This window comes from Echiichthys vipera (assembly GCF_963691815.1).
Source record: "Echiichthys vipera genome assembly, chromosome: 14".
NCBI lineage: Eukaryota > Metazoa > Chordata > Actinopteri > Perciformes > Trachinidae > Echiichthys > Echiichthys vipera.
In genome coordinates this window covers 13,135,742-13,279,920 of record NC_139839.1, presented here as the reverse complement: position 1 = coordinate 13,279,920, position 144,179 = coordinate 13,135,742, and the positions used below count along the sequence as shown (strand labels likewise).

Sequence of the window (144,179 nt, the reverse complement as noted above, 5' to 3'; positions counted from 1 at the left end):
AAAGGGCTGGGGCCCAAAACATTAAACATAGTGATACACCATTAAACACTTTAAACGCTATAAGGAGCAGACTCTGGTATGTGGACTCATCGTTTATACCTTTGTACTTGCCTTTTTGTCCCACACCCACAACCCACAAATCATTGGATGTGTGTGCTGAATTTTTTAACTTTATTTTATTAATAGTGAAATGTTACAGTCGGTGGTGGAAGAAGTATTCAGATATTTTACTTGAATAGAAGTAGCAATACTACACTGTGAAAATACTCGACTACAAGTAAACGTCCTGCACTGAAAACTTACTTAAAGGAATACTTAACACCCCCAAAAACGATCATTTGTATAAAAATGACTCTCGTGGGCCTGTATTAGTACAGTTTTAGTGAAAATGTATGTGTTTGGGAAGTATTGAGCATACGACTGGATAAATTAGACTTGGATTATAGTGCATGAGTTCGGTTAGACTTTGTAAACAGATGCTTTGACACAGTGTACTGCAGCTGCAGATTACCTAAGTTTTGGGATTTTTGATTCACGCAGGCATGCACCAAAAAAGTTCTCGGTGAGTAATTAATATACAAATGATCATTTTGGGGAAATATTCAGTTAAGTAGAATGTAATTATTATCAGGAAATTTATCAAAAGTAGTGTTTTACTATTATTTATGATGTTTCTGGATAAATATTACGGCTGCATTTGTGTGTATGTTGCATTTTACTGCTTTACAGTTGAGCTAATTCTAACTCCTTTATATACTGTTATATACTATAATCTACATTAATGCATCATATTCTATAAGATCATCATATGTTTGTAGCGTGACGGTCCTGTGAGAACCACGCATCTCAAACAAATCCACTTTTCTTGAGAAAAACAGCTGATCTGAGAGGCCTTGTAAAGAGTTCATTTAGCTTAAGAAATAGGATCATTTTCTCAACACATAAAGGAACACTTTATCCTTATGTTTATAATATATAATAATAATATTAGTTTATACTTTCAAATCACCAATTTTGGCAACACATGTTTTTTACCGGACAGGAAGGGGGTCAAAATTTGTATCCTGAAAAGTACAAATATAATAGAATAAAAAGTAAAGTAATAAAATATATGCACTTAAGTTCATGTCCGAGAAGGAACTTTACTTGAGTATTCCCTTTAATTAGAGATGCACCGATCTAGTTTTTCCCTATCCAATCCAATACCCATACCTGGGCTGAGCGTATCGGCCAATACCTGATACCGATCCGATTCTACTGTTGATGAATGAACCGTACACTTCGCTATGTGAGTGAAGGCATCAGGCTTCACTCACATGTCGTACTTAATATTATTTATCAACAAATACCAAGTTAACAGTAGCAGCAAAAATAAATAAAACAATAGGTATTTTAAAATGTGATAAAAAAAAACCCTAACCGGTGTTGCAAACATAGAATTGAAGTAACTAGATTGCTCTAACTGTATTGCTGTGTATGATATTAATAAAAAAGAAATGACTGGATCAGAATGCTAGATCAACATCATTCATCCGATATCCAATCTGGGTATCCGATCAGTGCATCTCTACCTATAATAAATCATTTTCAGACGTAAAGCTCAAGTAGTCAGGAGTTGTACTAGCACTGATGCTGCAGAATGTATCAGTGAAACATTGAGGTTTCTTCCTGTGGAGCTGTACACACTGTAACATGCTGTTGTATTGCTTGCTTTTTACAGAAAAATGTTGTTCTCCCATTTACTCACTGCATTAATTAAAGTGAATCTATATCCTTCTCATATCACACTGTCACGCTCACAGTTTGCAGCTCTTCGGTCCACAGTCTAATATTCCTTGGATACACTAATGAGCATCTGTTAGTTCTGCCTTAAGGCACACAGACACACACATATTTAGACTGCATTGTACAACCTTTTAGTGTGGGTTGTGCGTGTTAAAGCATTGTAATTAGTGTGCACTACTCTCCCTTGGTTTGTAATCCTGTGATTACAGTGCTGTGATTATACCGTGGTTGATTCAGCCTGCATCAACGGGAGAATGCAAAGCAGCTGGTGTTACAATCCTCTCTGTCCTGCCTGCCTTCTCTCCTCATCCTGTGTCTCTGGCTCTCTCTGCTGGTATGTGCTTTAATCTTACACGCACATCCAGCTCTGCTCTAAAGCAATTGGATCTGCACTTGGAAAAAAATAAATGCTAAGTAACACAAATACAACAAAACAGATAAAGAAGAAGCTCAGTAGAAAATTAAAATGTTTGCACTCACCGCCGGCATGTCATCATAAGTTCGAATGGAGGCCAATCGGTCTGTTAAAAAAACATTTTGAGAGCATTATGTGCGCATGCTTTAAAATACAAACTCGTGTGAAAGGGGTGAATAAATCACAATGAACATTTTGTCTTCTTCATTTTTTACATTTAATTTGTTTTTTTATATACTAATACAGTTAAAAGGGAAGATTAAGAAATCCCTGATTTACCAGAGGTGGGAGGAGTTACATGTGCTTTCTACGTAGGACTAGTTTTACCCGAGGTATTCTTTACGGACCGTTTTACAGAAGGAGTTTTGACTGACATTCTCTTGAATAATTACTGACATGGTGAATTCGGACAGGACTAAAACCTCCTAACCCCACGTCCCCACATGAAACTAGTCCCATCTGATAGGGCCTAAGACAAAGTTTCCACCAATCCAAGCTGCTTCACCCTGAGCTGCTTCAGATACTGTCGATCTTGAGGTTGCCTGAAAGTGGTTTTGGTATTTAAAGGTCCCATAATATACTCATCTTTAGGTTCATACTCTTTTGGGTTTCTAGAACACGTTTACACGCTGTAATGTTAAAGAAAACACATTATTTTTCTCTTACTGTCTGTCATAACCTCTGTCTGAAATGCTTCGTAAATGACACTGTAGCGTAACTTTCTACCTACTATATACTGTTGAGTATAGTTGTGACATCACAACCTTACAGAAGTTCTGATGGCTCGTTTAAAGGCACAGTTTCTGAATATGGGCTGTGTGTATTTATCTGTGGATTTAGCATCTTGATACTTTGACAGTATTTATATAGCACCTTTTCCTACTCATAATTAAATATGGAACCTTTAAAAGTATTTCTGTGGATGAATTGCAATGCTACTGCTCTTGGTGTAGGACAAGTAAAACTTATTCTGATATAGCCTTTTTAACTCTTGTGTAAAGCTTGATTTACAGATTCCAATAATAACCGAATGTAGGCTACTTCCAGCATAAATGCCTTTGCCTGTGAACTCACCCATGGGGTTGCCTCGTAGGTCCTCCAGTCTCTCATGAATGAGTGACATCTGTCTGTCCAACTGTCCATTTAGCTCAATCTGTGTCTCATACCTTGTCTTCCACTCATTTCCTGGCACAGCATAAACAGAAGAAACTGTCACTTTATACTATAGTCACATTTCTGGCAGGACAACACTGAATAGTGACTGGGCTGATAAACAATAACATCTTGCCATTGTGGGTGAAGGTGACAGATATAACCAGTGGTGGAAAATACATTTACGCAAGCACTATACTTGAGTATGATTTTGAGGTATTTGTACTTGACTTGAGTAATGCCATTTCAATCTAGTTTATACTTCTACTCCACTACATTACATAGGAAATATTGTGCTTTTTACTCCACTACACTACTTGGTAATTTTAGTTATCAGTTACTTTACAGATTTTGATTGTTAATACAACATATTATCAGCAAATTAAATAACATATCATTTTAGATTAAGCTTCACACTATGGCTAAAAAGCAGTATATAATGTAAAAACATTGTGCACCGCCTTTATCAGCTGCAACATTAAGTGATATTTACATTAATATAATACATTAATAATTATAACCTAAAAATGTAATATTCTGAAATGGGCTATCCTGCATAATAACTAGTTTTACTTTTTGTACTTTAATTACATATTGATGCTAATATTTTTGTTCTTTTATTTAAGTAACGTTAATACCTGAATGGATGATTTTTACTTGTAGAAATGAATTTCTAGTGTGGTATCACGAGGCTACTTTTACTAAAGTAAAAGCACTAGGTACTTCTTCCACTACAGGATATTTACTATAACTATCTTGTGAAAAGTCACTTAAAGGTCACTCACCTTCCCCATCAACACTGTGCAGTCTTTCTTGCAGTTCACACATTGTGCTCCGCAGATCAGACACCGACTCTTTAAGCATTTCTCTAGAAAGAGCCAAGCCCGTGTTATTTTTGCAGTGACAAAATAACACTTCATCTCATTTATAACTTTGTAAGTTGTTCTTCTTAAAAAAAAAAAAACTTACTTCATTTCCCTCTCTTGCTCCAGTTCTGCCTGCAGGCGCGCCAGGTCGTATTTGCTGTAGTCGCTATCCGCAGCCATGTTTTTGGAAAATAACTGACATCAACTGAAGAAAAGTTTGTGCCTCGGGGTTTCCATGGAGACCGCTGTTTCCGGCTCAGGGCATAAATGAGACGAGCGGGAGGTTTCAAAATAAAACATCCTCTTCAGTTTTTTCGACAGCAGACGAATATCTCATTGGGCTAATTCCTTTTTTTTTTTAATTGCAAGCAGCTATTTTTCATTTCGCGCTTAATTAGGCCTGAAAATTGACTTCCTCTGTAAACTGAGCTCTTAATTCAACGCTTAGAAGCCTATGAACGCCAGTTGATTTTCCCCACTGCTGAGTAGTAGTATATAATTAGGAAAACAATATGTCATAGAGTTGATAATTGTGTTTGTTTTTGTCCCATGATAAAAAAAAAAATTGAACAAATCTTTCAAGAAACATCCAGTAGGCTATAAAACATCCCTGGTAATCATGGTTACAATGTGCACGTTATATTTTTCATTTGTGCGTTTTGCTTTACGTCCATACATATCATACATACAGGTGATCGATCTACTGTACTAATTCACTGGCTACACAAAATATGTCCATATAAATACACAATGACACGCCTAAAATAATACCACAAAAAATAATGCATGTAACACTAAACAACGCTGCTGCCATCATCATCATGTAGGATATTTGTTTGTCTCAGTTGTATAAATATGTAAATTAGGAGGTGATCCATCAATCCGATAGAAACCTTAAAGCAATTAAACCTTCTGTGATAAGCTATTTTTTATTTTCTTCCTCTTCTTTCTTCAGCTTTTCCTTCCCATCGGTCTCTGCTGGATGTTCTCGCTTCTGCGCCTCCTTCCCCTCCGTGTGTGTCGGCTGTCCCTCTGAGCTCTTGACCATGGCCTTGGCTGTCTTCTTCCCTGCAGTCTTCAGGATGGCTTTGAAGCCCAGATTGTCAATGTTGTATGCAGTCACACCAACATTGACCACCGACTTGAGAGCAGTGTCTGTGGCTTCCCCTGTATCGTTACCATACCTTCACCATGAATAAAATGGTTAGGGAACAGTGGTTTAGCATAATAGAAGAAATGTGTGTGTTCAAAATTGAAATACTGGAGCAATGTGATACGTTATATTGATAGTGTTGTCATTCACATCAACACACCAGAGGTCAAGAAATATATAGACATATTTCACTTTATAGCGGTTTATTAGTAACAAAGCAAAAGTATGAACAGCAAGAGCAGCACCACCCAACACAAGCAGACATTTAATTGCAGTCAGCAGACCAAGAGAGACACGAACATAACAGCTTTATCTACATCAAGTCAAAAAAGACCCCAAAACACATATCTTATTTCTAGATCTAAATGAATCAAAGAAAGATGAAACAAAAAGACAATTCCGTCTTAGCTGTTGCGTTATATTCGGTAAATGTCTAATTGGGGGTTATTTTCTGACTTGATCGATTAAAGAGTTTAGATTAAAGAGTTGATCAGTTGTAAGTTCACCAGTCTTTGCCTTTACTCCCCCGTGCAGTCATTTGTTTCTGGACATTTTTATTAGATTTTCTAAGCCCTTAAATCTGAAAAGAAATAGGTGTGAAAGCAGATCAGTTTCCCAACGTACCAAGAAGGAAGCAACACAGTAGGCTGGTTTTTGAGTCAGTGCTCTACTGTTTAAAGAAACCAAATAGATTCAGATATAGGCTGGAAATCAGATCTACAATAGTTTACAGTATCAATCAGGAAATTTCTATCAAGACGTGGAAATGGGAAATGTCAGAACTTACTTGTATGTCACAGTTGTGACAGTCTCTGCCGTAACACTTTTGCCAACAAGCTTTGCTCCAGTCTCCAGACTCGACCAAACGGTAGAGAAGCCTGGTTAGGAAATAGATTTTCTTTTTAAAAAAAAACATTGAGTACTCTAGAAAGGCTTGGATGACCCATCTTTACGCAAATATTTAACATGCCAACACATTTCCAATGCCAAAACAAAGAGCTAACATAACACCAGTGTAAGACAATGTATAATGATGTATGTGATAGTGTAACTTTATTCTTGATCCTGAAATTTAGCATTACATTATACCTTGTACACTGCTGGCTGCCACATACTTGGCTCCATCCCAGTTGGAAGGGGTGCCATCTTTGCTCTTCTTCACAGACTCTGGGACTAGCTTAGCGCCCTGTTTCTTCATATGGGGAGCCACCTTGTCTGCCACATGTCCTGCCACCGTACTCACTCCATTAACTGTAAATATACATAGGTACATAGCTATATTAATTTACAGTTCGGGAGATAAATGGTATGGGCTGAAATAAAAAATAGAAAACACTAAAGAAAATCAAGCATTCATCAGAGTTGTCCACAGCCGTATGAAAAAATGATTACCACCTAAAAGTAAGTATTTTCATCATCATGTTGTCAATATATTGTTTCCTATATAGATTTAAGTCCTTACCCAAGAACTGGCTGACACGCACAGCACCCCCGGTGGCCTGTTGAGCCACGTGCAGACCTTTGCTGACACGGGGGCTGACCTCTGAAGGAGTTTCCTCAGGCGTGATGTGGTCCCGGATCTTGGCTGCGCCTTTATGAATGGCCCTACCAGTGGCCTCTGCTCCTTTCACAAACCCTATACTCAACCGTGTAGCTCCTACAGAAAGAAATATCTTTGGTGGTAAATGTAAATTAGCAATATCACAGATTGTTTAAATATCTACTACAGGAAAATGAAGAGGTGGCTGGGCAAAGATTTCATTGCAGCACTCAATACAGTTCTGGAAAAATTGCTGCAATGGTAAACACTGCCCTCTAGTGGTCATTTATTTGTAGACATGGGGACATCTACTGTTTTTACAGCCTGTGTATAACACTCTGATTGAATTGTTTTCCTTGGCTCACACAAACACACCTGTCAATATTCCTTGGGCCATCTTCTCACTCCATCCAGGAAGTGGTGGTTTGTCTTTTTCCCCTGTTGGTACCGTCAGTCCTCCCTGCTCGGAGGGTCCGAGAGGGATTTTCTCACTCAGGTTGATGACCTCTGCACCTGCCCCCTCTGGACCCTGTCATGGAATCCATAAAGTCATATAGCTAAACAATTATCATGGCAAGACGCATAGTAAGATGTGCTTAAAATGCACATACACCCAGACAGGATATGCAAATTCCTGTAAGCCATGACTCAGCTGGCTAAGAATGTTTTTTACCCACAACATAATGACTACTTAGTTCCTCTGAAGTGTCAAAAGAGAAACGTGACACTATGAAACTACATATTAACTACACCATCCTTTTCTCTCCAGAATAAAAACCGTCTAAAATACAGTCAGTGTTCCAAAGCATTGAATCCAACAACATGCATACCCATCTGAACATCTGCTCCGTACCAAGAGTAAAGACTGACCTGGACCCTGAGTTCAGTGACGTGGGAGAGGAGGTCCTGAAACGTCTCTCGGTGGACAGCAGGCAGTTCAGAGGACAACACTATGCCCACATAGGACCCTGGCGTCTCTGACAAGGTGTCAGGGAACATGAAGATCCCTGAGTTAGCCAAAAGCACTGGAGTGTCTGCTGTCAACGGGTACAGCCAGTCACACACCTTGAAAACACAAAGAGGTTGGGGTCATTACCATCATCACCAATGTACCATCATTACCAAAAAAGGTAGCATTCACTCTAGCTAATCATCAGTTTTAATTTCAATTAAATACTGGTTCTGACACTTCACCTCCACTATTCTTAACAATGACCTCAGATTTTGAAAGAAGACAGAAGGGCGTGGTAGTTTTAAGTTTATAAGATGTGAACTGAAAATCATCCTGTGTCAAATGCTATTTTCCCTATTAATTAAATTTCACATGTAAAAAGTGGTTTCTTGCAAGGCCCTAAAATGCATTGTCATTTCCCTGCAAGCGCAGTATCCCTTATTCCTTTGACCCTCTCAAAGACACATTACAGGATTTTAGCCCCACCGGGTCTTGCGCCAGTCATCCACACAGACATAATGCAGATACAGACTTGCTGCTGTATCGTGCCACTGGTATGCCGCATGACAAAATGTCCCCTGTGAGGGCGCAGGACACTGACCAGCAGCACAACAGAAGAGCAGAGTCATCTGTTAATGGGACCATTGTCTTGCTGGGAAACAAAGCAGAGCCAGAATACAGGAGAGCAGCCCACCAGCCCGGTCTGGTGGGAAACAAGAGTCATGGGTTGCACTACAGGATACAGCACAGAATAATAAACGCTTTGTAGAGCTGCCAGAATACATTATTGTTCCTTTATATGTTTTATATTGACTCTGGGACACAGGCAGGGTAAAAGCAGGGAAAGTCATACTAATGGATGGGAGCCTGGCCATAAAAGACAAAAGATGGGATCCATTTCTTAGAATAAATAGTATAGAGTGATACATGCTCAAACATAAATACAAGAGAGGGGCAGCTCAGTGTTATATATATTAAGTTTCACATCACTCAAATATATTCTAAACACCGTTTATTGTAAAGACAATGATAACATAACTGGAGCTGAAAGTCAATCATCTGATAAGTCCATTGACTCAAAATTATTTTGATAATTAGTCAATCTTTTTCAAGCGAAAATGTCTAATATTCTTCCTAAAATGTGAGGATCTTTTCTCTGTTTTATATCATTATAAACTCAATCGCTCTTTATTTTGGACTGTTGGTCAACATTCTACTCATATATGGCTCTAGGAAATTAGTGACAGGTATTTTTCCACTACTCTCTGAAGTGTTATAGACCCAACAATTAATTGATAAATTAAGAAAATAAACATCAGATTCATCGCTAATGAAAATAAATAGTATAATTTGTTGGAATCCTAATTGTCTGTACAAATATCCATCTATCTGTAGGCTCAGTTTTGACTTGCTTTATCATAACGTTTATGTTTTGTCAAACTCTAAGTGGACATCACCATCATTTGTTAGCGGACTAATACTTGTGTTACACACTACTTATCAACATTATGACTCATAGTTAGTTCTAAAACTGGTCTAAAGGTGATGAAGTTGTTTCACCACATACTTGTCACTCTTAATGACACACAACCAAGCAAAGTGCATTGAAGGCATACTCACACCCACATGTCATACTACACTTATTATGACATACTGAATACTCACATGTAGAAATGCTGAGGGTCTTTCAGCAGTGGAATCCTTGTGCTGACTTTCAAATGTGATGATGCGAAGGTAGCCTGGATAAGACAGGGAGCTGACCTGACCATTCGGTGCCACGAAAAACATCTGCACCCCAGAGGGGATGAAAAGCAGCTCATGTCCATCTCTTCCTGCTGTTGCTCCAGTCTGCTTTCCTGGCCCGAGGAAACCTCCAGCACGACCGTAAGACAGACTGCGGTGGCCGACAGTTGGCTGTGGTGTGTATGCTGGTGGCTGGTCCACTGGGTTAGCCATGGCTATAGTTCCTGGAGCTGCGACAGGGAGTGTGTGCTTGTGCAGAACAGGAGATGAATGAGGCCTGGGAGGGACTGTTGGGGTTGGCATTGTGTTTTGGGTGGTAGCAGGTATGGTGGGGTACAGATGGAGGAGGGAGCTTTGGGGAGGCTGGCTGCTTAGTGCCAGGTCTGGATAAAGATTGGGAGGAAGATCCATCAACAGACGGTCTCTATGAAATCCTGTTGTCAGTTGAGAGGTCTCCGGCTCAGAGAGGTGGGTGTTGACAGTCCTCAGAGTGTCTCTCATCTTCTGTTGAAGCTGCCTGGCCACGTCCCAGACTGCTCCCTGCTGTCTCACACCTCCAGTGGGAACTTCCACTCCTTGGCTGAGGTGCTGTCGACCTTTCCTGTAATATTCCAGGGCCTCTGCTCTTTTCCCAGCCTCTTCAGCAGCCAGCCCACGGCTCAGAGAATGAAACGCCAACTCATACTGGTCCTTGATGAGCAGCAGCTCAGCCGGCTCAGTCATACCGAGAAGTAGACGGGACACAGAGACTGAGACAGAGTTAATAATGGAGGCAGAGAGACAATCAAGAGTGTGATCTCAAAAGATGCAACCGCAGTTTCAAGGTTTTTACAGTATTTACAGTTGGCTAATCCTAAAAACTAGGAAGATAAGTAACATGAGTCAGGTTTTTGTTCTATAACATACACATATTGAGTTTTTGGTATAGGCCTTCTACAGTTTTTAGGGAGATCAAAAAATGCAATTGTATGGGAGACAGTCAGGATTATAAAAACATGAAAACATAAAAACACTCCATGAGCCAACAGAAAAGTAGATGAACAAATGTGAGAAAAATCTGTGGTGTTATGTTATGGTTTGTAAAGAGCCTGAGCTGTCAAACACAACAGGTTCAACCTGAACAACGAGTCTATATGGACCTGTGAGCTTTCTTAAGAAGTCCTCTCTAGACAGCATATTTATATTTAAAACACCAGTTTTTTGCACATGTTCATGTCAGTATTGAGTGTATCCAACAGCAAATGGCTGTTAACTTTTCAGAAAACTTGCCAGACAAATGATAAACTTAAAATCTGGCCTACCTTTAACTTCAATATCCAGACAAAAGAAAATAAATAAATGGTTTCAGAGTCCCTATATCAGCTTCCGATAGTTCTTTTTTACTTTCATAAATGTGAAAATGTCCGGCACATAATATATCAATGTGTTCACTTCACTCACAGGGTTCATGTACCGCACGCACCGCGGGCGGCAAGCGTCAAACCAACCAGCGCGACAAATATGGCTTCCGGCAAACACTTTCAAAATAAAATGCATAGGCTACCTGTAGGCTACACGTTGGTTTAGATAGTAATAATTAAATGAAAATGTTTATTTAGAAGGAAGCTGAAATAAATAAAACATATTTCCTTTAATTGCAGCAATTTTTAATAATAATAATAATAATAAAATTAATAATTGTAATTTGGTTTTACTCCCTTCGTATTACACTTAGACATAAAATATGATAAAGGAAACCCACAAAAATGCTCCAACATATTTTAAAATCACTTGATAGAGGCTGTTATTCACAATTTAAACACAAAATGTAGGTATAGTATATTACAAATGATGACTTATCAGCTGTGGCGGTTCTGGTTTGAATCCTGGCTGGGGCCCTTCTGTGTGGACTTTGCGTGTTCTCCCCGTGTCTGCGTGGGTTTTTACCCCGCCCCCCGATATGGACAAGCAGTTGAAGATGGACGGATGGATGGACTTACCAGATTTGAAAACATGACACATGAAGACTGGCTGCAAGTATTAAAAGTCTTCATTCATGAAGTAGGTTTTATTAAAAACATATTTATTGTATTTGCATAAATGATAGGAAAAAATCCTCAAAGTAATTAACGGTCCAGAGGAGTGTGGCATAAATGGTATTAGCTGTAGAATCAGCTGTGTTTGTTTTGTTCTCTTCCTAATTATGTTCTGGCAAAAGCGTCAAAGAAGGTTGGGGCAGCTATTCATAGGAAAGGCAGAACAGCAGGTGCAGTGATCAATGAAACATGACAATACCTGTAAGTGGAGAGATAAATGACATGCGATTAGAGATGTAAAATTGTGTCCTGGATGCATTAACAATACAGACAATCTGCAAACTACACAAGCAAGGTCCCAAAGGCCTTTAAGTTACATAAGCTCCTTGAAAAGTTGTCCTGTACGTATATTTTAAACTTATAGTAAAAACTATAAACTACGCCTTACTTTGAACTCCTGTACTTTTCCCTGACGGCCTGTTGTGGGCGACTCGCTGCACTGCTGTAAAGCTTGTGGAGGTCAGTCATGCAAGGCACAATTTCAGCTGTGGTAAAACCGGTAAAGGCGTGCAAAGAATCAGGCTAAAATGGGGAAAAAAACAACTAAAAAGTCATATTTTGCTAATTCCATGAAAAATTCTCATACAAGGAACTCAAGACAATGATCAGGATAAACTTACCCAGAGAGATTTATTTACAGTGTAAGTGGCTAGGCAGTAAGCTCCAGCTGCCACTATAGATGGGGTGTACTGTAGGAATGGATTCATTTCCAGCAGGCTTAACTCTGCTACATACTAGAAGCAGAAAAAATAAATAAATCAGTAAATCATCAAAATATGATCATGGCGGGGCAGCCGATGGCTCAGTGGTTAGAGCATTCGCCCCATGTAAAGAGGCTAAAGGTCCTCTAGGCAGCTGCCGCGGGTTAGACAACAACCTACGGCCCTTTGCTGCATGTCTCCCCCTCTCTTTCTCACCCCATTTCCTGTCTGTCCTATATAATAAGAGTCATGGGACAAGGAAAACTGTAAGTTAAAATATATAATCTGGCAGAAATTTAGGTTATTGATTTTGCTCACCAGGGCAAGGTTCTCAGTCTTGGCGCAGACAGAGTGGATGGACATGAAAAGGCGAAGGAACTGGTTTGTGGTTGGGGCGGCCAACTTGAAAGCAAGCACTCTTAGGAAAGCATGCTCCATCTGAATCAGCTGCTTCCTAGTGTAGGTGCTGTCTGTGGTGTACACAAACTCGTTCAGCTCAGGAGGGAAGATCTCCTCATATTTTCTACAAGGTGACAGATCATCATCAGGTTGTAAATTGTCATCAAGCTCTGAGTCCTTGCAACTCCATAAGTTGACTGAGTTGTTCTTAACAAATCAGTGACTGGACTGGACAAGAAACCTTTTCAAATCTTTAAAAGAAAAAACACAAATGTGCTTACGCAGCGATCAGTAACGCAGCGGTGCCGACCAACTGCAGTTTGCTCCGTCTCACGTATGTCGTGCAGGAGAGAAAGCGATCCAAATAGTTGACGGCAAGGTGCAGAGTTTCAGAACGAAGCTTGTATTCCTGGACGACTTCCACCAGCCAGTCCACCAAGACGACCCGCATGCTACTGGTGATCTCTGGATGGTTCTCTAAGAAGTCCGGCCTTGGCCTGGACCTCATCTGGCATTAGAAGCAAAAGCAGCTATGATATTGAGCAAAAAATCTACAACTGCAATGCATTTAATGCTGCCCACATACGGTAATATGAAAGAAATGATTGAGTGTTCATAGTACAGATAATTTCGCACTTCACTCTCCCTCAAGTGCAGGTAAATGTCCTCTGTGTACTCGGAAACACACAGCACCTCCTCTGACATCAGGGATTTATCTGCTTCAGACTGCATAGACATATCTTGGCATGAACCTACAAGAGTAAACAGCAGTTTGGTGAAGAAAATAAAGACTGAACAAGACAAATTATTCAGTAGATGTTTTTGTATTTGCCAAGCTCACTTGAACTCAGTTCCAACAAGAGTCTGAAATCTTCATTTTGCAGGGCAGCAGTTTCGGCATAATAGCTGTCTGAGACCACTTCTTGACCAGAAGCGGCGAGAACAACTTCACAAGCCTCCTCAACGTACACATCATAGCTGGAACTGGAGGGATGGCCGATAAAGGCGAGCTGGGAGCTGTCTGAGATGGAACTGTGTTTGGAAAATTGGCTTCCCTGTGGAGAAAAATAGTCGGCGTGATTGTCGCATTAAGTTGAAGTGTGGCTGTTCTGTGAGGGGTAAATGAAAATCACAAACTGTAAATGCTCTCTCCCCTGTGCCCTCACTTACCTGGCTGAGGGATCGACCACGCTGCTCATTTTCTGACAACACACCAAGGACTGTCCGCTGCTTGGCTCGCTGTACCTGCAGTGCATCTATTTTGCTTGAAGGCGCAGTGTTTTCTTTGCTAGTGTGACTGCCACAATGGGCATTTGTGCTAAAGCTCATCTTTAAACAAGAAGATGGAGAAAGATAAAGTAGATGCATAAATTATTACATATACACCTGCAAGGTGGCACATATTATGTTGTAGTTGTCAGTGTGTACAGTAGGCCTGTGGTTTTCAACAAATCTGAGGGGTTGCAAGATAATTTAAATAACAGCGAACATTGTTATTAGTATTACGATGATTTACCTTTTTCACATTTGCTTTTAATAGTGAAAATACTGGATTGTATGAGCTTTTCTGGCCTCTATTCAAATTCTAATTCAACAAAATTACAAAAGAATCATCACCCACAGCAACATGAGGATATATGAAACCTGAGCCATGACAGTCATTGCTTTATGTTATTGGAAACCACAGCTGTTATGTTAGTCATTATGGTTGTGTGGTTACTTTATTGCCTCCCCGACCAAAGTACAGAATCTACATAGCTTATAAAAATCAACACTTCGCAATAGTGATTCACGTTTAATTCCCTTGTCTATAAATTGTCAGAAAAAAAGTGAGAAATACCCATTTTACATTTCCCAGAGCCCAGGGTGATACGTTTAAATAGTTTCAATTCCAAAAACCCAAAGATATTCACTTTACTGATTAACCTCATAGAGAATCTCTGGAAAATCCTTGGCAACAAAGTAATGGCTAAGAAACCCACTACTGTTACCGAGCTGTGGAAGAGACTGAAGAAGAACGGACCAAGATCAAACCATGTCTGTGTGGGTGTCCCCTGGGCACAGATGTGCTGAGGTCATTCAAAGCAAGTTTCATTTTTGAAAAAACATTGTTTAAATCTTCTCTTCTGACACAATGGTTACGGTTCTCTAATTTTGCTCACTGTTTTTTTCACAAAATAAAGGTCTCTTTCGAAGTGCCTTGGTTATTAATAAAAAGAAAACATGATAGTACAGCAGTGGTATAGCCACAGCGTATAGTCTATCAATTATGGACAATAAAAAACAACAATATTTCAGAATAAATCAAGTATTAATAATTTGGTCTCTAATTTTGATCTCCAGTGTATATCTCCAGGAGAGAAATCAAATTGTCCCATTTGAGAGGCTGGTACCTGTGAATATAATTTAATGTATTCATGGTTTCAGCTCTGCATCTAAATGTCCAAAAGACATTTTTAAAAACAGACTATTCAATTCAATTCAATTCAATTTTATTTATAGTGCCAAATCATAACAGAAGTTATCTCAGGACACTTTACAGACTAAGAGAGAAACTAAACTAATGATGCTGGCTGGTCCTACAATTGGGGGAAACGTGTGTAAAACCAAATAAGTATTTTTTTAAAGTATTTTAATAAAAGACCATCGGTGCACATTTAATTGAGTTCGGTGAAGTGTGAAATGGGGTGCGCAAATCTCCACACCATTCTCCTGCGTCAGAAACGCCATTACCATGGTTACAACAATGTCTCGATCGATCCCAGGCACACAAGTTAACACAAACAGAGGGAGAAAACAAACATGCAACTCAAGTGCGTCGCTTCAGTGTGTCACGGAGCTCAACAGTAGGCTCACGTCAGCTTTACAGATAAAACCTGCGCCTGTCCTTGGCTGAAAACTCACCATAACCAGGTTCAACAGTTTACCGTTAGGTTAGGACGGTGGAAAACCTGCGCATTCCGGTGAAGCGGAGAAAAGATCGGGAACTTTCGGAGCCTATCTGTTGCTTTGTTTGGAGACAAACAGCGACCTCTGTCCGTTCAAGCGACTTAAAGCGGCTTCCCTGGGTGTTTTAGTCCAGCGGGGAAAGTTTCCTCCAGGTTTCCTTGTGAACTAATCAGCTGTTTCCTCCGAACGGTTCTGTCCAATTACGTGTCCGGACGCAACAGCTGACGGGCGACGACGTCATGCGTCAGGAACCCCTCACTGGATTTGTGAATGTGTGTGAACTGGACTCACAGATGGACAGTGTAATAACATACGCCAGTGTTTTCAAGGGATGGATGGAGTTGCGCCTAGAGGAGGTTTTACTAGAGCTTGGCTTCTACCCTGCAAAAACTGCATATCTAACAAGGCTAGAGAAATACATGTTAAATTGCTGCATAAATTGCTAAGTTTATAGATGTTGATGATTCCTGAAATTTCTGTCAAATTAATACAGAAACAATGTCACTTCTGTGTTTTTTTTATTGTGATATATCTAAGAGGTTTTGGAGGGTTGTTGAGTCTCATTTTTTTTCTATGTCGCTAACTCACTGTTCACTCTCTGACCCTTAAAGGTGTTATTTGCTACTGTGTGAACCCAGAAGATAATGCTCTTGAACACCTGGTGAACTTTGTTATCCTGTACGCAAAATTCTTTATTCACAAACAAACATTTGCAAAATCTGTACCTTAATTTGCTCCTTTCCTCCTGGAACTGACCACTTTGCTTAAATCTCTGATCTTGGTAAACAACTAAAAAAGTAACACCTTACTGAGTCATTATGATAAGTTTTTCCCTGAAGCCCCTGTTTGAACTATCTATTTTTTTAAATATTTATTTTTAGTTAGTATTTTTTATTTGTCCTTTTTTTATATATTTTTTTGTTGCTTGTACTCTTTAATTTATTTATTAATCATGTCACCAGTGTGCTGTTTATTGTATACCTTGTATTTTTGTACATTTCAATTGTTCAATAAAAATTAAATATGAATGTGTGTAGGCTATTTTAATATCTAATCATTTAAATCAAGGGTTGTGTGTTGTACAAGTGATATTGTTTAATAGAGCACTTATTCGCTGTTTATTAGCTGTTCTACTGTTCTCTGAATTATTGTAATTCATATTTCATATTCATTATTGTTCTCATAAGATGAGGTACTAAAAGCCAATATTATGAATTATGTAAAAAAAAAAATCACAACAAAAAAGAAATTAAATGCATCAGATAATTATCTAAATTGCGCATTTTAACTTTGTGAGGATTTACAGTTGGAATACACTTCTGGCTATACACACACACACACACACACACACACACACACACATATATATATATATTAAAACGTTATCAGTTTATTAGTAATGTACAATCTATACAGTGTCAGTGACTTGCCTTTGATTTTGAAAATGTTACAGGAAACATTAACTCTGCTACGTGCTTTGGGTGTTTGAACAACTTAGAGAGAAGAGAGGCTCAGTATAAAGCCATGGGCTGGTCCTGTGTTGGTGATGACAGCGGTGACAGTATTGTGGTGACTCATAAGTCAAATGCCTATTGCTTAGCATGTGGAGCCAGCTAGACGAGTAAAATCTCAATATTTTTCCTGTTAAAGTGCAACTTTACGGTCAGGTCTAACTTAGATTTGGTGAGAAATGTCAATATTAACATCAGCACTGATGTGTTTCATGACACTACAGTCATATCATTCATTTTACATATAAAGAAAACATGTTTAAGTAGAGTAGTCACAGTATTTATTAAAATTTACTGATTGAATTAAGCAGGACATCTGTTCAGTATGATTGGGAAAATATAGTTTGAAATCATATACATGAGAAAGATGGGGCCATGAAAGTTACGCTTCCTGTTAGTCTTTTGTTAATTGTTAAAAAACTATTAACCACAACATACTGTAACAGGGAACAGCATTGCTTCACCCTTTTTCATTATCATGCTGCTATATAACTATTGTGTAATCTTAAAAACTATGTGATAACTGAATGGAGTTTGAAAAAACAACAACTTTAGAATACAAAAGGCCACTTAAATAGGGAGAATACCAAACCAAACTTGGAAAAAGTATTTTTTTAATAATGTAATAAATAACATGTAAGATAATATTGTTGTCAACTACCAAAAAAACGTGGCAACACTGAACATCTCTGATTCACAAGCTGTAAAATTCTATAATGCTACAGTACAATCATATTTGTGTCGTATCAGTTTGCCTCCCTGTTTACAAGATTTGTATCTGAGCTTTGTGCTTTGTGTCATTATTAAAGCAGTTTATTATAAATTTCATTTCATTTGTTTTCTCTTTCAGAGGGCAACTTGTACTTGACTGCAGTTTGTCCTCCATTTCTTTTTAGCATAAAAACATTTGTTTAAGGATGAAAGCAATGCTGCTTCTGGCTAAATGCCTTCCAGTCAGTTTTGTCCTCAGCTGTGAACTGCATTATTTACTGTCGGCCTACTTGTCAGTGCTGTCTCCTTTGTTGTTGCAGAAGTTGTGTGGTTGCATCCCACATCAGAGGAGAGGTAATGATTTTCTATTCCAAAGATAAGTACAGTCAGATAACAGCGGAACAGGACAGAACACCAAGATCGATAGAAGATAACACAGTGACAACTAAAATAGATAACACAGTGATATATCGTCCTGTAGAGCTGCTCTCACACCATAATTATAAGAATGAACTCAGCTAGAGTAGAGATTGTGATCTCCACCTGATAGACCCTCCAGTCTACATGGTGAAACATTATCCATACAGTCAAATTAAAGATAATGTAAAGTATACTAAAATATTTAATGCCCATATCGAACAACAAGAGAAAAGAGACAAAAGTCTATATAGAAATGTTTAGTCTGAGTAAAGAGTAACCTGATGAGCACCTGCAAGCTCTACATTGACCATCAGATGGCAGGCTTTCTCTTCAGTAACACTGTTCTCCACTGCAGTGAGTCGAGAAGACTTTTGACATGTGTCAAATCATTTTAGGGCTTGTCTGATTATGTAACCGTACAGATGCAGAGTCTTATCATCGGGGCTAGAACCCAGAGAACCCAGAGTCGAGTAACAAGAATAAGTTTGGAAACATTCATAATTGACCACGTAACATTGTGACCCTGTTAAATTTAATTGGACAAATTACCACACAACCTTTGCCCACTCAAACTCTTCAGGGGTGGAGATGGTGCAAAGCAGTGAAATATTATTCTGATTAAAAATACCAAAGTGACTCAAAGCAGTATCTCTCTTTGCCTGCAAACCAAGTGGATGTTTAGAGTTGCCTGGAATTACTAATATTGTTATGATGAGGATTATTATTATATCTTAGTCACAGCAAGAACTATAGGCAGTAAACTATAGTCATGTATGGGAACTTGGGAGGACCCAGGGGCATTAACCAATGGTGATGATGGTGGTGGTGGTGGTGCTGCTGCTGCTGCTGTTGCTGGTGCTGGTGCTGAGCAGCTCCAGTGGAGCAACAGGGGATTAAGGATTCCAATTTGCAATCTTTGGTCACAAGGCTGCGTTTTGTACCTTCATCCAACCGTCACCCCTATAATGTACTTTCCTGACGGCTGTATTTGATGGAAGGCTCCTTCAATTTTGTGCACTATGTTGTTATCTTTGTACAATGTTCTGCCCTCCTCATTTGACCAGAGCTGTGTGTTTCACCTTTAACCATATGTATGAATTTCTCTTTTTCTTTAAATTGTTTAGCTGGATTTTAGTTTTATCTTATTCCTTGCCCAGATAAGTTGAGTGTTTTTGAGGAAATCTTTTCTGGTCAAAGATCATGCGTTTATCTTAGGACCGCAGTTTACCCCCAAAGAGTGTACTATCAAGCAGAAATCCAAGTTATCCCCCAGAAAAGTGTTGGCTGATAGGAATACAACTTTGATGTGCCAGGTTCCAACCTTTTTTCCCATTATCAGGCTGCTATATAACTGATGTGTAACCTTTAAAACTACGTGATAACAACTGAATAGATGTTGACAAAGAAATCCTTTAGAATACAAAACACCACTTAAATAGGGCTTATACCAAACTACACTACACTAAACTTTTTTAATAACATGTAAAAACATGCAATATAATATTGCCTGTTGAATCAATGGCATATTTCGTTTGAACAAAATTATCTGTTTTTAACTAAATCATTAAAGTCATAAAATCATTTTCCTTGGACCTACTGAATCTTTTTCTTATGCAGCTGCTGTTCTTGGTGTTTAGTGCACATTTCCACAGCCATGAATAATTTATTATTTGTGTAAAATGTCAGTTTTTGAAGCTGAAACATATATATCAACACCAGTGGCCCAAGACACGGTACAGTGAGTCATCTTCTCTCTGACAGACTGGATGCATTGGAACTTTGTTCCACTCAGAACCGATGAGATATCCTCACCTCATTTGGTCCAGTAGAGATGGGAGATAAGGTGGCCTGCTGTGGCTATTTTCCCCTCCAAAAAGAATCGATATCTGGTCACGCTGTGTTGAAAGAAGGGTGTGAGCAAACACCCACACATGCTTTCATGCTTACACACACAAACAAACACAAGCATGGCACCTGCTTTGGGGACACAAAGTCTCTCTGTCTTCCTCTGTCTTTTTATCCCTCTTCCTCATTTCCGTTCGGTCCCTGAGCAGATGCAGATTGCTTATGACAGACAGCATTGGGCTGCTGCCATTTCATTAACGTGATGTATTGCTGGTGACAGGCTCTGGCCAGATGGGCTTTGGTGGGGTGGAGGGTTTGAGCATCACCTCTAAAATACTGTGCCATCCAGGAAAATCCTCCCAGCTGGAGATGGACGTGTCTCATGACTCATTTCTCAGCAGCAGCAGAAAGCAGTGCCCTCATCTAGTGGTATTATGCGTTTGGAGAGATCGCCTCGCACCCTGCACAAAAGAAATAGTTCAGAATACACAAAACAGGCTACTAACAGACAGAATGAAAATATGAAAAGGCAACCCTAATCTGCTAAGGTTTATCCATGTTGAACAGGCATTTTCCTTCTGCAGCAGTAGAAGCTGATTAACTAATTATGATCCAATCCAAAATTTGAGACTCGCAGTCATCTCTTTATCTTCTTTATATTTGCCATTGTACCCACAATCCTCCACTCCCCATCATTCCACAGACACAACTGCTCAAAGAGACAGTAATTATCCAGCTAGGTTTGCAAATGGTTCAAGAAAACACAACATCAGAATACAGTTAGATAATTGGCTGAATGCAACTTTTATTGTCACCTCAGGCAGCTTAAACTTTAACTACGGTCTGTTCCCACAAGGAGACAACATTTTTATGTTGGCTGGGTGATATATCTGTACTCCAATCTCCTTCTCCATCTGTTATGTACTGAATGTGTGTAGGCTAGACAAAATAATGCAAACGCGCCACGGAAAAGGTCTTAAACTCTTCTGTTATTTTGTGACATTATAAATAAAGATGGATCATGTTAGGTTGAAAGCCAATTAGCAGCATTAACTGGCTCTAAACGAGGGCTGGTAATCTGCATTTTAATGACCAAGTTTACAAAGCAACAGACAACAAACAGAACTCCGAAGAGGCCAAATCGTCTGTGGCTAAAGCTGCAGGGGCAAGAAAAAACTGCAAAATAATAAAATAAGCGGAGGGGAAGAGTTTTAAAACTCATGACAAACTACCCAAATATGAGGAGTATTACAAGATAAAAAATAAACCTCAGGCAACTTATCTATCAATGTTCCTCTTTGCCTGCTCTCTGGAGGTCATGCTTCACAGTGTGCTTATAATAATGCTTTATTTGATGATCCTCATGTGGATCAAAGGACCTTTTGTTGAATATGACGTGGACATTTGGTGTCAATCTCCATTAAAAAGCTCATCACTGTAATGAACCAGGGGCATGAAAAGAAAATGAGCTCCGAGGGTGGGGGTGGGGGTTCACGACCGAGAACTCTTATTGTCATTTTCTCATGATGGTGTAATAATTACACACACACACACACGCACACACGCACACACGCACACACGCACAAGCCTATCTATAACCAGAGGGGAACACTTGGAAGTAATAACAATAACGATGCGACGAACGTTTGATGAAAGTTTAATTGTTTACTTTTGGGGCCTGCTTTTCGGTTCATTAAGTATTCAGAGTGAATCAGAGGAAGACAGCGAGAGAGGGGGAGAAAGTCATATTTATTGATTGACTGAAATGTGAAGAGACAACTCAGTTATTATTCACAAACAACATTGTAGCTTGCGTCCTTGTACCCTCTACAGTACACGTTTTATGGTTAACTTGTGCATCAAATATCACTGGGAAGAGCCATGGCACATACGGCATGAATTATGAATGTCTGAAGTGTAAGGGCTTTTTTTATTTATTATATTTATTAAGGGTCCCAAATCTTTTGGTGCTCTAAATTATTCATATATTCAAATGAATCTGACTTTGAGGACATTTCCCTTTCTTCTCTTCTTTCATGAATTTAGAGTGTATACCCTTAGAGGCATCAGGCAAAATTGCCAAGACTATTAGGGGTAAAGGTTTTAGTAGAGCGGTTGGTTTTAGTCCACTTTTGGCTGGCTTGCTCAGACGTGTTCTTGTACATGCCTGTTGTCGTTTATGCTCTTTTCATTCACTGTGCCAATATCATATTTCCATCCCCTCATTGTTATTCTGGACAAGTACTCTCCTGTCAGGCTGCTGTCCTGTGTCCTGTGTGTGTTATGCCTCAGTATGTTTTCTCTGCCTGTGCCGTCAGATCTGCAGAGCTTATGTTGATTGGCGTGACACTGCCCCGAGACCAAAAGCTAGATCGTAGTCTGTGCATACTTATTCGCTGATGTCTGATCTGACAATTTTTTGAAAGCCAAACTGAACATCACAAATAACCTGGCACAACATCTTGAAGACATAGACAAAATGTATTATTTTCTAAGCATTTCTCCAAGATAAGGGATACGAAGATACTTTCTCCTGCAATAACAAAAAAAAAAAGTGAAACAGTTAGTTTTCCTGAGCTCATCAAAGTCTTGAATTTTGCGTTTGTGAGCTTCTCTTCTCAGTAGGGAGCTTTGCAAATTGCTGCAGATTACCATAGAGATGTAAAGCATATCTGGTGGTGTATGTATGCACCTGAATAACTGTGGATTCAATGATCCATTTATTCCCACTTCATATATATGTATATATATATATATTACACACGATCACCATAGCAGCATTGTCCATATTCATGAGGTTTCCATTCATCGTTCAGGTTAAAGCATGCTAGCCACTCTGACACGTTAAACACTGAAATTAGACGATCCTGGGAATGTAACTCCGTTAGAAAGTAAATCTGTGATACAAATATGTGACGATTCATATCGGTGATTTAAAAAAGGATTTGCAATGCTATTTTTTTAAACAGTACTTCTAGTGCTAACTACATCCCTCACTGAAGGAGACAACAGAGCAAACAAAAACAACGTGCAAATATTGCACAAGATTGATGAACTATATAAACAGCTCAACCAACATGATGCAGCAACACCACCTACCACTACCTGGACTTAAAAAAGTTACTAAAAGGCCAAACCACGCTGACAAGCTGATTTGCAACCCAGCTCGCCAAAACAAGCGCAAGGGCCAAAGAGATTACGAGGTTCTAATCATAGCAAAAGATATGAGGCCGATTTCCATAGTTGACGATGAAGAATTCCCATCTCTGTCCCTGTGAAAGGTTCAAAAGCAGGGTTCCCAGCATTGTGAAAGTGCAGAGATCTTCTGCCTCTGCCTAAAAATGTAGATAATGTATGTTGCTATTCTGTAAAACATGCCCATTGCAAGCTAGGAAGACAGGCCAGACCTGAGTTTGTTTTTTAGCTGTTTAAAGTTGTTCCCCCAGTTTAGCAGAATGAGCTTGTCAAACATACACAGTTGAGCCCAAAATAGGCCCCAATGCTGCACGTCTCCCCCTCATTAACATGCAGTGCAGAGACTGGCGTCCTCACAAGGGCAGTGTTAGGATGGCATGGTGTCAGAATAGGCCGGGATATCGGGGAATGACACGGAATTGGCGGCCACGCCTTCTGGGATTAGTGACAAAAACCAGCTAAAGCCAAAGCTGTTATCTCCGTCCTTCAGTCCTCTCTCTCTCTTTACACACACAAACACACACACACACACACACACACACACAAACACACACACAGACACAGGCAACACAAAAACACACACTTGAGTTTGCACAAAGACGAGCACATGTAGTCACACACACATGATTAGCTTTGCCAAACACATTCCCTCCTTAGGAAAATAAAGAATTGCTCGAGTGTAGCGATGCCATGAGATAGGTTTAAAGTGTGACTAGTTGAATGGAGGTCAGGGGACATTAATATTTGAATAATTAAATGATGTTCCTATCCTCTGTCCTTGGTTTCTCCCTCAACATGAAAACTGCCTCGAGCATCTCATTCAAAATATTTATCAACATATTTCTTTCCTTTGGGTGGACTGGTTTAGATTAAGGAAATATTCACAGACGGATATATGCTCCTCAGATGAATTCCAGACCTGTCAAATTTTTGTGTGAAGTACACATGAATATCAGCCATGTGATGTTCTTGAAAGCTGGATGTGGATGTGAAACAAAGTCATCCTCCTCTCATCTCTACTCCCTCTGTTCTCCAGTGTTGCTATTCCCCTCTGGTGCTTGTGTCAGCGGGCAGATGGTAGAGGACAGAGGCATCTGTGAAAGAGGAGGCGACTTTTCTCCTTCACAGAGCAGGGACAGGTGTCACCTGCTGCGTGATGAACACCTTCATGAATATAACTAAAGAGCTAACAAGCTCATATATGAGATTTAGAGCCACACTCTCTCACAATCAAAGTGAAAACGTGAACTTGTTCCTTTCAGAGAAATAACCATTATAAAAACTTTGACAGTGTCAATGTTAGTCAATGTGTCAGTCCACCATTTTGGTGAAATAGCTCGACAATTATGGGATGGACAGACATCAATGGTCCCCACAGGATTAGTCCCGCGACTTTGGTGACCCTGACATTTCCTCTACCATAAGTAGGTTGGCGTTATTAAGAATGAAATATCTTGACAATTATTGGATGGATTGCTATTGAAATTAAATAGATCGCTTTGGTCGTGTAACCACGTCTAACCGCATCTAACCCATCTATAATGGACAAATGGAGAGTAGTGTTTAGGATTTTGTTTCATCTGAGACTGTTTTAAATGTTCTGTCATGTTAGCTAGTATTGGCGGTGTTTCATGTTTTTATGTGAGACATCACATCGCCGAAAACGTTAAGGCAAATTTTAAAATAGGCTCCATCTTGATACATTGACCACATATTCCAAGTTTAAACAACCATATTCTCGCCTAAAAAATCTTAAATCAGCTTTTCAGCAGTATTTCGAAAAATTATAACTCAAAGCTGTGTGTTGTCCCCTGCGCCATCTTCGCTGATGTTAGGGTGAAATGCATTCTGGGATACCTGGCTTGTCCAAACAAGTCACCTCCAATGTATCCTCAATAAAATGGGTGGAGAATGCTGAAATTAGCATTCAGCTCAAAACACCACTGGGCCTACAGTATGTGCAGCATCAAAGAGCTGCTAGACTTGTTTAAATATAATCAATACTTTCAACCCCAGAAACAAATTCCACCAGCCTTGCAAGATATTTCAAGAGGTGAGTGAGGAAATATTTTGATTTATAATTTAGACAAACTTTTAAGGAGTCCGTGTTGGGTCATCCTATGCTTTCTTCTCACAAACAGCTGAGCTTCTGAGAAAAACACTGATCTTGTCTCATATGTAAATATAGTTTCAGCATGCGTTCACTTTCATTTTGTATAAGAATATTTGTACACATTTGCAAAACAAATGGACTTTGCTGCTGTTAAAAGAGGGGATCAGAGGGACCCAAAGAGAGGGAAGTGAAAAGGCACCTTCAAGAAGAAAATAGGCAAGAAGAGCTACACTGAGAAACTGACAAGTCTTAAAGGCTGTTTCTTTCTTCTATGGCCACCCTTTTTCATGCACCTGCCAATTTGGGGTCTCATTTGAGCAGTTCTGTCTGCCAGCACAAAGGCAGCCGGTTATTGCTCACCACTGGATACTGACGCAGTTTGCTGAGAACAAGGCTGTGTCCTTAACACAAACACTAAAGAGATGTGAAGCAAAAGGTTGATTGGGTCTGTGGGAAGGTGTGCCTGTAATGATAAATATTGATTTATTGATTATGTATCTAGTCTACTGATAGCTATTGGTTAAATGTGAGGAATATTTGCTCAGTAACAATGCAAGCCCAAACGACAGAATAGATTAACAGTTAATGGGATCATTATTGAAAGGTGATGAGCAGCAGAGAGAAAAGTGGGAGGGGAGCAAAGGGGGAGTCACAACAGAGAGAGGGGATGGGATTAGGGCGAGCACTACTCCCATTCTTCCTAAAAACACATAATTCATTAGTTACAGCCTCTCAGTTACAGACGTTGTGTATGCGTGTGTTTGAATGTGAGCCCATTCATAGAAAAGATCCACATCTGACAAAGTCTAGTCCAGCTGTAGTGCATATGTGTGTGTGTGTCACACTGAATGACAGAGGGGGAGAGAGAGTGAGAGAGAGAGAGACAGAGAGAGAGAGCAGACAGGCTCATAGGGAAGATCTCAGCAGGGGCAACAGATCTGCTTTGCTCGGCTGAAAACGGGATGGATTTCTGCACGACGTGAACGCGAACGAGGAACACCTGCCTCTCACATTTTCTTTTTTTTAAAAAAGGTCTGTAACTTTTCCTTTTCTCAGCCATTTCATGTAGGCTAGTGATGCTTCAGGGGGCTTTTTTTATTAAATGTTTCCAAATTGTTTTTAAGAGGGAGACAGAATGGGGACAGTGTTCATCTGTTCTGTAAGGAGGTATTCCTGCTGAATACAAAGAGCCATTATTCACCTCAAATGTCTCTTTTCAGTTGGCAGCAACTTTGCTCAGTACGTTATCCTCACTGCCTGCAGAGCAGTCGAGAGAGAACAAACACCATTATAAACAGATAGGGGGAGACGCAGGAAAGAAGACATAACGGGAAGATGAAATAGTAAAGTGAAGGAAGAGAAAGACATAAATGTTCCATGATACTTGCAGGCAGGGATCAAAGTGTGTGAGTGTGTGTGTGTGTGTGTGTGTGTGTGTGTGTGTGTGTGTGTGTGGGGGGGGGGGGGGTCATGTATACATTCATTCACCAACTTGGGAAATTAGCAGGCCTCCTATGTGGCCCTTAGAGAAAGCGGGAAGTAGACTGACAAGTGATGATGGTGTGCCCCCTGATTAGAGGGGGGGGGGGGGCATAAAAAAGTGAAGTGTCCTTTCAGGGCAATGGGAACAAGAGGATGGTTTGTTTGCGTTTAAAAAGGTTGATGACTCACCCTGTGCATCGCAGAGTGAAAACATCGCAGAGTGAAAACGATCTGCACACGGACATCACTATCAATTGTATTGGCAACTGCAATCAGAAGTATCAGGAGTAATTAACAGATATAAGAATGAGGTGTAAAAATACACTTCACTGCAGGGATGAACCAACAAGCACACAGACACACACACACACACACACAAAACCTTCAGACATCAAAGAGCTCATTATCATTACATTACACAGGCCACTGACCAGAATATCATCCAATACTTCCTATTAATGGTCACCGTTTCTGGGGTTTTAACTCATGTTATCTTTCTGCTGATTATAATCAACCCCTTTGCAGCATCTTTAAGATTACATTTAAATTTAGCTTTTTGAAATCCTCACTTTCATGCACTGAATATCTGAGAGGATCGGGTAACAGCTAAACAGTAGTGCTCGACCCCCGCTGGAGCTTTCAAGAGCACTCACTTGTGCTGTGGGATTTTATCATTCAAATGTTAAAACAATGAATAAAAATGAGTTTATTGTTTTGTGGACACAGCACGTGCTTGTCTGTAGTGTCTTCGCTGTCATTTATCGGCATAATGTATGATAGTTGGATTTTTATTTGCATACTTTCACCAGGACATCATTTTAAAGAAAATACTGAAACAATCCGGACTGGAGAGAAATTGATTATTTGGTGTCTTTTGGGGGAAATGGTTGAGAGCTTCTGCTGCTTATTAAAACATCACTTTCTCCATACTTTCATCATTCCTGCAAATCTCTGACCCCTAAGTGGGTTATCTGTGGTATTTGGGGCTGCAGAGGAGATTTGGAATTCATGTGGTTGAGCCTCAGGTCTGTTTTCAGCTGATGTGGCTCAGAATATGAAACATGTTTGAAATTCAAGCTACTTTTATCTCTTGGCGATCTGTTGTTTGAGCTGGGATTGTGTGTGTAAGCTAATGTGTGCGTACAGCATGTGTGTATCTTTCGTACCTTCACATACAGTGTAGGCATTTATATGAACGACTATGGCATCTCTGTTTCTGTTTAGGCATGTGGTATGAATACAGTACACACCACACACACACACACACACACACAGAATATGGCCTAAATGCCATGACATTTTGCCACCCATGGATCTTGTCCATTATTCATGAAGCGAAGAGCTAACATCCGAACTGAACAGACAGCAGAATGTGTTCATCAGGCAGGTTAAGATTTCAGTAAATATATGCTGTATGCATGGACTGTAAAAATTCCAGTAATGGCCAGTGTTATTTCCTATCACCATTAAAGAGATGTCCAGGTTTTAATTAGCACTAGAAAACAATAGTAATAGAGTCCAAGGCTGTGTTGCGTTTGGCCCTGAAAGAGCCATTATGAATATAAAAAAAGCTGTATAAACCAATGGTACATTTTATAAATAAAACAATAAAACCAGACCAACAGGGATCTTCAGACTAAACCAATAAACATATGAAAAGATGATATGTGTTTTAGCTCTACCAAATACCAAAAAGTGTTATCTCTAAAAAACCAATAATAGTTGCTTTGATTCATGGTTTTATTGTCATATTATTAAACTGCTTGATCAACACCTAAAACTATTTTTTTTATACAAAACAATTTTCAAAGACATAACAATGAGTGTGTAGGTGTGTCTGCCAGTCTTAGTAGTGCTATACTCAACATTCAGAACATTAATATAGCAGTAAACAAATCTTTGTTGAGAGCCAGTACAGGTGCGAGTGCATCTGATTGCATGTGAGTGCCTTGTACGTTGGTTTCAGACGTCGAAGGCTGTCCCAGAACAGCCGTTTACGAGTTGGTGAACAGCAACTATTTGTCCGTATTCCGAGTACAGCACTTTTTAACCCAGTATACATGTAAAAATACACATGTACAGAACACTTACATACTACTGTGCAAAATATACTGAGGACAACAAGAGCACAGGATATTTATGTGGACAGAATTCATCCCATAAGTCAAATTACGCCAAATATACACTGAACACTGACAGCGAGGAAGATTATAAGAAGATCATGAGACTATGAAGGAGGGTAAGGAACAGATTGAGAAAGTGGAGCAGAGGAAGCTTCACGGCACAATGTCTCAGGAGGAGTTTGCTGGATATACTCCACCAGCAGAGGATGAGATAGTTTGAGGACTGACTTGCAGAGATTGTGCAGCTCAGAGAGGAGTTTGATCAGGACAAAAGGGAGCTTTGAGGGTGCAGACTCGCTGTCTATAGATACAGCCTGGTGGGGAAAAAAAACCTCAAGTCAAGACCGAACAAGCAAAGGTGAGAAGGAACTCATGAGAAGAAATTCGCTCAAGGCAGCTCGGTTTGACAAGTGTGTGGTAGAGATAGCCAAGGCTACACAAAATATATTAAAAACTCTTGACATAGCCAAGAGGGCAATGCTGACATTGAAAAAAAGCTGAAATATATAAATCCCCCCAAAAAACATAGCTGAGAGTGAAAAGGATGAGCATTTCTGCTCCCATTGATGAGCTCCAGGCTGGAAGACTCTGGGGGAAACAGGAGAATGGCTGAAAGGCAGAACATCCTCAAATTGCCTGAACTCCACATGGTCCTGACTGTGTGTCTGGGGCACAAACTTCTTCTTTGTTAAGTTGCTAAAGAAGGACTTAGACATAAGTCAAGTGAACACAAGTCAAAGAACATCAGGCTCTTGTGATGTCAAGTCTAAAGGAATGGCGCCAAATCCTGAAGACCAGTCAGGCTATTGCTCCTCGTCTCCCCAGAGGAGCAGCTACCAGCAGCTTTCATTATCCTGGACTGGCAGAACAGAGAAGGAAGTGTAGGAGCAGCTGAGATTCTCACCTGAGTGAGCTTGAGACTAAGCAAGACTCCTTTCCTGTGTGAAATGAAGCAAGCAGCAGCCATGGTCGTATTACAAGAAAAAGAGGCCCTGTGCTCTGCTTTACTTCGCCATATTGTATCATACTGTGATGTTTGATTTTGAATGTCTAAGAGTGACCATCAAAGAGCTTTAAGCCCACCAGAGGACCTTCCCCATTACTGTATAGGTGAAAATAATGGCATACATTGCATTGCATTTCCAAATGTTATTGTTATATGTTTCATCAATAAAACTGATATACGATAGAAGTAGTAACCCTTTTGCCACAAACTGGGCTATCACGTTACCTGAATGTTCATGTTTAGAAGCAATCCATATACAATTACAAAAGTTATTAGGTATCAAGCTGATACAACAATCTGCTTGTATGTTGTTTTTTTAAACCCAAAGCAGAACATTAGGGTTTAAGTAACATCTGAAGTTAAGCCAGGCTCTTGTTACAAAGCCTCAAGAACAAGTGAGATTACAGCTCAGTGGGTGAGCGGTAAAAATAAGCCACAAAGGGGCACAAAAAATAAAAACTCAGTCCATCTTCAAGGGCCAGCAATTTATTCTCTCAGTCAAGAAAATAAATATAGAGAGTTCTTAGCTGACCAAAGAACTGACCAAAGTTACGCTAGTCTCTGGGATGTGGAGAGAATCAGAAAAGAGACGGAGGATCAGCTGGGGACTGCATCCATCTGAATGAGCAGCAAGCAAAGCATGATTGCAGAAAATTACATCTTGGAAAAAAAACCCATCACATTCAGAGGGAAAACTGAGATAAGCTTAAGATAAATTTAAGAATAACTTCACACCTCTTGAAAATATTGATGTAGAAAGCAAAAGTTGTACTTTTTTTGGTACTACCTTGGCCGAGGTTTTGTAGTTTTCTACCACATTATGGTAGAGTTTAAAAAAAAAGCTAGCATCATCAATAACAACTGCAAATGTTTCCAATCAACCCAGACTAAAAATATGACAGCCTGCAAACTATGCCGATGCAGAGTGTCCGTTGAAGATGATACTGATTGATATTGAGTCATTAATAGGTCATGGTTATTTTACTGTTTGTTTTCAACAAACAATAAAATAAGCACGGTGTGCTGTTATGAGTCAGCAGGACAGCAGGGCGCCTCAGTTTCATAAAGAACCGGGTAAGGTCCACACAGTCTGCCCGGGGGGTTCAACTCAGTCATGGTGGTGTGCCGTTTTTAAACAAAGGTAGCCGACTGTTCAATGCTAAATATTAAAAGCCTTGATGAGGTCAATCTTCATAGCCTACCTATCAATCGTTTTTATGCTCAATAAACTCATATAATATTTGACTGGAATTTCTTCCATTTGTCGTGGACAAAAAAACGGAAACACTGAGTTTCAAACAGCATCACTTTGTCAATCAGCTGAGGATCCCGCCCACACTGTGAGGGAAGTAAGAGAAAGAGAATAGGAGAAAACTACTGGTAACAAAAAAGTGAGTCAGATCAGTACACTGACTGGTTACAGGTACAACAAAGAAAACTTCTGGTCACACTCCCATACCACTTATATAGGGTGTGATCAGTGAAAGGGCAATGGCTGTGTTGCTCAGCTGGAAACACAGCATGCAGAAGATTGCTGACCGTTGGGGGACGAGAATAAACTCCGACATGTCTTCCTACCTCAACCGCATAAAAGGCCAAGACATTTTATACATTTAGGCAATTTTCCTCGATAAGGAGGACGTGTCATTTTCCGAATTAGCCCTTGCTGTTCTCAGTATTACAATTGTAGCTATTCCTGTGGAAAATAACTACTGGTATTCATTTAACGTAGGCGGGAGTGTTTATGCGAAAGCGTATGTCTGACCTGCTCAGCCTCAGCAGGACTACATGGCCTGCCCTCTTAAAGTAGATTAGCTTGAAAAAGAACTGAACATACCTTGTTGCCTGGAAACAAAAAGCATCATTAGGCCCAATTATCAACCACTTCAGCTCACAATGAACAAGCTTCATCACAGATTTGAAAACAACATATCATTAACGACAGCAGCCTATACAGAGCAGGGAAGAGTGGGAGGGGAACGACGAGAGAAAGACAGTGGAAAATATGGTTAGTCAATGCCTACCTATGGACCATGACATCGTAGTTGTGAATGATGTGTTTGAATTCAAATTCGATATTCATTAATATTCAGGCATCTCGCTCTCTGTGCTCTCTGGCTGCGTCTGCACCCCCCTCTCTGCTGCACACTCAGACAGTGGCCCGAGGCTGAGCAAGTCATTCAAACTCAAAGTCAAAGTCAAATCATATTGACACAAAACCCGCTACAAGAGCTATCCTCATTATGAATGAAGGGATGTTTGTCGTCTTATCGTTTGGCCAGAAATTAGTGAGTTCAATAGACTGTAACATAGGCTTGGACTGGATCTTGTTTTTCATACCTTTATACCATCCTGACATAGGCCAAAAAACGGAACTGCTGGCAAGAGAGAGGGCCCATTCTTCGAACCTTTATATGGGCCGAGACATTTCTGTGGGTGGTGCTGGTAGCATGTATGACATTGTCTACCCTTCATGCTGTGCGTTCATAATGCAAATAGCCTACTTACACAAGTCTTGTTGGGTTTAACTGCATACGGCCCATAAAATAAATTCAATAGGGATAATAAAAAGATAGGAAATAAGCACCTGCCTTCATCTTTCAGTGATTCTTGACGGGAGTAAAGGTGTGAAGTAACTGAAACGGGAGGAAAGGAGATTGACCGACAGAACAAGCTAACGGAGAGTGTAACATGAGCTCTGAATAACGTAAGCAAAATGCAACATTAAGTTCTGAGGTGTGGCACTTGTGTTTTATTTTATACCGTTAAGTCTGTTTAAAAGTGTCTATGTTTATTTGAATTTACTGTGGCTGAAGTTTTACAGTATTTACAATGATGTATTCCTGGATTGATTGATTTATATCCTTGTTTATTTATGACTGGTTGTCAGACTAGATTATAAACTCTTTTACAAATGGGGGTTAACCTGAGCAAGGCTGTACAACAATGACTGCAATCATATCACATTTTTACATCTATTTAAATATCTCTATACATTTAAACACCGTATCGATCGATAGACAAGCTCTCATATTGGAAGCAGTAATGGTAAAGAAAAAAGGGCATCCGAGCATCTCTATCGAGCATAGCACAAAAAACAGAAAAGTCAGAGGACATCAGAAGGAGGGAAGGGCAATGCATGTGCAGAGAATATCAATAACTTTCTCTGAAAAGTTTCAGGAGAGAAAGAGACAACATAAGTTAAATTTAAAAAAAAAAACTGGCAAGACAGTTTTTCAGTGGGCTGGGAAGACCACTGGGAGTATTTGATAAAGAAAACACAGTTAGGGCAAGGGAGCACGCAATCACAGAAAGAGAGAGCAGCCTCACTCTTTCCTCCTCATTATGCTGCGTGCATCCCTGAAGGTACAGTGGGCCGTAAATTAAAGAGAGCAGAGTTCTAGTCAACTGTATCATCCAGAGAGAGACAAACATAGAGAATAAAAGGGAGTTAATAAGTGAAGAAGAAAAGAGTTTGGGGACAGAGTGGCGCGTAGAAACTTCAAAAAGGACGTTACTCATTAGAAGATTAAGAATGGTTTTTGTACCAATATTGTACAAGTGTTACAGCCTCAGAATGAAGTGCTGGCTCCAAAGTGGTGCAACATATTTAAATTATTATAAAATAATAGGAATGACCTGTGCAGAACATATTACTGACAATAGTTAGCAAAGTTGTACATATAAACATCTCGTATAAACTCAGTGTGCATCATTGTTGACTGTGAATTGAGCTGTAATATCCTCATCAGTCTGGCTTTAAACCTCTCTTAATAATTTAGTGTAAATGCTCAGTTTTTGTCCACACTGCATCCTAAACTCAATAACATTTTATCTGCCAGCGAACAAAAACACACATTACACATAAAACAATGAACATATTTGCACACCTGACACATATGAGCAGGAGCAAAATTCACTTTCTGCAATATAGCCACTGTGTGCACAAGATTGCTGGATAAATACTGTATATAATACATATTATATACAGTGCAACTTGCTGCTGCTCATGGGGGGATTGTTGGGTCTCTGTAAATCATAAATAAGTAATTGAGTGTGGTCTAGACCTACTCTATATGTAAAGTGTCTTGAGATAGCCTGTGTTATGATTTGGCACTATAAATAAGATTGAATTGATTTCTCCCATCAACAATTTTACAGGCTTAAAACCAATTGCTGTCATTTTATTGTATTCATTGCTATGACCTTAGACTGTTTTCAGCTATGACTGGGTAAAGTTAGTGCGGCAAAGTGAAACTATATTAAACTTTAAACTCTTAAGTCTGACTAATTACTACATGCTGACAGGTTTAACTCTGCCAAGGCTATCGGAAGAGGGCAAGGAAACCAAAAATACCAGATTTTACTGCGCATGTGTCATACCCCAAGGGGGAGGATTTTGTTTTTTGTTTGCTTCCCTTTCTATCCTTGACCTCTGCTAGCTAACTGGTTGTTATTAACGTTAGCTACTGTAGCTTTCGAAATTTAAAACACTCTAAAAACACTAGCGTTACAATTTGTAGGTCACAGTAAAAAGATATAAAATAACACCAAACAAACGGTCAACATTCAACTTAACATTTAACTGAGCTTTAGCCACTCCAAAAGGCCGTTAGCCTAGCGGTGCTAGTGCTAATCGATGCTAATCCCTAATGCGCCTGCGCGTAGTAATCGCTGTTGCTTCCAGCCTCCAGCACATACACTACAAATCCCAGCCTCGTATGTACACACTTAAATTCATAGTAATAAACAAACAAATGTTGATAGTATTCACAAAAGCTAGTCATGTATTGGTAACAGTCTTAATATAGTTTTCTTACCCGTGCAAACCATGGTTATGACAACAGTCAGCAACACTCTACGTGAGCGCGGTAAACGCAAAGAGTCTTCTCCCCCTTTTTTTTTCAATTTAGAAATCTTTATTTCAGAATAAGAAAAGGCAGGTAATCGGCAAAAATAGATATGAATACAAATAAGATCACAGTTTGTAAGTAATACATATAAAAATATAGCTAATCAATTTATATAAGATACTTTAGACATAAATAAACAATGACAACAATAGTCATAATAGGTCAAACCGGCCCCAGAAAACAATTCATCAAAATATGCCAATGTGAGCTCACATTTTCTGTTCATTACAATGGCAAACTATTCCACGTAGCCTACACTTCAACTATGAGAACGTCAATGTTAGGGAAGGATTTAGAATATGAAATTTACCAAATGCAAGTATAAGCTCTGTCATGTAACTTAAAGATTTATTGCTACATTCAAATTGAGTGATGTTGGCATAATTGTTATAGTGGGACCAGTCTAGTTTTGAACACATTTTTCTACGTCTCTCCAAAATACAGAAGAAAAGGGGCAGTGACAGAACAAACGCAAAGCTGTTTCCGGTTCGCTAAACTATCACTCTTGACTGTGAACAAGGTTAAATGATGTCTAAACGCCCTCTGCTGAATTTTTTTGTTCAAAGGCAACTAACACAGACAGCTATTCAACAAACACATTCAATCTACAAAATGTCCCATTTTAATTTAGGGGGCTTCTACCATGCATTTAGGGTTTTCTAAACCAGTTTTCACCGCCCTGTTCTTCTCACTGAAAATGTCAAATGCAGTTATTGTATTGCACCTCAAAGGCTCATGGGGAAGGTGCAGTTAATATAGTTTACTCCACTTCCCTGAATACCCTATAGGCCATAATGTGACCAGGTCCACATACTGTACGATCCATGGTGCAAAATGCATAACCATGAAATGGGGAAGGAGGGCAAGAGCTGACAGATAGGAGAGAAATGAGCACACACTATTGTGAGGCAAAGAGTGTGTGTTGACCCCTCCGCTTTCATTCTGGTCATGGTCCATCATTCATTCCTTTGAAGTGTCTTTCTCCGCTGTCATAGATCAAGTCGAGACACAAGGCTGGCCTAGCCCAAATACAAAACACTCTTCCTTTCTCTCTCACCAACACAAAGACTGTGGACATTTCTACTCTCCAATGCTCAATCCCATCTTCTAGCCAGTTCTGTGCCATGCAGTAATTTGCAGTGGAACATTATTAGCAGTATTAATATGGAGTGGAGGAGGGAAGGCTCTCAGCTGTCTTTGTGAAAGCTGATTATGAGGAGTTTAATTTCATCAGATAAGGATGCCTTCCTTCATGGGCATATGGGGCTCCAGGCACCAAGCTTGACAGGCTTTCAATGAAACAACTACTCCCCCTGCTGTTACTCTTTATTACAGTCCGGTCTATATCCTTCAATCTGTCATGTGGAGTCATATTTGACGACCACAACAGATTTAAGATTAACTGCAAATTCGTCCTTATTGACAAGTCAGATGTGCGAGCATAATAAGCCGGTGTAGTGAAATACACCTTAGTATTCTTGAGACTTGTGTAAATACAGTGATAGTATAATGTATGATTATGAGTATTTTAAACATTATAATGTCATGATGATCGTCCCTCTGTTTGTTTCATTGCCGCAAAAATATCATTAAATACAGCGATCTGTCTACAGTCGAAAAAAGTTTTTTTAGACATCTGTTTTGCAGCTTGGTGGACAAGGTTAACCATCAATAATAGTTGAGTATGTGTTCAATTTGGTGCTGCGAGAGGATACAAATAAATGATTATTATTTGCAATTATTATTTGATAGTTTGTTTTGCATCTGGGGGCTCTTGACGTAAATTGTTGGCCCTGGATCAGAATTGTAAGTGCTCTCTGTTTTCCTCTTAATCTCAGCCAAAGCTGAAGATGTGGGTGAAAGCTCTTGTGTCAGCAAGCATCTGCCATGCTCAAGTGTCCTGGAGGGAGAAAATAAATCTGTGCAGCTTCAGCAGACAAAAGACAATTTCTCTACAGGCCGTTTGAATTCTAAATCTTGAAGTGTCACAGTAAATCTGTCATCTTTATTTATTCTCTCTCTCTCTCTCTCTCTCTCTCTCTCTCTCTCTCTCTCTCTCTCTCATGCAAATCTATGCAGCCAGGATGTCAGGGATGGACATCCCTTTGGTGGACCATAATGAGACTGGAATCGCTCCAATAGACAATGGGACCTTCCTCCGTTTCTCCCCAACCTCTGCTTCCACATCTGCGGCCGCCTCATCGCCAGGACGTCCGGGCAACGTTTATGTTTACGTGTGGCTCTTCCTCGGCCTGCTGGTATTCCTGCTGACGCTGCTCATCATCTCCCTCCACAGGCTGAAGAACATCATCTCCTCCTCATCATCCGTCCCCGACTGCAGCAGCGAAGGAGGGAGCTCCTTCACCAACATGGAGATCTGTAGCATTTCATCCCAGAGGTCTACCATCTCCTCACTGTCCACCTGAGCAAGATGGGAGGGAGCACATACAGACACGTAGACACGTCCACGTGCATTTCCTTGTGCACGCATGCTCACACACACAAAGCCCTGGAGGCCCAGCACATCGTCACTGTGACATTCACACACAAAAACACTGTCAGCAACAAAGAAGCCGAGAGCATGGCATCACACTCCAAGCATGCACATTCTATCCCTGATGGTCCGGTGGAGTTAGTTGTGTCCATTCAATCTGCATAGGCACAGGGGAAATATAGCTCACAATGTGATGAAGAGGTCTTGAGGGGTGAGCCTGACTGAACCCTTGTGAGTCTTACTTCAATAACAAAGACAAACGGAGCTAAGAAACTTCTTCACCTCAACAGGAAAACACATAATGATGAACTATTATCTTTCCTTTTCGTAGGGTTCATTTCTTGTACTGTCATATTTACTGTGGAACAAATTATATCGCTTTCAAGTTTGCACAGCATGTCTCATAGACGCTACACTGCAAAATCCAAATTAAAGTAATATTAAAGACCCCTACTTTGTACAGAAATGCATACTTGTGTCTCAGTTGTTTAGGAAGTAATACCATTTTAACTATACACATACTAAATTGCTTCATGAGTCCCCTGGTGAAAAGACATGACACAGTACGCCTTTCTGTGGATGTGAAGGTGAGAAAGAAATGAAGGTTGTGTCTCAGACTCCTCCTGACAGGCAGTCAGTCTCCGACTGCAGCTACAGACAGACCAGGTCAAAAGTGGCATAAACAACAAGATGAAATTCTGTTCCTGAAAGACAGGTCTACCAGCGTAACAGATCACCCTCTCCTGCCTGTCAGCTCATATGTCTTCTTATTGCCGTCTCTACATTGACTGAAGCAAAAGAGCTCTGTGCAGCTGTCAGCCTGGTCTGTATTTCCTGGCATAAGCTAAATCATTTTTTTTTTAATACTGCCAGATGTAGTTTCATGGTAACAAAAATGCACCACACACTCAGAACAGATTCTAAGAAAAAGGTTCATTCATCTTTGTCACACTTTTCCACAAAATTCAATAAGAACTGAAGGCTCAGAGAGCGGCGATGACAGCTACGAGGACACGAACAATACAAGGAGTCAGATCTGTCAGAGCTCTTATTGACAAATCCTCTTTGTTCTCACAATGTGTATTTCAGGTGATGGTACTCTTTCGTTCCCCCATGTATAGTCACAGCGCTGATTATTGGTTCATTAATGCAGCTGTTGACTGATCTGTTTGCACACCAGGCAAGATGCTATTATGCCATTGGTTTAATGGAGTACAAAAGATGGAAGTTTGAAATAATCGTTTGTTTTCAAGTTAACCAGGAAGTAAAAATCATTGTTTTAGTCTAGTCAAGCAAAAACAGACCTATCATAAAGTGAAGATACAAAGTAGATTAAAACATTTTCATTTCAAACATGGGTGCGTCTTTATACTGGCATGGATACTTGAGCTTTCTTGCATGATTTACTGTATACCATTTAACTAAATCTGATTTTTGTCAGCGGGTCAAATGATTTCAATCTCTCTTATACACATATTCTCTTTTTTTTTTTTGATTGTATGGGATGTATTACTACTTTTATCTTTCTGATTGTTATCTATTTTATTACTGGGTCTGCTGCATGCAGTGCTTTAATATCCTGTTGGCTGAAAATCCCAGCACCATTTCTTTTATGAAGCTCCACAGAAGTGACTTTGAGTTACATGCCTTGCTTGAGGGAACTTCAGCTGTTTTGTGGATTTAATTTAAGCAGGGGACAATGCAGGGCCGGGCCCTTGAGATGAAAATAGCAAATGGAAACTTGATACTTTGCTAACATAACGTAACATTTCTCTGTACGTCTTAAGCCCAGCTCAGACCCAAGATTTGCAACGAGTCGAGTTGAAACTTGCAACTTCTTGTACTTCTGCAACGTTCTGAAACCTGCCATTTCACATCAAGGAGACGAGGCAAGACGGTTTATTGTCTCAATAGCAACGCCTCTCCGTACTTCTGCTCTAACCTAAACCTAATCTGCTTTTTTTCATAGCTGAATGTAAATGAGGACATACATAGTGAGATACTTGCTACAGCTGCATTCCTAGTTGTGATGAAACGGCGAAAATAATGGTACTGATTCACTGTTTTGTTCTGGATTACGGCGCTCCCTCTCCTTATTCATTGTATTGCTCGCTCGACCCTCTCTCTCTCTCTCATTCATGTTCGTTGAGCCTCGGACTGATTGACTGGCTGTTTGAAGAGGTGACATGTGTTACCTTCTAAAACCAGTAGCCTGCGATTTGACAAGCTGAATCGCTGGCGACAACATGAGCCGGCTAGATTAGCCACTGGTCAGTTCACACCACAACTTTTACCTACAACGTTCTAAAACTGTTTCATTGCTTTGCGAATCTTTGGTCTGAATTGGGCTTTAAAGGTCCCATATTGTAAAATAAAGTTACAGTACATTTTTGTTATAAAGCAGGTCGAGGTGCTGACTGTGGAGAGAATCTATTTTGGGAGCGAGGCTTGGAGACACAGGCTTAGGTGGACACAGGTATATTCAGACAGAAAAATGTGTTTTTGAAACATTAAAGCATGTAAAAATGTCCTAGTGGAAACCACAAATACAAGTATGACCTTAAAATGATTGACAGTAACAGTGAAATTTTGAAACACAGAAAAGTGGGTCGTTCAACAACGTAAAGTGTTTAAAGTGCAACGACGAGTCTCTTGAAATCATTTGAGAAGGGAGGATCCCTTTAAGACAGCACACGCCCTTTGATGCCTCACTCGTGGAGCAAAAACCTTTTAGTGAAACAGAATGTGACCAAGTCATCAAATTCTTTGCATATTTTATTTTTCTTATCATGATTTTTTTTTTCAACTCACACATGTCATATTTTACATCTTTGCAATAAAACATGAATACAATAGTTTTTTAGGGTTTCATAGATCCAAAAATATTTAACCTTTTTTTGGATACGTAAGTTGAACCTGTCGATAGAGTATGTGCATGTGCGCATTTGATCAAGATGGCTTCACACATACAGTACAGCTCACATTCCATCCCCTCTAATCCCTCCTTCCCACCTCTATCAGCTACAGAATCATGATATTGCTTACAACTGTGAGGTTGTAAAACCTAATAATCACACATGAGCTCAACGCTTTAAATACAAACATCAATGCACAAATAATCCCGAAGGGGAAATGGACCTAAACAAAATGGCAGCCGACCAGAAAGAACCAAGCTAATAAATAATGATATGTGATTGGTGCAAAGTGCAAATACAAAACAAACTTTTACATTGATTTGATTCTCTTTTTTTAAATAATCATCAAATGTGGGTAAGTGAAGGTTTTCCTTTGCGCTTTCAGTCTTATTCAGCTGATTCAGTCTCCCAACCAAGCCTGAACCAAGACTATATGTACATATTTGACAAAACAATCACCAAATATACAAAGGAAATCATGTCAGTCTTGTGGTTTTCATCCTTGGTGGCACTGGCAAGATCTCTTCATCATTATCATCTTCCGGCAAAACAATCACCATCCATGACACCGTTATTATCATCAGTCTTGTCAACATTATAATAATTATTACACAATATTTTACATACAGCAAGTCATTAATAAATTAAAGGTGATAAGCGCAGTTTGTAGTGAAAGAACACGTGTAGGCTCCGAAGGAGGCAGAGCCTTATTTACATAAGATTCAGATTTGACCCTGCTGCGGGTGAAAAGAAAAGATTAAATTAACTTTATAAAATTAAATAAAACCAGATAAATCAAATTAGATACAATCTAATAAAACCATAACCCCAGGCATTTTTTTTCCAAGGGTGAATTTTAAGATCAAGCCAATAGCACCGGTTTTTGAACAGTGGGTGAGGCTGGTTCATTTCTGACCATTTCTAATCAGTGTAGACACATTGAAGGAGTCTTAATTTATAGTCCACCCAAATAATTCCCAGACTGAACTCCCCTCAAAGGACAAGTAAAGAACAAAACTGATAAAGAAGAACAATAAAAGGGGGAAACAAAAACTTAAGTTCTTTGTCTGTGAAGCGTTAAGCGTACCATGAACAGCAACTGTTGTCCTGTGAGTGGTACGGGTATAGTCGACCTCTACAAGGTCTACTTGACTTGCTCTTCTCCCCCATTCTGCAGTCTGTCTATTTTATTAGCAGGTTTTGGTGTGTATCTTCGGGGTATTATGTGTCTGTGTTTACACACGTGCGTGAACGTACACATGTGCACGGAGGAAGATGTTTCCACCAGCGCTGCTGCATCCTCAAATCTAGTAAACTTCACAAGGGAATAGAGCCTAAGGTCCGGTACTTGTTTTTCCTTCCTCTTGGTACCTTAAGTTTCCCTGCGTTTGCAGATACACAGCAGAATGCATCACCTCCTCTCCCTCTTGTTCTTCTCTCCTCTCCCCATCCTCCTCTACCTCACGCTGTCCACCTCAGTACCTGTTCTGGTGTTCGTAGTGCCAGCGATTGAAGTCTATGTTGAACGCCACAATGCTGCCGGATGCCATGCCAGTGATCAGAGTCCTGAGGGCAGAGCACACAGAAAGTCACAAACCAAACTATAACCATACATCTATACAGTAAGAACAACTTTTAGGGTTGAAGTTTATCAACCATTGTTCATTTCCTGCCTGGGACTTCATTAATGATTATTCAGAATTCACTGCAACCCCCTTTGAAGTGACCCAGTTTCCCCAACAACAGTAGTCCTTAAGACAACACAGAATTTGGCTGCCTTCTTTCTGTCCGTAAGAGTGGCACCCTGTCTGTTTTACCTCTGGTCATGTGAGAGGTCCATTGCACGGATACCAGCATCACAGCCTGGATAGATGTAAAGCTGTTTGAAGTCACACGCCTGCCACACTTCCACAACTCCGTTATCACCTCCTGTCACCAAGTTCTGTCCATCGCTGCTCAACAGGATCGCCTGCAGCGACACAAAAGAAGAGAAAGAGAGGTCACATGGGGCTCAAGGGCTCCAGCATGTTTGACAATGGCATATCACAGTGTTTATGAGTAAATAAGGACAGTATTCCTGGATGAATATACACCAAGAAGAACATTACAGTATGTTTACATAAACAGCAAATATTAACTCCCGACAATCTTACCCGTGTGGAATCGTTGACCTCCATTTGTGCCAGCAGTTTTCCATTTATGCTGAAGTTGCAGAAGCGGCCTCTCTCGTAGTAGATAATGCAATGGCCCTCGCTGGACACTGAGATGAGGCGAGGACGCTGACACAGCTCTGGCCCCTCCAGGGCTCTAAGCAGGTCCCCTGTGATGGTGTGGACCAGGCATGGGCCCTCTGTGGAGCAAACCAAAGCAAGATAGTGAAGAAGCTTTTTTTCTTTTAATTGAACAGGTTTGGTGTTGGCAAAGATAGCCTAAATGTCACTAATTAATATCTTTGTTTTGAAATATCAGCACAACCTCTGCAAGAAATTCAGAAAACAAACTTTGTGGAAAACATAAAATTGAAAACTCTCTTCAGCATATACAGACGAATAAAGACACACAAACCTTTAGCTCCACTGATGACCAATCCCAGCTCTGCACAGACAGACACACACACCACCTCGTGGTCATGTCCTGTCAGTACTGCCCTGGGAGCAGGGTAGTCACTGTTGTTAGGGTTGTCCCCAATAATGTGGTGTCGTCCACTCCAGTACCAAAGAAGAAGAGTGGCGTCTCTGGAGCCTGACACGATGTAGCAGTCTCCTCCAATGTAGGACTCTGACCTAGCTAGACACGTTACTACATCCCAGTGGCCAAAAACGATCTGGGTCAACTTTCCTGTGGAGAGGAAGGAGGTAGGCGATTGAAGTCAGTGTGTGCCCTGTACTTCAATTTTTGAAGGCCATGGTTGTTTCACTTCCAAGAAAAAAATACATCCGTGTAATAAGCAGGTATTCTCACTAATCCTTTGGACCAATAAGTACAGAAATGTACTGTATGCCCAGGTAAAAATGTAGAGAGAGCGTTCTAAATCTCTGACAGAATCACAAAATTGTAGTATTAATAAGGAGTTTTAAAGGGGACATCTTATGCTCATTTTCAGGTTCATACTTGTATTCTGGGTTTATATGTGTTTACATAAATAAAAGTTTCAAAAACACATAATTTTTCTGATAATGTCTGTCTGAATTTCTACTGTGCTCTACACCTCTCATATATACTACAAAACCTACCCGTTTCAGTGGAATAAACACGGAAGCTCTTGTCCCAGAAGCCACAGACCAGGATGTAGCGGTTGTCGGCAGTAACCACAAAACAGTGTGTGTTGATTTGGATGCTCTGGTCAACGAGGTCAGTGATCTGACGCTTGTTCACGCCTGAGTTGTTTGCTGCATGGGAGCACAAAGATGTCAGTAGGTAGGGTTAATGAGGGCATACGAATGCACTGTGATTTACAAGATGTCAAATGAACTCTCACTTTTTTTGATCTTTTATCACTCAAGCAGCCTGTGTCTCAGTAATATATGTACACGAATCCCCAGTGTATTATCTGATATGTTGACTTCATTCCCACTACTTGTGTCTATACTATTATCAATATGTAAAACCAATTAAATCTGCTGTGGAAAGTCTTGTGCACTGACCTATGAGAGGGTCCATCTCAATGGGTAGATGATGAGCCTGCTCTAGGGAGTATCCTGGAGCTCCACGTAGGCCTGAAGAAGATAGGGGGTGAAAATTACAGACAGTCACACAGACACACAGACACACAGACACACACACACACACACACACACACACACACACACACACACACACGTACATAAACACATCCTAAAACGGTTAAGGATAGATGCTAAACTACAATCTCTCGGATGAAAGCTCTGATGCTAGCTTTTGTTAAAAAATAGGGCCGTAAAAACAACAGGAGCTACGTTATGACCCTCCACAATTACATCACTACGCTTCATTAAACACACTCTGTTGTGCTAATGGGGTCATTAAAGGTTATTGAGGATTGAACTAACTAATATTTTGATGTCAGCATGTGGACAAAATAAGAGTAAACACTAAGATAACACAATCTGAATTTTTTTCTGTTGCTGACATTGGATTTAAGTTCCATTTTCAGATGACTTTTTTTTGCGCGCACTCACCGACTGTGTTGTGCCAGCGGTTGACAGCGAACAGACGGCTACATGTGACAGTGACGGCTGCTGGTATGCTGAGGTGAGGGAGCGTGTTGGCTGCGACGTGTGTGACGGGGGAGTTGGAGGGGAACTTGAGCACCATGATGACGTCCTGCTGCATCTGATCCTTAAACATCAGCGGGCTCTGTGGAAGGAAACACTGGTGAGACAGACAGAGAAAGAGAGAGAGGACAGAGAGGAAGAAAAGGGCAGAGGGGGAGGGGAGGGGAAAGTTGGGGGAGAGAAGAGGAGGGAAATGGAGACGGAGGGACAGACAGAACAGATGGGACAGAGGGAGGGAAGGGAAAAGGTATATTAATGGGAGCACAGGGTCAGATCAGGTACACACACTAAGGGTGGCTCTAGGCATAGGAGAGGATGTGGGGGCACTGGTTGCTCAGGGTTCGGGGCTGACAGGTTTGGGTGGACATGGATGGCTCTGATGTGGAGACATTGAGGCCTCGTTCTGCTCGGGGGAGCAGGGAAGACAGAGAGGCTAAAACCAGGGCAGAACTTGCTTTAAAAATACATTACATACACTTGTATGCAACAAAATCTCTCATGGATAAAATGTATTAGAAATATGAAAAATGAACAATTCAAAATGTCTATAAAAAAGAAAAACGATACTAATAACACTATTCCTGTTCCCAAAGTGAACATTTTCTCAATAACAACCTCAATAAAATAACACTGAATGAAAGAACATGCAAAAAAAGTATGTACATTTCTTTTTTGTATTTCAGAAGGTTGGCAGCTGAGGTCTAATGTGAGTACAGCTAACTTTGTGTTTTCTTTATTTTTTAGCGAATACTGAGAATACTTTTATGAAAGTGAAGTAATATTTGCTAAGGATGTCGAGGTTTTCTCACCAGGTGCATGGCGGAGGAGCGAGGTGGGTGTGGCTCGATCAGCAGCTGCGAGGGGATCTGACCGCACGCCTGAATCTGGGACTCAACCACCTACGGTCGGGGAGATGGTGTTAGCACAGGAGAGGAAGGTCACACAAGAATGAAAACAAGATTAGGAAAGCCACATAACCCCCTCCCCCTTTACTTACTTTACTTTCCTATCCTTAAACATGCATGTTCATCTTATTTATACGCTTCTTGAGCTACACTACTTTGAATTCATCCCTAGGGAGAACTGTTTTCTCATAAGAATTAATTATCTGGGGCCTCGTTTATAAAACTGTGCGTAGAATCCTTCCCAAAACAAAAGCTTCACCCAAAACCATGAATGTGCTGTGCAAAATTTTTTTGATTTATAATACTATGTGGCGCACATTTGCACGCAATCTGTCCTTTATAAATACTGATAAATTCCCACCTGCGGTGAATTGTGTGGGAATGAGCTCAGCCCAGTGTCATCCCACTTTTCCTACCACTATCTACCATAAAAGGCATATGTTAAATAGCTCATGAGTAATGAGGACGTTACATTGACTGACGTAGGGAAATAGACCTAAAAACAAGGTTATTATCTACCGGCAGTACCTGTGGGAGGCATAGCAAGAGAGCTGTAATAATACATTTTTCATGTCAAGTGTTGTCATAGAAACCGACCTCCCGTTGCACAGCGTCTGCATTGTCTAAGTTGATTGCTCCCTCATAGGACAAGAAGTTGAACACGTTGAGAGCACGGACTGCTTCTGGCCCTCGCTGCTTGTAGCCAAATATAAGATCAATCCACTGGTGCAGCTGGCATGACACAAACTCGCTCTCCAACGCCTGCCCGGAGTAACAGGTGCAGAGAGAGGAAGGGAGAGAGAGTTGAGAACATTCAGTGTTCAGTGTCTCTTCAGTGGAGACCTTTCATTTAGCTTTTTATAATTTAGCACAGACTGTCTTTGTCTCTCACCATCCGGTTAATGCGGACAAAGTCTTCAGGCTTCTTGGCCCAGGCGGGAAGCTCCACGTCACACACGGAAAAGCCATCATCTCGCACCCCAAGCTCGTACTCATTACTGTTGACAAACATCTCAGGCAAGTAGTAGAATTCTGGGATCAGCTCCTGATGGACACGACAGAAACACGTTGTTTATTTGAACAAAATTATTACTTCCCTAAAATTATTGATTTTAACAAAATCTGGAATGATATAAAAGACACGCACACATAAGCTGTATTCATCATGTCCTCCAGGACTTACAATATTTGCAGCTCTGATGCTGGTTCTGAACTTTTTGGACTTTTAATTCACAACACTACCTGCTCATTCACTTACTCTTCTCATAAACTAAATATAAACTGTAGAGCAAAGAAACCAACAAATGTTTTAGTCTGAAACTAAATTATTAACAGCTGCGACAGCGACGGTATTGTTTTTTAGTTTGGGGTGTGTGTGTGTGTTTTTGTATGACCATATGTTGTATGTTTGGGCCTCATGTGAAACTCTGCAGGCTGCTGCACCAGCTGTGTGTAGGTTCAAACTTTGCCTCGTTACAGAGTATTTATATAATTATAACCAAGTTGCGATTTATGCATTTCTAAAATAAAAGCGACTGCCACACAGAGATAATTTACAACATAACTAACTTAATGAGATTCAATAAGTTACTCATACCCCTGGGGAAGCGTATATCAGACTATGTCAGAATTAAATTTAATAAAGCATTTTTCAGCCTCACAGCATCCTTTTTCATTAATTGCAAGCCATTTTGCATCACAGTGATCCAGTAGAGACCTTTTTTTATCCATATGATATTTCGGTATCCATATAGCTCACTACGATATGCTACAGGCGCATGCCAGGCGATGGAACTGATGACCTTTACGTCAAAACTAGTTACGTTATGCCCCAAGTACTCCTGTAAGCAGCTGATTGAGTTACAAACTAACTAGTAGTTACTAAGACTTTAGTGTTAGTTCTCCACCCCAACTTAGAAGAGAATTTTACACGTAGCTGGTGCAATCCAGTGCAGGGCTTTAGACAATTCAAGATTCAAGGTTCAAGATTATTGACACTCCTCATCCATTTAGTGATCTTCAAAACTAGCAACATTATGTTTTCACACTCTGAAACACTTATCTGGGAAAACACACTCCTTTCGGTGCTCTGCCTTACTGTGTTTTTAGTAGTTTGTCTCAATACTGACCGATTTCAGGCTGATTTAATTGTTTTACAATCATTTGAACGAGTCAGTTCAGTAGGACGTCCCGTCAACCCATCAGGAACAGTTACCTTGACATCAGCCGTGTCCCTCTGGCAGTTTCTCCACGAGCAGCCGATGCCAGAGAAGGCTCTCTCCGGATGGTCGAACTTGTTATCGTTCGCGTTGAGGAAAAACGTGGTAAAGGGCTCCTAAAGACGCACAGGTAGACATATTTGTTTTAAACAGAAGCTTTGGGTCTCTGCCTTGTGCTCAAGGTGTAACTCTATAACTGTGTGAAAAGTGCGGCAGGTGCTTACTATTCTGAGCATCCACATCAGTGTTGAATGAGCAGTGGAGTACAGGGTTGTATAGTGGTGAGGAGGTGTGCTGTCATCGTCCCATGTTTCGTAGCGTTCTGCATAAAACGCTGCTCGCTTGGGATTCAGTGCACCGATTGGCTGGAAGATACCGGGGTGAAATAATCAGCTTAAGTCAGCGGTTACACAAGAAAACATACATTCATACCTTTTATTTTAGAGGGCATGGCATATATATCCTTGCTGTATGAGTATTACTGCTTGACCACTATTTTATCTTTAATGTGGGTTTAGAACATCTTCTTAGTAGCACACATTTAATTTCAAAAAGCACATTAAATGTTGCATGCCAGAGTGATCTAACCTTGGAGAGGTCTCTGAAGTTGCCAGGCAGAGTGAGATCAAGTTCCTCTGAATCATAGTTTGTCAAGACCCAGGGGAAGATGGGGTACTGGTTCAAATCATTATAGGTCCTCCCTGCAGGGATAGAAGATGGATGTAAGATTAAAGTTGTCTCATGAGATACGACATCATGACAACATGCTTAAATGTTAGCCTGCTATATTGTTAGAGTTGTGTTATTGGCAAGTATCTGGTGATATGTAACAAGATACAGGAGTTGCGATTCAATATTTATATATTTTCCATTTTAGGAAAACTGTCATAGTATAAAAAGCTTCCCACTATATGCATACATTGTGACGTTGGAGTGGGAGAGTCAGATAGCTGAAGATACATTACAGCTCTTCCATTTGGCATTCAGGCGTTAAACAACACAAAACAAACCACCATCTGCCAAAAATATTTGCATGAACGGCTGATAAAAAATTGATAATGTTTTTGAGAATCGATACAGCATCACAAAACATAACGTTGCAATGCTCAAGTGTATCACTACTTTCTTACACCCCTAATTACTACATCAGATTGAGTTTTACATCAACAAATGAATACATGCTTTAATATGTAAGCTGTAGAAATGCAACACAAAACTGTTGCTACCAATTTCGAGGCTCTGAATCCTCCACGGCGGATAAATCAGGCTTTAATTAATGAGAACTTCCTGATGCGAGTAAAGTGCCAGACTGCTATTACAATTACACGGACCAGGGTTGCATGTTAGTGTAATAAAAAACATTTCCAACAGAGAGGCATAAAAGCACAAGCTGTTGAAAAACTGCAACATGCCAGCATGTGTAAAGGCATTTAAACACTGGCTGCCATTCATCTAGATGTGTATTTGAAACTCATTCAGCATTTCTATTTCATACATATTAATATATGTTATGACATGTTGTTTTATTCATAGATATTTTAGAACATCTTCAAATAAGTGGATACATTCTAGTGCATAGACGACTTAAAAAACACAATAAATAGAACTTTTTTAACTGCAACAATTTTTTTTCAATTCATTACCAATTTGTCCATTGTTATTGTGGCTGCTTTTATTCAATCAAAAAAAATCAAAAAAATAAATGTATTTACAGGTCACACTGGTAACTGTTATGCAAACTCTAGCTGAGCTGGAGCTGACGAAGGTTCATCTTCTTCAAATCTCCCAGGTTCTTTATCTGCTCTCTTCAATTAAGTCTTCTTATACATTATTATTGTGCATTATTCATGCACATGGAGAGAAATACAAACAAGTCCGCACTTTCTGGTTTTGCAGATTTTTTTTAATATTTATCTATTTATCATTTATTTATAACATAGCACAACGGAAACTGTAAAAGCAACCAAATCGGGTCACATTAGTAAAATCTTGACAGAAAAAGATAAAATGAGGGAAACAAGACGTATTCTCTCAAATAATTAAAATTGTTTGTTCTGAGCACAAAGAAGGCTCCATTAGACAGCATTGTGTGTTTGACCTTGCCTCGGTCCAGACCTTAGAATCCTCCCACTCAGCCGAGTTGACTGGAAACAGAGTGCGTCTAGTTGCTAATTCTGTCTGATATCAGGCAATGTTTGACCACTAACGGTCTGTTCATTATTTAGAGGCTAAGATCCACCGTAACAGACTTAAAAGAATGACTCATGCTATGAAATATGAATGAAAGGGGACTTTACCTGCAATAGTGTTGAGGAACATGAGGTACTCAAAGTTGGAGATCTCTCTTCTCTGCCAACGCTGCGTCATGTTGGATGACTTGAAGAGCTGACGAGGGGTGGCTAAGGAGATCCGCCTGGGACGCACACACACACACACACGCGCACACACACTCATTGAAGTTTCTTTCTATCAGAAATACCTCTGTTAAGCAGAATAGTGGTGGACCAGCTGATTTTATGCCGCACATACCTGGCCTGTGGCAGGCCGTAACTCGTTCCTACCCCGACCCGTGGGAGGCTGTAGACCACTCTTTTGACTGTGGCCTGGTCGGGGAAGTTAAACATCACAGACGCTGGAGAGAGGGAGAGACAAGATATGGTCAGCATACAGACAATATAAAGTCAATCACCATAACAACTAATGTTGAACTAGTGCCAAAAAGCAAATACAATAATATATAGTGTTATATAATACTGCATAGTGTTGAGATTAGTCTGGGTGGCTGCCGTGGGAAGACTAGAGCCCAGAAGTGTTTGTGCTCTTTATTCTACTGTACAGAAAAATGCATCTAACCCGTCCACGAGAGAAAAATGGGTGATTGAATTTGGTTCAGTTCAGGCAAGTTATAATTGTTTTTTTTTGGCCTTATTTCATGTTGTTTGGAGATGAAGACACATTATGGGAATATCTGAGAGGAACCTGACAACAGAAACAGCTGATCAGTCATGTGAGTTAAATGTTCATTTCGTCAACTAATTCGACAAAGACATTTCCATATCCCATTTAGAGCTGAAACTCTTTTTTTGACAATGTGCATAAAAAGACGTGAATGGGGAAAAATAGGTAGTGGCTGGAGATCTTATAACAGAATTTTGGTGAGAGGTGCATACAGACTTACTTCTGTTGGCCATGAAGACCTCTAATCCGGTATTCTGCAGCAGGTAGCGTCTAGAGAACACAGCTCGGATCTCACTGAACATCCATTTACCGTGCAGACCCTCTGAGTAGGCCAGAACCTGTTGAAGTTGGACACCCTATGAAAAAATATTTTAACATACAGAAATACCTATATAGACAAATTAATCTTAAATTATGTGGATTATTCCGCTATGCACCGGTCCAATACCGCATAATTTAGCCCAGAAAAAAGTAATAATAATAAGCACAGTGGTATGGGATCGGTGAAAAGCAGTTAGTAAAAATGAAATATTTTTATAATAAAGATAGTTTGCAATTACTTTAGCGTCAGTTGCCTTGAATGTCTGATCCTCTTCGTCCACCTCAAAGTAGATCTCTGTAGTAGTGATGGACAGAGTGCCTCGAGCCACCACCACTGGAGCTACCAACTGAGCTGGAGTACTCAGAACCACAGGGCCTGAGGGGACAAATGTATTACTACTTGAGGCATTCATAACACTGACAGGCTCATGATACACAACAGTAATCACAGTCACTCTCTCACACACACACACACACACACACACACACGCACACGCACACACACAAAGAGGTTATTAAATGTAGTGTAATAGAGTGATTTCACGTTAGTTAGGATTGATTATTTATTTGCTTGCTTCTACTTTGCCTTCTATTTAAACACCCCGTGTCAATCATATGTGTCAGAAAGGAACCACTGGATTAAATGAGGTATTTGGTCTTGTATCAGCATTTGGTTAATTATGATTCAATCTTCTCAAGTCAAATAAAATCAGATGGATGGTTAGTGCAGCTGCCAAACTTTCAAATGACTTGCCTTTGGAGATAAAAAGTCTTGGACGGAAACGTACTAAAAACAAGAGTCATAGACAGTTTACAGTTCAGTCGTACTGAAGCATTGTGTGTGTGTGTGTGTGTGTGTGTGTGTGTGTGTGTTTGTGTGTGTGTTTGTGTGTGTGTGTGTGTGTGTGTGTGTGTGTGTGTGTGTGTGTGTGTGTGTGTGTGTGTGTGTGTGTGTGTGTGTGTGTGTGTGTGTCTTTATGTGAGTTCATCTTACCAGCAAGGTTATCAATCTCTTTTTCCTGCAGCAGGCTGACTGCGTCATCGTCTCCCTCCAGCATTAACTCCGCCTCTGGGTTCGCGGTGACCACTGATTGGCTGCGGAAAGTTTTCTTTGACTTAAGCCCCTCCTCGTCTTCTTCCGTGCCTGTTTTAGTGCGTTTTTAAGTTTGCGTGTCAGGGTCAAGTGTAGAAAAAAAGCAGATATTGACCAACATGTTCACATTGGTACAAAGTACTGACCGTACTCCTCCAGAGCTTTGAGTGACACATCGGCGTGAGTGGATCCAGAGGCATTTCGCACAAATCTCCTTCTCCTCCTAAGGTCATCCTCCCAGTAGTCTAGGCGCCAGAAGTCATGTAATTGGCTGAAGACGCAAAAGGGGACGGTGAGCATTTATTCGTTCATCCAAGGACATTAAATTTGGAGTTGAAGCTGACAGGTGACATTTACGTGAGCAACTTCAAGAACTAATTTCCTACAGTCCAAAGGGGAGTATTTGACCAGAGGGGCGAGTTTGGCAAACCTTTTCAACTCTGAAAACAATCATATTAATAATAAACAGATTAAAATGACTTATGTACCTAATATAACCAATAATAAAAAAACTGTAGACATGTACATGTGATGCTAAAGTGAACAAACATTAAAAATATAATTGAGGCCAGAGCTCTTAAGATGCAAATGAACTTAATTAATATTTCATCTGAGTACAAAAGGTGTTCATTAACAGCATGCACATTTACTTAATCAACGGTGACACAAGCAAGACAGGCTTCAGATGGTGCATATCACGAGTCCTCAAATTAAATCAAACGGCCCCCCGAAACCTGGAGGCATTGATTTAATATGTGTATGTGAGCGTGCTAAATAAGGAGATCAGTCTTACACTGCTGACAGGCAACTAAGATGGTAGTCATCTATGTGCTGAAGCTGATGTACGACAAATTATGTGAAATAAGACCTGATTGTTTCATGAAGCCTGATTCGCACGGACAATGTCATCTTGCATAAATGTCTATATTTGAGCACTGATCACATCCGCATATCTGGAAACTAAAAATGCATTTAAGTCTGTGATATGAAGCTAGTCTACTGGCTTTATGAATGTATAATGTAAATAATAATGCTTATACTTTTAATGTGGTAATGTGCTTTAGTGATACGGATGCTGACTTAATAATCATTACTTATACAGATGCCATTTTCTCATGATATGCAAGAAGCGTTCCACGCGCACTTGCAACCTGTATAACGTCTGCTGTCAAATGACATCCTGTGGAACAGCAGTCTAAAAATGTCCCAGAGTATAATCTGACATGCAGTTCCCGTACTCCCGCTCACCTTTGCGACATTGTCCCCCACGCTCCGTGCTTATTGGTCAGGATGTTGAGGATCTTCTGTTTCAGCTGGTTGGCGGTCACATGATCTCTGTGCTTGGCGGCGCTGATGAGGTGATCGCACATTTTTTCCTCCTCTCTCCGGTCCGCAGCGTACTGGGCACAGTTGGACTGGAGGAGAGTGGGAGGTAAAGAGTTAAAAAGGAAAGAGAAACAGTAAGAGTGTTACTGTCAGAGATGAAGAGATTGCGGCACACGGAGAACGTTGCTGTACAGCATATCCTTCTGAAATGCGCAAAATCAGTTTAAATGTACTAATTGGAAGCAAGAATTTACAAAAACTGTAAAACATGTTTTTGTTGGTCACGTGTTGCTGTGTAGCTCTGTCCGCAGCAGTACATGTCTTAGCATCTGTGCCTGTCTGCATCTCCAAGCTGCAGGTGCCGGGCCCTTCATCTATTGTACTGACGATGGATAAGTTCCTCATGCAAACCCACTTCAAAAATCCGAACTATCCCTTTAATGCAGTCACATGTGACAAACCTAAGTGGTGCTCTGTTTGTTTACCTCGAATTCAGCATGTTTGTGTACATCCTCTGCCCTCTGTCTGTTCAGGATGAACTCTGCTTCATTGGCAACACGCACGATATGATCCTTCATTGCATGGCACAGTAGTCTGGTGAAGGATCGAAGAGAATGAAAAAAAAACAAACAAACAAAAATAATCCTCAACATGAGGAAATGTAAGCAAGTTTTAACACGGAAACCATTTCTAAATTACATCAATAAGACTGGCTTGTCTGCTGCTGAAGCCTTGGTTGGGTAAACACTATGTTCAAAAAGTAGCATCCTTCTTTAATGTGTTTAATCTTTATTGTGGTGTATTTTAATTAACCTCATGTTTTTAAAGTAAAAAAACAAGATCACAGGCACTGAAACTGTACACTTAATTGCACAGTAATGAGTTGATTTCCTACTGAACACACATGGCACTGTGCACTTATCTTGGCGTCGTTCTCATTAGGGCTCCATCAGGCCCATTAGTTGTTGAGCACTAATAACAGTGTTGTTAATGTGTGAATCACAAGGAATTATATGGGGTGATAATCAGTGTGTGTGATGGATTACCTCCCCTCGTTGATGAGCTCAATGAAGGCTAGTCCAGCATTCTTCTGAATGGAGTTCTGCCACTCCTAAGTGTAGAGGAAACATGGGTAAGGGATGTTTAATACGTATAAAAACCATCGCTGCATATGTTGTTTTATACTGATACATTTTTTCTGGACATTTAGTTGAAAACCTGTTTATAGACATATTTGCATTTTTGTTTTTGTTATCTTGTGAATTAAAGACATCAAGAGAAACTCTCTCACAAAATTCCTGTGAACTCAATGTTGCCATAAAGCAGTCCTACTTAATTTGCAACATTGTTCACAACGGTTTAATGTATACTGTGTATGGTAATCACAGGTGTGGGTATACATGGTATAGCAAAATCTACCATACTATAATAGGATAATTTATTGTCTTTCAATGGAAACACTAACATGAAAAAAATTCTACTGAAATTGTGTGATTCAAAATTACGTTGTCTAAATTGACAAAAACAAGCCCATTAACTCAAAACTTATCAGATAATTTTGTATAAAATACCAGATGGAATATCATTTGAAAATTACCATTTTGGTTTTTATAATCAAACTTTAAAAACAGTTCTATGAAATTAACATGATCATCATCATGACCCATGATTTCATATACGTGAGCAGATATTGTGGTTTATTCAGATAAGGTATTCTTCAATATTGAAGAAGGCAATAAAAGAAGGAAGATATATATACATATAAGAAAAGAAGGAAGATATATATATATATATATGTATATATATATATATATATATATATATATATTTATATATGGTATTAAAATGTCTATTTCCTCCATTGTTTCTATTGCAACATTGAAAAACCAGTGACCGAACTGCGTTACGCGATTATTTACGTCATGTGGAAAACCTTCTGATCCTTACACATTATGTTAATTTTGAACACAAGAAAAAGAGAAAATATAAGTACTTTTCATTTCTCAAGTATGTAAATATCATATAGGAGCATACAAAATAGCCCTACCATGTGTTTTTTTCATATATCTATCTACCTATTTAATAAGAAAACATGATATATCGTGATGAACCATATACCAATGTCTCTGGTTTCAAATGTGGGTTGTTGTGTTTAATCAGCTGATCAACATGTAAGAAGTGTCAGTGAATCCAGAGATTAAAAAAAGGCTTTATTCAAGAGGAAATATACAGTCCCATGATTTACCATCACCAGTGTCAAGGTACACTTGCACAAAAGTGCACAGAATTAGGATGGAGAGACATCTTAAGAGCTTTCTGAGTGTCAATGAAAATGCAGCCGTCTAAGAGTACGTTGAGTGTTCTATGCGTCTGTGCATATTAGACTGGAGACTTCTGAGCAGGATAAGAGTGTTGCTGAAAGCCTCAAACTATCACAGCTCCATTAGCTCCACTAGCTCTTAAGGACACATGGGAGCATCTCCTGTTACACCCCCTCCTCCATCCAGAGGATCGATATCTGGGCTAGAGTTTGCTCTCCTGGGCATCTAATGGCAGACAAGGCCGGTGCCGGGGGGTAATACTATACATGCTGACGAGGAGCTAGGCAGAGGAGTGGAGGGGAGGAGAAAGGAGAGGTAATGGTGAGAGGACAGGACAGTGTGGAGAGTGGGAGAAGATAAAAGCAGCTGCCACCGAAACACTAAGTTACAATGGGCCAGAAAAACAGAAGTGTCTGATGGTAGGGTCGAGGATGAAGCAGTAAAAGAATATAGGATAAGAAAGCAGAGAGCAGAGTTGAAGAAAAAGAAGAGAAAGAAGGAAGAACTAAAGGGCTCCTCTCAGGACAAGAGCTCTTAGAAGCGGCCAACAAAACAGACAACAGTTGAAAGAAGAACCTTTGATTACCTACACCATCGGGGGGAAGTTGTTAGTGGTAAGTGCCTCTTTGTTGTCACTCTGTCTTTTGAGTTTTTATTCAGGGGAATAGAGATACTGGCTTAGAATGAAAGTTAGACAAATTACCTCAATAACGTTCTAAACTAGAAGGGCACTCGGAGAACACATACTTCCGCCAAGGCCTCGCCCTGTCTCGCAGTGTGGAATGGAAGTGAAAAATAATTTGGTATCCATATTTGTGATCCGGATCCACTCCAAAATGTAATGGGTTCTTCCTTGGCGCATGCTACACTCCTCCAACCAAGTTTCATGCAAATTGGGTCAGTAGTTTTCCCATAATCCTACTGACAAACAGACCGAAAAACATAACGTCCTTGGCGGAGGGGAAATAATTAATCTGTGATGCCTCTGTGATTTCATCTTGTTCAAATCCAGTCAGAAAAGTTTATGTGACATGGAAAATTGTTGTGGCCTTGATACTGATAAGGGGAAACTATGGTGTGATGATGCATATAAGTAGATATTATATTACATCTGCAATGCGCTCATTACATAGTCAACCCTGCCTCACAGGGCGGATCAATAGCTCGACTGCTTCCTCTGTGCAGCCGACTTGCTTCCAGAATGGGTAAGAAATAGGCTGTACAATTAATCGCAATTTTATCGAAATCGCGATATGGACTAGTTCAATACACACAACTCACTATTTGTTCATTATTGTGTCAAAATGCCTTTATGAATTAAGTATTGTGGTGCAGCAGAGGTGGCCTGGCCTACAATTCGTACTCTTCAGACCTAAGAATAAAATCCTTGCAAAAATCATACCATGATGATTTTAACACGTTTAATGAAAATTAGAATAATGATGCAAAAATGATAATTCCCTCAATATCGAGAATCATATCCACATTAAAATATCAGTCAAAATAATCCCAATTAGATATTTCCCTCATATTATGCAGCTCTAGTAACAAATTAAGGATGACTTTCTCGGGCTTTGGAAAAACAGATCATATGTGTGAGGACGGCAAAAAGAGAGGCAGAGAGGAGAAGTGGTGGGTTACCAACCTGAGAACAGAGCAGCATTACCAGCTCCACCACAGACGTGCTAGACTTCATGCACACCAGACCTGCAGCACATGAGACATACAGCACAGTCAGGAGTCTCTCTTTCTTTCTCTCTGACACACACACACACACACACACACACACACACACACACACACACACACACACACACACACACACACGCACACACTGCCTCAAGACACAAAATATCAACACACTGTAGTGTCAGTGGTTTCTGTTTTTGTATACAGTCATCATAGTCAAGTTTATAAAAAAGCATGCCACAGAGAAGACAGGAACAAACAGTAGAGAGAAAGAGGAGGAAGGAGAGAGTTAGGGGGAGGGAGGGGAAGGAGAGATCAACATTGAGACGGTGGATCACGAAAACAGGACGCCAGGAAGCAGGTGTGCAGAGGGGGGAATGCATCACATTAAGTACAATCTGTAACACCAGTAGTATTAATGCTAACATAATCTGATTTACAAATGTCATTATCTAGCTAGCTGTTTGAGAATAGTGCAAAGTACTGACTTCATACCTGCTTGAAGAATGAGTGAAGCAGCCAGCTCAGAGACATTCGCTCACTCTCAACCAGTCACACATCCACTCGTCCATACACTCGTTTCTTTTTCTCTCAGTCTTTCTCAGACACAAATATCACGGTGAGGGACAGTGAATGGGGAGACTCCACAGAGAGACGCCAGTTAGAGAAAAGGAAGCCGTGTACAGCACCTGTACCTTCTATGAGCAGTTCCTGCCCATGGCTACCCAGCAGCGTCCTGGAAAGGAAGGGAGCAAAGTCCACGAAAATCTCCCTCAGCAGGGGCGCCACTTTCTCCAGAGCGCGCTCCAGCTTGGTTGTAATACTGTGACGGACATAAGCGAGAGAAAGATGAAGGGGATAGGAGTGAAGGTAAAATAAGCGACATACAGATGAGGTTAGAAGAGCGTGCGAGGAAAAACCCGGGGGATAATACAGTAGGTGAGAAGGGGAGCGAGGAAAAACATGCAAGAAAGAAATGAAGAGGAGACGAGAGGAAAGCACAGGACAAATACACAGGAGAGGAAATGGGGAAACGGCCGATGAGACGTTAAAGAGAAAGAAAAAGGTCTGAAACGGACACAGAGGACAAAATTTGACAGAATTAAAGCATATGAAAAGATGTTTGGGATGGAAGCACTGCGTCTGGGTTAGTATTGTTAAGGAAAGGTTAATGACACTATAGTTTTAAGACTAATTGTTTATGAACTTTGCATTGTGGGATGGGTGAAGCTGGAAGTGCAATATAAGCTACAAAATGTTCTTACTTTAAACTGGAAATATTGTATAATTGTATCTTGACATGCTACACTTCTTAATATTAGTGCTTTTGTTTGTGCACAGGTGTAGATCACGTTCACAGTCAAATACTTTTCTATATACTATGAGTTAGGCAGGAAGAGTACAGTAAAGCAGACTAATAGAGAAGTGAAGTCCCTCCCCTTATAGAGGACCACCATGGGGTCTTATTTTGGAAAAAAATATGTACGTAGTAAACGAGAAGGTACAAATTATTTTTTTTAACTCGTTTGAAGTGTGCCTTAAATTACACAAGATGTTTGTCAATTGCTTTAAAAAAAAGTCCCAGTTTGTGGTAAAACTGTTAATAAGGCTGTGAACATTCAGCATTAGAAAGACTACCATGTGACATCTCGCTGAAGCTACGATGTATTTATATGTGTGTGTGTGTGCGTGTGTGTGTGTGTGTTTTTCGTATCGGGATGTAAATATTTTAAATTGACAAACATCATTTGTGTTATTCATGTAACAATTAAAAGAAGATGTTATTTGTCACTCTCCGTTGAATACTGTACATTTTATTTTGACACTGAAAGGGAAAGGACATTGCCTCTCTATATGGAGCCATGAAGGCAGTTAAGTGCATATTCTTGGCCTTATGAGCACGTGACTTCTGAAACAGACCTGGGTCACTAGTGTTTACAAATCTTAATGTTGTATAAAGCTGCTCAGAGTAGCAGACGGCTGACATCTACAAAGGTAACAGGAAAGGTTTAAACAGGATTTTGAGTTGTTTTAAGCAAAAATGTCGCTACAACTTATTTGCAAAGACAGTTTGAGTCAGGTCTGATTTTGAGTTTGGGGTTAGTGTGAAGAGACGGCCATGCCAGAAGTGACATTGCTGACTGTGCTGATATATACAAAATATGAGTGATGCCAGCTGTTGAAGCTGTTGATGTCTAGACATCTGTGCGTAGCAGAGGGTGTGTGGTGGAGGTTTGGCAGAGAGAGAGGGGGGGGGGGGGGGTGGCATGGGGACAGGACGAGTATCTCCTTGCCTAAAACACTGTCCTGCATCTCGGGGAGCTGCCTGGAAGCCTGCCAGAGAGCTAAAAGACTTGAGCTCAGGGGGCGTCTGACCGCTGCGCAGCGCACACTGCGCCACCTCACAATAGGCACTGCAATACAAACCACACACACGTACAGACATGCACACTGATTATAGTACACTTCCACGCGCACGCCCTCTCACATGCGTGTGCACTTTCAGAAGCACACGTAACTGCACATATCATAACGAGCTGTCTAACATGTCTAAGGAGAGAGTACATTGACAGAAATGTTACAGTACAAAATGCTACAATTTTCAAAAGAATAAAAATAATAAATGTCTTATTGTAATGCTATTTCCTAATTATTAACATATCGTAGATCATCTTATATTTTATAAGCAAGTGTCAGATGCCTATACAAGGTATGGATACACAACTAAAACACAGATTTATATTTTATGACAAGTTAATTTACAAGATTTCAAATAAGTAATCCATTGGGACTGATGATATTTTCTATTAATTGTGACAATTAAAACACAGTTGCCATGTCAGGGATGAAGAGCACCATAGTGTAGGCTGAGTGAGATGTCAGGGTGGGATGCGTGCATGTGAGCAGAAAGTGTGTGTGTGTGTGTGTGTGTGTGTGAGTTACCACAGATTAAGTAACTTTACTAGCTTTCAGAAGACTTTATTATTATTAGTTGATATCAGCTTTGAAGAGCAATATATGCTATGATATCAGTCCGATGTCCTCAATGATAACTCAATGTGAAACTGGTGTTTTTATGATCTCTAGTCATTTATCACCCTCCCAGTAAAAATTCGAAATTACTTTTATCTTTTGTTTGAAACTTGGTAAATTATTTTAACACGTCAGAACATTTTTGCATCTACATTGCTCCCGACATTCTTCAGGTATTTTTACCGTGGCTTAAAAAAGCACGTTGGTGCACCCCGGTCATCCCCAATCTAACCATGCTGTATAATAATATCAGTGATGACGGTGAGAGTGAGAATTCTTTCGGGAGGATAAAGACCTAAGTATGAAGTGAAAGAGAGACAGGAATGAAGTGGAAAAACAACAGGCACCCGAGAAAACAGACAAATCAAAGTAAAAACAAAAAGCCAAAGGGAGGAGAAAAAAAAAAGAAAGAGCGAAAGTGAATGGATGAAGCACTAAAGAGCTTTGTCATGTCGAGAGCTCTGACCTCATGTTCTCCATAGAGTCTTCTGGCATGGGTGCCACCGTCTGCACCGCCGGCAGATTCTTACTTGTCGCACCGTTGACAAACGACGAAGAGGAGGACGAGGAGGAAGAGGCAGAGTCTGTGGCACCTAGACAGGACCGAGAGGAGAGAGAGTGATGAAAACAAAAATAGGCATTACTGTAACATGAATCAAGATTATCATACAACAATAAAGGAAATGGAAGAATGTCCGGGTCAGTTGCGACAATTCAATTTGGATAGTATTTCACCGGACGTGCTGCTGCTTGTCTTCTGGTAATGGCCCCTGTTTGTGAAAATAGCTTTGTAATCAATATACAGAATCCAGTAACAAATCCCTTCCAGGGAACAAATCCCTTCCTTGCCCATTATATATGTATGATACAGTCTGACACAGCCCTGCATATAAATCCACTCTGCTATAATGAATCTGCCGAGTATGATGCTGCGTGGAAGCTGCACTGATCTGCATGTCATCTGATGTGTATTTGATTCTAATCTTGTTATCAATTGATTTTTTTATTTAATGCAATATTTAGTTGAAGAGGAATACATGCTTTTTTCATTATCTGTTTTTTTTCCCCTGCATGGAGCATCAAACGGGTGAATGATACATGATCCACTGAAGGAAAGTTCACTGAATTAACTTTCTTGTTAGCGGATTCGATTTCTTACACTTGCTGTGCAGTTTGCAGCTTCACTGATCTGGAAAAAAAAAACGAATCATGAAAACATCTGACCCTTAATATAATTATTCAAGTGCTTTGAGGTACTTTTGTTTCTTTTGATAGCCACTTTATAGTTCTACTCCCCTTGTTTCGGACAGAAAACTGCACTTCATTCCATTTACAGCTTTAGTTACTTTACAATATAACCGTTTTACACACAACACGTATGACTTACATAAGCCAATTGACTGAAATTAACTGGCAACTATTATGGTGGTTTAAGTTATTTTTCATGTAAAAACATTGCATGGTTCCAAATTCATGGATGTGAAGATTTGCTGCTTTTCCTTGTAATAATTGTAGTAATTGTAAGGTATTAGTAAAAATGTTACAGTTTGGACTGTTGGTAGGACAAAATAAAAATTATGAAGATTATATTCTTACAAACCAAACAATGAATTATTAATGGAGAAAATACATGGATTGATCCGTAATGACAATAATCAATAGTTATTAGTTCAAAGTGAGCTCCACTTAAACCTTCTACAAAAGTAAAATCCTGCTTGTACATTAATGCATGAACAATAATAATCATACTTCTACTCAAGTATTTTCACAGTGAGGTAGATTATTAGAACTTTTACTGAAGTAAAGGATCTGAATACTTCCTTCACCACTGCTATTGGTTAAGTTTGTTTCTATTCTAGTTTGTTTTGGCTGTCAAATAACCGAGGAGTAAAGCATCAGAGTTCTGTACCAAGAAAAGAAACTTCATGTAGCAGCCTTTGAAATGCTGGAGGCCCTTCGCACAAAAACGCTTGTCATACTGCAGGTGTCTCTCTGCTGCCTCTTCTTAAATGCACACAATAGATGCAGTGCAAACATGTATGTAGGTAAAAATATACAAAGAAATATATTTAGGAGTCAAAGTGACAGAAGTGAGTATGACGATATTGTGTATTTATAAGTGCACGGTTCTTATGTGTTATCTCTCACCAGTAGTGTTGATCATGCTCTTGGGTGTTGCTGTGGCAGCGGCAAAAATGTTGGGCGTGCTGCCGGCGGTGGCTGCTCCACTGGTTGTGGGTGTGCCCACTGTGTTGACTGACAAGCTGCCAGGTGGTGGCTTTTTGACTGGAACCATAACACTCCTGTAAGAGATGAGACACAAAGGCATCAGACAAACCAACACACAGAAAATGCTTCTCAGTGATATCTTGGCTCCGGTTTACGCCACTGTAATGATACGATACGATACAATATTATATACGATACAATACCATATGATACCATACAATATGATATTATATTATATTACAATTGCGAGACGCTTGCCAAGCTAACGTCCAATAAGCATTGGTTTTAAGGCGTATTTAAGTATGACGCAACGCATGCAAATCCGACCTGATCTAGACACATATTCAGACAGTTAGCCACTCGCTAACGCTTTTGTCTCTTAGATCCTTCAGATGGAATATGGACCGGGCACCTGAAATTGTGCCTTTGATCTGTAAATTTGTGTTACACAAACGGCAAATATCCTTCACCAACATGTTGTTTACTTTGTGAGCCTACGCTCTGTTTGTACGTCAAACGCTTTTGTTGATCTGACTTGTTGACTTGGCCCGATAGACGGATGGTTTATCCAATCAGCAACCAGTATTTTCGCCCCTTCCCAAAAGATCTCCAAGTGCTTCCAGATGGATATGCTGAGCAAATGCGAATCAATCCGTCTGGTGGAGTCAGGTTAACGATAGGGTACGATACACTTTATTGTCTTCCTAGGGACATTTGACTTGACTCAAATGCTCAAAATAGCACATACTGCAGCAAATTACAACCAAAATATTGCTCGAAATACACGGCCCATGTTTCTATTTGAGGCAAAATAAAATTGTATTTATTTTTTATAAGCTTGTAACTAATAACTATGGATCTTGTGCATTTCAATTTTAAAAGTATGACTAATTTGCTTTAGATTGTTTAGAAGAACTGACATTTGTTTAAAAGCACTATTAAAAGGCTGATTGTTTGCCATTCGTTGCTTTGGATCAGATATGTGCAGCCTGTCTGCATGGGTCAGACGGTTACATCTTGGGTGAGACGGATATGGAGCCATTCGTGATCTATTATGCACATTGTCTTCAATCAATAATTTCCCTCTCAAGGACTGCCGCAGAGCCGGATCAGGGAGACTAAGTGATGCACAGGAGATAAAAGCCGGTCATCACTCAGTGGTGGCAAGTCTATATGTTAACAGTTTGGATAAGAGAGACACAATTCAACCTCTGTCCAGACTTTGTTTATGTCGTGCCATGTCTAATGACTTTATTACTCAGCAAAATAATCTCTATAAGAGTCCAAAATGTCAAAAATAGTAAGAAATAATGAAATCAAAACAGCATCGCACTCATGTTTTAATATTGTGGTCTCACTGCTACTAAAATCAAATTATTGTTTTTCTTAAACTAAATGTGTCTGTTCTCAAATATGTAGTGCACAGTAAGTGCAAGAAACTAACAAGTTATTGTGCAGAATCGACAGTTTTATTTATCCTCATGTGTGCAGTAACAGTTCAGTTTCGCTGAAGAAATCAATGTGACTTCTGGCAAGTAAAGCACATTATCTAAGCCTGTTAATGTAACCATCAAAAGAGGGTTTTTTTGAAAGGGGAGGGTCGATTTTCAAATACTAATAAACTGATTGATTTCTGTGACACATGTTTTTCCAAAACTGATTTTTGACATATAACAGCACACTTAAGCGCATCAGCAAAAGATCAGTATTGGCTGGAAAAAATCAATGCATTGACGAATGTGTCAGGCTACTAACTCTGATATCTCTGTTTGTTTTTCTGCCTGTTGTTGGTGAAACAGTAAATGGCACTGACCTGTCGAAGGAGTGGAACTGCATGGGCAACATGGGATGCGTCTTCAGGGCGGGGTCTGGGTGATAGGGCGTCGGCCCAGATTCCTGTCCCAAATCCCCGCCATCAACTGGAGCAGCCACCAAGCTCTTCAGGATCTCCTGCATTTCAGGGAGAAACAAACCCCTCTGGTGACTACATGACACAGGCTGTGATGAGTTTAACAGCTTGACTAATTTTAGCTGTTCTTAAAGGGTACCATGACCTTGAAATTTAGTTTTTTTTATTTAATGAAAAGGCTTTAATATTTCTTACGTTACAAAACATTATCACCTCCGATAAGATCCAACCTAGAGAAAAACTAAACTTTTGTATTATATATCTATATAATCACATTTATAACTTCACTAAAAGTCAGATGTGGAAAGATCTTGACCTTTTTCAGGCCTAGCATTAAAATCTGTCTCAGATGATCCAACCACAACAGCTAAAAATGCAAGTGCAAATGTATTTCCTGACCACACTGAACCACATTTATCATCTCTATGAGCACATTTAGACACTTCTGGATACAAGCAGCCATGTCTGAAAGCGGGTCAAACAGACTAACCTTGACATTTATTCCTTTGTTTGTCTGGCTAATGCTGGAGATAGACGAAGGTGGGGCTTGGCTGGAGTTGGGGTTGTGGGGAGAATCCAGAAGGCTCTCCTGTGACCTCCTAACATCAGACAGACTACACAATAGATCTGTGCCTCCCCCCATACCTCCTCCCCCCATGTCTCTGTCTCTGTCTCTGTCCCTGTCCGTCTCTCTCCCCACCAGGCCCAGGCCGAGCCCCAGACCCATCTCCGAGCCGTTCAGGGATCCCGCCACATGGCCCTCCTCTCCGATGCCTGAGTCTGTGTGGGGGAGGCCTGCCCGGGGAGAGTCGTCCACGGGGGTGGGGGTCTGTTTGTCACGGTCAGAGAAGGCCGTGGATGGGTGCTCTAGAGAAGAAAAGACACAAAAATCACAGAAGTTTCTTTTGTAAAATGCATTACCAAGAAATTCCACATATTGTCTGTTTTTTATTCATTCTCAGCTATTTTCTCCGGCTTTATTTCTCTGTCGAGTAATACCTTTCTTTCTTCCTCCTTCTCCCTTTCATCCTGTGTCTCATATTCTTGACAAAGGTATTGTTACTTGCCTGAAGCCGGTATTCACTACACACACGCTACAACGACGAGTCACTACCAGCTCATCCAAGATTACGCTCTAATGTTGAGGAGAAACAAGAATCACCTGTACTGGTTGGGGAGTTGATCTCGTGGCGAATGCTTCTCCCTGATAGGCTGGTGGACCTGCCAATCTCACGCTGGGGTTCCAAAATGTCCCGGTACTTAGACACCATGAGAACTGAGATAAAATAGACGACTGCCAGCGCCAGAAACTGAGCCTGCTTACTGTCATCCTACAGCAAAATAACACACACACAAACACATTTATTCAGTCAAAACAATACTAAAACAAAATTTACAGGTGTATTTTCTTTGCTTTACTTATATAGACACACACTGTAAATACACAAATACACATGCTTACCACATCTCTGAAAACCACAGCTCGAAGACGATTGATGTCTACATCCTGCAGGAGTCTGTCTGGGTCCTGCTAAACATGGAAGACAGATTGTCAAATGTGGTACGGCATACATACTATGCATGTTTTCCGTGTCAGATTTTAAGTGTTGTGTGTAGGACGTGCATTTTATTTTTTTGTGTGTATTTGTGTGCGTGTGTGTGGTACCTTGCTGGTGGAGGCACTGTGGAGGCTGTCCTGTGACTTGCTGCTGGTTAAGGAGGACTTGCAGCTTCGGTCTCTCTGTCTCTGCCTGCACTCCAGACAGTTTCTCACGGCCACACAGCATACTGATGGACACAGAGAGGTGGAGATTTAAATATTTATACTGGAGGGCTTTTTACAAGTCATGGCATCTCTTTTTGATGTATTGAAGCTAATGTAAATGTTTTTAAGGGTACATTTAATCCAAGATCAATAGCACAAAGTGAACACGCAACATGCATCAATTACATACTCAATACCCAGTTATATGTGCAAAAAATTAAAAGATGGAATTTAATAGTTCAAACGATGTCAAATCGATTTTTTTTCAGCCTTTTTTTGTAGGCTGTCTTAAACACCATTTTTCAATTGAATATTCTTTATCTCTGTTAACGGTAGTACTGAATCAATGAGTTTGCAAAATGAATTGGTCGACTGGCAAAAGTCTGTAACAATTTCTTGAGTCTTTTAATAAGAAAGAAATGACAATCTCTGTGTTTCAAGCTTGTAAATGAGAAGGAACTGGTTCTTTTCTCTATTGAAAAAGAAAAAAAAGATGACAAGACGTCACCTTATTCTCTGGGAATTTTTTTCTGACATTTTATAGAATAACCCATCAAACGAAAGAATAATCAAAAAATAAAAATACATCAAACTATCACACACCCAGGCGGAGGCATTGCCTCATCAGCCCTCCTGACGACATGTTCTTTTCTGCTTCAATCTCGCTGAAGTTGAGGGAGCTGGCGAACACCAGTACATCCACCATGGCCATGAGACGAGACAAGAAGGTGACCGCTGTCTCTGAAGACATGCCCTGTGTCGCCTCGATGTTCTCCAACTCCGTCTGGGAAAGGGAGGATAAATGCACACACGCTTGCCAGTTATTCAGTGAAACACTAATGTAAACGAAATAAACTGGATGCTCTCTCACTGGTTTTAGAAACACTGCAGTAACCTCTTTTTCTAAACAAACAAAGTAACCTTTAGAAAATGTACCATTGCCATGTCTTACAAGAGCATGACCACAACAGTCATGGCTGGTTGCACCAACAAACAGGAAATGCAACCTCGAGTATCATGCTGGTTACGTGAAATACATACTTATATGATGTAATCTGGCAACATGAGGTTTTCTACACAACACACAGGAAGTACAGCCTGATGACACACAGGTAATGATAACAGTGGGATTGTGACAGTAGCAGTGTGGCCTATTAGCAGCGTATAGACAGGTAAAGCTAGTCCAGAATATATTTAACAGAAAATTAAACAACAAAAGCATGAAATCGACCTTCGTATTAAATTACCAAATGTTTAGTATGTCTACATCGAAAGTAAATCTAAAGGCAGCAAAGCAAGGGTTAACACCAAGTGCGTGGTTTGACCGTGTCTCTGCCTCAGTGAGCAGGATGTGCAGGGCCGTGGAGAATCGACAAAGTGCAAGCATCTGGAGGCTCGTCAGAGCAAGTGAGCACAGACATTGGGGGAATAACAGACACACAAGGTGAGGACAGAAGGGCTTGGGTTGGTGCTCTTAGCTCTTCCCGTGATGGTGGGAGCCTTAGGCTCTTTACGCACCTCTCCCCCTGTGCCTCCTCCCCCAGGAACAGGGGTCACCTCCTCTCCCTTTGACCCCCTCTGGGGCCCGGCTCCTCCTGCCTTCTTTAGTGTTGATACAAATGGAACAGGCTTAGCAGATGCAACCCCCAAGGACTTATGGAAAACTGTTTTTTCTTGTTGCATAAAACATACTCTATTTTCCCTCTATCTAAATATATCTTCTCTAACTTCTCTTTATTATGGATCGATCTCCTGGCCCTTTTGTCTTTAATATTTCCTTTATTTGTATAATATTCTAACATTGTTAGAGTAGTGTATCTAGTTCAGTATATCTCGTTCTTATGGATTTAAGAACGAGGTACACTGAGACAGAGAGGTCAATAGATACAAACAGTATAAGGGGGAGTATCGATTAGCAGCAAAGAAGCACAACAAATAGAAACACTATGGATGTCAAACAAGCAAGGTTCAATGTCAGTCACAATGGCAAATAAACCAGAGCAAAGTATTAGCAGAATAGAAAGAGAGGAAGAAACTGCAACTTACAGTGTTGGCACTACTCTTAGAACTCTGCACATGCAAAAAAACAGACAAAAACAGAGACAAGAAAATACACATAATACATGTAACACAGAGAGGAAAAAAGAAAGATGATTAAAGTAAATAGATTATCAAACTATCAACTGAAATAGATTAATTTAAAGGGTTAGAACAAAGCTCAAACAAAGGTTAAAATACTGTGCAAGAAGTGTTAGATTGACTGTTATGTATGTGGAGATACAGATGAGAGAAATCCAGAAAATACTCACAAGAGTGTAATTAGTTTGCTCATTTCTAAATTTAAAAGCCAAACTAAACAGAACTTTTTGCAAGTATAAATCAAACCTTTAAGCCTCATGAAGTCATTTTGATCTACCATGACAGGTATAAAAAAAACAACTAGAAAATATGATAGACACAACAAAGTCTTTAACCCATTCTATCATGCAAGATAAGAGCTGCCCTGAGCATGGGGGGGGGGGGGGTCCTTCACACTCTGTGTTTAGCATCCTCCTACCACAGAGGGGCAGAGTAAAGCCACTTACAGAAGGGGAGGTGGCAGCAGACAGGAGAGGCAGGATGCCTCCACAGGCGATGATGATGTTGTCCACCATCTGGGAAATGAGGTGGATCGTGTTGTGGACAAAGATGATGTTCTCATTGCTGTTCACAAAATCCATCACCGACTTGGTGGAGTGGCTGAAATAAGAAATAGTTAGATGTAGGGTAGAAAATACAGTTTGTAAAGTGAGATATCAGTCACAAGTGTCCTTTTGAATATCCTCAGTCTAACCTAAGTTGCAATACATTTGTGATCAATAACATGCAAACAAGGCATAAGTGATAGCAGTATTAGCTTATTAAGCCTCACCTCCTCCAAACATGCACGTCAGTCTCCAGGGCGAACAGCAGGTCAGTGAGCAACCTCTGGTGCATTGGAGACCACTTGAATTCTGGAATGCGAAACATGGTCGTGCGGGGGCCGGGGCTGAACTGCCGGCGTTGCTCCTCCGTCATGGGCATGCCCCTGAAACCCAGATCGACGCGTAGGTCCCGCTCCAGCTGGGCTGCAGTACGACCATGGAGGGCCTGCAACATGTTGGTGGAGAGGTTCAGTCAACCAGCAGAGGGCTTTCAGTGCAACTCTACGTACACTCAAGAAATTAAATTTCATAAGAGAAACCACAGAAGACTCCCCAGGACTTAAGGACTTATTTTTTATTCCTTGATTTATTAATGAATTAGTGCACGTGTGGGCCGTCACTTAGGTTTACTGCAGGGAAAAACTCTCCATGGCTGGGCTTTTTACACCAATCACGACACAGAGTCACATTGGGGCAGCCGTGGGCTAAAAGTTAAAGATAAAGGCTTGTGACCTGAGGAAAAAACATCCAAGAATGATACTTGGGAATGATGCAGTACATACTTTTGTTCTATTCTCTTTTCAATGTCCTTTAATTAGCACTTGTTATCTGACTATCTAAACCATCTGCATTACATTATTTGATAAAAAGTTAAAGCTGAAGACAATTTCAGGTACAACTGCAGCACGCAATTGTCCCAGTTAGAGTAAGGCCCTGATTAGACACGTTTTAGCAGCCTGAGGTGGCTTTTTGTAATCTTTTTCAAAGAAAGGACAACATTTTGCCTGCTGCTTTTGTGCCGCTGAGTGCCTCGCATTCTTGCAGGAGCACCCTTAATGCCTCAAGTTGAAAAAAAAAAATCAATTCATAACGGAAAAGCATTTGACATCACAGCAAAGTCTGGCTTGAGAAGGGGGATTCAGTGGTTTCCAACTGGCAGCGCTCTGACTGATCGGGTTGTAACCCAGCAACGAACTTGACAAAAATCAGACACACGTAAACACACCTGAGTGGTCGCAGTAGTTTGGATCTTCTTTGTGTCCTTGTCTTTGCCATCATCCGACCTCTCTGTATCAGAGGTTGTGCTCGCTGTGTCTCCCCCGGTCTTAAGCCCCATGGCCTCTCCCTCTGCCCCGGATGCACCCTCCCCATCTGGGAAATCTTGTCTAGATGCCTCCTGGATCTGGGCTTGGCTCTCAGCCTCGGCAATAGAGCTGATGTCAGCTAGAGGGCTCTCGATCTTGAAGGGACCGTCCTCCGGAAGTTCCCCAGACGTGTGGCTTTGAGTCTGTGTTAAATCAGAGCCACAGCTAGTCATGTGGGCCAGTAGGCTGAGGTCATCACTGGCGCTGGTGGTGGAGTGAGCCGGGCCAGATGGAGTTGGCTGGTCTGAACTCGGCATTACAAGGGGGTCTGTGGCTGCCAAAGCGGGAAGCAGCTTCTCGTCAACCTGGAGGAGATGAATGGGATAATAAAAAACAACAGAACATTAAGACATTCGGGAAGTAGACAGATTGATGGTATTGTATTCTAGGTCAGCAGGGGACCGTCTGGCTCATAATGTGAGCAATAATAATGTAAAAATAATCTTCATATCACATCCTACCTTGCTGAAGAGAAATCCGTTGTTGCTCGGGACACTATCCTTCTCGTCAGCTAATGTGATCAGCGGACCCATGTTCCCATCGTCCTCCAGGCTGACTCCCGAAAGTCCCAGACTTGACCCCATCCCAACCCCTGAGCCTGGCGTGTCATCCTTAGGTGCCAGATTCCCATTTAGGTTTTGAACTACAGCGCAGTAAGCACTGTCCAGGAGAGAGTCCACTTCCACCAGAGGTCCGTTCTCTATTCCTCCCCCACCTCCTCCACCCACACCTCCACCAAGGCCTTCTGGAGACAAGTCCAGATCATCCAGTTTCACTTCTGTGGCCTCTACCTTCTCTGCTTTAATGTCTACCAGCAGGTCATGGACCTCTACCCTCACCCCAGGACCGGCGCTCTGCTCCCCAGGTTTCAGGGCTTCTCCATTGGGTCGCTTAACAGCACCCTCTGCAAGGAGATTGCGGGAGTCCCCGCCAGCGCCCTCGCTGTATTCGGCCTCACTCTCAGGTGTCTGCGTCTGGGAGTTGTCGTCAATCTCTAGGTTGCCATTGACGACAGGGGCAGGCGTAGCGGAAAGCCCAGAGATGGTGGACACAGAGCCTTTCTTCCCCTTCTTCATGTTTTCCTCCTCCTGGCGTTGGTACTCTTCGTACATCTTAGCCAGGTACTCTTTATGGGCTTCATAGGTCACCTGTGACAGATGGTGAAGATATAATTGGTTATCTGAGTGGAACACAAGCACTGACAATAGTTACACCTACATCAATAACTTCTCCACAGGTAGTCCTAATGGGGCTCATAGATCATCTCTACCAAAAGCTGCATGAGATAAAACCAGGACACTAGCCTAATGGAGCTATTAGACCACCATCTATAACTTTCTATAACTTCACTTTTCCATTGTCATGACAAAATGGGTGAGACCCACCACTGAACAGTTAACATAGACCAATTATTGAAAATGATATCTATGAGGAATCATAAGTCAGCATGGTAGTCCCTCTGGGCATTGTAGGTCACTGAAAAATGAAGTACAATTAAAAGTCAATATGTACAAATCAATAAACTTTCCTCCAAGTCCTACAAATCAATATCATCAGTACTATGATTTAATTTTTGGTGCAATAGACTTTGAATAGTAAACTTACAAGTAACTTACATTATACTCCAGTTTACTTACATTAATACTTAATTTATACTACACTATAGTTATTATTTACACTGTTGTATACATTGTAGTATACCATATTTACATTTACATATATAAATAAAGAGTTGCTGTATACTGTAGTCGAATACACAGATGTTTATATGTTTTTTCATTTTATTTCTTATTTCTATTTTTCCTTATAAATTCTCTCTATATTTGTACTTTTGCTATTCCTGTATTCAGAGCTTTGAATCCACCAACTCCACAGATTTGACACTTCTGTCTGATATCAGGCTATATTTCTACTCTAGAGTGGAGCAAATACAGCAAAACACAATTTCCCCAGAGGGATCAATAAAGTATGTCTGATTCTGAAAACAAATATTAGGCAAAGGTCTCTCTCAACGTCAGCCAGATTTGACAAATTAGAATCTACATGAGTCAATATTTTTAACAGCCAACATCCATGTTATTCTACGGTATATCATTGAATGATTATCTGTGATCATCTGTGAAATAAAGTAGTGATTGACCTCGTAATTGTGTCTACCTATACTTGCCACTATTACTCTGCTTCTACAGGATTTACTACTGTAATATCTAACAACTTACAATAAACAGGTTATGACTTTGCATTTAGCTGGGAGTTGATAACAAGTGCAACAGAAGGGGAATCTGGGTTTGTAAAAAATGAAAGCTGTAATGACTGGCATTCTAATTCAATGAGGCTCTTCTGAATGAGGACATTTGTATTCTTCACAAATGGATTACTTCATGTAAATGCAAAATGGTGAGTGCACAAAGAAGCCTTTGCTCTTTGATACTTAAAGGGCATATTTCAATCTCACCTTGGAGTGTGCGATGGATAGGGTATCAACCCAAACCCTCCAGCCTCCCCATTCGTATTTGATGGCGTGGTAGAGCAGAATCCTAAAGATGTTGTACACCATCTCGGTGATTTTCTGCTCCTCTGGGTTCTTGGGGTTGATGTATCCGAGGGAGAACATCCAGTCCTGCCACACAGAGCACTGCAGCAGGCAGCTGGTACACAAAACAAACACTGACTGTGAGTTGGGCTGCAGCGTGAGCTTAATATCAAAAGATAACATTGGGGCCGGCAGGAAGCGATATATAAAACCATTTCCTCTGATTTTTCTTGTTCTTATTTTGTTAATACCTATTGGTTCATAGGATCCACCAGTGTTTTCTTATTTTTGCTCTTGTCTTAGGTAAGAGAAGATTTTACGAGTGGTTGCGCGCACTCTTACTAAAAATATCTTGTTTTCAGATTTTATTATTAAATGTTTTAGCTGTTTTTTTATTTTCATGTAATCGAAAATCATGTTTTCTTTGTTTAAGTTTATTCAAAATGTTAATTTCACCACTGCAACAGTTTTTCTTCTCACAGATATTTTTTTGGGTGGTGTCTCTTCAGTTCTTGGGTATGTGTGAGAGAACTTACACGCGGCACAACACCTGCCCTCATACAGTGTTTAGGGGCTGTTACCTATGATAAAAACCATTATGATCCCATGGGATTCATCATTTAGCGCACCTGTGTAAGAGCGAATTTGGATGGTGAGGAATATTTGGTGCACCTGAAGTTGACTTTTATTAAGAAAATTAAGAAAAAATATAAAAGAATTTAAGAGAATGTTGCTGCATGAGGTCCAATGTAAGAGGCAAAGGACATATCATCATGTCATTAAATAAATGCAAGGGTAGCCGTTTGTGTGCTCTTACCGCCTGTTTTCGCGACTGTTACTGAAGAGTTTTATCATGTCGGAGAGAAAGAGTCTTCTGACTTCCATCAGCTCAGCACTGGGAGAGGAGTTCTTCAGCAGGGTGGCCACTACCTTTAGAATCACTGTGTGGGAGGAAAAACAACAACAAAAGAAATCGAGGAATGAGAGGAGAGAAGCAAATACATAAAGTATTTTGAACAAGAAAAAAGAAAAAATGTGAGGGACAGGGAGAGTGAGAGGCAGATCAATAAGCGGGACATGGCAGCAGTTTCGGCTTCTAAAATTGAAGCTTTGTTGTTTGTTTACTCGCATTATAACAACACTGCATTATTGGCAGACCAAAGAACAAAGAGAGACAGCGGGGGGGGGGGGGGGGGGGGGGGGGGGGTTTGTACTCACTGGGATTCTGGATCTTGACAGTGGAGTCGGGCTCAGGGTGGGGTTTGTGAACCACCTGAGTACAGACCTGCTCTGTCAGAATCTGCACACACACACGGAGGATTAACAGCCGTCAAATTAAAATACCACAACGATAACTTGAATTCTGCCAACCTACAGAGTCAAAGGGCATCACCCACCTCATACAGAGTGTTGTAGGTGGTGACAGAGACGGTATTGGTGTGCATCATCAGCCTCTCCCCCAGCAGTGTGAACAGACTGTGCGTGTGCATGATCTCTACCTTCCTCCTGCAGGGGAAATACACACACAGCTTGACATTCATAACAGAATTTATGAAATTGACTTTGATTGTCACAGGCTGATATTGGCAGGTGGCACCATGTGGCCCTGTCATTTATGATGGGACCAAAGAGGACGAGAAATGAATAACAACAAGAGGTATTAACAAGAGACATTAACATAACAGCAACACTACAGGCATTGTTGGGGCAATCGGTATGGTTGCTAATTATTAACTTTGATTAACCTTGCCAGTGGGTGAAAACTGTGTCTCTAAAAAGGCTTTTAAGTTGAGAGGCTTAAAAAGGGGACGACTATCTTTGTGGATTTTTTAGAAATTAAATTAAGTGAGCAATGCTCAGAGCGTCTGCATATCCTGACTTTTATATGGTCATTAGAAACAGGACGCAAAATAATGTTTGCACAATATTTAATCACATCAAATCACTTAGCTCCCATTATCGTGTTGTTCATTTTTCAATCAGTTTAATCCCTTACTAATTTCACTCTCTTTCAACAGAATAATTGCATTATACCAAAATTGTGAACTGCCCACTGTCTGCTTGAACAAATTAAATGAAACAAGCAAAGAACGAGCGTATTTTTTATAGTATCGCTATAAGTTATAGTTATATATTTAAATAGTATCTTTTTATTGTCATTTTCATTTTTTTACATTAATGTCAACAGCAACGCTGCAGAAAACATTTGAAACAGCTGTTTATGACCATGTCCATTATATGCAATTTTAAGCAAAAAGTGAGATTTTTTTTTTAGAATTTTTTTGGTCTTTCATGCCTTTATTTGAGGCCAGCTTGAAAGATGATTGGAAACAGGCGTGAGAGAGAGGGGGGCGACACATAGCGAAGGGCCACAGGTGGGAATCAAACCCTGGCCACTGCATCGAGGACTTCTAGCCTCGGTACATGGAGTGCCCGCTCTAACCACTGAGCCACTAGGCGCTCCTCCATGCTTTTATTTGATTGATGGAGAGCAGGTTTTAAGTGCTATATAAATACTGTTCAAGTACACTCACTCCACAGAGTTATGTACACAAACCGTATTCAGAAACTGTCTTTGAACAAGCCACAGGGACTTCTGTATGGTAGTGATGTCACCACTATACTAAATATATATATATATATATATATATATATACAATACAAATAGGTAGAAAGTGCTGCTATAGCTGCAATGACGCTGCATAGATGCAGAGAGCGCAGATGCAGAAGACTCAGAAACATGGACCAATCAGAGCAGACTAGGATTTTTTGGGAGGGGGCTTAAAGGAGCTAAAATAGAGCTTGGACAGAGGGTGAATACAGGTATATTTACACAGACAGTATGAGAAAAATAATGCGTTTTTTAAACATTAAAACATGTTCTTGTAGAAAACCAAAATATGCATTGGGCAATAAGCATTAACATGAAAATGAGGAAAATATGTGACCTTTAAACTAATAAATGAGATTATTGGTATATCATGTAAATAGACTGATGTATAACTGATTTAAGCCTTATTTAACACTATTATGACATAACATGAAATACATTTAAATGTCTTTCAAAGGCGTAAATGTTGTTTCATCATGTATCATTAATTTGCTATTTGGATAAATTCATACGTTTCCATCAGTACTGAAGTGACACGTAAACTTAATGAGGCAGCCCTACAGGATGTTTGGTTGGAGCAGGTGTTAAGTAGGTGGGGGACTGAAGGTGGAGGGCTCAGATGCAGCTTGGCAGCCCGCTCCCATGTCGTGCAGCGAGAGGCGTATATGTCACATGGGAAGAATAAATCCCACAGCATTTATTGCTGCTCATCAATGTTCTACCTCCCTGCCAGTGTACACTGTCAAAAGGATTATTCCACCTCGACATGATGATGAGGGCATTATCTTCACGCATACACGCACACACAAACACACACACACACACACACACACACACACACACACACACACACACACACACACACACAAACAAACAAACAAACAAACAGCACTGCTGTAGTTTTTTACTGCAGTATGTTTTTTTCACACTATGTGAGGCCTCTTATCTCACATCCCTGATGCAGTATTTCTCTTTCAGCGGTGACAGAAGAAAAGATTTAAGTGATCCCTTATTGCAGTGATTCAACATTTACCGAGCACCAAACACCATGCAGAGGAATATTCCAGACAAGAAGCTCAGAGACAAAAGAGGTACTGACTTGTGACCAAGGTGCTTGAGGAAATAGCCCAGGACTTTGAGGGCTTGGACCCGGATACTCTCGCTCTTAGAGGCCAGGAGTTTGCAGATCACCCTGTAACATGTCAAACAGCCACACTGGTTACATGTCTGTGAGGGACTTATAATAGTGTAAATGTAGGTTAAAGTAAAAAAACAGGAGTTTTTCTGTGTGTGTAGTAAACACCTGCTGCCTGATACTCAGTAAACGTCCTCAAAGTTAAAAACACATGCGCTGACTGAAGCATTTTCTTCAAAAGGAATGCACCCAGCGGACATGAAAGGGGGAAAAATGGAAGAACACAACGAGTTTGCTGACTAGCTCTCCGGCAACAGAAGATTTACCATAGCAACCAAAAACACATCCATGTGCATTTGGGGACTTAGCAGCACAGTTAGACTCCGTCTTTGAGAAATCATGCTGTTCGGCTGAAGCTACCTTTTGTATATCTAACAGCATTGTAACTTAACATATAAGCAACGGACTGTGCAGTTAAGTTAGGACAGTAAAGAGCTATTTTTGCTAATTAGACTAATCGCATATAAAGACAAAAGTTACAAACGTTATTTTTTTTATAAAAAAAGGAGAATACAATTTGGAAAAAATTAAAATCAATATGTTATAAAAAATGTGTCCCTGCTTTTGAAATTTTCCCTACCTAATTTCTATAAATATGTAAAATATATACTGTATATAATAATAAATGGATATATAATACAACCGCTTTGAGAATTGTTAGAAGGGATGTCAACTGTAAAAATGTATGGCCTTTCATAGGTGTGTATGTGGGCAGCATTCACCTTATTCCATTTCTCTGGTCAAAAGCAGGGATCATGGACGCTGGGTGTTCAGACATAAGAGCCACCAACAGCTGGAGCACATCATGGATATTCTCATCCTGCAGAGAAAAGAACGCGACATTAAACAGGTGAAAAACGAAGGAAAAGTAATCCCAAAGGGCCAAAAAACTAGAGGGTTAAGAGGACAAAGAGAGAGTTAAAGGGGTGGAAGAGGAGGAGGGAGGGGTATTTCAGAGCAAGAATAGATATAATTGTAACAGAAGAGTACATTCTGTTCAGTCCATTGTTGCGCCATTTTTCATGCTGTCACAGCGCCGAAGCTGACTCACACTCTCACTCGGTTTAAGTGGACCATAAGTCCGGCCCACAAATCTTATTGCACACCACCACCAGCTCCATTCAACCGCTTTCGCTGTCTCTCTGTCTCCATTTCACAGTGGCTCTTTGGCATAGAAGTTAGCTTTTACCTCGTGCATGGTCAATAGGTAGTTGAGAATGCTCTGCAACTCGTCCTCCTTCACGCCACGGTCCTGTGAAAAACAAATGTTCACCATTCGTGATCTTCAATATTTTTTTCTTTTACATCTTCTCAACCTCAGATAACTTCATTAATTCTGTTTCTTGGATGAGGCATTTGGACTGTGAGGCACCAACAACTTCACATGTAAATGCAGGAAGAAATCAATACAAATACACACAAAAGATACAGTGTTTCATTCAGGCTGCTGATCTATAATGCGATTCTCCACACGAACACACACACACACACACACACACACACACACACACACACACACACACACACACGCACACACACACACACACAAACACACCTCTTAATGTTATGTCCCTAGGAGGCATAAAAACAACAGAGGACATAATGGAAAAAGGGATTTCATGCAACTTAAACTATGCATGGTATTGGTAATCTGTTTCTCTCACTGTACCTTCAATATGAGTTGTTTGAGGAAGAGAAGCATGAAGGCTCTGAGCGAGATGATCTCCTTTTGGGATGGTCGTGGTCCGTCTAAACAAACACGCCCAAAGAAAAGAATCATTTCCTGTTAAAAATCCACTTTCATGCATGATAACGATCTGCTAAATAAGTCTGTAGCCCAGTCTGACTGAGCCCTACTGTGTGCTGATATTAGGTTTTATAAGTCTTCCTGGAGAGCAGAGAAAAAGATGTTAACAAGAGCGCACACGCATACACACGGTCTACAACAGAACTGTAAATCACTGTCATTAAGTCCAGAAGCAATTTGGCAATTTGGATATTTTATAGTTGTACTAATCTAACTGATTACAGCAAAGAGGTGGCAATCTACAAAAACGCGATTGATGGTCCAAATGATCGAAACCAAACAAGCACTGTAATCTACTCTATCTATTTTAAACCTCTGGGTCTCCATCAGCTGTTACCTACGATTGGCTTCTCCACAAAGACATAACTATCTAAACACAAAAGCATCTGCAGTTAGCACTAGTAACTCCTCATGCAGGTTTGCTGTCATTCATAATAATTGCCACAGACTGCTTCCATGAACTTTAAACATGTGCTTACAAACCATCAGGTTCAGGAAATGTTTTTGCTTTAATGGTTATGTTTGTTCAGTCGGAAATTTGGCTTTGTTTAGCTCCAACAAAGGCTTCCTTTTATCTCTTAAACTATGGCACTGTGACCCTTTTAAAAGACGAAAAACTGACAATTCAGAGGTTGGCATTGCATTTTAACTGTATTTCATTAACTTTTGAGGTGTTAATGAGTGCACCAGACACACTAAAGGCTTAGGACTGTGATGAATCGCCTCAAAACGTCTGCCAAATAACTAACTAATGGAATATAGTGCCAAATAAGAAAAGATGCAACGTTTTAGAATGATGTAAGATCCATCCTCTAAAAATAAAGTAGTTTTTTTCCTTTAATGGTCCCAGTGGCAAGCCTGGCATCACCATACTACTGTACTTCTCAGATGCAACTTGGTCATTTTTTATTTCCAAGAGGCGCAGACCAAAATGCCCCTGAACGCAACTAGATTGACCTACAACCAATTAGAGCAACAGGCGGTGCTTGATCCATTTTTAAGCATAAAAAAAAGCACCCTGGTCACAAACCTTCTCAAATTACAGCTTAATTTGACAGTTTGATTGGAGTTTACGTGAGCCTGCGTTGAATCGGACGGATCCAAAGAATTTCAGCCTTTGTCAGTCAACCCACTCCATATGAGATAAATGGTTGTGATTGGTCTGCCCAGGGCCAGGTTGCCTGGAAATCTGTCTGACCAGGAAAGGGGCCAGACTTAACTGCCAGAGCAAATGAAATACGAGCCTGCAGATTCCTCTTGTCCCCAGGCTACCCAGCGGCCACTGCAGCCAGATAAAGTTGCATTTCTCTTCCATACTTTGCATCTCATTCTCCATCTTTCTCAACTTGTTTTCAACATATATCATTACCCAAAAAAGAGTCCGTATGCAATAAACCTCACAAGCTACATCCTTTTACTGGCATTCGACATTCCCAACAGAGGTTTTTCAAGTTTATAAGGCGACAATAAACTTTTATGATGTCCGGCTTATTCGCACTTGCCCCCGCACACGCTGCTGCTGTGTCAGGATGTTTGGAATTGACCTCATTTGATGCGAGCTACAAAAGGGAGAGCGTCGCAATAGCAAACAGTGCTTATTGTAAGCTCAATAAAATGCACTTCGTCCTCTCAGAACATTTAAACTGATGTGTGACCCGTAGCTGCTTAGCCAGCGGAACTGAAGCAAAGAGAAAAATAAAAGAGCGAGGGTGTCAAAAGGAAGAAGATGCAAAGCTTCTCCCTCTGTATTTTCGTCATACTCCGGTGCCCTTCAGTCACATTAGTGTGTGTGGGTTTCAGTCCTTTCACCTGCTCTTCACAAAGCCAAAACATGACACCGAAGCACTCCCCTGTGATTCATCATCATTATCTGTCAAGCTGGTACATGTTGGTGGAATAGTGACACTCACCATCCATCATGGGTACGCAGCGGCTCTGTGTCAAACGCGGAGGCACCAGGTGAGCATGTGTGATTGCAGCCTCAATTTTAAGGGTCTTTTAAGAGGATCTGAGCAAAGCTTGTATTAATCTAAACCACTTCTCAGGTGCAGCTTGAATTATCGGATTTAAAAATAATTTCCTTCCTCTTTTGCTCCTTTTGTCCTTATCCGACTTTAACGGTTTTATCCGGTCATTGTGAAAAACGTTTTGTTCAGCCAAATAATGACAACCTGTGAGGAGTTTTTTGTAATGAACCTAAGCATATCCTGTGTGTGTGTATGTCTCTGTGTTTGTGTGTCTGCACAAGTGTGTGATTGTTCTGACTTTGGGCTCTTTGCAACAACAACTAAGTGGATTTGATCTAAAACTGTAGTGAATTTCTACAGGTTGTTCAAGCCTTTTCATTTAAGGTTTGTTTGTTGATCTACATTTAGTCTGTATGCGCTCAGTATTTACTATCCGGTTAAACACCAGTCAAATAGCCTTATGTTACAATACATCACAAGACATAACATAAAAAAGTCAATCAAAATACATGAACATAATGGTATTACTGAGCTTAGCAAAAAAAGTAAAATAAATGTATAATGGCACTTTAATTTGTCCCAGTCATATTCTTGTTTCACTCAATAGAAGCTGTTTAAGAGTTCAAAAGCAATGTCCCTGACTATTGCTGAGGTGTTTTTAAAAAAAACAAAAAAAAAACTTTTTGGTACAGTACACGCTCTCCCTTTTTGTGGTTCTAAAAGCAATTTTTTAACATCAAGCGGAGCTATTTGCAAAATAGGAGGAAAGCTCGGAGAGGAACCTTTTACATTTCTAAGCAGGGTTTCAAAGGAATTCAAAGCTTGCTCAGGATAAAAATACTCTAATACAAAAATTCCACCTCATTACTTCAGACTGAGGCACAGTTAAATGCAGTTCTCCCCCTCAAAGCCCATCGTAAATTCAAAAAATCTTTCCATTACTATGCAAATTAATTCCATCAACGCATATCACACCCTTACAGTATTGTCAAGTACACACATGTGCAGACTCCCTACCCACAACTATCACATCCTTTTTAGCGGGCATTAGTACGTGTCTGAGGCTAATTGCTACCGTTATCAGTGGCTCTTTATGGGGCTGAATCCCAGCGGTCAAACAGCAATATCGCTAAACAGAAAGGAAACCAGACAGCCACATGATTAGAAATTCCAGAAGCTCCCTTGGATGTGCCAATCAAACCCGTCTGTTGCCATGGCAACACAGGATGCGTACTCCTAGTCAGTGGAAGGTCCCGGGCTAACGAAGAGGTTGATTAAAGTGAGAGGCCCACTCCCACCTTTCTGAAGCTCTGGTGTGTGGCAACACTGTTCTCTGCTGAATAACAAAAGGCAGTGAAAATATAAAATCTGATGTGTGTTGTGTTTGGATTATGATGTGTTTCATGGCTGCACTTCTTTTTCAAATGTGGAAAAATCTTTTTGTTGTATTATTAATAGTTTTCTCTCCATATACAAAGCATCAACAGAGAGCACAAAAGGGTGTGCACACATATCAGTTCAAAAGAATGAACTGAAAAAATGAAATAGATTATGAAGTAGATATGCTACACGGGCAACACTATTATTCTTCTCAAGAACCAAAAACCTTTTTTTACAGGAAAAAAGAATATGCATTCCATTTTTCTGCACAGGTAATTCGCTCTCTAACATGCAGAAACGTTGACAAAAGCTCAGCCATGCCTGTGAGCAACCGCACCGTGGTGGTTGTTAAGGGAGAATTACACATTCACACCCACTGTGTGTCTGAGTGTAGCATAAATGACCACTTTCTTTCCTGCCATTATCTTCATGTTGAAACGGTGCTCAAATCTGTGTTTTATGCATTTTAAAGAAGCTTAGCTTTGATCTAGCATTACATATGTCTGAAAAAGTGTTTCTGCAAATTTGCAAAGCTATTAATCAGTCAGCTATTTAAGTCACACTTCATGGTGATGCTTTCAGCTGTGAGCTAAACATGAAACTGATTTCTCATCTTCATAAACACAATTATAAGCAATTCTTATTTGCTGCATGTAACTACGGGTACTGTAGAATTAAAGCTCAAAAGTGATTCATAGAAAGTGTTACTTTGTCACCAATGCTAACCGGAAAAATGCCTGTGTGCTTGTCTGATTTACAGAAAGTTGCAGTTATGGTCGGGCACAGCCTTCTCAATTCTGATGTCAGAAAGTCTAGGGGGGGTTTCAGGTATTGTTCAGCCAGCTGATGACTTTTGTTGAAGCTTACGTCACCTTAAAATGCACGCAGGGGTGGATGTGACCAGCCCCGTGACCTCAAACAGAAGATGGACAAACTAACAGACGGATGTATTGATAATGTAAAAAAATCTGTTGACCACTGCGTGTATATATAAATGCCTTGTTATATTACTCTCAAGGCTGTGTGCACTACGAGATGCTTAAGATGATTAAAGAGAGAAAGAGAGAGTAAAAAAGAAAAGAGGAGGACACACTAGGTCAGGATTAGTGTCTGCAAATCTGTAGTGGTGTCCATTAGAAGTGTAAAATGTCATTTATCCTTTTTATTTCTTCCTACAGTGAGAACGCCTTCATGTCTGCAGACCGGTGGTGCTGGTGTGAACCTACCAAGACCTTTGGGGGTGATTCCACTGCACTCCAGCGGGTTGATGGCCCAGTAGTAGTACTTTAGAGTGTGCATCAGCTGCAGGACCGTGCCAACACGGCGGATGGTGGTGTAGATGGTGGCGGTGCCGATAAACTCTGACGACAGGTATGTGTAGAGGGATAGCTGGACCTGAATACAGACACATCCATTTATGCATTACATTACAGGAATATATACACACAAAGGTCAACAGATCGATTGTCAGACACCTGCTGGGGAGAAACAAATTATCCGTTCGGGTTTCTGGTGTTCACACAAAAGGCAGTTTTAGTGTGAAAAGACAGCCACGGGGGAATGAAAGGAATCTTCCCTCCAGCAATAGTGCCAATGTTTTCTTTTTGCTTTGTGTTATTTTTGATGTTTCTGTGCCTGAAGCCATCAAGCATCCGAGGAGCTTCTCGTGCAGTGCTGACATTTAAGGAGGACGCTCTCCAAATGCTCCTTCCCTCCTCCTTCTGTTCCCTTGTTTTCCTCTCTTACAGGAATATTCCTCTCCACCGCCCGTACACGAAAAACTCAAGTCTGCCGCACACTCACAAATCTCTGATCTCATTACAGCGACCACGACGCTAAGGACCAGCATTAACGAGGTAGCTCTGGATAAGCAGATGAAATTAGCGGTGTGCCGCGGCCTGACCATACCACATCACAGCTCATCTAGAATGGAGAGCGCGCCCAGCTTGCTTAAATTGTCCTTCTCCATTACGGTGGTTTTCATACAGTGAGCGGACATGATTATCTGGTGCCATTTACAACAGGTTAGGCTGCAGAAAAGCCTGACATTCCTCAGTCATGGCACAATGGTTTGGGCTGCAGTGCTGCAGATCGTAATGCACATTGTTACGTCTCTGAGAGGATTATGTTTATTTGGTGAAGAAACCAGGCTCTTTTTCTTTTTTCTTTTTTCAGTTCGAGCAAGGGAGGCGTTACGAGGTGGCTGATGAGGTTGAGATGTGATTTCTTCAGATGTTTCCTGCCCTGAATATGACCAAAGGGTATTCTTGGCAATAATAAAGGTGAAGATAATACCCTGAGAAATGAAAATAATAAAGCTCTGCAGGAGACAAGAATGATACAGCAGAGGAAAGATTAAGGAATGAAATGATTTGTGTGTTGATGCTTTTGTATATTTTTTATCTTGTTTGTTGTGTTCTCATTATGACCCTGTTGAAATGTGGTAATGTTTACAAGCAATTCACTGTCATTTTCTGTATTGGCACTTAACTGAAGGTGCAAACTCAATAGGCAATCACACAGTCTTGCCACTTTCGGACTGTTTGGACGTGTTGACTAAGGTTTAAAATGTGTTCGATTTTGACTTTCACACCCTCCTTATTCTCCTGAGCTGCAGCAACTGCTCAGTCACATTTCTTCTGTCATAACTCAGGCATGCCCTGGAGAGTGATGCTGCTGTACCCAGGAGCCAATCACATCTCAGGGTCAGAGGGAGGAAGATGGGGGAGTCAGGAAGTTCTGAAAATAATGGAAGCGAGAGCTGACTGGCCCTGCGGGAACGCCAGGAACACTCACATCTAGTTCAGAGTGAGAAGGAAAAAAAGGAACTACACATCTCTCTCCTGTCCCGGGGTCTTTTCAAATGTCACTTATTCCCTTTGTTTCCTTCATTTGCCTATTCTGTCCTTTCCTGCATGATGTGCCAGCTCCTCCCTTCCATGTCCTGTAACCTCCTTTGTAACATCATTGTAAAGGCCAATGGGCACTAAGATGTCAGTCACTCCTTCCTCTTCATTTTAAATTTTAAATCTTTTTTCCCTGCATTCAGAAAAATCCTCCTGAGCTCTATAAAACTTTCTCTCTGAGTCTGGGTCTATCATCTTATTCAGAATGTTATCTTCTGTTTTGTGCAGCAAGGTCATGAAAACACACACCCACACACACAAATAAACAGACCTTGGCAGGGGTGTGTATCCAGATGGCAGCGTTGAAGAGGACATGGTCACAGAGCTGTTTGAGGAGAGGCGCTCCATGAGGTAAACCATCCAGATATTTGGCGAAGGACAAGAACTGTTCAAGTACAGCTCTGGTGATATGGACACGTGACGACTAGACAAAAGACAGGAAATATAAATTGTGATTAAACAAGTCTACATGGTTAGCAAACGTCTTTTTCTCGAAATTAAATTATTGTTTTAAATCTTCACTAAAACTGTGTCTTCATAAAGTACTGGATATCTTATGTACCGTAAATGCCTTGATAATAGGTTCCTGGGCAAGATCTCACAAAGACAGCCCCAATAAATCTTATTTAAACTGTTAAAAAAGATAACTGCATCACATAGATATATATAAACGTAGATACCAAATCTGAGATGAATGTCTGTCGTAGGCTTCTTGCTCCAGCGTTTAGACCCATTCTAACCACAGACTTTATGTAAAGACCCATAGAGAAAGCCAGACTTTTGTGCTGTTTTTAGACTTTCTAACAAAATAAATATAAAAACTTAGCAACAGGGGATCATTTTTGAATTATATTTTTATTAAATCATATAAAGGCTCCTCTACCATGAACAGCAGCGGTCAGTGCTGAATCAATGAGTATATATACTGTGTATATATATATATATATATTTATGGGGATGCAGCCATAAATAAATACTGTATATATATATATATATATATATATATATATATAAATGCTGTATATATCTATGGCTGCATGGCTACAGTACAGTAGATGTGCAGTTGCCATGGTCATTGATTAACATTTAAGTTACTCAGAAGACACACAAACCAAAGTGAGAAGGAGTTCAGCACAGATTTTGAGACAAGTAAAACTTTGAATTTGAATTACCATGTTAGGTGATGCAGCCTACAGTATACACAGTGCCTATGTCACCTAACAGTTGTCAAAGGTGTTGAGTTATTCATTTACACCAGCCCGTATTGTTATTCATGTGATCTCTGTCTGTCTGCACATTTGTGACATACTGTTACTTCCTGTTGCAGCTAGAAAAAACAAGACTTAATTAATTAATACATAAATAATCTATTTGTTGAAAATGATGTCGTATGTGATCGCAAAATCCCAAAACGCAGTTGCCTGTTTACCAGGTACACCTATCTTAAAGTAATGCTGTCTAATGCAACAGTCCTGCAATAAATCCTCCCTTCATGAAGGTTATAGAGGTTATAGACGGCTAAAGTACAAGAGAGAGTATAAGGCCAATTAGAACTGAATGCAATATAAAACCAGAGGCCTTATAAGAAGTGAAAAACGTAGCGGTCATGATAAAAGTCAAAGCTATTCTCTTTATTCAACCAACATTACGTATATCATTATGACATGTAACATGCCTTTTACTGACCTTCTCAAGCAGGTATCCAATCACCAGAAAGCCCTTCCCTCCTAGCATTTGCTCCTGCATCGCCACTGAGCTCTTCAACAGCTCCACCAGGAACGCCAGCAGAGTAGCACTGCAACATACATATTATGCACACATAACAGAAAAATTACATTCATTTCTATGGCACACATGTTTTTAGTAATAATGCATGTATCATGTAATCATTGATGCATTTCTTCACATTATTTTATTACAGTTCACCTCCAGACACATATTAAAACATATAACATTGGCAAGCAAGCTAATGTTAGCCAGCTGGCCGTAACTTAGCTACCCTGCATCCATCTGACGTTGCTTCCTAACGTTAGCTGATAAGGTCATTTGCAAGTAACAAGAGAACCAGATCAGCCCTGGATGAAGCACACATTAGTACATTAGCAAGCAAGCTTTTTAGCAGCCAAATCCGGACGGCCCTGAGTCCGCATCCCTGTTTGCTGCCATTACACAGGTCAGCCGCCAACCTTGGGTACATCTCCAGGCTGCCGCTGCAGAATGTATAACAGAAGAACAGCACGTGTGGACTCGTTCAGTTATCAGTGCTGGCTGTAGGTGAGCTGAAGAGATGCAAGGGACTCAGAAGCACACAAAACGTCACATTCTTTGGAGTTTCCTGGAAAATCCATCCCAAAACCTTTACAGAGAAGTCAACCCACAGGCTGTTACAGACAACCGAGTGAAAGTCTCATTTTACATCTCAATCAAGTTACATAACACCCCGTTCGCCTATTGGCAATAAAAAATGATTCATATATGTAAAATGTTACACACAGGAACTTTTTGTTTATTATCATTGCCTTCATGTTGATATTTGACAAATAATCTCGGATGCAGCTAAAATGATGTGGAGATGCTGCCTGATATGTAACTGCATTAAGGCTCATGTGATGAGGTGGTACAGTATCAGGACGATCTTGGAGTGAGAAAAAGACACTGACTTTCTAAAAGCAGCTCTTCGCTCCAGGGAAAACCACATAACTCTTCTTCCTTTCACACGTACATGCCCTGCTCTCTATAATCGGTTATTTCTAGCCTGCAGCATAATTGTAAAGTTGGTCTTTTAGAAGGAAAGATTCACACAAAGACGTCTCTTTTTTCACTTCTTTTCCTTTTACCTTGTTTGTTTCTGGGTCTATTCCAGGATCAGCCACAGATGATGATGCACATTAAACCAGAAAACCTACTTTTTTTTATGTTTTAGCTCATTTACTTTATAGGATCTATACCACTGCATTCCAGACAGCCACTGGTTTTTATTTCATTTTTGTAGACCACTCACCAGACTGTGGTGTCCACACTGCAGTCATTGAGCTGTTTGTAGTCCAGCTGGGCAAAGAGAGGGAACAGGACCTGGATGCCTCCTATAGAGTGGATGGCACTGTGGATGGAGTGGGTAACAATGGCCTTCACATCCTGTGGGAAGGAAATTAACTGTTAGCGTTGACAAAGACATGTGCTATTTGTATGCACAAACAGATAAAATCACACTCACTCACTCACTGTCAATTTTACATATCTCATATCATTGAGATATGAGATCTAAACCCCAGGGTATATTATTAAGCCCCTGGTTGTCAGAAATATAACTGAAATCCCTGATTTCACAATGGATGTGCATGCTCTTTGTTGTTTAATGTGTATTAGCTTCCTTTCAGACATCCAGATTTACATCTATAAATAAATAAATTGCTAAAAAGAAAAATGAATTATGCCAAAACTCAAAATTGCCATAGTACTGTAAATGGCACCTGTTTAACTCTGGAACTCGTCTTATTCCTTTTTAACTCACTGACCCAAAGATAATTGCGCAACCTCTACCGACATATTGGAATAACTATACAACTAGGATACAATAAGACTCACTTGCTGCCTTTGTGAATGTGAATTTCAGAAATTGCTTCCTGGATTGCTAGTGCTTTTTTTGCACGGTGAGCAAAGGAGGGTATTCTTAGAAATCAAGATGAGATACAAAGAAGAACCACTTTTAGCAACCAGCCTGGGACAAAGGACACTTGGGAAGAGATGTACTTAAGTTCAATTACAAGCAATACCCTTAAAAGAGAGAGTTTACATTATTACAGCTTAGAGTCTCTGAAAAAGTATAAATGGGGAGCTTAAAGACTTTGGCATTTACTGCAGGATGGGGTGGCAACTGTCTTTCCCATGGTTCCTTCTATGATATTACTATTTTCTTTTTTAACTAACATCCGTCTTGTCCTTCTATGGTAAACCCCGCATCTACAGTATTTTTAGGCAGGGTAAATAAGATGAGTGTGAGTCAGCCTGTGACAAACTAGCCTTATAATCAGACTGAAATGCCATTTCATTTCAAATCAATCATTCATACATGAATTGTTGAACTACTTAAGAGATGGGACATTGATTCAGAGGTCTCTCACCAGACTAGTGATGGAATCCAGCCAGACTGACCTGTAACATGAGTGCGTGTGGTGAGTGGACAAAGATGGAGGGGTTTTCCCTTGGCGACGACTCCAGGCAGAGCTGGGCATCCGTCGCCTTGGCGTTGTAGGTGAAGGAGATGGAGCTGGCCAGCTTGCCATCGTACAACACCTGTTTGTGATGCTCAGCGAGGTGGATGTCGCTCTCTGACTTGAACTTGAAAGTGCTCTGCAGTGACAGAGAGAGAAGAAGCCAAAGGCTGTGTGAGACAAACTTTGAAATCAGAGACAGGTGACTTGTGGAGAGAAGTGTGAGCGTGTGTGTGTTTGTGTGTACAACTTCAACTGCTAAAATGGAGTCTGCTTAATTGCAGCACGAGCCGTGTGTAAACAACACAGCATTAGCTTAATGAACACAGCGCTATCCCGGTCACTAATTCAATTAGTCCAGAATAAAAGATGGAAAGGGCCAGCGGATGTGTGGGAGAGAGGCACCCAGAGCTCTTGATTTATCTCCTCTCTTTGTAGCCTACCAACAAAAAAACATGCAGAAGAGTATGTACACAGACAGACACATTTGTGTTATTCAATTCCTGCATTACATTATATTTGTCCTGCAAATACAACCATCTTTTACTTTGACCATGCTGCTTTATACTGTTGAAATCTAAAATATCTTCATCAAGGACTATTTTCTTTCTAATTTCCATCCTTGAGAGATTATTAGTTACTGATATAGTAATGTCAAAATACATACTGTAAAATTTGGCAAGGGGTAACTATAGAGAATAATGTTTCATCTTGTCTCACTAATGGAAAAATGAATAATAAAATGTCATTTGTTTTTTCCATGCAGATATTGTAAGAAGTGTAGGCTAAGTGTAGGCTGTGTGTGTGTGTGTGTGTGTGTGTGTGTGTGTGTGTGTGTGTGTGTGTGTGTGTGTGTGTGTGTGTGTGTGTGTGTGTGTGTGTGTGTGCGTGTGTGTGTGTGTGTGTGTGTGTGTGTGTGTACATCTTTGTCTATATCTGTCTGCGTGCACGGCTCTGTGGGTCCATGTGTCCTGCAGCGTTGCTGAAACACACATGAAGCCCTGCGGATGAAAGGTCAGTGAGTTGCTCTGCCACCCTTTGCAGCAGCAGGAAACAGGCGGCAGGGTCCCCAGGTGCCCTGCTCAGCCTGACTGCACAGGAAAGCCCCGGGCTGCTCACAGATCTGCAGGCCCGTGTTGTTCTATACCTTTCATCTGAGATCTGCTGTAGAAAATGTGCCCTGAGCGGTTTTTAACCATGCAGCGCAAAATTTCACACTGAAGCAGAGAGTGCACTGCACAGTGGAGACGTCTGAAGGAAACAGCCCCACCACACAAAACATCCTTTTCTCCGTCCAGGGGGCTGAATACATTGTTTTTAGCACCATCTTAGCTTTAACTTCCTCCTCCTTCCAATCATCAGGATTAATTGTGAAAAAAAAAGCTTGTATAAATCTGGAGCACACTTTTCACACACATTCTTAACAGAAGACAACATGTTTTTGGTAGGACAGAATTTTCTGATATAGAACTTGAAAATGTGTAAAAGTAAAATCAAACTAAAGGTAAAAGTAAAATACAAGAGCTAATGGCCGGCATGGAATGATTGAATCTATTAAACAGCTTTGTTAAAAAGTGTATGGATTAAAAGTAACCTAGAATACTGCAGCCGTGTGCAAGGATAATCAATCACAAACACAAATAAATTGCTCTTCGGTTTATTTTGAAGGTTAGTAGGCCCTCTGTACGCAAAAAAAGACTGAATGCAAAATTAATATACTTATTAAAATTCACATTTTTTTGCTGTGTAAGCCCATTTAATGTGGTGTGTTTATGAATTGCTTGTGTATGTGTGTACTTATGTGCATATGTATAGATGTGGCTGAGTAAATGTGAGCTTTTATTTATGTTGCCGAGCTAAGCGATGGAGGTGGATGCAGGTAGGTGAAAGTGTAAAAGAGCTTTGCTGATTACGGGAAGCATTCGACAGGCAGCAGGAGACGCATGCAAGAATGAAGGAACGTGCACATTTTTACATGTGTTAAAGCTTTTACACAGCTTTGGTCAAACACGTGTCCCTCATCTGGTTACATAAGACGCACGGAGAGGAATGAAAGCGACAACTTCCATTTTTGTCAGATCTGACAGCTGCAGATACGACACTGGCCTGCAGTGATAACAGCACATACACACATCTTCACCATTCAGCGGCTTAGCCTGGGCCTCCCTGCAACTGCTGAATGACAACCAGTCCTCCAAAATGAGTCCTTCAGGATATGGCAAAAAATGCTGTATTTTTGGCAACATGTTATTCAGTTATGTTATCAGATAACTAAATACAAATTTAGGATTAGGTATTTCACATTTTTCAATACTGGATGCAACAGCGATTCGAAACTTTGATTTTCAGTACTTATACAAAACAGTCATGTGAGAATGTTGTCTTAATAAAATCTAAAATTGATCAAAGCATAATTAAACAATATTAAAACTCTAATAATAATTTGATGCCAGCTTTTAGGGCAGTTATCGATATTTTGAGGACACATGGCATTCAGTAGCTATTCTTCATAGCCAGACTACTCCCCGTGTAAATACACGAGCAAATGGCAAAAAAAATACTTTAGACAACAGACGCAAACTAACACACACAGGCATACAATGCATGTGTCCAGACGGACTCACAAGGTCCATTAAATGATGTTGTGGCCAGATTGTTGGCAGTGCGCCACAATGAGCACATCTGGACTCCTGAAGAGTGCAACCAGCGACACACTCCACAACATGTGAGTGACAGGACGTACACAGAACACACAGAACACACACACACACACACACACACACACACACACACACACACACACACACACACACACACTATATTTTAACCATAGCCAACACAGAAGAACAAGATGTTATAGTCCACTTTCTTCTGTCATTAGGAGGGCCTAGAAGCGCTGCACTGCACATTGGTACATGTGCATTCAGTACACACAGCATGTCGACCATCATGAGCCGCGTCGAGCGAGAAAACCTTGAACACTCTCACTGTGCTGAAAGCTTGTTTAGCAGAGCGAGCAGAGTGTCTGTGTGCTTTTTACTGCTCATTACTGAACAGTAACACTTACAGTGGATGAGACCAAGCAGCTACACACACACACACACACACACACACACACACACACACACACACTACAGCATATGTAGATACAGTCCTCTTCAACACCGATTAGGGTTACACTAATAATACTCCTCGAGCAGCTTGTCATATGAACTCATCTGCGTGAAGGACTGGCCTATATTCGCATCAAGACGGGAAGCTGTGTGACAAAAGTCGAGTCCCACTGGCGCTCTCCTTTAGCCGACCGAAAAACCTGCGCACTCATCATTACAACAGCAGCGCAGAGGCCTGCGGCTTTAAAACAACTGAGCCAGTTAATGGTCTCTTCTGGGCATCTGAGAAGCCCATTCTGCGCCATGCAGAGAGGCAATCATCTGACTGATCAGCCCTAGGAAACTGGGGGCTGTGACAGAAAGAGGAATCAGTATTCATGGCCAAGAAACAGCAAACCCTAAGCGTGTGATCATTAGAAGGAATCATGAGAGGACTCTGGTCTATAACGTGTCTTCCGTTATATGATGTGGGAGAGAGAGTGAGACAGAGAGAGGGTGGTCTATGCTCTGTCTCATGCAATCTATGTGTACTCTGCATGTTGTCAATATATTTCTCCATCAGTGTCTCCCTATCAAGTGAAATTCTTGATTCTAAACCCTTTCTAAGGAGCTGCTGAAATACCAGCAGCTGTTCACACACATCAGCAGCCTCAGATACCCGCGTAGTCTCATAGTGCTGAAACCTTGACAGCTTTGGACACCTTCACAAACAAGCTGTAAGTGGCCTGAGGCGTGCAAGTCTGCCAAAACAAGAAGCAGACAGCTGGCAAGGTGTTGCGACATCTCAGCTGTCTCCAATTGCCAGGCCAAAAGGCAGAGATGGTGATTTCTATAGCTCTCAGTGCTCAACACCCTACATTGTGAAGCCTCATTTGAATAATTCTATAGGACGAAAGGAATGTAAAGTCCTAACGCTGAGTTTAAAGACTTCTGAACTGCAAATTCCAGGTGGCAATTTGTGACTTCCCTGGTGGCATTTAATGATAGTGTAGTAATATTTTCTGTTGTGCCCCTTTAATCTCAACCTGTTTCATCTTCATAGTGGTATTGTTCCATTGCAGTGATGCATTACAAGTGAGTGAGTGTATTCTTGTGGGTCCATACATCTCATACATGCTTTTTAGCTTGTTTAAAGTGTTGCCAATTAGATTTTGCTTCACACATTAATCCTGATAAGGAAGACTCTTACCCAAGCAGGTACTGCACTCTAGTCCAGCGATTCCAAACCAGGAAAACTTTTACCACGGGGGCGCAATTTTTTTGCATCAATGTGAGACTCAAAAAGCTGGATCAGGTATCCGTTATTGGCTAAACTTTTCAATTAATTTCTATGTTCACGTCTGATTACACACGTTTGTAGGTCATGCTTACGTCATGTGTTAGAGCGAGCTAACAGCGGTGAAAGGTCCAGCAGTTAGCTCACATTTTAGGGTGTTTTCACATATAATCCTGAACTCAGACCTCTTATCTTGCTTTCACATTGTTACTCAATTTGAAAGAAGATTCAGTCCTCTTTCTTTTCACACTATAGTTCCTCTGGAGCTGTACTACTTTTATGGGTAGTTTTCACTTGAAACTAGATGGGTACGTGTCATTTCACATTATTTTGGACCAGTATTTTTATCAAAGAGCATGCCCAAAAAGCTAAAGAAGCTATAGTAAACCAATGATTGCCCTGTAAATTCATATTCAAAACAATAAATTATGTATTATTATATTTTAAAATACACAACCGTAGGCCTATTTGAAGCGGTCCAAATGAGTTGAATCTTGTACCAGCTGCAACATTAAAGTGATGAATACATTTATGTATCAATTATTATAATTCAATACAATACTGAAATGGGTTAGTCTGCTTAATGAGTACTTTAACTTTGGGTAGCCTACTTAGTAGGCTATTTGTTTGTACTGATATGTTTGTACTTTAACTTGAGTAAGATCTTGAATGCAGGACTTTTACTTTAACAGTGTATTTTAAGACAGTGGTATTGCTACTTTTACTGAAGAAAAACATTTGAGTAGCCTTCTCCTTCCGTCACCACTTACTATTATTGCTATTGATAATTTTTTCACTGCTCCGGGCCAATTAACTGATGACGGTGAGAGCTGTGGTGGTGCTGTAGTGACACTTGTGTTATGGATTCATAGTGTACGAAAACCTATAACACTAGCGACAGTCTTTGTGTACTCATTTGTTAACTCTGTAGCTATTTGGCACTTTTTATGTGATGAATATTGTTTTCATCACTGCTTATCATCATAAACTGGTGGCCACTCCATTTGTGGATTTGTTATCATCATGATATTATGAACTGCTTCTGCAGGACGTGAACACTGTACAGTGGATAGTTCCTTCCTTGAACCAAACTACTCTTCCTCCACTAGTCTCGCTGCTGTTAGGAGCTGTCTGTTTTGTCTATTTATTATTTCAAGCGTCCATCTACGGCAAGCCGAGGAAAATGAAATACAATGGCAAAGGGCAAAGCGAAATTGGAGCGCTTTGTGTTCACTATGTAAACAATTCATTTTATTTTAATTTAAATATACAATTTTATTTGTTGCATTTTTATTGTTACCTTAAATATAAATCAATGATCCCAGTCACTTACAGCTAAGAGCATACAGCTTTTTAATCAAACACTGGCATCGGTATCAGCCAACACCAAAAGCCCAGGTATTGGTAACGGGACTGAAAAAGTTGGGTCAGTACATCCCTAGAAGAGTAAGTCATCTGCACAAAAAAAAAAAAACAGAAAAACCTACACTGACAGTTCAATTGTAAAGAAACATTTAAAAAAAAAAAAAAAAAAAGAACAATTCAAATGACCACAACTGGAACATAACGTGTGGTGTTGATGAAAGGGTACTTGAGTTACTCTGGTAGGGTTGTGGGGTCTGTAAAGACATGTTGGGAACCATTGTAGCCTACACAAAAAGCAGTATTTGTCATAAGATCCATCCTCAAGCATTAATGCACTATAAGAGAGGAAACATTAACTGAAAAAAACCCATCAACATACCAACCACAAAGGCACCCTGGCATTAGTAAACAGGCTTTTCCTGCAATTGACAGCCAGAGAATGATTGATAGCCTCAACTACTTCTCGCTGACGACGTGAACGGGGGAAAGACAGCATTAAGTAACAGTGACAATGAAATTCTCAGGTTGCCAGGGTATTTTCCCTGCCAAACGGTGCATGACATTGATAAGCAGTAAAGCGTACTGAGAATATACAGTACAGTAAGTGATAATGTAGTACGTGGGCACTGTCTCACCTTGTATCCCGGGCCAAGTTGGTGAATGGCAAAGATCTGAGCTGGGTTGAGAGCTTCACTGAATACGTAAATGGCTCCCAGCTGACCGCAAAACACCCTGTTGGCATCGGCTGTCTCTGAGGATCCCAGGAAACACTTGTCATAGCTCTGAGGGGAAAAAAAGGTAGCTATCATTAGCGATCATATTACACATTTCATATTTTCAGAGCGTCCTCGCAGAGAGGGTTTGGGAACTCAAGGAGCTGCTTGATTTAACATGGTTCACTGTTTAGGGTCATCTGACATGATGGACATTTTTATTAACTGTCACATAGTTTATTTTGAGTTAAACACTAGACAAATTCTAGCTCAATTTTTGCGTGTGACTCGTTAAGCCTTACCCCTGGAAAAGCCCTGTCTGCTCTGATTGGTCAACATTTGCGGGGCGTATGCATCTTCACAAGTAAAGATGAACTGATTAGATTTTGGAGGTCACTGGTCAAACTCAATAATTCCATAACTAATTATGGCAAAGATGCATTTTGTGATACCACGGTGACCTTGACCTTTAACCTCCAAAATCTAATTGGTTCATCCTTGAGTCTGGTCATAGGTCTGTGGTATTCTGCAGTGATGAACACAGTGGATGGTAAAAAAGAAGATGACCTTTTGATAGCTGCTAGTTTCTTATTGCTCCATTAAAACTTACATTCTTTCTGTCCACTCGCCTTTCATCTACTCCATCGTCTGATACCCTTTATCACAATGAACACTTTGCTCTTCTGCTTCTTCAAAATGGTGGCTCAAGTTTTCTCTTCAGCCTCCAGGACAAAACAAACCCCGATAGCATCGGAACATTTTAAGACCTGTTCTTTCACGTGTGGTTGTTTTGTTTTTTTCTTACGTAACCTTTGGGTTAGCTGTGAGATCTATAAGACATTTTAACCAAAGGCCAAAGAATTTCTTACAGAGAATATCACTGGCCCTTGGTAATTGCTGCAATGTAGAAAGCCTACCAGGAAGGAAGCGTAACGTAGGCTATGTTGCCACTGAGAGGTCAGACTAACTGTCCCCTGCTAAAAGGAAAAGTTGGAAGTTGAAGTTTGGGCAAGCTGTGCTGGAACGGGGCCCAAGGACAACTCTGCCCCAGTTGACGAATGTAGAGGGCAAACCTCAAATGTTTGTTCATGGGAAGTGTAGAGCCAGACCATCACTGGATTTTTGAGGAAGTAAAACTTATACTATACTCTTTTTTAACCAGAAGCAGTTGAATAAGAAACTAAATATTTATAACTGACTCTCCTACATCTACCTACATCTACTAGTGTGTTTTTTAAAAAATGTTTTTATGCAACTGTTCCTCATGAAAGTATAACGATCAGTGCATCCACAATGTCTCTTGAATAAGCCAAAAATCTTACATCATTGGTGTTAACGTGCCAGGCCATATCACCATAGGAGACCAGTTGACCGTTGACATAGCAACGGATCTCGGAGTTCCTCCAACGGTTGTAGATGTGGACGATGCTGATCATATACCACTGAAAAAATACAAAAGCACATTCAAAAAGTGACAAGATGATAAATGGAATAAACAATAATAAAACGCATCAAAAGAATGAGACAATACATTTTGCTTGTTTTCCCTCGCCTCTTTTATTTGAACAGTAGAGTTTGGGGCATTTTTTTGTGTTTTTGATGCAAACAGTGCTGTATTTTAATTGATTTTATTTTCCTTTTTTTATTGTGTTTTTTTTGTTGCCTTTCCCGCCTTGCAGTGTCTATACTGTCTTTTTGATGTTTTTGTAATATTGACCAGGCTACTGAAAAGTGTTGTTTGAACCTTTGCGATTGTTATTTAATAAACAAAAACTTTAGGAACTTTAAAGTAGCAGTTATAAGATATCTGGCTTTGTCAAAAGTCTTTGCTATGCTGAGAATGCTTCCTCTAAAAGCATTAGCTCTCTATAAGAGGGTTAGCTAACATGGGCCAACAAGATTACAATGTGTCAAGCTCATTCCTTCATCATAACTCTTTCAAAGCTTTCCCTTTGCTCGCCCCAACAGACCATTAATAGTGTTCTTATGTGTATGTTTACGTATGTGTGTGTGTCCTGATTAATATGCCTCTTCTCTGGTGAAAATACACACAGGTTCCCTGGAGGGAAGACTGCAGGGAGGGGGGGGGGGCCTAAAAATTTTTTGCTGGTGTATGCATAGCTTAGGAGTGGACAATACCACGCACACGCACGCATTAACACGTGCATGCGGTGGACAAAATGCTGTGAGACATGGTGACTTATAAATTGATCAAATGGAACCACTGGGAACTTTGTTAGGCAGTGCAGATATTGTACTGAGTCAGCAAATACCGCAGAAGGCCATCTCATTAAGTGAATGTGTGTGTGTTTATGTGTGCATACAAGGGTGTGTGTGTGTGTGTACAGAACAGTAGCTGAATGCTGACAGTGCGGTAGAGGGGCCGTGTGCAGGTCTTAAATGACAGGCCTTAGCCACACTCATCAACACTCCCAGTGAGTGCGTGGATAGATAGAAGAAGAGAGCAGCAACACACTCCTGATACGCTCTCTAATCTAACAAGTGGCTACAGGGTAACCAAAGTCTGCACCAACTACTTCAGTATGTGATATGGTTAGTGGGTGTTTTCTTACCTTCCGGGGTTGAAAATCGTATTTCACGCAGTGCTGAAAGCCTTTTCCTTTTGACTTCAACGACGTCACAATGAGACAGTTTCCCACAAAGTGAGCGGAGTAACCTATTCCTTTACTGGTGCGAAAACTGCGAGAGAATCAGACATTTACACTCCTGTCAGTTTGTTATCAATGCAATATTTGAAAATAAATGTTTCAGTCCAAAAGAAAGTATGTCTGAATTACAACTTAGGTATAATGGTACTTATGGTACTAATGAATGGTGCAACATTTGAGCTTTGTGACTCAATTACATGTTCATCATGGAAAAACAGTATAAAATACTGGAGAGATAATGAACGGTTTGACATTTTTAAATGGATATCACAAAAAAAATAAAGGAAACATTTGTCAAATAAATTATTGATTTTTCAGACCAGCTGTCTTGTAAATAATAACATGTTTTTCCCTACCATAACTACAAAAGGTCAGCTACAAGTAAACAATCTTTCACAGATAAAAATGTAATAAAAGAAATCCTCCAACCGAAACACAAGCAGAAAGTATTTTCTTTATAGCAGCACCGGGGCTCCCAGATCACAGGTTTGTTGAAAAGCACTACTAAGCCCCTTCCCTCCATTTTTACCCCATAATGTTTCTCTTCCCACACTGGTAACCTTCACCTAAAACCAAGTCTCGCAGCTAGGCTTCTTGACAAAAAACAACGAGAGACATTTCTCTTGTAAAATAGACCCAGAAGGATCACACATAGCAGAGCCAGAGAGCAGATATAAATCCCTCTCAAGTGAATCCCTGTTGGGTGTTAGGAGAGCATATAGTGTGTTATCTCGGCCTTCATGCAGCTGTGGAGGCCATTAGAAGACAGGCAGGTGGAGTCGAAGCTGCATCTGGGAGAGGATGATAAGATGTGGGCCAGAGAAGAGAGGGGCACTCTACCTCTTCAGCTCTACCATGACAACCTGACAAACAGTAACTACAGCAACGGGATTACATCTTGTCACTTTACGTGATCAGAGCTCATCCCTGCGATGAGGAGATATATATGGATGCATGTCATCCTTCCTGTAGATGACTGGCTCCCTGATTCTTTTGCAAAACCTGTTCTGTTTGTAATTTAAAGTGGCTCTGTGAGGTGAAGGGAGGACACCGCTGGTTAGCGTCACAGAGTGAAGAGGTTTGAGGGAAAACGCCAAGTAGCAGGGTAAAGGAATTCAATTTAACAAAAGGTCAGAGATAATGACGCTTCATAGCAGCCAACGGTTTGCACTTACAACACTAACGTTAAGGCCGGCGAGATCCAGAGATGCGCAATGAGCTGATGTATCCAACCGGCAGCACACTCATAACAGAGTGCCTTGACATTTAAAGTTATTTTTTTATTCATTATCTGTTTATCTATTCACTTCCTCTCCCCATCATTCAGTCTGATGAGTTAAATGTTACAGTATGTGAACAGCTCTCTGTCTGAGGCTAACAGAACTTTGGGTTATGATCATTTCATGATTTGATATTTTATCAGACATAAATGCCACACACAACTTTTCCTTGTTTTATATCATTATGAATTTGATATTTGACAGGCTAAACTAAGAATTGTTTATAAGAAAAAATAATTGGAGGCCCAAACAATACCGCAATTGTAAAATGTGCTGATCTGCTGACCTTAACTTCTGCTCCACCATGAGGCTGAACTCATGAAAAACCAACACCTAAAATCTGTTGTGAACATTCATGCTCCTAAACCCACGGATGTATAAAGAGAACTGGATACAGTGTTCGAGGCATAGCCCCGTTCATTCCTATGAAAGCTGCTCAATGGCGCATGAAGACAAAAAAGTTTAGGTTACCTCTACTCAAGTATTCAATCACCTATCCTGCACGGGAGTGACTGTCATCTGGCAGCCATGTACAGCCCGCCTAAGTTTACCACCCGGCTAACAGAATATTTACCATTAGAGACCCACGGGATAGACGGAGATCTCGGCCAACATTACTGTCTTAAAGAGGCTGTAGTGGGCTCTGATTTAAAGAGTGAGAGCTGGAGTGAAAAATATTGGTATCATATGAAACATCAATCTAATCCAGGCGGCTAAATAATGCTCCAAAGATAGGCTACATTTTAGCAAGGGAAAAACTGGCATTGCAATTTTCAAAGAGGTCCCATGACCTCTGACCTCAAGATATCTGAATGAAAATGGGTTCTACGGGTACCCACAAGTCTGCCCTTTACAGAAATACCCACTTTATGCTAATCCCATGCGGTTTTAGGAAAAAGCCTGCAGGCTTTCCTCATGCAGTACAAATTTGTTATTTTTGCATATTCTAAAATGGAGCATTTGAATGTTTCTACATACTGTGGTCCATGAACTGTATTGGAAATGCATAAATTGGGTCTGACTGGAAAGCTGAATTTTGTGGTTTTAATGATCCCAACTGTCTTCATGTGTGATGATGTTAGTCCCCGTATCAGCAATTTCCTTGTAATGAGACATGTCTTTTTAAACTTCTTTTTAAACTCACTGTATAAAATGACCTGCTTTGACCTCTAGGATAATAACAGCCTTGTGAAACTTTACAACCACAGACTAGAGACCTAGGGCATTCAGACGATGTGACGGTTTATTTTTTATTATTTTCGGCATGCTCTTATTTTACATGTTTGAAATATTTATTATGGATTTCCCATGTTTTTTTAGTTGTTTAAACTTATATAGGCTGATAAAAATAACATTTATTTTGTAACAAATTGAAAATATTAAACAATGATAACGCTGATAAGGCCTAAATCATTATTTATTTTTTGTATTTTAGAGGCCTCCCAGTGTCTGTTTGGAAATATTGCGGCCCTTGAACAATTGTAGTTGATGACCCCTGCTGCACAGTGCTGACAGTAATGTGGTTATTCGGCCTGGGCAAAAGTCTGCAGTCCATTGAGTGCTTTCTCATACTGTGATTAAATACAGTGCACTCACTCTCAACCTGTGCCATTTTTGTTTACTTCACTTATTTGCTTCTTACTTTAAACAGAATGCCTTTTGACATCCAGAAGGAACAGCTCTGAACTTGCTTTATTCGACTGTGTGCTTTTCCTTACTTGAGATCAAAAGTGATGGCAGAAGCATTGAGGACTAAAGTCAGTAGAAAACCTGGTATTTCCGCATCTTTTACCATCTTTTTTTCTCTGTATGAGTGCTAAAAATGTTGAGTCTAAAAAGAATTTGTGATCCTGAAGGACTGACACAAAAACCTGATGTGCACCATCGATGTTTTTGATTCCTCCGAGACCGCGCTAGCAAATATATCAACGCAATGTCATAGGGGTCAAAAAAACAGGCATAGAAATGAAAGATTTGTGGCCAATAGAAACACTGTGCTGAAGTGAAGAAGAGTGGATCCTTAAAGAGGCTTTCAGTCCCAGTTCCCATTACAAGGATTTTATTTTTGTTATGTAATAATCTAGATGAATAGCGTTCTACTTACCAATAGAGGTACGGTTTGTCTTTATCCACATTGATGTTGTTGAGTGGATCCTGTCTGAACCAAGTGTTGATAGTGAATCCATTCTGGTAAGGCCATTTGGCAATTGGCGGCAATGCTATGGCCTGCGGGAGAGGATACGCACTTCAGATCAGCCCTCGCCAGTGTTAATAGCAATCATTATACCACTCAGTCAGTCATTACTTCGCAATCCAACTCCAATTAAGATGTGCTGACTGACTAGCAATTTGGGTGCACAAAGCACAAATCAGGTGTGTGTGTTCGTATATTGGTCAGTCTCACCGCTGCACTGCGTCCTGGAAAGTTGAAGAAGGTATCAGGACCATGTCTCTGAGGCATCTGGTTCAACACGGACAAGAGCTTGATAGCATGTCTTGGCTAGCGAGGAGAGGAGAGGAGAGGAGAGGAGAGGAGAGGAGAGGAGAGGAGAGGAGAGAGATTATTATTATGTCCCAATTGCCAACTATAAGAGGCACAGGAGGGGGGAGAGACTCTGTTAAAAAAAAAATCATGGTGTGACATCACAGCTCTACCACAACCCCACCGGATCAATAACTCTTCCATCACCTCTGCCCTCCCCCGACAACACCTCATCAATACCATGGCAACCCTTAATCGATCTGTCTCTGGAGAGAAGCGCTGGAAGAGGAGAAATTGAAAACGACTGGGAAATTGGTGTGAGGTGGATGGGGTGGGAGTAGTTAGTAGGAGACAGAGGAGGTACAGCGAGAGCGGTGAAGGGATGGATGATGGTCTGGATATGGACCACTGATCAGTGAACAGGGGTTGTTGATTCTCGTTGTCCTGGAGCCTTGGTAGAGGGGAGATTGACGAGAAGGGACGAGGGTGAACTGACTTGGCTAGTAGACACTGGCAGCTGTGAAAAGGGTTGTAACCTAACATCAGCTAAACCTCATTGGCAGGCCAATCAGCAAACTGCAGGGAGCGGTTAAGATGATGACTCCAAGTAGCACTGTAAGTGGCATTTGTACTAAGCACACCCGACGCTCAACTCCTGAATTAAGCTCATTAAGAAGTACTTAAGTAAACCTGACATTATAGCACAAAAAGCAGGCATGAATCAGCAACTGCAGGGCATATTTCTCCCCACATTTATTGGATAATTTAGGCTTAATGTCAGGTTAAAATCCTGAAGCAGTTCATTATGAGACTGGTTCTTATCTAGGTTTAAGTGAAAGAGAAAACGTTCTAATCACCTGCGACGTAGCGATGCAACTAACAAATCACATCTTCACAATGCATTAACCTTTCGATAATTATCGTGATTAATGGATTAGTTGTTTGGTCTGATTAATGTCAAACAGTGGTGAAATGGTGTTGATCAGTATTTCCTAAAGCCTGACATCAAGTCCTCAAATGTCCTGCTTAGTATTGACAATGTTAGTAAGTTGTTAGTTAGTGGTTATATAGAGTCTAAATATATATATGGCAGTGTATCCCTACCAAAGGGACACACCTAGAGAAAAACAATGCTGGATTCACACAGTGTTTCACCTTCAGAGCTGATTAAGCTGCCACCGTTTTTTTCCCAACAAAAATAACATACTCAACCCTCTGTTGCATTAATAATGTTGATTAAGAGGGAGAGAAAAAAACGTGAGCTTAATTGCCCTTGTCTTGACACACACTCGCAAATCAATCCCAACATAGATACACATCCATCCTCTATTATTCTAGTCTATTAGTACAACCACCCCATTAAGTGACATCCAGACTAATGACATACGAACAAGCTCATTCTGCACAATTAATCTGGTATAAAATAAATGTAGCTTCCTCTGCTATAAATTGTGGAATACTGGCCTATCAGGAGAAGTAAAATGTCTCATTTTTTAGCAACAACTAGTCCAGAGCCTCTTTGGATTTTAAAAATGTTCAAACATATAAAAAGTTGTGACGACATAATAATCATCAATTTAGGCGTTTCACCCAGAATTCATCTGTATGAAATATTGCTTTAACTTACATATGGGTTGTGTTACAGTATTAGAGAACATCAAAATAACTACGGAATGCAGTCATGAAAAGCTCTGGTGAAGTAAACAAAATCTAAAGCCACTGCGTTTATCAGAAACGATAAAAAGGCTTTTAAAGCATAACTTTCTTCAAAAATATGTTTTTTTTCTTTCATAATTGCTAAAACTGTCACTATTTCCTGCGGGTACATGACTACTGACAATCTGTGAAAAGCTCAAGTCATCTGTTAGATCCACTGTGCATGAACATACTTTACATAAAAAGTAACCACCTTGAGCTTTAGTGTCCACCAACTTACCCAGATGCCGTTGTCTCCCCTCAGCATACTAAAGAGCAGCTTCAGCTCCTTGACTGTGATGCTGTAACTGGCCATGACTCCCAGCATGTCCACCAGCAGGTCTGAGAAAACACAGACAGAAAGTGAGCACAAGAGAGCAACCAGAAAATGTGTTTTTGTAAACAGGTGAAGTCCTTAATAAAACAGTTTGTATACTGTGAGCATTAATCAGTGCAGTGTTTCAGGTACTCAGAGCTCCTCCACTGTATATAAAATACACACAATCTTGAATTTCAAGGAGAGCTCTTGTGCACAGCATTACGTAATACCTCAAACGTCTACACAACACTGTAAATTCTTCTTGCCTTAATATACGTATTGATTTGAATGAGACCAGACCACGGGACTTAGTCTCTGTAACATCATCCACAGGGTTCTAAAGGGTTAAAATGAAGCTCAAAGTAGGCAGCTCCCAGTGCCTGCTGCTGTCGCCATCTTGGCAGTGATTGGCTCTGCCCAACTTCAGGCTGATCCAAAAATGGGAAAAGACCTATGAAAAGACATGGAGCTGAAGCCGGCTGAAAGAAGCCTACAGTCTATTCTAGCCACCTGTGACAGCACCCACATATTACTCAAAGCTGCATGCCCTTAATTATGCAGAGCTTTAAGCTTCAAATGCAGTATAACGACCTGTCAACAACCTCACTACGGCAATGACTACATGTCAAAAAGAAGTCCAACACGTTAAAATACATCTTTTTGGAAAAAAATACCCTCCTGCCTCACTGACTTTCATTTTACACAGATCACAAACAGTTCGGTGTGGATACAGAAGAGGCACAGCACAACCAGCGAGTTCAATCTGCTTACAAAGGCTCTTCTTTACCATTAGGCCTAATAGATATGAAGAGTCCTCCCACTATATTTCATTAGCCAGAGCCCAGCAATAGGGAATGACACATAAAGCTAGCTCCCTGAGGAACTTGGTATGAGTGCAAACGTCCTAGATTCAAAAGCCCTGAACTCTGGTTTTGGTACGATCGATCCATGTAGGTCACTTTGAATCATTTCTTAAAAGTGTTAGAATCATGATTCAGAAAGGGAACCTGTGAGAATTGGCATTAAATTGATTTAAGAGCCGTATGCTCTGCTGTGCTGAGCAGTAATAAGTCACAGAACTTATAAAGCACATCATCCTGCGGCGGTAGGTAGGACAGAAAGGACACTGGGGCAGAGAGAAAGAGAGGACTCAGAGGCATCATTTAGGGGAAGTCAAGGTCACTGTGATCGTGTAGCGAGATGGTTGCTTCATCGCTTTTGCATTCAAGCCCAGATCGCAGCACACACAGAAACATACTGAAGACATTACTCTGCTTCTGCAGGGCAAACATCCACGTATACCTGTTATGAAGACAATTGGTTCTGAACTTTAAGAAAAAAAATACATTTACATTTAAATAATCATCAATTTATTTATTTATACATACATATATTTTTTGATGATCCACATAAAAATCTTTTTCCACCATTTTGACACGTATTCCTCCAGCATAAGCAGCTTCATTCTCAAGACATGTTGTCAATACGGCATGTGGCTTTCACTCTTTCGTCTTTATGGTGTTATTATGACCTTTCCACCTATGTACAAACCAGCCGCTGGATGCGGGAGTTGATGCCGTTGTGTGGTTTTGAAAGGCACTGGTGCGGTTGCTGCTTGACATCCCTATATGTTCATTTATGCTCAGTTGCTCACCTGCAATCATGTCATCCACGGTGCTCATCTTGAGCAACACCTGCTGGATGAGGCCGACCTCGGTGCTGGTCTGCAGGTTGCGCACGCTCTTGCGGAGGATGGCGGTGAACATGCTCCAGATCTCAGCCTGGCACGTCACCTCGCAGTGGGACAGCAGCTCCACCATGCAGCCGATGCTCTCCGCCTCCTGGATGATGAAGTTCATCTCCAGGTCAAACTCGCCGCCCACCAGCTGGAGAAGGGTGAAGACGGAGACGAAGAAAGCAGGAAGGGGAGGAGGGAAATGGTTTGGAAAGCAGAAAAGGGGCAGGGGACCAATGTTAAGGACGGTGGACGGTGGAAGCGTGGAAGAGGGGGAGGGGGTGAAGCAAGTGGGAGGAGAGAGAGAGAACAAAAACAGAGAATGATTTAGTGAAGCGTTTAACCTTTTGTCTGTAGGAGAGGTAAGCCTGGCGTCTGATGGATGCTGATTGTGGTAAGGAAAGCATTTCTTCTGCCGGGGGCCGCACATACTCCAACAAATAAATGTCCTTCATCCGTCCACACTCACACGCACACACACACACGCACACACACACACACACACACACACACACACACACACACACACACACACACACACACACACACACACACACAAACACAAACACTCACACATACACACATACACACACACACACACACACACACACACACACACACCACATCTCCTCTTCTGCTTTTTCTCTAATGTGAGGAGTGCAGCACTCTCCTCTGTGAACTACAACCACTCTCAAAATACAGAAGGCATAAAAATGTCCCCCTCTACTGTCTCAGATACACATATAACCATGAAGGCACGCACAAACAGATGCACACACAGACACTGATTAATACATATCTCTTGGATAGCATTAGTCAGAGGACATCATACTTTTAAAATCAAGTGCAAATGTCCTGTCCCTTAATGGATGGTGCACGATAATTACTTGTGAGAGTACAGCCTTCATATCATAGTGTTTTCACACACACACACACACACACACACACACACACACACGCGCGCGCACACACACACACACACACACACACACACACACACACACACACCACATGATCACATGCATACCCACGCAGTTCATCCTCAGCAAACTACACTATCCAGGAAATGGTAGGCATGGCAACCAACAAGCCAAGAGACCACCATTATGGTTATTAAATCAGATGGGACAGAAACGTGCAAAAGGTTATGAGACGCTAGCAGATGAAAGAATATGAGCTGAAATAAAGACACTGAATCGGACTGTGACTGTGGTGTTGGAGAAAATGGATAATTCAAGTATAGACTGTATGTTTCATTATGAGATGAAAATGAGAGAATAGTCTCTCCTGCTATATGGGGAGAACGAGTGAATAACAGTTTCAGGGTCAATTGCGCATCCAGTCAGAAGCGGTTCAAGGGTTAATTCTCATTCTGTCATTCATTCTGCACGTAGTTTAACAACTTTCAAACAAAAACAATGTTCTAGCTAGGGTTGGGAATTCATTGTTGTCTGTGAACTCTCAGTTTTTTAATTACTAATGCATTGCATAACAGTTGAACACATTGCTGGCTTGAACACCAACAACTGAGCCGTCTCCATGACAACTGAGCAAACTTGATCTGCTGATGGGAGCCGTTAGATGTGGATGAAAGCTCTGGAAATAGCAAGTAATTACCTTGAGTTGAGAATGGGGCTATTTTGTCAATATATTGCCCTCATTTACCGCATTGTGCTTTAGATATAATTTATATTACAATATTTGGCTGTGCCATTAGTGTGTGAATGTGTGTGAATGTTAAGCTGTTGAGCAGGTGGCACCTTAAACGGTAGCTTCGGCCACCAGTGTATGAATGTGTGAGTGTGAATGGGGTGAAGGGTGCCTGTGGTGTAAAACGCTTTGAGTGGTCGCTAAGACTAGAAAAGTACTATAAATGCAGTCCATTTAGTAATTCAGACATTTCAGACATTTAAAGTGAGGCTATGAAATGAATGAAATAGGAAATAACCCCCTATGTCTCAGAAAATGAAAAGGTAAAGCAAAGTAATCTTACACACACTTGAATTCACTCTGGGGTTTTGCTGCTTCAACCTCTGTTGGTTTGGTGCGACAAGTAGCTTAACAATGATAATGTAGCAAACTTGAAATATTTACATTTCTGGTTCAGTTCACTGACTTTGTGACTGCTGTTACAGTAGGTAACCGGTCTTTAAGTTGTGATGTAACACCCTTTCAGATTACTCTTTCCGGGTCCAAGCTGGCCCAAGCCTTGTATTTCTACAATGCTGCAGTGCTGTGTTCCTTGTTGTTTGGAACAGAGATGAGTTTTAAAAAACAACACTTTCCTATCGATGCAAAGGTGTCTCACTGAAACAAAAAAATGATCGTAAGATTCACAGGTTCAGCCACTGTTGTTGTTGTTGTTGTTGATTTGTTTGACGGAAAGCGTGTGACATGTCACTCAAGCTCCCTTCACTGTAACCTTCCTGCCACATTGTTTTCACTGTTTGAGGTTTGACTGACGCACTTTTAATTACATCATCTAGCTGCGCCCTCCTCTTCTGCAATGATTTAATGGCACACAATCAGAGAATTAGCCCCAGTTATCTCAAGGTGCTCTATTCACTGAACAGTAATGGATGAAAATGCAAAATCATTCAAAGAAGATCGAGGGCAAATGCTGGTCTCTGTGATAGGGCCATATACTATAATATTGACATAAAACGGAACATTAGCTGCAGCAATCATTAGCAACCCCAACATTTATCACATGTTGGCCCATCGACAGATTTGGTCTCAGCCCCTTTAGGATTAAGGGTAAGGTCTTATGGGCCGAAGCTCTTTTTCTTTTGCCTAAAAGGTTGAATGTAGAATCTTTATTAAAAGCTATATTTTCTTAAACAACAAAAAAAAAAACCCACAGGTGTTTTGAGGGGTACAGAATTAAAACATATTTATTTAGTCTGAATTAATATCTTGAAATTTTTTGACGGGTTTGACAATGACTTTCTCTCACCCTCTGTTTCCATTGTACCAGCCAATAGCGGCCGGCATTCCTGGTTGCCAGAGTTGTCTGTTGTTAGGCTACAGAAACAAGGAATCATTTGAGGGTTGAGAGCTAGCTAGCTTATCGATAACACACCACTCAAATAAAGACTTCCAGTTGAAGACTGGTCAAAGTTAAATACTGTTGTAAAATTAATTAATTTGTCGAAATATGTCGTTACCCTGTATGATTCATCACTTGACATGGTGCAGGCTGATACCTTTTCACACTCTGCAACGAACCTGGCAACCCAACTGCTGGAATTATTTTTTGTTGTTGAGACTACGATCTTGAGACAGTAGATGAAGGTGTTCTGCTCCTTCTCCATATGAAAGATCAGGTTTAAGATTTAGGGCCTCCTAATCAAGTGTACAATCTCAATATTCTTCTAAATACTCCTTGTTCCTTTCCTCCTCAGACGCAACAAATGCCTCTCATTTCTCCCTATCTTTCTGTACCTTTCTCTCCCTTCTTCCTCTCTCAGTGAAGAGAATTGATCCAGTGCACTCTGCGAACGCACAAGCACAGATTAGAAAAGGGCTCTGAACAAGGCATGGAATAAAAGGGGGAAGAATTAATTCATCACACATCGACTTTTCTCCCACTCTTCTGAGGTTCCCAATTATAAAGCACTCTGGGGACTACACCGTCCTACAACAGCTATATAACCTGTCTTTGTAGAACACTCGCTCATAGATACGCAACAAATTCGATGTGGGAAACACACACATCCCCAGGGTATATACCTACACATGTACAGCACAAGCATAATCTCTCTATGCTCACACATCCCTGCCGTGTAAAGAAAATCACAGCGAGATGAGAGGGGTGATGCAAACAACGGCAACACATTGAGTCTCGTGATCAACAATAAGGAGAAAAAGAAGGGCAAGTGCAAGAAACACCGAGGGAGAGAAAGAAGGAAGTGCCCAGATAATAATTATCTCTCCCTCACCAGAAGCAACATCTGGAAAGGCGACTAAAGCCTGGCTGACACTGCCAAGGGCCTCCTGCTGGACCAAGAACACCAGGTGACTTGAAGGAGGAAGGACAGTCAAACAGAGAGATTTAATAAAAAAATTTAAAAAAGGAAAGAAGATATGTGGGAGAAAATGTCCCTCAACATGAAAATACTCGCGTCGAATATATGTTCTCCATTTCGTGCGGCTTCCATTAAAATGATAGATGCCTGAGCATTTCCGCGCTCATTATTTGCTTGAGTAGGGCCTTTAATTGATGTATAAATAAACATGCTGACTAGATGGCAATAAGGTTGATCACAAGCAGCTTGAGTACACTTGGGCGCACTCAAGCGCTGTCACCATGCACACGGACAAAAGATGGCTAATTAGTTTTATGGGGGCATATGCGTGTTTTGCATAAACACTTGTAACTTCCGATCTCTTCCTTCACCCGACTCTCTGCACCCACAATGTCAGTTGCTAAACCTTTGTCTTTGCGTCAGAAAACCACTGGGAAAGTTCACACAAAGGGATGAGTAATCACATCAATGAGCGTGCACAAGAGGCTTTTACTACCCCAACACGTACACTGGGGGTTTAAGGCCACACACGAATAAACAGGGAGCCACATTATGCCGCATAATGCCACTCGCTTTAGGATAAAGGGGCTTGGCAGTGCCACCCCCTCTCGCCTCTGAGGCATTGTGAGCACTGACCTCACTGTCTTCTTGGCAACTGGTTGAAGACGTTTGTTTTGGCAGCACTATGGCAATGATCGCTCCCCGAGTACAGATCATGTCTGTATGTTCCATTCACACACACAAAAATACAGCAAGGAAACGAGCAGGTGAGTTAAAGAACCTGTCTCCAAGCAGTTGCTAAGGAAGTGACAACATCTTTCCCACAATCCGTTTCCCACTGGGTTTTATGAACATTTGACAGGTACACACTGGAGGCTGGAATGTGTGATGCATATGTGTGTGTGCATGTTATATGCCTCCTGTACATAGAATATGCAGCTGTGCACACTGAAAATAAACAAAACACATTCAAGAATGCATAATACTGAATTTAATATTCCCCTTGTGTTGTGACCGGGCAGAAAACTTTATTTCTTGCTTCAGAGCACTGAGTGTGTCATGACTGACCTTGAAACACTTCAGTAACAGTCTGAAATGTAAAAATATCTTCCGCTGGATTTATCACTGGTGACTAGACTACTCATATTGTGGAGTAGACACCACTTACTTATGCAATCTATGCGAGTTGTGGTTATCCCCTCTGGGATGAATAAAGGATTGAGTTATTGATTGATTGACTATAAAAGTTCTTTTCTTTTGTTGTTTTTTGTACAAATGCCTTATTTTCATACAAAGCCAGCCAATTCAAATCTAGCCCAGAAGCAACATTCAAGCGGCCCAGCAGAAACAGATAATTGATATGATATATAATATACGCTATCCTTTATCTTTTATAATGTGTTTTCTTGCCAGATTTGCTTGTGGCAAGAAAACAGACCACCGCGAAATATTGCTGCAGATCGTGAGCCAGCCAGGGAGCTCCACACCGCTCCTGCGTCTGCCCATCTATATTTCTTAGAAATAGCCTAGTATCGGGCGCTCGGTAGCTCTCTTGGTAGAGCGAGTCCTCACCGCAGCGGTCTGGTTTTGAATCTCCCCTATTTCCTATCAAACAAAGGTATAAAACGCCTAAAAAAAGATACATATAAAATAAAAAATAATAATAATAAAAAAAAATCCTAGTATCGCTGCTGTTTGTGATTGTGTTTTTGAAATTGTGTAATTATTCCACATTGGACAAGCAAACACGCACACAAGCAAACGTGTAAGTAGGCTGCTGATAATGTCTACATTTCTGTTTTTCATGTATACAAATCTTCATTCCTCAGTTTTAAAAATCTTTTGAATTTGTGATTGAACAGATCTTGTGTAAAGTATAACTTGCACACTTATGCGTTACCTTTCCTCACAGTGATTTCTAATTCTGCCCAGCTTTGCAGTGCTCCTCATTCCGGCCCTGAAAAGAAGCTGGCACTCAGCTTGGCATCGCTCTCACTGTGTCGGGATGTGGGAGTTTGAAGACGGGTGGGGGTCAGTGCCAGGACCATCTTCACGCCACAAAGAGCTTATATGAGCAGGCACCTCATCCAGCTAAAACCAGCTCGCATAAAAGGTTGGTAAAACAAACTCCCTCTGTCCATCTGACACTTTCTCAACAGCCACACTGCTCGAACAGAAAAAAGCCATTGTCATTGTTAACAGCTGCGTCAAGTGTTTTCTGCTGTTATCTCAACAAACCTTCAAATAAAACAACAAAATATGTAACTTAATTTGTCATTGCCTGCAACGCTGAGTGCCTGTCTGCCCTTTGGTGCTGGGCAAGTAGTGCAGAGTGGGTTTTTAGAGCATTTTTACGTGCTGTGACCATAAACAACGCTACGAAACTGGTGAGAATAAATCAAAACATTAGTTTGTAGGGCCGGCCCCATAAGTTGTGGGCCGGAGGGCTAAAGAATGAGCTGAAACTCGCTGTACAGCACAATAAAACCTGGGGGAATTATAGATTCAGGTAATGATTCTGTGCAGGTCCATCACTACAAACAGCCCCTTTCACATTGTCACAATGTTTTTACATTATCATTTGACTTATTTATAGCCACTTAAACTATTCAGCTAAGGTTGGGGAAAGGTTTTGGTCATGGTTTACGAGAAAGCAATGGACACACATCATGCTGAACCCTCCGCTCCTGTCGTCTCTCCGAAAGCTTCGGTCTTCATTCTGAAAATCAGTTGAGCTTCTGACACAGATTTGAAAAAAGCATCCCCCCCTCACTGTTCCACGATTCCTCACCCCCGAGCTCGTATCAACCTATCATCTACCTTAATCACTACCTGCTCAGAGTTTACAGAGAGGGAGGGGGCAAGGCTGGATGACCAGGAGCAGGGGAGACGAGGGGATTGGATGGAAGGTACGAGCCAATGGGAGCCATCCATCCCGTCAATTTCTATGCAGGCCTACAGCTGACAGACTGAATGGATTTTTTTGGTTCTCATTGCTATTCATATTTTGTAGATGCTACTACAGGACCATAATCGCTGTATAAATGATGTTGATAATAATTGCCAATTTTCCAAATCGTAGACCATAGCTTTAAGTGGTTTTGCAACGCTATATCAATGTCACAGTATTGGCGTTTGCTTTTGCAAGAGGACGATGATTCTTTGTAAGAACACAAGAGCTCTCTTGTCGAAAAAAAATGTTATCACTGCTCATTTTCAACATTTGAATCAACAACCATTGCTGCCATTGTATTTCTGGTCTCTGTTATCCCGTTTGGATAAGTACAGCAACTCACTGGAACATTCAGTTCCTCCGGGGCTGCCCATGCTAACAATATAAAGCCATGCAGATATTATTATTATTTATTTTTTTATAATACCCATTAATACTCATGTTTATTTTGTTCCAGAAAGGGAATGCTGACCAGTAAATTGTCAAGTTCCAGTTTTAAATACTGTCAAATAATCAGACAAATCAGAGGATATTGTGAAAATGCCATTTGATTCAGGTCTATAAGTCTTTTCAAAGAAGACATTTTAACTTGTCATCAAATCACAGGTGTTACTAATAACATTAACGATGGCTCAGTTCTATTAAAAGGAAGCCGTGATAGTGAGCCAACGTGAAAAATACCACAACCCTGAAGCAGCTAAATGGAAATAAAATGGTCTTCCATGAAAAAAAGTCCCAGTTTCTCACACTGGAACACGGGTTATTTCTTGTATGATGGGCAATTTTGCTACATAGTAAAATAAATATTTTTACCATGGTGATTTATAATTGTTTTTTATATAATGTGTGAGCTTGCCGATTTCAAAACTACCTCCCTATTTATTTGTTGTTGCTCTTTTTTCATATGGCTGGTTTTAACCTCATTAGTTTAAGCCTTTAATCGCCACTTTCTGAAAGGTGCCACATTAATTAAAACTATCATTATTTAATTGAAAACAATCTCACACAGACCCACCACAGCCCATTATGTAGTGCTGTGATGGCACATCAAACAAGCTATTACGCAGGCTGATTACTACGACTGACTGTTGAATATTGGATGACTCTCAAGGCCAAACCTGGCAAAAGAGGCACCTGTTGGTCATTACGACTGTCGGAGATGACAGGTCAGAGAGGCGAGTGGATGGTAAATAGCCACCTCCTCTGCCTCTGCACATTCAATTGAGCCTTTGGAGCTGGCATCATCAATATGCAACTTCAAAGCCCCTGAGAGTGAGCCGGAGAGGTGTGTGCATGTGTATTGTGTGTTAGGTGTGTGTGTGTATGTGTTGTTGGGGGTGTATGGCTCATTACTCATTTGTGTCCCAGCGAGTGAGCCACGGCCATTCAGTCCCTTTGTGCGCCGAGCGAGTGAGGAGACGAGAGGCCCATCTAGACATGAGATCACAGATTATACACTTAACGCCTTGCCGAGAGGGCTCGACAAAGCGCAGGAGAGCAAAATTAAAGGAGAGTGAGGGGAGAAAAAAAAAACAGAGAACGCGAGAGGGAGACGAAAGGGAGAAACCCAAACAAGAGAATGGATGGTGTGGTAGCAGATTGGACGGAAGAGAAAACAGTAATGAGAAAGTGTGTGTGTTTGAGAGAGCGAACAGGAGAGACAGAGCGAAAACGACAATGAGGGCGAGACGGCTCAATGCTATTGTGCTTTCTTATCAGGGTGATAGAGCGATTTTATGGCCCCACAGCCTTACAGTGTGCAGTGGAGGGGTTAGTGCTTTTCATGATGACCATAGCAAATCTCTCTCTAAAAAAAAAAAAAGAAAGATAAGGGGCTAAACTGGCCACTAAACACTCAATAATCCACACTCTGTTCTGTATGACCTCATTTTGGTTAACAGCATTGATCAGCAGCAGTTAATTCTATCACTGGCTCAGATTCACAGATAGGATAAACTTCTCTTGATATTTTGTAAGCTTTAGATTAATCTATTTGTGCTGTGGGCGGTACGAGCAGAAATTTGTATTAGATTTGTTGTTGTTTTTTAATTCTGGTCGGTTTCTGGTAATATAACGCTTACTTTTTTATGCATGACTTGGCTTTATTATAGGTTTATAGTTTTTTGCTCTCGGTAGTACTTAGACTTAAAAACAAGCCATTCATTGGTGTAATTTTGTAAATCAACATTTACAAGTTGCCATTGTGTTCTGCCCAGTTAAAGAGTTAGTTATAAGGGCACGCAGTTAATTGTGTCCCCTCTCAATACACAGCCTGCCCTGACCATAGCGATATATAACAATATTATATATTTTACTGCCTATTTCAGCTATGAACCGGTATATGAAAAAATCATATCCTACAGGAAATAAAAACTAAGGGCTGTAGTAAGCCAAGGAAAATCTTGCTCGACTTAAACTCCACCTACTCTTCAACCCACCGACAATCGATGGGGAAAAAGAACATGCACATTATGACTAGATTAACTACATTATCCACAGTATGCTTAGAGCACCCTACCTGCTAGCGTTGTGTGTACACCAAAGTGTTTCTCACTGAAAGCTGTGTTTTAGTAGTTGTTCATTCTTTGCAATTGGGTTTGCTGTGTATTTACACCTGCAGTGACGGGGTGCTGAGCATCTAGGTTTTTTTGGTTGCTGAAAGTTGAAAAATGTTCAACTTTAAATGCTGCTTTTGCAACTGTTTTTACCCAGCTTTCCAATCACAGTGAGGGGTAGCTGAACCTAATATATCTGTAAATATATTATATCTGTCCTCTCTCCCATAGGTGCTTCAGACTTCCCTTCATCCAGATCAAGTACTCGACCCGATATTTTTACTCCCGCGGATACACAGCACTCCAATTATCTTGCACAGTAGCTAGATTTTAGCGATGCCAAGAGACCGCTTTGGTTGATCCGGTAATCTGCCCAGCACCAGGATCCATGAGGGCTCACTGGCTATAAAAAATAAGGGTGATATATTGGCAATATCTGTTATAGCAAGAGTCATTGAGGCATTGAAACGATCAGCTGTGTAACGGATTATTCTATCCACAGAAATTATTGATTTAGTTCATTTGTCACGCACAACTGCCAAATGTTTGCAGGGTCCAATAAATACAGGGTTTGCTTCTTTTCATTGTGTTACACAAGCAAACATTCTGAATATGACATCTTGGGCTAGGTTAGTAACTCTGAAAAGCTGCTGTGAATGTTTGTGTGATAGAAAAAATAGAAAAGCAGCTGAGAAAAGGAAAGTTTGGGATAAGGGGTAGCAGTGGAAAAGGGCAGCGTATGTGTCTCTGCCTCTATGATTGTGATTAACAATGACATGTTGACTGACTGTAGCCTCAAGACACAGGGGAAGGAGGGGGGAGCCCCACTGGACTGTATTTCCCATGGGCCTCTGTACCACTGTCTGCACAGATGGCAGATGGGACAACACACAGCCCCCACTCATGAAGCCCTGTTCAGAGCAACCACATCACAATCACACATACACATGCTCGCATGAGTCAGCAAAAAAAAAACGTTTTTCACCAGCAAAAAAAAAATGGGACAGCGGAGCATGATGCCTAATGGGAGGATACACACTGCATGCTAAGTTACATTATGGATGTGTGATGAATGAATTGGAGTAAATTCTAAATGCTATGCAAAAATGTTCAGGAATGTGTAATGTCATTACGCTGTCAAACACTATCTCTACATTATTCCGTGAAGTAGCTACTTTGAGTAACAACATTAACATGAAGTGACAGAGGCACATGTTTTGAGTCTCCCAGACACACTACAAAACAACAGTGATCCCTTAAGGCAGTCAAGTCTCCTCAGTGACAGGAAGGAGATCAGAAGCAAAATCTGACACATCATTTGTAGAAGGTCTGCGGTAACTAATGCATAATATACCAAACTGCTATATTAATAAGAATCGATCCACCACCACACAGACTGAAATATCTAAACAATTATTTAATGAAAATCAACAATAATTCAGCAAAGATGTTCATGTTTCCTTCAGAATTGATTGTAATCACTTTGGTGATCTGGTGACTTTTCATGTGTATCGACCCAGTGCTAGGTTGCATTATGTGTTAGGGCTGTTCGTCAAGATCGCCTTAATCAAGTCCAAGTCAAGTTCAACACCAGTTGCAGTCAAGGCCATATCAAGACCAACTCTAAAGGCAGTCGAGACCAAGTCGAGAGCAAATCAAGTCCTGTTCAAGACCATGATCAGCAATAGTGTCTTTTCCTAACATCAGAAGACAAAAACAACTGTATTTAATCAACCAACAGCAAGTAAAACAAGAACACTGATTTTTTTCCAGCAGTAGCGTGCAGATGGCAGTTCATCCATCTGATTCGTCAGCCACACACAGCAGCTCCATGCAATTCCTGTTTTGACATCAACATTGTTCTAATTCCTCTCGCTTCCCTCTCATGCAGAAGCCATCCAATCTATCCTGTGACGGGAGACGTTTGACCAATCACAGGTCATAACAAATGCAGATGCATTTTCTGATGGCGCGAGTCAATGGCGGAAAATCCTGCAGATAAAGTTGCTGTTTCAGCATTGGCGACAACTGCCTATACCACAAAACAACCCAAAAGAAGAGTCTAAAAGAGAGTATGACAACACAGTAAAACGTGTCAATATCAGCGAAGGGTTTCAGAGATGCAGAGAAAAGGTTGCTAACTGCTAACCATAACCAAAGGCTCACAGCTGCAGCTAATTCAAGTTCATATTCATGTAGCCAGAGTCTCAGATCACAGTATGTCATCTCAAAGGGCTTTAAAGGCCCACAAGTCTGCAAAGAAAAGAGGATGGTAATTCTCATAGAACTGACGCTGTATAACAGCTCTGGGATCACAATTATGATCAGGATGATTGAAATGAATGACTAGTGCTCGTATAAGTTACTGTATGAAGCACATGCGTATGCAGTGTTTGTCTGGTTCCTTACTAAGACCAAAAAAGTAGATCATATTACTCCAGTTCTCAGATCTTTTCAAATAATGTATTTGTGTCCCCAGAGTCAGAACTAAACATGGTGAGGCAGTGTTGCAGAAATCTGGAGCAAACTTCCAGAAAACTGCAGGTCTGCTGCAACTCTTAGTTCTTTCAAATATAGACTGAAGACTTTTCTGTTTGCCGCTGCCTTCCAGTAAGAAAAACAATTTATTGATTGCTTATATTGAACAGTATCTTCTATTCCTTTGATATTGTTGTTGTTTTTTTTATTATTATTTTATTTGCTCGTTTTTATTTTTCTAATTATTTTGATCTGAATGTCATTTTATGTTTCGTTCCAATGCTTTTGTTCAATATTTTATGTAAAGCACTTTGAATTTCCTTGTTGTTGAAAGGTGCTATACAAATAAACGTGCCTTGCCTTGGTGTTGATGGAGACAGGGCTAAATTTTCAAATCACAGCAGTTTTTTGTTGTTGTTTTTTTTTGCCTTTTCCAGAAATTTCCCTACCCCAGCTTAAACACAGAAAATAAAACATCAAAGGAAAATTACAATGAATCTGCAAAATCCTAGTTGGCAATCATCTCTTCATAAATTTTTAAAAAGCTCTTGGGGAAAGTTTACAAACTAAATAGGAACTGAATTGCAGATTGTAGGGCAAATTAATTGATTATCGATGCAAAATAGAGCCAAATACTATGCTAAAAATAATGTATGAGCCATGAAGCATTAAATTAAAAAATTGCCATTCCGGCCTGCACCATTGCATGGCTTTATTTGGTTTATGGAGAACACTCATGTCTGCATAAATATTGTGGTCCTTGGGCGAAGAAGGCTTGTTTCCAATCGGATGATGTGATCCTGTCAAAGTTGCTGTGCAGTGAAGGTTACAAATTCCCATCAAGCAACTGCTACCTCCAATTTAGCAAATAACTGTACGCTTTGCAGTTTCATTAGATTCAAAACGCAACGAATTGTGCTCTCAGTGCCAAGAGCCGTACCCTGGGCACAGTTTCCACAAAAATAACCATGAATGTGAGTCTGTACATACATCAAAGGGGAAGCAAAGCTATTGAGCGTTCCCATATATTGGCTTGTCAGTTTCTATTAACACTGCCAGAAACCAAAGAGGGAGCGCTGGATGAAAGAAGAGTGAGAGAAGGCGAGATAACACAGTAATACCTGCTGTGTTCTGTCTTTATGAATGTCTCCAGATCTCTGCAGACCAGTTCAGTATGACTTTCTCCGCCTCCAACATCTGACTCAAAGCTTGTCAAGTGCAAGCTCAAAACATATTGTACACATACATACGCATGCACACCGACACTCGCACAAATTTGACAACCTCAGCCACAACATGCACATACTCAGCGATCAAGGGGCAACAGTTTTTTAAACAATTCACCGCAAAAAGTCTTGTAGTTCTAATTAATTCTCACAAAAGCGTTTAGTTCATCACTAACACACTCTTACATGCTCACAGCAGCGATTCACATGAATGACAGCATGAGTATGCACAAAAAAAGGAAGGTGTTGTGATAGAGGAAGAGCAAGGAAGCTGGAGGGCGAGAATCCTCCCAAAATAATCCAATAATAATAATGAGGCGCCATTTTTCATTAGCATATGAGCAGCTTGTAAAAAAACAACAACACATATTTCAAAAGTCTGTTTACTGGAGTGGGAGGGGAAGGAGCTTTAAAAAGTGCAAAGAAGGAAAAGAGAACAGAGGATCATCATAAACGGAAGAGATCAAGAGAAGAAAGAAAGACTGCAAGAAAGTGAGGCCAGACGTCACAAACGGGGCAGAAAGGAAATGTGCAGCACAGTAATGGTGTGAATGTTTGCTTGGGAAAGCAGAGAGAGAAACAATGACAGATAGACAGAGCAGACTCTATTCAGCACAACGGACAGCTCCTGCTCTCTCCTCTGACAGATACACTATGGCGAGAAGCTATAGTAGAAATCTTTCACAAGGGCTGCAAAATTCATTCACAAACAGCTGAAACTGCAACTGTCCTAATTGCTTTATTAATACTGTCATTATTTTTCAAGGACTTAAAGTCTGTGATAGCAAAATGGGACTTGAAATCCAAAGCTGTGAGAGCTCCGCAGTTTGTAGGCGCCACAGAAAAACAGAACCACACTGTTTATGGCTGCTATTCAGAGGAAAAAAATCCAGGTCAGAAACACACACACATGCACAAACACACATTACAGGAATGAGGATCGCAGCCAAGTGATCACATCTCTGACTTCATACAACTGCGGTTTAAAATGTCTGCCACCTGATTGGCCAAAGAGGCTTAATAACGGATCTAGCAATAAGCTTTGTCACATGCTATTGGGCAACCTTTTCTTTTTCTTTTTGTCTCACAAAACGTGATACTATCACAGACACGTTATTATGCACATTGGTTATAGATTTGCACAGTTGTCACAGTTACCCAACTAGATGATCAACAGCATCAGAACATCTACATAAAAACACATATTTTATGGTTAGTTTAGTTTGCATCCTGTACTCTAATAATATCCGTAATATCCGTAATACTTGATAGTGAAAATACAGAAAATACTGCAGTTAAAAGGTGTGAATACATCAGTCAACCACAAATGAAAACTGAATGGTACCAAATGCACAAAAAAATTTGTTTTTCAAAGCTTGGCATTATACAGAAGGTTGTGGTTTTTCCTTATGGCTTTACATATTTCTACTAAATTTGATTGGCAGACAGTCTGAGAGCAAATGAACAACTGATTAGATATTAGTGGTGATCTGGATTTTAATTTTTTCACATTGAAAGCCCATTTCTACCATTTTTTCAAATAAACCCATGGGTATAGACCACTGGTAACTGTCTGCACATTCCCTGCAAAAACAATTTAACATTTAGGCGTAGGGACGGAAAGTATGTGTTAGAGAATTGCTTAGAATCATGCCTTCCAGCTAAAATAATAATCCACCACACTTTCTCATGAATAAATTTACATCCTTCCATATACAACACAATACCGATTCAAGCCTTTTCAATCGAGTTTCAATGTTTTGCAGTTCATCCAGAGTGTGTGTTAGTTGGGTCTATATATATATATATACCTGTATATATACACAAACAACACTGTCTCAAGATTAGTGTCACCACTTCAATATCTGACCAAATGTCTCCCCCCGTTCCTATGTTATGGCATTGAATAACAAACAGAAAAGCATTTTGCAAAACATTATAATATGGCAGTGAACCTTTGACCTTTTGGATGTACAATGTCATCACATCACATCACATCATTTCAATCCTATTAGATATTTGCGCGAAATGTTGTCAAAATTAGTGTAAGAATTCTTAAATTATTCACAAGAATTCTTGAGTACACAAAAATGTATTTTACGAGGTCACAGTGACCTTGACCTTTAACCTTTGTTCACCAAAATCTAATCAATTCATCTTTGATTGTGATATGAGATATGAGATATCGCCTTCACCAGAATGGAATAGACGGACAACCCAAAAACCATCTCCAACATGGAGCCTTAAAAACCTAAAAGCTATAGAAGCGTAAACCTACCCTCTGTCATGGAAATGCCTGGGCCCTACCATACCAGAAACTGCAATAAGGTGTTAAGACCTCAAGACTTATGGTTTAATAGAAAAGGACCAAAGGCAACATCTCTCACCAGAGAACAAAGAGGTCTAGAAGAGAGTTAAACAAGTCAGAGAAAGAGGAAGAGATATGTGTCAAGACACCGAGAGAGAGAGAAAGAGCTGAAAGGAAAAAACAAAGAGGTGGGGAGAAACTAGCATGACATGTGGTGATTGAGAGGGCACCGTAGACCAGACAGCATGAAACAAATTACCTGCTATTGAATCGTACTGGACACAGAGAGAGCAGAAAAGAGACAGAAGGTGAAGAGGGGATGTGCTAAGGTGTTGTTTTTTTAGGTTCCCTTCCCCTTAATACTTGGAAAAAGCACATTCTGTCAAGGACAAGAGGCAACTCAATTTTTCCTCTTTTCATTTTTTTTCCTCAAGGCAGGCAGTAACGAGGGCATCCTTGCGTGTTGTGTCACGGGAGCTGAAGAAGGAAAGACTCAAGGCTGAGATTCAGTACTTTAACAAGGCCGTCGTGCCTTGTCTCCTGACTCGACTCAAATGTTCTCATTTCAAAGAAGCTGACAGGAAGTAAAGTCCTACGGGGCATCCTCCATGTTGCTTAAACCTCACTGGGCTTACCAGAGATGATACAGACACACAAGAGTGTAATCGAGAATTACAAGTCCCTATGAACTCCTTTTTCTTCCTGTGCATCTACAAGGGATTGTTGGCGTATCAAGTTTAGAAACAGGTACTGGACCAGAAACAGTTTTAAGGAGTCAAGACCTCAATACGTATGGACCGAGATAACCCAGTACCAAGCAGCATTGAAGTCTCTCCAGTCAAACGGTACCTGCATTCGATCCTTTTTTTGTACCCAAATCAAGAAACAAAACTTTGTATGGTTTAGCACGCACCGATACGAAACTACTTTTGCTCCCTCAATTTACATCATAAAAATGACACAATGATGATAACAAATGTTACGAGTCTCAATTTTTTAAAAAGTAACATTTATTGAACTTTAAAAAAGGCGTGGACACCTGTCTGTAAATAATGCCAGGAAAAAACTATTGGCGAACGCAGCAGCCCGCATCGGCCGATACGATACACCTAAAAAACACAAATATTGGCAGATAATATCGGCCGATGTAGCCGTCTATCACTAGCTACGACCCAAACAGTCTGTGGTGCAATGAAGTCGAGCGTTGTGTCTATGACCGAGTTGGCAGTTCAGTGTGTTTCCATTCACATGATGAGCATTGAGTGAAAATGTTATCAGTATATCTAGTAGTATCTGTATCACTTTATGGGTAACGGCTAACCAATTAGCTAATGTGGATTAAAATGTGGCACTGGCAAATTATATCAAAACATGTCATGCCAATGCTTCATATTCATTCATGAATAACAACTGCCTTTTTCATTGAATGCCCCAGAGTGTGTGTGTGTGTGTGTGTGTGTGTGTGTGTGTGTGTATGTGTGTGTCTGCCTGTGAGATGAGGCAGGTGTAGACTAGCTGATGCTAAGTTCAAAAGGTCAGCAGATAAGCCCCACAGACCCAACTCAGGCCAGGCTGGTGGCAATTCAGGATCACTAATCTGTTTGTTTGGTTTGGTTGAGTGTATGTGCTTTAGTAGATAGGATGTGTGCATGCATGTGTGTGCTCGCGCACACACACGCAAACATACACACACACACACACACACACACACACGTTCACGATTTGCTGAAACAATGGAGACTGCTGTTCCATTGAGCCACAGCTGATGGAGGATAAGAGAGGCAGCAAGCAGCCCCAATGAGCCTCAGTAATCCATCATCATAAGACAAGGTTGGGATAGACACACACAAACACACGCACACATAAATACAGTAGGGTTGGAGGGGTTAGTGGAGCATGATGTATTGTATGATTTTGTGTAAAAAGGCACACAAGACAAGTCAAGACAATCAGGGAATGTAATTTTGTGCAGAAGGAACACAGAAATCAGTTTTATCACTGATGGCAAACTTCTCTCTCAACATATTATTTTGAACTTTTCAATCACAACAATTTTATTGAAAGGTTTGGTCAAAGAATCAGAACACAACTCTGGAGTGGTGTGACTGTGCTACAGGCCCGTCATCAGATTTACTCCACAATGGACAGTGGTGAGGATGTGCTGTTTGAAGCTCGTGTCGTTTGAAGCAGTATCACTGTAGCAGTTGTCAGAAGCTTGTGCTTTGGAAGTTAAACCTTGGAAGGGAACCATTTGAAGTTTGCATTCGTGGTGATCAAGTAATATTCAGATCCTTTGCATATTTTGACCAATGCAAAAATTTTTACATAAACCATATTTTTCACATCAGCTCCTTCCGTTTTTACACTGGGAAGTTTTTCCTTATTTGCATGCCCTTAAGGGATCTACATTAATACTTTATCTCGTAGCTTCCATTAGGATGGAATAATTTACAAACAGTGCCATCATCCTGGAGGATATTTTCGTGGATACTAAAGGGTAATTAATAGATATCAGTAAGCTAAGTGAAACTTAGCTGCAACTGTATGAAAGTCTGAATGATAAGAATGAAAAGAAGGTTATCAAGATACATCCTAATGATGGAAAAGAAAATGATGAGGGTGTCAAATGTCAAATTCACTCACACAAAAAAAAAAACAATTTCCTATCAAAAGGTCATATCAACACAAAATCTATTCTCAAATACCGCAGTCCATTGCCAGCATGCACTCACAGCCTTGAGAGCTCACATTCTCGTCCCTGAGAAGGCCAAACAGAGAAAAGAAAATACACATTTGATTTCAAAAAGATTGAAAGATTAAGATTTAAAAAGGGATTAAAAAAAAACCGTCAAGTCCTATTGCAAAGTCTAATATAATATTAGGAGGAGAGAAAACCCCTGGGTGTAAGGGAGGAGGAAGGAAGTCAATTCTGGAAAACAAATACAGGCAGATCGTAAATCATAAATATTAAGTTTGAAGCAAACACATCCAGTCCCTTCGGCAAATAATGTCTAAACCCACTGGTATCATTTTTTTTTAAATATATAAATAATAACAGTGTAGGATCCATAGCAGCGTTGGCAAATTAAGCAAACACTCATTTTGTTCATTTTTAAACTGAGAATGAACTAATAAAAAAAAACTGTAGTAACATGAAACAAACTAAGCAAAATCCTTTTGAATTCATTCATTTTACATTATAAAAGTGTGTTTCTCTGCATTTCACATTCTGTATTTCATGATAATAGTTTTCCCGCAACTAGGGATGGGAGCAGTGTGGAGGGAGTGGGGGGATGGGGGGGGGGGGCTATACAGTGAGTCACCACTGCCAGTTGTTGGCTGCAAAACGTCTTCCTCCACTTCCATCTATACCTCCATCTACCAGCATTTCTAAGTGGGAAAGTGCTAGGAGAGGTGAGGCAAAACCTGACATGGCACTACAGGGTATTGGATAACTTTTGATGACGGTGAAATCAGTTTATTAATTGATTTTTGCAGGTCAAATTTTCAATTTATACAATATGTAAGACCACAATACAACTTATGGCCAATACCTGTAAAAAATAAACTTTGTGCTAATGGGAAAATGTTAGCATGCTTACACGCTTAGCTTAAAGATTGTGAACATGGTAAACATAAAACAGCTTAGCATAAGCGTGTAAGCATTCATTGTGAGAATGTTAGCATGCGGTCTCACAAAGGGGCAAAGTGCAGCTTTACTTTGTGCATGATTGCAGGGCTGCACAATTATGGCCAAAATGATAAACATGACTTTTTTGATCAATACTGAGATCATAAATATCACAATTATTCATTGTTCAAAATATTTTTACTGCACCTTCACATCCTGCTATTGTACAAATCTTTGCATCAAAATATAAGGTTCTTCCTCACCTGAAATCAGTGCATCTTCAAGAAGCAAAATATAAATTAAATTACATTCAAAAGGGACTAGCGTTTCACCTTCTGCTTAAGACATTTGATTTTTGTTTTGCCTGCCTGCTCTCCCATCTGTTGTACTTTCCTACTCTGGATTGCAACTGCAACATTCAGGCTGCCGCTGCAGAGTGCGCATGCAGCAACATGACAGCTTCCCGAAAGTGAAGCTAAAACATCCTTATTGCCCCCTGGTGGCTCACTTTTAATTCAAAACCGGGTTTCTAACATCGGCCTGCCAAAGGGTCCAATCTGACCGACTGGATGATGTTGCAAAGTGTGAAAATTGCTGAGAAGTCATTAATTCCAATTGTTCAAAGTATCTAGCATCTTAAAATATAAATGAGGACAGAGATAGTGACATACTTGCTACAGCTGCTTTCTAGAAGTGATGAAAAAGCGGGAAAAAAATGTTTTTTCACTGCTTTGTTCTAGATCAAAGTGCTCCCTCCCCTTATTTATTCTCTAGCTCGCTGGATCCCGTCTGCTGTCTCTCTTTTGCATGCATGTTAGCCCTATGCTGGATACTCAATCATAGATCTAACGTGATTATATATACAGGCTACCTGACACAACATTGTCAAGCTAGACTACTGAAGTCGTTGTCAAAAAGGTGAAAAGTGGGCACAGACTGTCAGGTTTTCCAACTAGAATGGACCAGTTCCTATTTCTTTATAAATGGGAAGCCAGTGTGCTTGGTGTGTTCACTGCACCTGTCAGTGGTCGCGTAAATCAGAAATCGTGTGTGTCCCGATTGGGACATCCAAATTAAGTACAAAGTTTAATCATTTTTTGCATTTTTGGTTGCAACTGATGAGAGAACGGACATTACAGATGATGCTAAAGTGGCTCTAATTATTTGCGGTGTTGATGAGACTTTAATGGACACCGAGACATCGCAGACGACAAAACAGCAAATTACATTTTTAACTCTCTTGCTGGAATGCTGGACTGGGTCGGGATGCCTGGGCCCATGCTGGCAGCCGGCAGAGAGTACTGGTGGTACTGACTGAATGTTGCAGAATAGACATATTGTTGAAATTGCAGTTATTATTGTTCATGTTTTGTGCCTTTGAAGAACCACTATGATGTCTCCATTGTAATGCACATGTAATAACAGTGAGTAGTAGACTGACTGAATGTTGCAAAACAGAAATTGCACTTAGCTCATCTTTTGTAAATGGATTGTTCATTGATTGTGACTGTTTCATAATATACTTGCACCACTTTACTAAACAAAGGAAAGGAAAGGAAATATTTGGAGGTGTTGTTATTTATAGGTTATTATGCAATGGTTCTGCTGTTCCAGCCCACTGGAAGCTGTAAAATGAGTTTGATACTGCTGGTTTAGGAAGCACTTGATTTGATATGAAGCAGAAATGTCTCTGAGCGTAGCACGTATTTTAAATGTCAATCAAGTCGATCATGTTCATTTTATTGTGGGAAGCCAAAATCATGATTAATATTAATATTAATATTAATAGTGCAGCCCTACGTGACATTTAAGTGCTTTACTGGGTGCCACTGCTCTGCATGCTGTCAGCTTTGGCTTTTCATAACAGATGTGGTTACTGCATAAAAGACTGTGTAAGATTTAATATAGCACCAAACAGGGGCACACAAAGCTTTAATTTTAGTGGTTGACACTACTGAATGCCAGTCAGCGCTCATAGAGAATATTATAGTTGAATAACCTCAGTACTCCACAGTGGATTAGGATACTGTTCTTATTTCCCTTGCTGACATGGACCAGAGCACACAGACCTGACTTTATTATGTGTGCTAAAACCAATGCCGCCGCAGTGCTAGCCAGTAGCCAGGCAGTATCACATCCAGAGAAAAAGGGACACAATTAAGCAGCAAAATGTGCCACTGTCTGGTTATTTTACTAGTTTTCTTTGGAGTGTTCAAAACATAACTAAGGCCTTTCTCTTATCAAGCTGTGATGTCTTATGAAAAATCCTCGTCTGAGGGCTTTAAAATCCTCGTCTAACCCTACCCATCATCTAGAGCTCTCTATCATTACTGAAATGGATTTATGAGATGAATGAAGATGAAGGGATCATAGCGCTCATCTGCATTCAATAGTTAGAGTCTATTTCATAGGGATAACATGCAGTCCTGACCCATTGTTCACCCAGCGCAGAATACAGATGGAGGCAATAAGAAACTAAAGTAGAAAATGTTTTGGTTTGATAGCGAGTGCAGATCTACTATTAACCAGTCTAATGTGGTGTAAAATGACTGTTTCCCATGCTGAAGGGGATGTATGGGCATAGCAGGGAAATACGATATGGCTAAGGTATAAAAAAACATTATGAGTAGTTCTTGAATACTGAAGTTGCACACATACAAACACATGGTTTGCTATAATCAACCTTCGGCCACTGCTGTATGCAGCATGATGAATAGCTACTCAGTTAGCTATACTTCACAGGACAGTGTGTGTGTGTGCGTGTGTGTGTGTGCGTGTGTGCGTGTGTGTGTGTGTGTGTGTGTGTGTGTGTGTGTGTGCGTGCGTGTGCGTGTGCGTGTGTGTGTGTGCGTGGAGCCAGGGGAGAAAGGCAAAGTAGGCCAGCATGAATATAAAATCACCCCTGCCAGGCAATGATGTGGGCTACAAGAAGGAAGGGATCAGTGTGTGTATTTTTTCTGTGTAAGATGTGTGTGTTATTGTGTACGTGCCTGTTGCCGAAGAAAATGTGCAGATGAAGGTGTAGGAGACAAAAGCAAGGGTTTGCAGGAACACTCATTTATCAACTCTCTCTGGGATGTTGTGGGGCACACGCTCACCAGCACACAAACACCAGGTAATTCAAACAAAGCAGCTTGTTATAATGTGAGGATTAGTGCAGTGTAGGGGTGCCAGACTGAAACAAACACACACACAGAGATGAACACATGGTAACAACAACATTGTGTTTGATCCAAATATTCCGAATGAAGATTCTATAGAAATGACATCCACGACACACACACACACACACACACACACACACACACACTCTCTCTCTCTCTCTCTCTCTCTCTCTCTCTCTCTCTCTCTCTCTCTCTCTCTCTCTCTCTCTCTCTCTCTCTCTCTCTCTCTCTTTAGATGGAAAAACACAAAAGAGCCAGACACAATGACATGAACCAGCCAGACACAATAATGTGGAAACAAGGAGCATGGAGTAAGAACAGAAGCTTCCTGTAGCCCATATATGGGTATTAGTGCAGACATTAATAATTTATTCTGCCTTGTAAAATAATAGAAAATGTATTAAATAACACTTTGATAAGCAATATATATTTTTATTGAGTAAAAATAGCAATCACCAGCTGGTTTCAGTCTCACAAATGCAAAGAGATTCTTGTTTGTCTTTGGTCCATATCAAATATATAATGAGTACTTTGAGTGTTCCCTGTTAAACAGTACAAGTACAAACACTTCCCACAAGGACATTATTTTGCATTAAAGTCACATTTTCATTTTGTTTCTGTAAATATTTTATTGGGTATATTACTATTAGGGCCCAATGTGTTAGGTTTTTCTGTGAATTTTCATTCATTTTGTATTTATAAAACTTGTGGAAAAATATTATATTACAAACTTGCAGTAACATACTATACTATTTTTTATATAATGGTGATTTCTGAATCAATGCAAACTGAATGGTTAGAGCACTAATAAAGACCCTGTAATAATCTTTGAGTGTCAAAGAGGTCAAAAATGCAATACAGTACATGTATATGACAACTAAGAGCTTCAAAAAGGCATGCAGATACTGCACAAAAAAAAAATCTGAAAGTGGAGACTAAGTTCCTTTTGTCATCTCCCTCCGTCCTTCTCTTAAACTCTACATCCTCACTAGTAAAAAATCATGGCTGCACATGGCTATGGCAGACATGTGGCTAACAGCAAATAGTCTCTCTCCAGGATTTCTTAGCTACAAATGTGGCAAAGATGAGTGGAAATAAGGAACCAGAGAGGAATGGCACTGCAGACAGCTCCATTACCTCTTCACAATAGAGATCATCCACATTCATCCACCCGCTGCTTCACCCAACCAGGGATTTAAGGAGCGAGGGACAAGATTACACCGAGGGGTTAGGGAGATGGATGTGCTTGGAAGAGATAAAGAATGGAAAGACAAAGGAGGCGACAGAGAAGTAACAAAAGGTGTCGTTAAGCAAGGATGGGACATTTTTTTTCTGTGTTCACACCCATTCCCAGAAGGTGTACTCGCCCAAAACCTGACATGGTTTATCCCCGGAAAAAACACCTGCATCTGGAAAGCTAACGAAGGATGAGGAGGAATTTAGAGAGCTGAATTCAGGTGCTGTAAGACGCAGATAGGTCAGCGGTTTAGCCTGGATGCTTAACACCTGATACTTTCAAACACAGACTTAAACATGAATGGGGTCATGCTTTAAGCGAGTGAAATAGGCATTATAATGAAGTCAGCTGGAATCAGCATTACACCTTAAAAAGATTAATTTAACTCTGAAGCAGATCATTATGGAGAATCCCGGATTTGGAAGCCACAGGATTCAACATTTATGACACAACTTAACATTTGGATATTTTCAATCGGTTATCTTTCTTCCCACAGATATTTGTCACAAAGTGAAAATGCTATCAAGATTCATCCAGCATGCCTCAAAGTGTGGACGTTATAACAGCAGCCCTTGCTTTCAGAGGGATGCTAATCATGCTAAGAAGCCAGTAAAGGCTAATCTCACAATGCGACAAGTGACTGACAATGAAAAATGGCCAATTATAACTCAAAATGTCAAAGTATCTCTAACAGGCTTTATGTTAAAAAGGACCCCTACTGTATTTCCCTCCTCTATCACCAGGAGCAGAGGAGAGGGGAGGGCAGTGATACACACAGCGTGATGAGGCTCCACAGGGGGGCTGAAACTCATCAGACCCCCACAGAACGCCATACAGCTGGACTTACAGTATGTCACACTCAAGAAGAAAAGAGCATCTGAAGGACAATCACAGGCTTTTATCCCCCCCCCCCCCCTCTAAAACTTTCTGAATGCTTCTCATCTTTTCTCTCTCTTTAGTTTACCATTTTTCTCCCTCTGGCACTCTTTCTACAGTAAAGATGAGCATCCTTCCCGTAATGTCTATTTCTACCTCTCTGTCTCTCTCCAGCTCATGAAGGGGTCAGTACAACCCAGCTGTGTGATAGATAGCAAAGTCATTCATGACCTTGCAGTGGAAGCCACACCCTCTGTCCTCCACCTCAACAGCACGTATGTATGTGTGTATAGTCAGTGTGTGTGTTTGTGTGTGTGTGTGTGTGTGCGTGTGTGTGTGTGTGTGTGTGTGTGTGTGTGTGTGTGTGTGTGTGTGTGTGTGTGTGTGTGTGTGTGTGTGTGTGTGTGTGTTTGTGTGTGACAGACAAAGAGAGAGGGAGAAACAGGCATGGTGTGTGTATGCAGTTGTATGCAGTGGCACCCCCTATAAAAACATTTGTTATTATGTTCCTTGGGTCAGCACCAGCACAGTGGTTACCGTTAGCTAATGTTGCTCACTGGCTGTAGCCCCCGGGCACAAGCTGACTAAGCTTCTCTGCAGCACTTCACCAGCTAATCTTTCCCAAAAATAAGCCCCAATAGCATTTCGCAAAGGCCTGCGAAACACTTGGTGGAGACAAAATGTGCATCCTCTTCCTGAGACATTTTTTGTCTTGAACTTTCTGGGCTTCAAACATTTTTCTCCTCTTTGCTGCAGCATTAACCTAAGGCTAATGTTCCCGCCCCTTCATGGGCCAGCAATTCAGCTGTACAACCACAATAATTTCAAATTCAGCTAAAATATAACTAATACATCCTTTAGAGACAGAAGGATTGGTTGATTAATTGATTAGTTGACTAACAGAAAAATACTATAACTATTTTTGATAATCAGTAAACTGCTTCAGTAACTTTTCAAGCAAAAGTGTCAACAAAAAATCTTAGTTCCAGCGTTTACCAGACTTTTCTTTGTCTCACTTTTTACAATGTGAAAACAAATGCTAGCTTCTGATTTTGTTTAGGCTGCCATCGGTTGTTTTTCCCAATTTCCAAGAGACTGCACAATAACTGCTAAAAGGTTGTCCTTGTGCACATATTAAAAAGGGGGTACATGTAGCATTTGAACTTAAACTACAATAATAGTATGGATTAATGACACCACAACTGAGCACATTGGCACATCTCGACTCGCTTCTACACTATTTCACACTGTCCTCTACTGAATCAGATTTCGCGTGAAAATCAGTTGAGTCACTTTACAGAAAAAGGCAACACTGCCTGGACCAAAAAAACAGGAAGAAGGGCAACAACTCAAAGTAACACAAAACTCTCTTAATGTAAGTTTACCAAAATGCACAAAAAGAACCACAAGCACATGATGACGAAACAAACAAAGTCCCTTTTTTAATGATGGCGGTTAGTTTCAGAAACACTGCAGACCTGGTGTTACATAGAGCCTGTCATCTTGATCATGGTCGCATTAATCAAAGGCCATTTTTAAAAAACACCACCACAATTCATTTTACAATAACATAGAGATGATGTACACAGCACATTTAATTGTGTGCTACAGTTACAGCACAACCGAGCTTGTACTCTGTTTTATAAATGAAAGAAAAAAAACATTTGAAAACCATCATAAAACTTGAAAAAATGCAAAAGTCCATCACAGATGATTTTCTACATAAACTAGCAAGACTACACATTTATTTATTGAACTATCAAAATATATATGTGGGCGCTTGTAATGAGAGTCATCTGCATGACTGTGCGAGCACAAGATGACCCATTGTTATTCCCCTGTATGGCTATGCAAGCAGATTACAGTGCTGCAGAGAAATAGTTAGCTTCTGCCCTGAGTGTGCAGCCACAGGGCAAACTTTGACAACAGTTGAAGTGAATTTTGCACTGGTGGTTCAAAACACCTCAGGGCAAACATGTCACAAAATAAGTTTTGAAATTGTGTGAACTATTCCTTTACAAAATTGTGTACTCCAGACAGACAAGCAGTGTTTACACACTACAAAATAGAGAAACACTCTTTTTTCTCAAATGCTACATTTTTCCTTCTTTACTTTCCTCATCTTCATTTGACTTGTTTTGAATGATTGTGCTGCTGTATGTCTGAGTGTGTCTGTATTTTTGCCTGGATGTCAACATATGAACATCTGAGTAAGTACGTGTGTGTATTTTTTGGGTCTGTGTGTGTGTCAGACTCAGTGTGTTGTGCTGACTCTGCTGCCTGTGGACTCGATATCAGGTGACCTTGGTGATTGTGGAGTGTGTGGACAAGAATAATGAGATGTTTGCTAACAGAGACTCAGTGGGACCACTAAAGGGGCTCAGGTGGGGATTGACACGGCCAGAAGATGTTGCATCTGACCAAGAGGGAAGGTGAAAGCAAAGAACGGCCACGGAGACGGAGCGTGAACAAGAGTGTGTCACCAATCTTTTTCTATGCCAAACAAACACTCCAGTTTGATCCCAAAACAGCATTACAACTAGATACAGCTGTCTATAAATAAGCACAGCTGGTGCCGTACTGAGGCAAGACTGACAGTTCTGCCTGTAGATGCAAATATACCTCTCAAATCTCAAGATAAAAATATGACTGTAAATTTCGGATAAATCACGTGCCGACCCTCTTTTTCCTGTCAACAAACATTCCGCTTTACCTGTACCTCCTCCAATATACAACTTCACAACATTAGTCAAAGCAAATAACCCCAGCCTAGTGTATAAGTGATGGATAATTGAAGGGGTAGTTGGGTTTTTTGAAGTGGGATTGTATGAGGCACAATATTCATAGTCAGTATTACCTACAGCAGATGGTGGTCGGCACAACCCCAGTTTGGAGAAGCAGGAGACCCGGCACAAAAGCTAAGCAATGCACTGTGGTGGATGAGGAAAGCGGACCAAACATACTTAGCTACCTAAAAAAGGAACACATAAAAAAATTCCTAATCGAATTGAAGCCACTCTATGCTCTCTTCAAAGCCACCAGACTCCATTCACAATATCCGTAACTTTACCTCAATTTTACCTCGCAGAACACGAAAGTTGCTAGTCTACTGCTGCCTCTATTGGTTTGTTTGTTTGTATTGTGTGACTTTAGCATTTTAGATGGTAAGCAACTAACAAAACAAACAAAGAAGTCTGGTGGCTCCCCTCGTGTTAGGGCTGCCTGACAACAAGATAACGTGTTGAAAATGTTATAAATATTGCATACTGTCCACCATCTACTATAGGTAATATGGACAAGTATCTCATACAACCCGATTTAAAAAAAATAAAAACAATATCTTTAACTCTGAGGTTTTAATTCGCAGAACCACCAGTGCAGGGAGAGAAAAGTAAGCACTGACCTCTAAAAGGGATGATAACCTGAAAAAGGCTGCACCACACCATAAAGCATCCTGCCTTGTAGAGTGTCACGTATAGTGATCCCTATGACCACACACACACACACACACACACACACACACACACACACACACACACACAGAAATGTCTATTTGTGACCCATCATCAGGGTTATGATCCGCTCAACCAACACCAGATTATGTTGCCTAGTTGCATCTTCATGCATCATTTTTAGGGGCCTAACTAGTCTGTAAGATTTGAAGAAATGTATCCCATTTATCATCTAATGACCCCTTAGATTTATCATCTACGGTACCCAAAAGGCTTGACATTGGTACATCCATATTCTTCAATTGCAGATGACAAATTTAAAGAAACAATAATGGATAAATAAGAGGAGCAACGTGACAAATGCAGATGCCTTCATGGTGGAATCACTGAATGGTTTAATGAGCATGAAAATGATATGGCTCTATGGCCTTCATAGCCACCAGCCCTAAACCCAGTTGAACACCGATCTTGCTTGTTGATGCTCTTTGAGTTCCTCGCGTCATAAAAATATGCATATAATAGACAAACAGACAAAGAAAGAGCGTGACAGATAGAGAGAAACGTTATGACAGAAGTCCGGAAGTGGAAAGCAACACCAGGTGGCTGAGAGTCTGGAGGCAGGCAGTCAAAGAGCAGTGTTGCCTTGACAACTGTGATGCCTTGTTGATGATAATAACTGAGCACCTCACCACCACCAGCCTACACATATAAGTGTTTCTTAACTGCATGTGTGCGTTGCATGTCCTGCATCTGCACATCTTCTTAATTATTTGAAAACATTAATACTAAGGTATTAGAAATAATAACATGCTCAGTGTTATTGGCTACACAGGCAGCAGTGCTATGTTGTTTGCTGCTGTATCGGCATCAGTACAGCCAGCATTTTTCTGGACCCAGTTGATTATTATTGTCTTCTCTGTGCTTTTCTTCTCTTTTTTTCTAGAGACGGTATAGTTCATCACTCGCCAAAGGCCAGCATCATGCCGTATAGAACAGAGAGCATATCTGATCCAGCTGACAAGCCATCTGTTCAGCCAAGCCGGAGTGGGATCTGATCAATACAACCACGGTGGACGGTAAATGTGGCTGCTGTGGTCTCCCACATTGACTAGAATAATGGATCAGCTTTTGGGTCACAGTGGACTCATTGTACCAGCAGCATGACCACTGAGGTTTCTGCCTCCACACCTCTTTGTTTCAACTCTTTTAATTAAGGAGCTGGGCAGCAGAATTCCCTAACAGGCTTAGCTATTGGCAGCCTCGCAACCACAACTGATTGTTCAATTCAGGATTTAGCAAGTAAAGCTCTGTATGGACAACACATACTGCTTTAATTTGTCAGGGTGTCGGGCCTTTTTTGTGTGTTAATGCATCAGACCAACATTCACGAATAAAGTGTGGGTCTAAATGCAGGTTTTCTATGTAAAGCTGGGTACATTTCAGCTGGACGCTCTGATGAGCTTTCACTGATCTGATGTGGACCAATCCAGAGTCCTTTCCTCTTCCGCTGCATCAGCTGGTGATTTCTGAGCACATAGCCACTGCAGCATCCTTCCACCTCATCCTCCTCCACTCTCTCTCTTCTCCTCCCCCACCCTCGCTCAACCCCCTCTTCTCTTCCTCCTCCTCTCCACCTGCTTTTAAATGCATGGCGCTGCCCTGCCAGGCCAGTCTATGCAGGCAGCATCTCTCCTCTCAGCCCCTCCAGAGTGAAGGAGGAGGCTGTGGAACAGGATGGATGGTTATCAGAGGTGGGGGGGGGGGGGGGGGGGGGTATGGGAAGGAGACAAGGTGAGAGTGAGCCAGCAAAGCCCCCCCTGCTCTTCCATGTAGTACCAATAATCGATTGGGGGATGAGAGAGGAGACCTGAATCCGGACGGCTCTCCAGTCTGACTGAGAGGAAAAAATGGTTTAACCCAGCTGTAGACTGTCCTGGTCCAGGGAGCCTAAATAGGCCACTGGCTACATGAAACCCTGAAACAGTCAACCTTTCAGAAAGCACTGCACTGAAATCAGGTTATAAATTATGTCTACATTATGCTACTTCTTCCTTAAAAGAGAATGAATAATGATAAGAGCCCCCCTCTTCATGGCAGATATGTAATATCATGCAGTACACGCCATCGCCTGATGCATGGAGGAGGGAAAACTAGCAGCATGCAACTCGTCCTATATAGTCCTAACGCATTAGTCTTCCAGACCCTGGTCTGCTGTACATTTTCCCTCATCTGTTTCGTAACGGGAAACACCAGTCATGTCAACCCCCCCCCAGCTGGATTAAATCCTCTCATGTGTAGGGGTAGGCCCAGCATCGCAGACACAACCTCCGACGGAGGGATAAAGATGGAAGGGGGGGTGGCGACGTATATCTGATATATTAAAAAAATGATCGCTGTCAGAGGCACAGCAATATAAACCACTGGCCGTTTCACAGCTACCTATACATCACTCCTTTGCGCACAGGATGCGGGGCCCTGCCTGCCTTCAACAATAGGCCTATGCATAATTTTGAGCCATTCTCGTACACACACTTAAGTCGAAGGGTAGCATAATGCTAGTCGGCCTTTGTCCGTGTTGGACTGATTTTGTTTTAGTGCTAAACGGAGCTGCGTGATTTCGCTCTTTAGGAAAACTAAATAATTCCGCTTGGGTCTCGGTGTTGTGCGCAACATTGTGAGCATTGTCCGTTTGTTACAACCTGTCTATGCATCACTTCTGGGCACATATCGGGGTCAGGTGAACAGCCAGCATACACTTTCTCCTTATCCACTACAGTTTGACTGCAAATGTGTTTTTCCTTGTTGCGCCGCAAACGGGTCATTTAGTCAACAATGGCCGGTGATTAGACTACCCTCCATGCCTTTGGGGGTCACATGCTTCATTCAGCTCCTCTAGCCTTTCACAAAATCACAGCTTCAGACCATTTGTCCTCCAACACACAGCCTCATTTAGCCCATGTTGGGTTTTTTTAATCTGCAGAAAAGAAAAAGCCCACATCCATCCTTCGAACAAACAAATGACATCATCCTCCGAAAGCCACACAACCATGAGAGTGAAGCATCGTAAATAAAACATAGCGGGGTTAGGACAGTGATTCTGCTGTGCGCTCTATGGCTGCCTTTCTGTGCTTTCTAACAGTTTGATCCTGTTTTTCCACTCACCAGGTTCAGCACCGTCTCCACGATGTCCCGGTTGCTAACCTCCCCGACTTGGATCAGGCCCACCAACACGGCGAATTTCATCTGGATATTCCTGATCGGGACAGCGGGGTTGATCACCCCGGCCGGGAGGACCATAGAGCCGGCTGAAGACACCATCCTTTCCCCGGTGGCGCCAGAGCCAGCGCCCGCGGCGACCTGCTGTTGCTGCTGCTGCTGCTGCTGCTGCTGCACGGAGGAGCCCGGCGGAGGATGTGAGTCTCGGTCTGTGTCCGTGAGCGAAGAAGCAGAGCCCGGTGGTGCTGAAACCGGCTTCTCGCTCGACATTTCCCCTTGGAAACAGGGAGGAGAGGAGCGGTCGCCGCTGTCTCTCACACCTGCTCTACAAGCTCGAGCGTCTGCAGCTGCACAAAAACATCCACTGCACAGGAAAAACAAGGGAGAGCGGTGTTTAAAAAAAACAAAACAAACCTCTCAATTCACCCTATCCTCCTGTAAATGAGTAGGGATTCATAGGGCTGGAGAAAAAAAGGGATGGAGGTTTGACAGAATGGTAGCCTACGCTTGTTTCTTTCTCTCTCTTTCTCTCTCTCTCTCTCTCTCTCTCCCCCTCTCTCCCTCTCTCTCTCTCCCTCTCTCCCTCATTGGCAGGTTGCAGTCAGTGCGGTCGTCGAGGCGAGAACGCCATGTTGACGCCCCCTGTCTGCGGCAGCGCGCTCTAGCCACACATGCGCACTCGGACACTTTCTGGTAGGGCGCTGAAGCAGAATAACATGGAGCTATCCATGCATGGGTTCATACAGAGCACAGTATCACCTAAACAACTGGCTGTTTTTGTTGTTGTTGTTTTAATCAACACATAACGTATGAATTCATTCAATTTAATTGAATGGCTCTGAAGATGATTTTGAAGAGCTGAATACGGATATTTTAAAAAAGAGTAAACACAGCAATAAATAGTGATGGGCATCTTGTTGGTGCTGTTTAGTGAGTCCGGCTTCCAGACAGAGGATGTTTATATATTCAGGAAAGCATCCATGTGCCCCACTTATTGCTGTCCCCAGTTTGACTCCAGTACCTTTGTTTCCTCATTAAGAATCACAGGATTACCCTTTTGACGCTCATCTCAGCAGAGCTCCCCAGTGATTTTCTCACCTCACCTCTCTTCTCCTCCCCTGCGACCTTTCTCACTTTTTGAACACACCTTATTTCACCCCCTTTCTTCTTAACCCCCCACAAAGCATTAATCATATTTCTTATATGTCTGAATGTGGAATATATAACCCTAAAACTAGGCTATATATCTTTGGAATGCACTGTACTTAGTAACAGTTGCTGCTTTAAAGATCACCCATTATGCTCATTTTCAGGTTCATACTTGTATTCTGGGTTTCTACTAAAACGTGTTTACATAATTTAATGTTTTAAAAGAACATTTTTTTCTCATACTCTCTCTCTCTGTAATTTTACCCATATTCACCCTCTGTCTTAAACACCGTTTTTGTGTCTGTCTCTTTAAGCCCCCTCCTGAAAAAGCTCAGTCGGCTCTGATTGGTCAGCGTTTCCGCTTCTGCACTCTCTCTGTATCATCACTGCAGTCGGGGAATGACAGTGACGGCACTGTTGCGGCTGTTTCTACCATCATAGTTGTGACATCCCAACCGTCTGCTTTGTCTGCTCATTTAAAGGCAGTTTCTGAATACGAACTGGATGCATTTCTCTGTGAATTGAGCGTTTTGATACTTAAACAGTATTTAAATAGCACCTCGACCTGCTTTATAATACATTTTTAAAAAAGACACTGACATCTCGCTTTTTTACAATATGGGACCTTTAAGTATGTGTGTCCTGCATGCTAAAATGTGTCTGGATGGGTTTTTTTTTTTCAGATTTGATATCCACTTTGATGTCATGCTCTCATCTGGTCCACAGGTCCAGCCAGTGTCTGTCATACTCGCTCACACACCTACAGTGCAATATCCCCTCGTGGCTACACAAACCGTGGCTCCCGGTGCACTACCTGTATGCGTACATAAGCCTGTTTCACACTCCATGCGTTCTTCCAACGGGACACATCTGCTGGGTAGGATTTCCATTAGCACAGAGACTATAGAGGCTGATTCGTCTGTCTGAGTGTGTTTTCACATCGGCAGTGATCCCAGTCTCTTTGATGTCTCGCTCTCGCTTTTTCTTGAGATGCTGACTGTTGACAGGGGTGACAAGGAGGGGGTGACATAGGAGTGAGATTTCTGGCTTTGTGTGTGTGTGTGTTTGAGTGTGTTTCCCATTTGACGCACATGCATGTGCTCACATGCACATGAGATCATTAGCAAATCTTACAGATAAGCAGAGGCCATCTCTTTTTTTTTTCCTAAACCCTATCATCGGCAGAAAGGAAATGGACACGGACACACACACACACACACACACACACACACACACACACACACACACACACACACACACTTGCATCTGTTCCCCACTTCTCTCAGTCAGAGAAGCAATTTCTCAAACCAACACACATGCTATCTTGCTCTGGGGTGTGTACACACTTGGGTTCACGCACACAACCACAATGGCAGGCGCTCTCTCTCGCACACTAACACACTCCCCTTTGTTTTCAGACAAAGGCTTGCTTCTGCAGCTTTGTCATGTTTCCACAAAAGACTTCTTTAGCCAAAAGAAAGGTCTTAACCGGGATCTGTTTGTGGATTGGATGAAAACACTAATATTGTCCTTCTGTTTCCTTACTTCACTCTCTCTCTCCTCCACCTCATCTTTTCCCCTCCCTCACCTCCAGCAGAAGTGCAGTTTTTACAGGCAGGCATATTCCTCTCTGTTCAGTTGTACCTTTGTAGAGATGTGTGGAGGTAGTGCCAGTGTCTTGTGTGGGCTGATGATCAGAGTGCTGGAGCTTCAGGATCAGGCAGAGAGAGAGCAGCAGAGGTGACGTCTGTCAGAAAGAGTTGGATAAATGCGTACAGGAGAAAATGCATTTTGTTTCTTTCTATGTAGTGGTTTATTTTGGTGTCTACTATCAGCTGTTATCATTTAAACAATAAAAAACATTCAGATAATTCAGTCACGGCCTGGACAAAAATGAAACCACAGTTGAGCAGGATAAAGCTTGAAAGGTTAAAAAGATGTTACTCTGTCTAATCTGCTTCCAAATCTCTGTGAACAATAGAAAATGGGGCAGTGGTGGCCTAAAGGTTAGAGATGCAAGCTTGTGCCCAGGTCACCGGTTCAATCCCCTGGACCGGCAGGATAAATTTGGGCGGAAAAGTGATGAGGCAGCACTTGCCCCTCTCTCATTAGTGCCACTGAGGTGCCTTTGAATAAGTCCCTTAAGGCCCATAGAGCTGCTCAGTGGTCAGCAGAGCAGATTGTGGTTGTACAGGGCAGCTTCCTGGTGTGAATGTGTATCTGTGTGAATGTGTTCAGGGCGTTCCTGAAAAAGAGAGCATTGCTCTCAGTTTGAATAAATAAAGGTTGAAAAAAAATGTCAGACTTGTTGATTATATAAAGGGCTGACCTTAGACAGTGTTAGAAACACAGGTAATAACTTCCTGTTTTCACAGTCGTAGGTGAGTCATCATCAAGGTGGACGTGCGTGGGTGTGCGTTCATATGCACTCCTGTGTGTCTATCTGTGTGTGTGTGTGTGTGTGTGTGTGTGTAGAAAACAACTGATTACAGAGGTGGCACAATAACAGGAACTTGCTGTCTCTTTACACGCAATTCACCAATTAGGAATTTCATTTTATATCAGAGAACAGATCACATTCTACTGCAAAGAAACATTTAATTGAAACACTAATGAACTAAATTAAGTTGCTTTTCTTTTCTCGCCTTAAAAAGGTCAGTTTCGGAATTTTGTCAACAACTACATTTTGTCATTGTTTTTCCAAACAAAGACAGTAGCAAAGACATAACATCAGGCTGTTGTGATGGTTCTAAACAAAATGATAAATCACATTCATTTCTTCTCTGCTTCTTCTACCGTCTTATTTTTATATATTGTTTCCCTTGCTTTACAGTACAAAACATCAATCTTAAAAGTTTTTTTGTGTTTTTTTACAAAACTGTTGTCCTTTGTTCTCCCAACAGGTGCCGTTTCCTTTGTTTAGGTACTGATGTGACATTACTGTCTATATATTGAAGTAAGGCAGAATAAAGGAAATCATTCTACAGAAATTAATAAAATGGCACTTTGAAAATGATTGAAATAAGGTTTGTATTAAAAACAGGTGTAAAAAAATTCCCTACTGAAAGCCTACTGAAAGGGTGAATTAGTAATAGACTGAAAGACTTTAAGTCCACACTCTGAGGACATTAGACCGGATTTTCTTATTGGCTCCTTTACTTAGATCTTCTGCATTCTTGAGACTAAACACTTTTAACAAACAGGTCATATTCCCTGTTGCATTCACTCTGTTACTTTAATACTAGTGGAATTGCAGAGGACAATCCTCAAAGGACACCACAAAGTAGCTTATTAAAGTTTTAACGATATAAATAGTGCCTTTGTAGCAGTCTGAAGGCAAAAGCGCATGAGGAAAAAAAAGGTCCTCCTGCTGAAATCTCATAACCTCAATATTGGTCATTGTTATGTTTAAGGATTCAAGGATTACACACTCCTCCATGGGTTAAGAAGATTACACCTTTAGTCTTTGCTTTTATGAATCCCTTTCAAAGCCCCTCTGGATGAACTGTGCTGTGGTGAAGTTTTAAACAAGCCTCTTTTGTCTTAGTCAAGGAAAAATGGCTATTTTGGCAATGATAGATGCACAAAAACAAAATGTTCTGTTTAAAACAATTCTTACTTTTCTGGCATTTTTACACTTTTCTTTTGTTATCTTAAAATAGCGTATGGCACACTAAAATTTAAAGCAAATCCACCAGGTGTTGAAACTCATACATTTTCAATTCTCAAATATGTATTTCTGATAAAAGTCTGACCAATCATTTTTTCAGGCTGAATTAAATGATTGCTGAGCTTCCTGCCTTTCATCAGGCGCTCCGTTTCAATTGTGCTTCTCACTCACCGCTCGCTTTGGGGGAGGGGGGCGGGGGGGTTGGGATTTTGGAGGGAGGCGGAGTTGTTCATGTGGTGTGTGACATGCCAGAAAGGTAAGAATTTCTTTAAGCTATGTCCTGGTTCCTCATTTTAATTATCCAAATGGTGGTAGGCATCAGTTTGTAGTAACACTGCCTGGCTGTCACCAGGGATGAAGAGGACAGTTCTTTGACAAGGGTCACAGTCTAGGGTCAAGGCCATGGCTCTTTGGCTGTACTTGAACATAGGGCTCCTGAACGGTGGAAGAGTACAATAATATCGTGGTATAAGAAAACAAAACACTTGCACTCACAGAAAGGTTAATGTTGGCAAAAAATGTTGCACATTTCGGATTCCGAACCCTGATTAAAAATCTGGCAGTTCAATAAATCGTTACTTGATCGTCTATATGCAAAAAGGAATATGTGATGTGTTTATAACACTAAGTCAATTTAATAGAGGAGACAGTGGTCTGTGAATCGACATACCGCAAAGACTAACACGCTAACAAACCACGGACCATGCGCACACTGTCAAATAAAACAGATTGCTTGCGTCTAGATGGTAACCCTAGATTTGCGAATACTCTGGCAAGACTTGCTGCCCGATGACCTATCCTAACCTTAACCATTCAAGGTCAATGTCTCAACCCAACCATCTTCCGCAGAGAGATCTTGGGTTACCATCTAGACGCGAACAGTAAAACAGGCCTATGCCACAGAATGAAAAGTCGATTATTCGTATTGCACAGCCAAATCTGATTTGGCGAAATTCAGAGTCAGGTACAACCCTAGATAAGTAGTCCTTTTATTTTTATTTATTTATCTTGAGCGGCTAATTCACATATGGACCTATTATGCAATTATGTATTCTCTGTCCTGATTGGTGGTTGAACCTCACCTGAGAAATTGTCATTTCTGCTGTTTTAATAACAGTGATGATGGCTTCTATCTGAAACAAGTTTTTACTCACAATAAATAAGACTAATCTGTGAATAACAGTGTTTTGTTTTCTTTGATTCTTGCAACTATTGTTTACCTGACTGTTCAAGTTGTGTTCCTTTTTGCATTATATAAGTGGCCATGAAAAAGCCATCCGAGATAGAACGGTCACTTCAGTTTGATGGAAAAGCTTACATAAAGTGTGTGGCCTTCACCGATATCGAGTTTTGCAAGGCCTGCTCTGACGTGTACACCAGAGAACAGTGAACAATGTATACATCTGTTTGTTAGCAGCATCTTCTGTTGTTAGTGCATATGAAAATTATCCAGCATGGCTCAATCTCTACAACCCAATTAATCCTCAGTGCCCTGATGAGTCCATTATTAAGCAGCCAAGCATTGGTCAAACCCTCAGAACTTTATTAAAAACTTTACTCAAGATCTCAAGATTTCCAAAGATACTAAATCTGTCATGTTGAATTACTGCATAATGCACAACTCAACCAGAATTTACTATGAGTTTAGACATTTTGCCCTATACAATAGAGCTGTACAGCTTTAGAGGCCATGGAATAAAATCGTACTGCACAGCCGACATAGTGACAGCGCTGAATAGTGGAAAAAATGTGTTCTCTATTCGAAGTTATGTATCGTGAAAATTAGGGATGGACGATATGGCCAAAATCTTCTATTCCAATAGAGGTAATTTCATATCTCTATAACAATATATATCATCATATAGCATGTTCTCTGCTAATTCAGTAAATACATTTATTTGTACTATTTTTGTACACTCCTCTGTGAGTTTAATACCTAAAAAATGAAAAATGGATTTTATATCAGATTTTCTGAGGAAAAAACTTAGTTTATATGTGCTTGTTATTATCAATTTAGATGACGTGATTGTTTATCAGGATATCTTGATATATGATTTCATCACGATACGATTTTGTTAAAAGATAATAACCGATCATATTGAATTATTGTCCGGCCCTAGTGGAAATTAGTGACTTAAAGGGAAAGCGTTAAAGCCCCTACACATGCAGGGTGCACATGGGACACTGTGGGTATGTACACACTCTGCAAAGCAATAGGTGAAAGCGCAGTCAACCATAGTGAAGGTGACATACCTGCAGGCTGACATGGTTAGCACCTAGTTGGTGAACACAGTTGAGTGTTTATCAGGTACAGTACAGAGCCAGATATTTCCTCTGAGGATTTGGGCAGAGTCGCTAAAAGAAAGTGAATATTTGACTCTGTAATCTGATGCCCAAACACAACTCCAACTGAATGATAAATAAACAGCACATTGTGATGTAAGAAGTAAAG

The 144,179-nt window shown here is 40.7% G+C and overlaps 5 protein-coding genes across 8 annotated transcripts in view; 1 reads left to right on the top strand and 4 right to left on the bottom strand.

Moving 5' to 3' along the window:
• ccdc169 (coiled-coil domain containing 169) overlaps positions 1-4,455 on the bottom strand; it is a gene marked incomplete at its 3' end in the record, with an annotated part of 7,843 nt that extends 3,388 nt beyond the window's left edge. Inside the window, exons 1-4 of the mRNA XM_083927273.1 lie at positions 4,322-4,455; positions 4,138-4,220; positions 3,275-3,385; positions 2,266-2,306 (exon numbers count right to left, since the gene is read on the bottom strand). Of these exons, the coding sequence (XP_083783399.1) occupies positions 2,266-2,306; positions 3,275-3,385; positions 4,138-4,220; positions 4,322-4,398 (312 nt within the window). The 5' untranslated portion in view covers positions 4,399-4,455. The remainder of the gene's footprint in view (positions 1-2,265; positions 2,307-3,274; positions 3,386-4,137; positions 4,221-4,321) is intronic.
• Positions 4,456-4,650: 195 nt separating this feature from the next.
• sparta (spartin a) lies at positions 4,651-11,077 on the bottom strand. 3 transcript variants are annotated; one of them, XM_083927485.1, is made up of 8 exons: positions 11,047-11,077; positions 9,529-10,355; positions 7,782-7,976; positions 7,287-7,440; positions 6,834-7,028; positions 6,461-6,622; positions 6,159-6,249; positions 4,651-5,402 (listed from the first exon to the last, which is right to left on the bottom strand). In XM_083927485.1, the coding sequence occupies exons 2-8, from the start codon at positions 10,327-10,329 to the stop codon at positions 5,141-5,143; spliced, it is 1,860 nt and encodes a 619-aa protein (XP_083783611.1). In that variant the 5' UTR covers positions 10,330-10,355; positions 11,047-11,077; the 3' UTR covers positions 4,651-5,140. The 3 variants fall into 3 exon arrangements, with proteins under 3 accessions (XP_083783611.1, XP_083783610.1, XP_083783612.1); XM_083927484.1 differs by lacking the exon at positions 11,047-11,077 and adding an exon at positions 10,908-11,043; XM_083927486.1 differs by lacking the exons at positions 4,651-5,402; positions 11,047-11,077 and adding exons at positions 5,877-5,951; positions 10,908-11,043.
• Positions 11,078-11,828: 751 nt separating this feature from the next.
• On the bottom strand, positions 11,829-15,787 carry ccna1 (cyclin A1; the record flags this gene model as incomplete). Its single annotated transcript, XM_083927272.1, has 9 exons — positions 15,686-15,787; positions 13,952-14,110; positions 13,623-13,836; positions 13,418-13,533; positions 13,063-13,289; positions 12,701-12,905; positions 12,302-12,415; positions 12,070-12,203; positions 11,829-11,880 (listed from the first exon to the last, which is right to left on the bottom strand). Exons 1-9 carry the CDS (start codon positions 15,686-15,688, stop codon positions 11,829-11,831), a joined length of 1,224 nt encoding a protein of 407 aa, XP_083783398.1. The 5' UTR covers positions 15,689-15,787.
• Positions 15,788-37,133: 21,346 nt separating this feature from the next.
• On the top strand, positions 37,134-37,475 carry sertm1 (serine rich and transmembrane domain containing 1; the record flags this gene model as incomplete). The annotated part of the gene is made up of 1 exon (XM_083927492.1): positions 37,134-37,475. The coding sequence occupies one exon, from the start codon at positions 37,134-37,136 to the stop codon at positions 37,473-37,475; it is 342 nt and encodes a 113-aa protein (XP_083783618.1).
• A 4,458-nt stretch (positions 37,476-41,933) lies between these two features.
• Positions 41,934-137,178, bottom strand: LOC310957057 (neurobeachin-like; the record flags this gene model as incomplete). Of its 2 annotated transcripts, XM_083927476.1 has the most annotated exons (61): positions 41,934-42,024; positions 42,276-42,427; positions 42,612-42,808; positions 43,024-43,296; positions 43,692-43,847; positions 44,103-44,174; positions 44,616-44,808; positions 45,521-45,610; positions 46,214-46,378; positions 46,509-46,661; positions 47,832-47,951; positions 48,060-48,200; positions 48,424-48,536; positions 50,133-50,248; positions 50,365-50,467; positions 51,014-51,131; positions 51,354-51,490; positions 51,869-51,901; positions 52,109-52,258; positions 52,354-52,478; positions 53,456-53,622; positions 54,019-54,127; positions 54,580-54,644; positions 57,500-57,561; positions 58,233-58,366; positions 59,838-59,957; positions 61,043-61,169; positions 62,725-62,879; positions 64,619-64,755; positions 65,205-65,581; positions 65,877-66,045; positions 66,177-66,245; positions 66,381-66,502; positions 67,083-67,263; positions 67,998-68,081; positions 68,526-68,549; positions 69,065-69,218; positions 69,391-69,608; positions 70,389-70,832; positions 70,989-71,675; positions 72,983-73,175; positions 73,878-74,001; positions 74,279-74,360; positions 74,458-74,566; positions 76,771-76,863; positions 77,589-77,686; positions 78,056-78,118; positions 78,536-78,615; positions 83,247-83,415; positions 85,198-85,350; positions 86,613-86,721; positions 87,928-88,061; positions 89,079-89,276; positions 95,527-95,673; positions 96,927-97,046; positions 98,178-98,304; positions 101,658-101,779; positions 101,958-102,053; positions 103,972-104,072; positions 105,704-105,935; positions 136,855-137,178. In XM_083927476.1, 61 exons carry the CDS (start codon positions 137,176-137,178, stop codon positions 41,934-41,936), a joined length of 9,177 nt encoding a protein of 3,058 aa, XP_083783602.1. The 2 variants fall into 2 exon arrangements, with proteins under 2 accessions (XP_083783602.1, XP_083783603.1); XM_083927477.1 differs by lacking the exon at positions 51,869-51,901.
• Between the last annotated feature and the right edge of the window lie 7,001 nt (positions 137,179-144,179).

Bases quoted from the DNA above. Each gene is read 5' to 3' on its own strand.
- sparta (XM_083927485.1), bottom strand. From the start codon at position 10,329: ATGACTGAGCCGGCTGAGCTGCTGCTCATCAAGGACCAGTATGAGTTG. The intron at 6,250-6,460 runs GTATAATGTAAT...TTTCCTAACCAG, and splicing joins GGCAGCCAGCAGTGTACAAG to GCTTCTCTACCGTTTGGTCG. The intron at 5,403-6,158 runs GTAAGTTCTGAC...TTCATGGTGAAG, and splicing joins GTCACAACTGTGACATACAA to GTATGGTAACGATACAGGGG.